Below are 135,281 nucleotides of genomic sequence, written 5' to 3'. Positions count from 1 at the left end.
TTGTAAAGGTCTGTTACCAGTATCCAACTCTTCCTTGTAGCACAAAAGCAGCCATAGACAATACATAGATGAATGGGAGTAACTGTTCCAATAAAACTTTATTTCCAAAAAAAAAAAAAAAAAAGGCTGGGGGAGGGGTGGGGGAGGAGCACAAAGAAAACTAGATAGAAGGTGACGGAGGACAATCTGACTTTGGGTGATGGGTATGCAACAGAATTGAATGACAAGATAACCTGGACATGTTTTCTTTGAATATATGTACCCTGATTTATTGATGTCACCCCATTAAAATAAAAATTTATTTAGATTAAAAAAAAAGGCTGATAGTTTGATTTGGCCCCAGGGGCCATAATTTGCCAAATCCTGAACTAGGGGGAGAGCCACTAAACTATGGTCTATTATAAAAATCAACCACTAAACTATGGTCTATTATAAAAATCAACCTAAAAGCAAGGTAGAAATCAAATAGGAGAACCCTAAGTATATTCAGATCTCCCAAGATGCAGCTGCTGCAGAGTGTCGTACCCTAAGCAGTTCATGTACTAACATAACCAAGGCAGTGGCCTTTAGTGATCAGAAATTTAAGATCATTTATAGGAAAAGTCAGCTATCAAGGAATCCACCCTGACCAGGCAGTGGCGCAGTAGATAGAGCATCAGACTGGGACACGGAGGACCCAGATTCAAAATCCCGAGCTCGCCAGCTTGAGCGCAGGCTCATCTGGTTTGAGAAAAGCTCACTCACCAGCTTGTTGCCAAGGTAGCTGGCTTGAGCAAGGGGTCACTTGGTCTGCTGTAGGCCTCCAGTCAAGGCACATATGAGAAAGCAATCAATAAACAACTAAGGTGCCACAACAAACAATTGATGCTTCTCATCTCTCTCCCTTCTTGTCTGTCTGTCCCTCTCTGTCCCTCTCTCTGTCTCTCTCTGTTTCTATCACAATAAAAAAAAAAAAAAAGAAATCAAATCCAATTCCAAAACCAAGATATAAAGTGAGGACCCCTCTCTAGGTAACTGTGAGAAATACCCATCCCTCAGAGAGCAGAGCCAATCAGAGTAACCAGCACGCCACCTGATTCCTTCTAACTGATTGACCCAGGCTGAATTGTCCTGCACCAGAAACTGGCCAGAGAGCAGAGGTTGCGTCCTTCAAAAAGAACTGATAGGATAAGATTGGAAAAAGTAGTCAAAATCTGTTTCTTTGGGGCAATCTAGACCATACTGAGGAGTTTGGATTGTTATGTGTAAGAACCTTGAGCAACTACAGAAAAAAAATTTTTTTAGGTGAGAGGAGGGGAGATATTGAGGCAGAATCCCACATGCTCCCCAACCAGGGCTACCCCTTGAGTACCAAGATATTTTTAGCACTTGAGGCTGACGCTTAGACCAGTGGTTCTCAAAGTGTGTGCCAGGGCACACTGGTGTGCCCTAGAAGATTTCCAGGTGTGCCCTGTGGTATTCCAGAGAAATATGTGCCTGTTGGGGACCAAAAAACCAACAGGGATTTTGGAGTTTAGATTTTGGGGGGACAGAGGTGTGGGGAATTGGCTGTAAGCTGACAGTCTGCCCAACACCCCACCTCACTTGCCTGATTAGGTTGCAAAAGGCTATTAAGCTGTGGTGCTGGATTGTGTACACTACCCTCCATGTTCCCCGGAAAGACTGGAGGCAAGTTTCTTCTATCCTTCATTTGGTGTAAAGTTAAGATGATATGTATGGTGGGGGTTTTCTGCACCTGGTAAAATTCTTGGGTTGCCTTGGAAACGTGATCAGAGACCATTGATTTGCTAATGGCCTCACTTTGCCCTATAAATAAAGCAGGATGCAGTTTTTGGGCACACATTGTTCTTGCCAGCAGCAATTACAGGGTCCTCCCGACCCCGTATTTTCTTAATTCCACGTATTTTCTTAATTCCACACCGTTCCCACTCGGGACCTGGAATTACCAGCTGCGCTGGTTCTCAGCATGTGCCCAGATGTAAAAATAAATATAGTTACTCTGTTATACCATTTTATTACAGAAATACCGCTTTTTGTTAACACATCATTATTATATTTATTATTAACACATCATTATATTATTTTTAGATAAATACACACAAATAAAATGGATAGATTTCTCAAAAAGAAGTGTGATATTGAAGAATCCAATTCTGCACGTGAGCAAAAGTTAAGTGTAAATAAAATAGGACTTGAAGGCTGACGGGCAGAGTTTAATTTTATAGCATTTTCTATCACTTAACCCTGAACAATACGATTGGATTAGAAACCCATTCATGGAAGCTTCAAGTGATTTTGGTTTAACATTAACAGAAGAAGAACTGGCAGCTATCTCCACTGATCATGGATTGATTATTAAACATAAGGAATTGTCTCTTGAAGCCTTTTGGATTTCTATAAAAGAACATGTGGCAATATCTAAAAAAGCTTTGAACATTTTACTACAATTTTCTTTTTAAAACTTTTTTTAATTTTTTTTATTTTATTTATTCATTTTAGAAAGGAGAGAGAGAGGGAGAGAGAGAGAGAAACAGAGAGAGAGAAGGGGGGGGAGTAGGAAGCATCAACTCCCATATGTGCCTTGACCAGGCAAGCCCAGGGTTTCGAACCGGCAACCTCAGCATTTCCAGGTCAACACTTTATCCACTGCGCCACCACAGGTCAGGCATTACTACAATTATCAACATCTTATTTATGTGAATTAGGATTTTCTACCCTCAACACAATTAAGAGTAAAAAGAGAAGAATTCTGCACTGTATTGATGAGGAAATGAGAGTTTGCCTTTCAAATATATGCCCAAACATTGAAGAATTTGCTAGGACACATCAGGCTCATGTTTCTCATAAACACAACAATGAAAAAATTTAACACATTCATGCCAGGACCTGCTGAATTTACTAAATCTTACTAAGAACTACAACTTTTATGTTGTTTTTGTATTTTTAACCCCTTTTTTATGAATTCTAAAAAGCATAACTCAAAAAATGTAACATAAAAATGTTTTTTGTTTTGTTTTTGTTTTTAAGATTTTATTTATTCATTTTAGAGAAGGAGGGAGAGAGGGAGGGGAGGAGCAGGAAGCATCAACTCCCATATGTGTGTTGACTGGGCAAGCCCAGAGTTTCCAGCCGGCGACCTCAGCGTTCCAGGTCGACGCTTTATCCACTGCGCCACCACAGGTCAGGCTAAAAATGTTTTTTAATATCAGAATAAATTTAATTTTGTCGCATTTATTTTGTTTAATTACCATAAAAGCACGCTTGGACTTCATATCTTTTTATTTAATATTTAACTTAATTATTATAACATATTTCTCAGAAATTTGTATATAGTACGCCTACAATTATTTGTAGGACTTTAAATGCACCCCGACTTCAAAAAGTTTGAGAACCACTGGCTTTAGACCAATGGAGCCACCGCAGCACATGGGGCTATGCTTGAACCAATCAAGCCACTGGCTACAAGAGGGGAGAGGGAGAGAAGGGGGGAGAAGCAGATGGGTGCTTCTTTTGTGTGCCCTGACCGGGAATTGAACCTGGGACATCTACACGCTGGTCCAATGCTCTACCACTGAGCCAGCCAGCCAGGCCGAAAATAGGTTCTCTTATTGAGGTAAATCAGTCAAAGAGCCCTAAGGCCTTCAGGTGTTTTACTATTTGGTACACAGTCAGTGACCTGAAATGTTTAGTTTTTAGTCTTATTGGGTTACATTTCAAGACTGAACCAGTCTGAATTGCGTTAGTTTTTGAAACTTTTAATTTAACTAAAGAATAGATAAGGTAGGGCTTATTTTTTATTTACATATTAGTATTTTTATGAATGTGAACCAAACAAAAATTTTTGCTTGCAAACTAAAAATAAGAAAATACATAAACAGGCTTAATGATTATCTTCAATCATGTCCAAGTGGATTGGACAGCCCCACCCACATTAAATTCTATAAATAAAAGCCACCTTCCATTGAATTTTTATGTTTATTTATTTAGTTAGTTTAGAGAGGAGGGAGGGGAAGAGAGAAAGAGCATGTGACAGAAACACCCACCTGTTCCTGTAGGTGCTCTGGCTGAGGATCCAACCAGCAACCTCAGCACTCCGAGACGATGCTCTAACTAACTGAGCTATCCAGGCAGGGGGACATTTTATTCCAATAAAACTTACCAAAGCTTGAGGAAAAAAAAAAAAATGCCTGTCAACTCCAGTACACACTTACCTTTTCCACCTAGCCCTGCTGGTTTAGACATTATGCCCCAGGACCTGGTCCTTTTCTGGCTAGCATATGTCTCAATAAACCCTTTCTTTCAGAAAAGCTTCAGTTGTGTAAGTTTTTTGTTTAACGTCTACTACGGTATGAATACCCAAGGTCCCACCATGTCCCATGCTCCTTGTTTACTAAAGAGGTCCAGAAAGCTTGCTGAGTTCAGGCCTCCATGTCGGGACCTTATTGCCTTCAACCACTTCTCGGAACTCTTGCCCTCACTCCCATCCTGTCCTGGAATCCTCTCAGCTCCACGGGCTGCACAGTCTCAGCCACACCTGTCCAGTTTGTGTAGGAGAGCCCACAGCTGCTCTCCTCAGAGGTAGAGTCTCTCCCCCAGACCCCAACCCAGACGGTTCCCTCAGTTTCCTAGGGACTGCCCTCCCAATAGCATGTAGGGCATCTCACTAAACTGAGGCTCTCTTTTTTTATTATTATTATTTGAGAGAGAGAGGGAGAGAATGAAGAGAGAGAGTGAGAAGCATCAACTCATAGTTGCGACACCTTAGTTGTTCATTGATTGCTTTCTCATATGTGCCTTGGGAAAAGGGGGCTCAAGCTGTTCCAGTGAACCCTTGCTCAAGCCAGCGACTGTGGGCTCAAGCCAGCAACTTTGGGCTTCAAACCAGCGACCTTGAGCTCAAACCAGCAACTGTGGGCTTCAAGCCAATGACCTTTGAGATCATGTTGATGATCCCCGCTCAAGCCTGCAACCCCCTGCTCAAGCTGGCAAGCCCGCACTCAGGCCGGCGACCTTGGGGTTTCCAACTGCAGACCGGAGCATTCCTGGTCCACGCTCTATCCACTGTGCCACCATCAGCCAGGCCTGAGATACTCTTCAGCTAGGGCTGCTTACTTGAGACCAAAGTGCTGAGTCCTGGGACAATTTTTGACTCTGCTAGGCTTCAGTTGTTTGGAGCCTGTATTGAGGGAAAGGATTGTGGTAATCTATCAATATATCAGCATGGTTCCTGGAGACCAGGCGATTGAGGCAGCGGTGGGGTGTCTGGCGCAGAGAAATGGAAGGAGGAGCCGTTACTCTTCCTGACTCAAGAGGGAAGACCGAAGACGTCTTGATCATATGTATGATGCTAATTAATCAGGCTTCTAGTACAGATTGCAGTCAATCTGGCCTCAACGTCTATCAATAGTCTCAAATATGCCCATTCACAGTGTCACTCCATTTAGTAGCATGGAGTGTGCATTTTAGAGCCCACCTCAACTTATCTGGAGGCACATTCCAGAAAGTATCGTTCTTCCAGAAAACACATGGTAATTTAGCAAGATGACGTATGGCCAAGGGTGTAGGGTTGCCAGTGTTAGTGAATAAATATACGGGACGCCCAATTAAATCTGAATTTCAGATAAACACAAATACATTTTTACTGTAAGTATTCCCCAAATATTTCATGGTACCTAGTGAAATTCAGATTGAACTAAGCATCCCTTTTATCTGGCAAACTCACCAGTGTTGCACCTGCTTTAACAGTTTCCCAAACTGAAATATTTGCAGCCTTGCTCTGTGATGGAGCCTGTTCCGATGTTCATTAGAGCGGATACCCGGCCTTGACTGCAAGGTCTTCCCAGAACAGCCCTGACCGGAAGCGGAAGCGGAAGCGGAAGCGGAGGGACCTCTCCTTACACCGGGAGATACAGTACCGCTGGGCGTCACCGATCTGCGGCCTGCGTGGCTCTACCCTCAACCTGTCAAGCAGTCTCCTGCTCCCTCCTTTTGGCACCTTTATTCAGCCAGCACCCCGCACCCCCAGAAACAATATTTTTTTAAGGATTATCTGAAGAATGTCTTTTTTCTAGGTCAGTGATAATCAGCTTTTTTAGTGAAAAGGCCGATTCAGGAAAAAGTAACCTGTTACCAATTTTTTTTTAAAGCAAATATCTTTTCTATCAGGAATGTAACACCAACAACTTTTGGTTAAGTATGCCTTCATTGTTTCTCCGATTGCTAAAGGTTTCTTTATTTTGCCTTAACTTTCCGAAAGTGCATAACGTGCGCGTGCCCTGCTGTATCTGATGTAACTAACGCCCCGCCTCTCACCCAGGTCTGGGGGCTGGGAGAGCATCTTTGCAGCTGGTTCAGTTAGTTTCTCCTTAACTGACCCTCGAGTGCACTTAACTGCCAAATGTGTTTTGTCTCTTTTTATTCAGGCATAATGATCGCGCAATAAAGTGCATAAACTGTACTCATCTTTTTGTTTGTTTGTTTTTTGTGGCAGAGACAGAGAGAGGGACAGATAGGGACAGACAGGAAGGGAGAGAGATGAGAAACATCAATTCTTCGTTGCGGTTCCTTAGTTGTTCATTGATTGATTTCTCATATGTGCCTTGACCAGGGAGCTACAGCAGACGGAGTGACCTCTTGCTCGAGCCAGCGACCTTGGGCTCAAGCTGGTGAGCCCTGCTCAAACTAGATGAGCCCGTGCTCAAGCTGGCACCTTGGGGGGTCTCGAACTTGGGTCCTCCACATCCCAGTCCGACGTTCTATCCACTGCGCCATGGCCTGGTCAGGCGAACTGTACTCATCTTAACATACAGGTCAATGAAATTTTACATTGACATACACCTGAGTAGAAACCACCTCACACTAGATACAGGTCTGTTCTGCTCTCAGCAAGCTCCTTCGCACTGTTTCCCAGTCAACGCTTCTGCCAAAGATAACCACTATTCTGACCCTATCACTACTCATTAGTTTTTTTTGTTTGTTTGTTTTTTTGTTGTTGTTGTTGTTGTTTTGGTGACTGAGAGAGGCAGAGAGAGGGATGGAGGATAGGAACAAACAGACAGGAAGAAAGAGAGATGAGAAACATCAATTCTTCATTGTGGCTCCTTAGTTGTTCGTTGACTGCTTTCTCCTATGTGCCTTGACCGGGGGCAGGGAGGGACTACAGCAGAGTGAGGGACCCCTTGCTCAAGCCAGTGACCTAGGGCTCAAGCCAACGACCTTGGGCCTTTGGGTTTAAACCAGTGAACATGGGGTCATGGCTATGATCCCACACTCAAGCCAGCAACTCCGTGCTCAAGCTGGTGAGTCCATGCTCAAGCCAGCAACCTTGGGGTTTCAAACCTGGGTCCTCTGTGTCCCAGTCCAATGTTCTATCCGCTGTACCACCGCCACTGGTCAGGCTGTTCTTAACTTTCATATGACATATATTCATTGAACATAGTTTCTGTGAGAGCCATTCATATTGTTACATATGTCAGTAATCTTTTTTTTTTTAAGAAGTTAAGCATAAAATTTTTATTTTATTTTATTTTATTTTACAGAAACAGAGAGTGAGTCAGAGAGAGGAATAGACAGGGACAGACAGACAGGAATGGAGAGAGATAAGAAGCATCAATCATTAGCTTTTCATTGCGCGTTGCAACACCTTAGTTGTTCATTGATTGCTTTCTCATATGTGCCTTAACCGCGGTCCTTCAGCAGACCAAGTAACCCCTTGCTGGAGCCAGCGACCTTGGGTTCAAGCTGGTGGGCTTTTTGCTCAAACCAGATGAGCCCGCACTCAAGCTGGCGACCTCGGGGTCTCGAACCTGGGTCCTCTGCATCCCAGTCCGACGCTCTATCCACTGCACCACCGCCTGGTCAGGCTGTCAGTAATCTTCTTATTGCTGCATAGTAGTCTGTTGTAGGGATATACCACAATTTATTTGTCAAATTTCCTGGACATTCATTTTGTTGGGGGTTTGGGCTCTGTGGGTCAAGCTCCAGTGGACACTATGCTATGCTCGTGTCTTTCGGTGCACTTCTTTCTCTTGAATCTAGTCACAGAAGTATGATTGTTGCGTCATAATGTAGGTATATGTTCAGCGTTAATCAAAACTGCCAAAGAGGTCCTGGCCAGGTAACTGAGTTGGTTAGAGTGTCATCCTGGTTCACCAAGGTTGCAGGTTCAGTCTCCAAGGTTGGGGCACATACAAGACTCAACCAGCTGCCTGGCCTGTGGTGGCACAGCGCATAGAGCGCCAACCTGAAACACTGACATTGCCAGTTCGAAACCCTGGGTTTACTCGGTCAAGGTACATACAACAAGCAACAAATGAAGAGCTAGAGTGAAGCAACTACTTCTTGTTCCCTCCACCCTTCACTTGCTGTAAAATAAATAAATAAAATCTTGTTTGTTTGTTTAGTGTGAGAGACAGACAGGAAGGGAGAGAGATGAGAAGCATCAGCTGGTAGTTGTGGCACCTTAGTTGTTCATTGATTGCTTCTCATATGTGCCTTGACTGCAGGGCTCCAGCTGAGCCAGTGACCCTACACTCAAGCCAGTGAACCCGCACTCAAGCCAGATGAACCCACGCTCAAGGCAGCAACCTTAGGGTTTCACCCTGGGTCCAACACCATGCAGAGTGACCACATGGAGAGAGCCTTTCCTGGTTTTGGTCAAAGAGAAAGATGTGAAGACAGAAAGGGGGTCAGAGAGATGCAATGTTGCTACCTCTGAAGATGGAGGAAAGGGTCCATGAGCCAAGGAGTAAGAGCAGCCTCTGAATGCTGGAAAAGGCCAGGAAAAGAATTCTCGCCCTGGCCGGTTGGCTCAGTGGTAGAGTGTCAGCCAGGCGTGCGGAAGTCCCGGGTTCGATTCCTGGTCAGGGCACACAGGAGAAGCGCCCATCTGCTTCTCCACCCCTCCCCCTCTCCTTCCTCTCTGTCTCTCTCTTCCCCTCCCGCAGCTGAGGCTCCATTGGAGCAAAGATGGCCCAGGCTCTGGGGATGGCACTATGGCCTTTGCCTCAGGCGCTAGAGTGGCTCTGGTCACAACAGAGCGACGCCCCAGATGGGCAGAGCATCGCCCCTTGGTGGGCATGCCGGGTGGATCCCGGTCGGGTGCATGCGGGAGTCTGTCTGACTGCCTCCCCGTTTCCAGCTTCAGAAAGATACAAAAAAAAAAAAAAAAAAAAAAAGAATTCTCCCGGAATTCTTCCTGGAAAAAAAACACATCCCTAAAGACACCATAAGTTTAGGCCAGCAAGGCCAGTTATCAGACTTCTAAATCTCGAAATGGTAAGATTTATGTTGTTTTAAGCCACTAACTGTATGATAATTTGTTGTGTTAACAATAGAAAACTAACACATTTCCCCTTCCACTAATCAGACCACCAGAGAACTGTATCCATGTATCGCCTTCTTACCCAGAGGCATCCTTGTTTTACTGACGGCGGTTTGATTGTGGTGTTATTGGATAACAGTAAGCAGCACTATAAAGAGCAACCTTATAAAACTCTGCTGCTTTTGCACTATTATGTGTTGAAGATAGTTTCATTACACCGAAGTACCCTCCCCATGAATCTCTCTAGAAGAGAGAGCTCCTGCTTTGCTTTCTCTCCTTGTGTTGTCTGTTACAAAGCTTAGAGCAGTGATTCCCAAACAAGGGCATCTGGGGACAAAGGAACCATCAAAAAAAGAAAAAAGAACAAGAGAGAAAGAAAGAGAGAGAGAGAGAGAAAGAAAAAGAAAGAAGGAAGGAAGGAAGGAAGGAAAGGAGGGAGGGAGGGAGGGAGGGAGGGAGGGAAGGAGGAAGGAAGGAAGGAAGGAAGGAAGGAAGGAAGGAAGGAAGGAAGGAAGGAAGGAAGGAAGGAAGGAAGGAAGGAAAGAAGGAAAGAAGGAAAGAAGGAAAGAAGGAAAGAAGGAAAGAAGGGAAGGAAAACACAGAAAGAGTGTGTAGGATGGTTAAAGCAAAACATGCACGCCATGAAGACCCTCACCTACAAACCACCTGCTCCAATTCAGTAGTTCAAACATTTTGGTCTCTGGACTTCCTTACACTTTTTTTCTGTGTGTTTTTTTTAAAGTTTTTCTTATTATTATTACTTGTTTAGATTTTATTTGTTCATTTTTAGAGAGAGACACAGAAAGAGAGAGAGAGAGAAGGGGGGAGGAGCAGGAAGCATCAACTCCCATATGTGCCTCACTGGGCAAGCCCAGTGACCTCAGCTTTCCACATTGAAGCTTTTATCCACTGCGCCACCACAGGTCAGGCTTTTTTTTGTTTGTTTTGGTTAATTTTTTTTTATTTATTCATTTTAGAGGAGAGAAAGAGAGAGAGAGAGAGAGAGAGAGAGAAGGGGGAGCAGGAAGCATCAACTCCCATATGTGCCTTGACCAGGCAAGTCCGAGGTTTCAAACTGGCGACCTCAGCATTCCAGGTCGACGCTTTTATCCACTGCGCCACCACAGGTCAGGCTCTTTTTTCTTTTTTTAAGTCTCAACTTTATTTTACTTTTTTTGAGAGAGAGAGCATCAATTCATAGTTGCTTCACTTTAGTTGTGCACTGATTGCTTCTCATATGTGCCTTGACCAGGGGTCAGACCTGGGCTCAGCTAAGCCAGTGACCACTTGGTTAAGCCAGCGACCTTGGGCTTCAAGCCAGCTACCTTTGGGTTCAAGCTAGCAATTTTGGGGATTGTGTCTACCATCCCGCACTCAAACCAGACCCAATTCAAGCTGGAGAGCCTGCACTCAAGCCCACCAGCCCATGCTCAAGCCCACGACCTTTGGGTTTTGAACCGGCAGCCTCCACGTTGGGGGTCAAGGCTCTATCCACTGCACCACCACTGCTCAGACAGGACTTCCTTACCCTCTTAAAAATTATTGAGAAATACGCCCTGGTCGGTTGGCTCAGTGGTAGAGCGTCGGCCTGGCGTGCAGGAGTCCCGGGTTCGATTCCCGACCAGGGCACACAGGAGAAGCGCTCATCTGCTTCTCCACCCCTCCCCCTCTCCTTCCTCTCTGTCTCTCTCTTCCCCTCCTGCAGCCGAGGCTCCATTGGAGCAAAGATGGCCTGGGTGCTGGGGATGGCTCTGTGGCCTCTGCCTCAGGCGCTAGAATGGCTCTGGATGCAACAGAGCGACACCCCAGAGGGGCAGAACATCACCCCTGGTGGGCATGCCGGGTGGATCCCGGTCGGGCACATGCGGGAGTCTGTCTGACTGCCTCTCCGTTTCCAGCTTTGGAAAAATGAAAAAAAAAAAATTATTGAGAAATCAAAAGAGCTATAGCTTATGTGGGTTATATCAGTTAATATGTACTGCATTTGAAATTAGACCTGAGAAATACTTAAAATATTTATTAATTCATTCAAAATAACATATCAGTGTTATATGCTAGTGAAAACCTACATATGTTCCTCGTGTCTGCTTCTGCACCGACCTTTGGGGACAGCATGTATTATGTAGCCTTTGAAAACCTGCGCTGCACACTTGACATCATGGAAACAGTTTTGGCTTTGAGCACCTTTGAAAGAGGCTCGGGAACCCCTCCAGTTCTCAGACCATGTTTGAGAACTGCTTCTCTAAGACAGTAACTCTTTTTTTTTTTTTTTTTTTTTTTTCATTTTTCTGAAGCTGGAAACGGGGAGAGACAGTCAGACAGACTCCCGCATGCGCCCGACCGGGATCCACCCGGCACGCCCACCATGGGGCGACGCTCTGCCCACCAGGGGGCGATGCTCTGCCCATCCTGGGCGTCGCCATGTTGCGACCAGAGCCACTCTAGCGCCTGGGGCAGAGGCCACAGAGCCATCCCCAGCGCCCGGGCCATCTTTGCTCCAATGGAGCCTTGGCTGCGGGAGGGGAAGAGAGAGACAGAGAGGAAAGTGCGGTGGAGGGGTGGAGAAGCAAATGGGCGCTTCTCCTGTGTGCCCTGGCCGGGAATCGAACCCGGGTCCTCCGCACGCTAGGCCAACGCTCTACCGCTGAGCCAACCGGCCAGGGCCAGACAGTAACTCTTAACTGTTTCCCCAGCCTACCAGGCCTGAGGAATAGGGCTGGCTCCTCAAAGTGGCACGGTGGCTCGCCAGGGCGACTGGATCTGTCGGAGGGAGGCAGCGCTTTCCCCGAGGGAGACACCCTACACATTTTCTCTGTCTTTCCTACCTTTGACCAATGCCAGTTACCTCACTTTTCTGAGTGTTTGTCGGCTAAATAGCTGGTTCTATACCCTTAGAGGGACAAATTCTCAACAACGAGTGCCTGAGGGGAGTTAGCAGATCCAAGATTGTGTTAACACGTCTGAAGTTGTTACCGCCAAGTTTCGCTTCACTGTCTGCCATGTGCTAACCAAAACTAGCAAGATTGCCAACTGCACCCCATCAGTCGTGGGGTCCCTGTGTTTGCGTTACCTCCTTCTCAGATGACATCTCATTTCCCCTCTCTCCCGTTGTCCGGAGATGGAGTCCCCCAATAAAGCACACGCATGGAGGCTATGCCTGTGCCTCTGTTTCCCAGGGAAACTGGGATGATAGAATAATAACAGTATCGCCTGACTGGTGGTAGCACAGTGGGTAGAGCACTGAGGTGCCAGGTTCGAAACCCTGAGGTCGCTGGCTTGAGTGTGGGCTCACCAGATTGAATGCAGGGTCGCTGGCTTGAGTGTGGGCTCACCAGGTTGAGTGCAGGGTCGCTGGCTTGAGTGTGGGCTCACCAGCTTGAATGCAGGGTCGCTGGCTTGAGTGTGGGCTCACCAGGTTGAGTGCAGGGTCGCTGGCTTGAGTGTGGGCTCACCAGATTGAGTGCAGGGTCGCTGGCTTGAGTGTGGGCTCACCAGCTTGAATGCAGGGTCGCTGGCTTGAGTGTGGGCTCACCAGCTTGAATGCAGGGTCGCTGGCTTGAGTGTGGGCTCACCAGATTGAATGCAGGGTCGCTGGCTTGAGTGTGGGCTCACCAGATTGAGTGCAGGGTCGCTGGCTTGAGTGTGGGCTCACCAGGTTGAGTGCAGGGTCGCTGGCTTGAGCTTGGGATCATCAACATGATCCCATGGTTGCTGGTTTGAGCCCAAAGATCCCTGGCATGAGCAAGGGGCCGCTAACTTGGCTGAACGCCCCCACACCCTCGGCAAGGCATGTATGCAATCAATGAACAACTGCAGTGTTGCAACTATGAGTTGATGCTTCTCATCTCTCTCCCTTCCTGTCTCTCTCTCTCTCAAAAAAAAATTATATATATATATATATATATATATATATATATATATATATATATATATATATATATATATATATAAAATCACTAACTTATATTATTGGTAAAAAAAAATAGGTATGTGTGTGCATATTTTTTGTTTGCTCCTTGTCAAACACACTAAAAAAAGAGTCAGGAGGCCTTGCTAGAAGTAAATGACAAAGATTTATTTAGGTCCTTTCGATTGGCTGAGTGGCAGTGGTCGGCAAACTCATTAGTCAACAGAGCGAAATACCAACAGGACAACGATTGAAATTTCTTTTGAGAGCCAATTTTTTTAGACTTAAATTAGGCTCACGAGCCGCAGTTTGCTGACCAGGGGTCTAGGCAAAGGAATATTTTCTTCTCGAAGCCATTCGGACTGAAGGCTTCATGGATGTCCAGGGATTAACACACAAGGCACTGATGTGCGTCCAGGTATTGATGCAGGACTGCAAAGTTCAAGGGCGTCAGTTTCCAGAGTCAGTCAAAACCAAAATTACTTTCCCTTGTGGTTCAGCCCACTTGAAGTGAACAGTTCAGCAGCCTGACCGGAATGACTCCATTTTATTTCTTCACCCTATTCCTCACCCTCCATCGTCATTCTCCATCCCAATCTGTTCCCCCAGGGAGTGACTTTTATGAGCCACATTAGTGGCTCCCTTGCTTCTGGTAGGTCTAGGTCTTAGACATGGAGGGAGCTGGCAGGTGATGAGAGGGGAGGAGGGGAGCGCCGAGGGGGTTTTACTTCCTGGCTCCTCGCCTGCTGAGCCACAGGTTGATCGAGGCTGCGTTCCACTGAAGGCACTCCTGTTGGCTGGCCCGCACCTCCATCTGCAGCTCTCTCTCTCTCTTGGTTCCAGAAACTTCTCCCTCTCTTTGGCTCTTCAAGCAGGGCTCTCCATCACTGATAGCCCGGGAGCATCGCCGTCCCTTGCTGGTTTTCCTTAACCCTGCCCCCCTTTGTAAACAGACTGCTCACAAAAATGAGGGAATATTTCAAAGTGAATATGAAGTGATAAAATATCCCTTAAGTTTTGTGAGCAATCTAGTTCCTTCATGGAACTTACTCAATTGCTCTTTGAGATGCCATATGTTTCTTAAGTGGGCTTGGATTGATATACAGTGAGGGGTTGCGTGACTTTCCCAAGGCCACACAGAGTAAGTGACAGAACCCCTGAGGGTATTCATTCTAAGGCAGAAAAGGGTGGAGTCATTTTTCTGCCCTTGCCGGCTTGCCCAGCTCCCTCCCAGAGTCTTGTACCCTGCCTAACCTGCCGGAATCTGTGATCCTTTTGTTGGGATGGGATTGTATTCCCTAGGGCTCCCTTCCCAGGCCTGGCCTGCAACTTCAGTAACTAGAGCTGTGTGAGAAGAAAAGCCCAAGCCACTGGGGTAACCGCACCCCAAATAGAGGTGAGGTCTCAGATGAGTCATGCCAATGAGGGGCCACCTCCCCGTCCCAAGGGCCATTGCTCACCTGTAGCCCTGCCTCACCAACATTGGCCTCCCAGCCCCTGGCTGTCCTCTTCTCTCTTTGCCCACAGGATTCTCCACTCCTCCCTCCCCCACCCAACAGGTGTCCCGGAACTAGGACATCTGCCTCCCACCCCCACCCTGGGCCTCCAGAGATGAGAGGGCCCTGGGTTGGGCCATCAGGCTCCCTACTTCTCCCTTCCAACCCCAGATCCTCTCAGATTCCCAGAGATGGGCTCTGGCCAGGGAGGGTGGGGCAGTTCCTGGGACCATCAGAAGTCACCACCGGCTGCCCAGACAGTGACAGAGCTGCGGCAGGGAGGAGACCTTCACCCATCTCTGTGCCTCCAGCTGCCTCAAACGTGCCATGTTCCAGCACCTGCTTCTCCCACTTGTGATCCTTGGTAACCTCAGGAGACAGAGGCTGGCTGCAAGGAGCCTGGGTCCTAGCGTCTGAGGGGCAGGAAAGCAGGACTCCTGAGCTCTGCAGGGGGAGAATAAGGGGAGGGGGCCAGCAGACTGGGTCCTAGGGTCTGAGGGGCAGGAAAGCAGGACTCCTGAGCTCTGCAGCGGGAGAATAAGGGGAGGGGGCCAGCAGACTGGGTCCTAGGGTCTGAGGGGCAGGAAAGCAGGACTCCTGAGCTCTGCAGGGGGAGAATAAGGGGAGGGGCCAGCAGACTGGGTCCTAGGGTCTGAGGGGCAGGAAAGCAGGACTCCTGAGCTCTGCAGGGGGAGAATAAGGGGAGGGGGCCAGCAGACTGGGTTCTAGGGTCTGAGGGGCAGGAAAGCAGGACTCCTGAGCTCTGCAGCGGGAGAATAAGGGGAGGGGGCCAGCAGAAGAAGGAGGGAAGGAAGTGTCAGGAGGGAGAGCAGTCCCCCAATCCTGGACGAGAGCGAGAAAGGAGGCCTGGCTGCAGTGTGTGGGTGGGAGGGCGTAGCTGTGAAAAGCCCGGGGAAGGGGTCAGGGAGAGCGGGTTGTAAGTGTAGATCTCCAGCCTCTTCTGCCTCCCTCTTTCCAGCCATCAGCCCCATCCCTGGAGCCTTCCAGAACTCAGGTAAGGCACCTGCACTGGGAAAGTCAGGTGCAAAGGCATGAAGAGCTAGGAGGGACAGCATGGGTGCTGGGGAGGGCAGTGCTGAAAACCCGGGAAATCAGCAAGGAAGACAGGGTGGAGGGAGGAGGAGGAAGATGAGAGCTGGGCCTGCCAGGGGCTGGTGTCATCAGTATCTTCCTCTCTTCACTCTCCGACTCCCAGCTCTCAGTCCTACTCAAGACGCACCTGAAGATCTGGGTAAGAAGGGAGCCGGGAGTGGGCGGGGGTGTGGGTTCGTCTCAGATCTACCAGGAGGTTAAGGTTGGCCAGGCGATGAAGGAGGTGAAAATGACCAGAAGCGCAAAAGTGCCTGGGTCCGTTTTGTTCTCTGTTCCGGGGGGCAAAGTGAAGTGGGGTGGGGGACAGGGACCGGATCTTACCCCCCACGAAATCTCACTGCAGACTGTGGTCGACCTGAATCCTCTACCAGAATCGTGGGGGGCTCAGATGCACAGCTGGGCAGCTGGCCGTGGCAGGTGAGCCTGCACCAGAGCGGGGGCCATATCTGCGGGGGCTCCCTCATCGCCCCCTCCTGGGTCCTCTCCGCCGCTCACTGTTTCGTAGAGTGAGTATTCACGCATGTCCTGCTCCTCTCCAACAAAAGCCAAGCCCGCTCGCAGCCCGACCCCGCGTACTCAGCTAGGTGTTCAGAGGGGCATCCCGGTTCAGAGTGTGGTAATGGCTGGTCAATATCCAAGTCGTAATTCCATGGTTCCCATATCCCCAGTCAACCACCTACCTCCAGTCTATCTCAGTTCTAATCGCCCTAGTCCTAGAAGTGGAACCGACTCCGCCCCTTCTGGGTTCCTGCTGGACCCACCTTCTCCCAGGTTCTGAACCCCCCAACCCCTACAAGGATCTGCCCCCTCCGTGGGGTCAACCTAACCCCTCCCGCCTGGGCCTTGGTGCAGCAACGGGACCTTGGAGCCCGCGGCCGAGTGGTCGGTACTGCTGGGCGTGCACTCCCAGGACGGGCCCCTGGACTCCGCGCACGTCCGCGACGTGGCGGCCATCCTGGTGCCCGACAACTACAGCAGCGTGGAACTGGGAGCCGACCTGGCCCTCCTGCGCCTGGCCGCGCCCGCCCGTCTGGGCCCCAACGTGCGGCCCGTGTGCCTGCCGCGCGCCTCGCACCACTTCGCTCACGGCACGTCCTGCTGGGCCACCGGCTGGGGGGACGTGCAGGAGGCGGGTGAGTGAGGCGGGGTGGGTCATCCGACGGGAGGGCCTACGAAAGGTACTCTGGGCGGGACCTCGAGGGCGCGCCCTGAAGATTGGGGATCCCCCGGTGGGCGGGTCAGGGGCGGGGCCTCGGGAGGTGGGGCTCGCGGGGCGGGGCCGGGGTTGCTAGGCCACCGGTAAGGAAGCACCTTGCCAACATCTCCATCCGTCCTCCTCCCCAAGGGCTCGCAAACTAAGACCACCGAATCATACCCCTCATCCCCTCCTCACTTCTCCTTCCGGTTTTGTCTTTCCTGGATTTAGGATCAGACTAGAGTCTCCACGTTAGCTCTGCTATTTCAGACAAAGCACGACACCCAGTTCATTTCTTCCTCTGAAAATTGGAAGTAGTCTCCACTTCTTAGGGCTGTTGGATGGATTAAATGAGAACATCCACATAAGCTTCATAGCAGTAATTAATGCGTTTTAGATCTGCTTACCCTGGGCGATTCAGCACTAAACTCAGCACCCGGTGTACAGCAGGCATTCCACCAACGTCTGTTTCTGCCCTCCCTCCCTCCTGTCCTGCTTCCTTCCATCTTACCTCCCCCCACACTCGTCTCTCTGCTCCCCCACCTCCTGTCTTCTCCCTACTCACCCTTATCACCCTCATTCAGTCAGGCCACCTTTTATTTATTCAACAGATATATTTTGAGCACCTCCTTGTGCCAGACACGGTGTTAGACATTAAAGATAAACCAGTGAACATAACAAAGAGAAATTCCTGTCCTCTCAGAGTTTACATTCCAGTAGGTAGACAATAATACTTATTTGGTTGAATAAGCAAACACTTATGTCAGAAAGTATAAGGAGAAATAGACAACTTTTTCACCCCCATCACCCAATTTTATTTTTCCGGGTTAGCAAGGCCCACGCAGTAATTCCACACCTGCGATCAGACCTGCGCGATGCCAGGGGCTTTAGCGAGAATCCCTGAGGAGGAGATGGCACAGCCTTTGCTCTCAGGGACTCCATCAGGGCAGGAGGTGACGAGGAAGGGTCGATGAGCACCTAGGAAGCCTGTAGTGGATGGGGCCGTGCCATCCTGACGGCACCCAGAGCAGGAGATTTGGGAAGAGGTTTTGCTAAGTCAGGACATAAGCTGGCATTCCAGGAAGGTGGAGCCGTCTTGGAGATCCCCGTGAGGCACAGTAGATGGAGAAGGGCCAGGCTGCCCGGCTGCAGTGGAGGGGGCGGAGGCAACAGGGGCTGCACAAGCTGCTGGGGCTGCACCGTGAAGGCCTTCCAGTCAGGCTGGGGGCCAGGGGGCCCGACCAGCTCCAGGGACCCCCAGGACAAGCCCTACACTTCCCTGGTTGACCCTCAAGTACAGCCTCAGCCAGCATCTGACCTCTCTGGATGCTGGGGAGGGAAGGAAGGAGCTCTGTCCACGCCTGACCCACTCTTTCTGAATCCTGAGACTTGGTCCCCATTGAAAGCAGGCTCACATCAGGAAAGGACTGAGGCCTCAGGTGTAGATAGTGGGATCCACTGGACGGTCCTTGGTAAGATCAGAGCAGAGCTTTCAAATTGTTTCCCTGGCAGCAACAAGTGAAGGACGTGTTGGGGGACAGATCCGTGAGGAGGCCAAGCCAATATCCAGGCCCACAGTTGTGCCTCCTGAACGAGGACAGTTGCAGTGAAAACGCCAAGAGGTCCCAAATGAGAGGTTTTCTCGACCCGGGAACAGATTGGGGAGGAGAAGTTGAGGCCAGAGTCCAGGATGACACCCAGATTCCATGCTTGGCACCTGGGTACAGCACAGCATCTTTGTTGTGATCAGTACCCTCTCAGGACCCACAGAGCCCACGTCGGGGCTCGCAGCCTAGTGATTCCAGTGCCCACATACATCCTATACTGTCTGGGTACCTTTCTGCTACAAAACCATCCACAACAGCCCTCACCGGGTGCTTGATGGGGCCATTCTTGAGGGGAGGATGTAGGAAGAAGGACAGAGAGGAGTAGGAGCAGGCGATTGGTTTTGGATGTGTTGGCTTGAAGCTGGGGCACCTAGAGAGAGCTGTCCAGGAGGGAGCTGAAGAGGACAAAGGCCGGACTCCTGTCTCCCAGCATTTGCTCTCTGGTTCTGCCTGCAGACCCCCTGCCTCCCCCCTGGGTGCTGCAAGAAGTGGAGCTAAAGCTGCTGGGAGAAGCTGCCTGTCAGTGTCTCTACAGCCGGCCTGGCCCCTTTAACCTCACTTTTCAGCTGTTGCCGGGGATGCTGTGTGCTGGCTACCCGGAGGGCCGCAGGGACACCTGCCAGGTGAGGGGCGGGCCCTGCTCCTGCTTGACAAGGCCAGGCAGGACTATAACCAATAGGAGGAGGTGTGGGAAACAGACAAATACCATCTTTCATATCTCTGAGCCTTTCCTACAGAAAGAGTACAAGGTTGCCAATGGATGGGATTGATGTGAAGATTATAAATGGAAAGAACTTGGAGCTCAACAGTGGGCGCTGTTATTTATGGCAGCATAATGCAGTGTTATGTGCCAGACTCTGGAGTGAGTCTGCCCCATTTGAAGCCTGGAACCACCACTTATTAGCTGTATGACTTTGGCCAAGTCATTTAACCTCCTTATTTCCATCAAGATGGAAATGATACCGTTACCTACCTCATAGGGTGGTTATGATGGTTAAATGAATTTGTATAGGTATGAGCCCTTAGAACAGCATGTCATCCTTAATAAGAGCTAAATAAGTATTAGCTAGTATAATTATAATCCTACTCTCTGGCTCTTACTGGGTGTTCGATGGGCCTTTCCTGAGATCAGGATGTAGAAGGACAAAGCACAGCACCTATTAGTAGATACTCATAGCCTGGCCTGTGGTGGCACAGTGGATAAAGCCTCAACCTGGAACGCTGAGGTCACTGGCTTGGAACCCTGGCTTTGCCTGGTCAAGGCACATACAAGAAGCAACTACTGAGATGATGCTTCTCGCTCCTCTGATCCTCCATCTCTCTCTCTCCTCTCTCTAAAATCAATCAGTAAAAAATAGTAGGAACTCCATAGTTATCTTTAAAAATGAATTGATCCTTCACAGAAGAGAATTTTCCAGATAACCTGTCGAAGGCCAAAATATAGTCTATTTTAGCCATTTTCCCCAGAAACCTTCCTCAAACGACACACATTTCTTAGGGTCCTCAGCATGCATGGTAGTGACGGGCTTTCAAGCCAGACGGTCTTCAGGGTCTCTCCCAATTACGAAGTTCCAGGACCTGCAGACAATCCCTGCCCTCTCGGACAAGATGCAAACAGTTCCAATTCCTCTAGCCCAGCGCTGTGCAACGTCACTTCCTATGGTGATGGAAACGTTCTATAGCTGCACTGTCCAAGATAGTAGTGACTAAGCATACTGTCCACTGAACATTTGAAATGTGGTTAGTGTAACTGAGAAATTAAATTTTAATTTTTATTTTTTTGAAAATTTTGATTGATTTTAGAGAGAAAGGGAGAGAAACATCAATTTGTTGTTCCACTTATTTATGCCTTCAGTGGTTGCTTCTTGTATGTGCCCTGACCAGCGATCGAACCAGCAACCTTGGCACATCCAGATGACGCTCTAACCAACTGAGCTACTTGGCTATGGCTCATTGGTTGATTCTTTCCTTTTTTATTTTTTAAAATATTTTCCCAAAGTTAGAAGCACCCGACCGGGATCCACCTGGGCTGTTGCTCCTCTGCAACCAGAGCCATTCTAGCACGTGAGGCAGAGGCCATGGAGCCATCCTTAAAGCCCGGGCCAACTTTGCTCCAGTGGAGCCTTGGCTGCTGGAGGGGAAGAGAGAGACAGAGAGGAAGGAGAGGGGGAAGGGTGGAGAAGCAGATGGGCACTTCTCCTGTGTGCCCTGGCCGGGAATCGAACCCGGGACTTCCGCACGCCAGGCCGACGCTCTACCACTGAGCCAACCGGCCAGGGCCAGTTGATTCATTTTTTTAAACTTAACTTTAGAAAGATGAAAGGGGAGAGAGAGATTTTGTTTTTTCACTTATTTGTGCATTCATTGGTGCCCTTACTGGGGATCGAACCTGCAACCTTGGTACTTCAGGACGATGCTCTAACCAACACAGCTACCTGGCCAAGGCTTTAACTTTATTTAGTGTCTACCATATTGGACAGTACAGTTCTAGGTGATTCTGAGCCTTCTCTGTAACCCTGTTCAGGTCACAGAGATGCCTGACCTGAACTACAGGGATGTCTTAGGAGCAATGCCTCTAAGTATGAAACAGCCCAGGACTACTGTTTTAGTGTCTGTTCACTGTAGTTCTTCCTCCTGTCTCTTCTAGCTGCTTTTAGATTTCCTATTTCTAACAGCCTCCTAAATGCTGGCATCTCTGATTTACCCTAACAATTGGATGCACTTACTGAGGTCACTAGCTCTGACCACAGGCCATCAGCATGGGGTCACTGGCTTGAGCAGGGGATCGATCGTCCACACAATCCCAAAAGCTCAACAGCTTGAGCCCAAAGGTCACTGGCATGAAAAGACCAAGGTTGCTGGCTTGAGCAAGGGGACATTGGCACAGCCCTGGTCAAGGCACACACGAACAACTCAATGTACAATTAAAGTGAAAGCAACTACAAGTTGATGCTTCTCACCCTCTCTCTCCCAAAGAAAAAAAGTCAAAACAGAACAACAATTGAGAATTTACTTGAACTGTTCATTGTGCCTGACCTGTGGTGACACACTCGGTAAAATGCCGACCTGGAATGCTGAGGTTGCCGGTTTAAAACCCCAGGCTTGCTGAGCCAAGGCACATACGAGAAGCAACTACTACCAGTTGCTGGTTCCCGCTCCCCCCACTTCTCTCTCTCCTCTCTCTAAAATCAATAAAAATCTTTCTTTTTTTTTTAATCATTTCGCTCTGAGTGAGAGCTTCGGGCCTCTCTGGCCTGGCCTTCAGTGCATTCACTTGGTGCTCTTGACTCGGCTGTTCCTCAGCCTTTCTGCTTTACAAGGCTTCCTTCTGGTTAGAGGTGGAGAGAATACAGAAGCTGACCCAGCCCAGGCAGGGTTCTAGGAGAGGGTGGCTATACTGTTGGGCCAAGAGTAGACCCTTTGGAAGGTGGCCCCGTATAAGCTGATGGGTCCCTGGGGTGGTCCCTTGACACTGAGTCATCTATCATCAGGGAGACTCTGGGGGGCCCCTGGTCTGTGAGGAACACGGCAGATGGTTCCTGGCGGGAATCACCAGCTTTGGCTTTGGCTGTGCACGAAGGAACCGCCCCGGAGTCTTCACTGCTGTGGCTCCCTACGAGGCATGGATCCGGGAGCAGGTGACGGGCTCACAGCCTGGGCCTGCCTTTCCCAGCCAGTCCCGGGGGCCCCAATCCGGCCCCTGGAAGCCCGTGGATGAGAACTGCACCATTGCCCTGCCAGGTGAGGGGCTAGGACCCTTGGATGTCTGCTAAACATGGGACATTTGAGTTGGGGTGGGAAGTTCTGGGGTTCCAGAGGTCTGCTGACCCAGGCCTCTCACTCCTCAGAGTGTGGGAAAGCCCCGAGGCCAGGGGCCTGGCCTTGGGAGGCTCAGGTGATAGTGCCCGGATCCAGACCCTGCCATGGGGCGCTGGTGTCTGAAAGCTGGGTCTTGGCACCTGCCAGCTGCTTTCTGGAGTGAGTGAAAACCCATGTCTCGGACAGGTTCTTGCCTCCCCCAACCCATCGGCATGAGACTCTATCTACCTGATCCCAGCTCTGGGGGCGGGGCACCCCAGCCTGGAGTGCGGGCGAGGGGGTTTTAGGAGGCGTAAGATCCAACTCGCAAAGCGGGGTCCTGTCCATCGGGGATGAGCAGAGGGGTAGTCTAAGTTTGATACAGGAGGAGGCAGTCTGAGGGTGCAATTCTCAGGCCCGGGAGACAAAGTCCTAGCCTGGGAGAATGGAGCCTAAAGTCAGAGGTGAGTTGTTGTTTACAAGCCCAGCGTGCGGAATCCAGCCCACGTCCCTAGTCTCCCCACCCCGCAGCCCCAGCAGCTCGGACCGCCCGCCCCGCGACCTGGACAGCTGGCGCGTGTGGCTGCCCTCGCGGCCGCGCGCAGAGCAGGTGGCGCGCCTCGTGCGGCACAAGAACGCGTCCTGGGACGACGCCTCGGACCTGGCGCTGCTGCAGCTGCGCGCGCCCGTGAACCTGAGCGTGGCCCCGCGGCCAGTGTGCCTACCTCACCCAGAACACTACTTCCTGCCCGGGAGCCGCTGCCGCCTGGCTCGCTGGGGCCGCGGCGGTGAGCAGGGACCCCAGCGTGGGACTGGGCGGGCCGGCGCGAGGCTCTCCGGCGCCGTGCGCGGACTGCCCTCCTTTTCCCTCCCAGAACCGGCGCCCGGCCCGAACGCGCTGCTGGAGGCGGAGCTGTTGGGCGGCTGGTGGTGTCACTGTTTGCACGGCCGCCAGGGGGCGACAGTGCCGCCGCCGGGAGACCCGCCGCACGCGCTCTGCCCCGCCTACCAGGAGGAGGAGGAGGCGGGCCGCTGCTGGGTTAGCGGCGGGGGCGGGGCCTGCGAGACCCCAAACGGAGGCTGAGCGCTCCCGAGGCGTAGCCGGGTTTAAGGCGGAGTCTGAAAGCGCTGGGGGTGGAGCCTGGCCCTGGGGAACTTTGGGGAGGGGCCCGAGACGAGCTCTGGGCTTTGTGCGGCTTTCTCGCTACCCTTGGGTTTATAGGGAATCCTAAGGTGAGGGTTGACTTCTGATACAGGTTGTTAGTTGGAGAAGCCAGACTTATGTCTGAAAACGGGGGAATGTGGAGTCAAGGAAAGCCGCAGGACTTTTGATATACTCTCATCAACTAACTTACACACACAAACACACGGAAACGCAGAGGTTGGCCACACACACACTCTTGTTGCAGAACGACTCCAGTTGGAGCCTTGTGTGCCGGGAGGAAGGGACCTGGTTCCTGGCTGGAATCCGAGACTTCTCCGGTGGCTGCCTGCGTCCCAGAACCTTCTACCCTCTTCAGACCCACGGCCCGTGGATCAGCCACGTGACTCGGGGAGCCTACCTAGAGGACCAGCTGACTTGGGACTGGGGCCCTGAGGGGGAGGAGACTGAGACACAGACTTGTCCTCCCCAATCAGAACATGGTGGTGAGCAGGAGGCCCTTGGGGTTTAGTTTTGGGGGGTGCTTAGATCCCTGATTGGGACTTCAGGGGTCAGCTGTGAGACCCCAACTGAGGCGGTCCTCTCCTCTCCCTAGCCTGTGGCCTGCGGCCGGAGCCCGCTCCAGCGGGGCTCCTGTGGCCCTGGCTGGCCGAGGTGCATGTGGCTGGTGAGCGAGTCTGCACTGGGATCCTCGTGGCCCCAGGCTGGGTCCTGGCAGCCACTCACTGTGTCCTCAGGTGGGTCTCACCCATCTGAGCAAGGGTGGGAAATTGGGATATGGGCCAAAGGAGTCTTTCAGCATAGTGGGAAAGTCTCCCTTTAGGGTTCTTAGATCACAGGGAAACTCCTGTGAAGTGTTTTGAGACAGAAAAGATTTGGAAGCAGCAATAATGAAGGAGTTAGTGGAATGACTCCAGAGACTTGTTCTACCCTTTCCCCTAGGCTGGAAACATTGTTACCAGCAGGTGGATGAGGATGGAGGGTGGGGAGGGGGATAACACTGGGCCTTGTTCCCACAGGCCAGGCTCTACAACAGTGCCTTATATTGAAGTGTACCTGGGCCGGACAGGGGCCAGTCCCCTCCCACGGGGCCACCAGGTATCCCGGTTGGTCATCAGCATCCGTCTGCCCCGGCACCTGGGACTTCGGCCCCCCCTGGCCCTCCTGGAGCTGAGCTCCCGGGTGGAGCCCTCCCCTTCAGCCTTGTCCATCTGCCTTCACCCAGGGGGTGTCCCCCTGGGGGGCAGCTGCTGGGTGTTAGGCTGGAAGGACCCCCAGGACCGAGGTGAGAGCCTGGGTCTTCGGGGTGGGGTGGCTGGAGCCCAGAATACCAGGGACAACCCTCTTTCTCCTCTCTAGTCCCTGTGGCAGCTGCTGTCTCCGTCTTGACACCACGACTCTGTCACTGCCTCTATCAGGGCATCCTGCCCCCTGGGACTCTTTGTGTCATGTATGCAGAGGGGCAGGAAGACAGGTGTGAGGTACAGGGGCCTGGGCATCTGGTCCAGGGAGGGGAGAGGTCGAGCCGGGCAGCTGAGCCCCGGAGAAAGAACAGGGTGAAAATTCTCGGGTGCTGGGCCTGAGATGGGAAGAGCAGCACTTCCGGCTTGGACCTTGGAGAGCGACCAGGGGGCTGGGTGCCTGGGGAGGGGGACAAGCAGAACTCTGTGACTGGACCCTCGGTGGAGCTGCAGGGGACCAAGGAGAAGGATAAGAGACCCTTTGGGCCTTGGCTTGTACTCTGCAGGTGACCTCAGCACCTCCACTCCTGTGCCAGAGTGAGGAAGGCGCCTGGGTCCTCGTGGGCATGGCTGTCCGAGGGAGCCTGGAGCTGTTCGCCTCCATTGGCCCTGAAGAGGCCTGGATCTCCCAGACGGTGGGAGAGGCCCATTTCCTGACCCCCAGTGGCTCCCCCTACTGGCCCCCTGAAGGCAGCCACCTCTGTCCCCTGGACATGGCTGGAGCCTCAGGCTCGTCTCCTGCTGCTCTGTTCCTGCTGCTGCTGACCCCCTTGATCCAGGGCTGAGGGGTCTGGGTCCCTGGACCACCACCCCTTCACCTTCCCCACCCCCTTCAGCCCTCCACTTCCCTCCCAGTGGGGTTGGAATGTGACTTGACCGGCTTTCAACCCCTTTGCCAGAAGTCCAGAGCTCCCCACCCACCTAGACGGCAGCAGCTTCCGCTCACTGGGCCTCAGCGTCTGGGTAGTTTTGTGCCCGGGAATCCCTGGGGACCGCAGGAGTGAACAATAAAGGTGTAAACAAAGACACACGGCCTTGTGGCATCCTGAGAGCGGGCTGGGGGGCTAGAGGGAGGGAAGCCCAGAGGTAGGGCCCCTCCTTCCTGGGCCTCCGTGAGTCAGGCCTTGGGCTCCCAGGAAATGTGTCCCTGATAACGTGGCAGCTGTCCCTCATTCCTGCCCCAGGGCGGGGGAGGCTGGGTGCCCAGCTGGGTGTGTGTCACCACCCCAATGGAATCAGCATGCCCAGCACCTGCTGGACACCTCACCCCTAGCTCTGACCCTGCTACCCCTCCCCTCCGAATAAGAAGGACTAAGGGTGAGGGTCATAGAAGGAAGGATCCAGGGTCTGTCAGTATCCTGTACACACAGGGAGCCATCCCCATCCGCACACCCTGATGGAGTCCCAAAGTTTACACCTCTAGTGTCCCTAGTACACACATGACACTTGTACCCTTCAACAGTCTACAACCTCCACATCCTGCCCGGTGCCCCCAGGGTCTGAGTCCCAGGACCGTCCTTGTCTGTCCGTCCATCCACCTCACCCACCACTTCTCAGTGCAGTTCTCTGCATTAATTCAAGCACTTTCCCTGCTAACTACTAGCTCACAGCACAGCTAGGGTGTGAGGTGAGGGATGAGCCCACGAAGCGTTCCCCGCATAGTGGGGACACACATGGGCACCCCTGGCTGCAGGTCCAGAAAGGGTCATAGAGGGGATGGTTGAGCACAGAAATAGAGCAAGTGGGGTCCTGGGGAAGGAGGGTTCTTGGGGTGGAAGCCAGCTGATGAAGGTTGGAGAGGTGTCACCTCTGGGGCTGGAGTCAAATCTGTGGGTTCAGTAGGGAGAGGATGGGGGGGCAGGTAACCCTAAAGAGCAGCTGGAAGTTAGTTCCCTTGGGAGACTTTGGAGATGGGCAGAGGTCCTTAAAGCGCCAGGGTTATCGTCAGCTGCCAATGTTCCCCTGAGTCTCCACTGGGACATGCATCCCCACTTGCTCCCTGTACCCGGTCAGTCACCCATATGCCATCCCCCACGGACTGTTTTTCCCCATTGATTTGAAAAAGAGAAAGGGGGGAAGGGAGAGAGAGAGAAAGCATCAACCTGTTCCACTTCAGTGTGCACCCATTGATTGCTTCTCATAAATGCCTTAACCGGGACTCAAACCAGTGACCCTGGGATCAAGCAGCAACCCCAGGATCAAGGCTGTGACCCTGCGATTGAGCTGGCAACCTCAGAGCTCCTGGACAAAGCTCTATCCAATGCACCACCAGCCAGGGCCACAAACATTTACTATACCCTATTCTCTCTACCCAAACACACCCACCCCCTCCTCAGCTTAGACCCTGTCAGAGTCGACCTCCATCCTCGCACCCACTCCAAGGAGTCCCTGCCCTCCAGCCAGCCTGGGCCCTGAATTCTTCGCTTACAGGTCCAAACTCTTAGTCTAAAAAGGTAGGAAGGGACTATGTTTTCCTGAACCTCGAAGCCATCACGCATTTGCAATTGCCCACAAACTCATAGACTCACAGAGGAAGTGCCCAACCCCTGCCCCAGTCACTCGGGTCTTCTTCCCCTAAACCTGTGCCACCCGCACCCTTTACCTGAAAATGCTTCACCTGAACCCTCTTGCCCCATCTTCACCTTGTTAACACCTTCTCATAACCTTTTTTGGTTTCGGTTCTGATGGCACGGCCCTGAGCAGCCCTTCTCGATGCCAGCCTACCTTCTCGATGCCAGCCTACCCTCTCCATGCCAGCAGCGTACATCAAGCTCCTGTAAACAGTGCCCAGAGCCCCCCCCCTTTCTTTATCACTGCTCCTAGTTTGAAATTACTCTATAATTGCTTGTGATTATTTGAGTCAAGTCTGTCACCCCTGCTTCAGGTTGAGCTCAAGGAAGGCAGGGATGGTGTCTGTTTCACCGCCTGTACCTGAAACTGAGTAGGCACCCAGTGAATATTTGCGAGATGATTGGCACTGCCAGACACGCCAGCCACACCTCACCACACAGAGATGAGGCTGCAGGCTCTACGGAAGGTCCTGAAACGGCCCTCGCCTGGGGCCAACCCCGGTGTCCCAGGCTCATACACAGGGCCTAAGCTGCGAAGAGGGGAGAGGCCTGTGGCCCCAGCACAACAAAGGCTCAGAGCCAAGCCCTGGGAGGCATAACTGGTTTGGGAGGTCTGGAAGACCAGGGGCCAGCAGCAGCGGGGTGGCCCTCCAGGGAGCTGGGCTATCGGACATTCCCACTCCCCGCCCTGCCTGGGGCTGCTGTCTGGCTGATGGGCCCCACAGCAGCACCCCACGCACGCATGCACGCGGACACACACACACACACACCCCTAGGGGTCCAGGAGGACTCCGGGCTTTGGCGGTGAGAGGAGCTGGCAGAGCCGCGCAGGGAGGGCGGGGCCGAGGGCGGGGCGGGCAGGTAGGTGCTTTTTTCCCAGGAGCTGCCACTCTGAAAGTTCTCTGTGTAGCCAGGCAGCGCCGGTGACGTGTCCTTACCGAGGGCTGCGGAGGTTTCATCCTCTCCCCTTGTGACTGTGCCCTGTCTTTGAAGCCACCTGCCTCGGCCACCTGCTGCGGTCTTTCCAGCAAGGATTCCAGCATCCCTTCCCTCTGGGCCAAGACCTGAATCTTGCCTTTGAAACCAGTTCCTAGGACGCTTCCCTTGGATACCGGGTGTTTCTCCGGGGGGCCATCATCCTGGGCCATGGCCCAGAGGGTAGACCTGGGGCCCAGGCGGCCAGAGGCTGTGACCATTCTGCTTTTGCTTGGATTATTCCGGTCCGGGCTGGGTGAGTATGTGCGAGCACAGGGCATGGGGAGGGTGGTGGACAGGGGCCAAGGATAACACATCCCTGTCCCTTATCCTGGGCTCAAGAACCCCCAGCTCCCTGGCTCTGCCCTCTCCCCTTTCCTTCAGCCTTGGCTTCCTGGGGGGAGGGGCGGCCCTCTGGGGAAGGGGCCGATGCTAAGAAGTCTGGGAACTTGGGTCTCCTCTGCTTACCCCTCCCTCCTTCTCTGCCTTCCAGGAGCTGCCGGGGCCGGTGCGGAAGGTGAGGCTGGGGGGAGGGCGGAGGGGAGAGGGGACACAGAGCCAGCTCCCGCGGAGTGTGTAAGGAGTGCCGAGCCTCTCTGCTCAGCTGTCTCCCCACCCCAGTAGCTCTGTGAGATGGGATCACGGCCCGGGCTCTCTAGACAAGGGAACCGAGGGGCAGAGGCACCTTGCCCGAAGGCACACAGCCGGAAAGCGGCCAGGCTGGGACCAGAGCCCAGGTCTGACTCCGAGGTGTTTGGAGGAAAACAAACGGAGGGTCTCCTTTCTTCGAAGGCATTTTACCACCAGCCTGAGTCAAGGTTTTCAGTCCTGGCTTCGCCACTTACCGGACATGTGACTGGCCAGTCTCTGTTCCTCCAAAGTGAAGTTGATGATGTTGATCTCCTGAGACTGTCTGAGGAGTTCAGGCATCCAGGAAGTGAAAGCCCCTTCAGGGCCGGACATTGTTTGAAGTCACTAAATAGTAGCTATTGTCGTTATTATGAAGGGAGGTGGAGCCTGGCTGGCAGTTTCCTCTGCTCCTGGGAAGGTGACTTTGTGAAGGCCAGTTGGGTCCTGTTCCAAACAGCTGACCTCTGTGGGGGTAGGGTGGCTTTCACACCGTTCCTTTGTTCAACGCACACATTTATGACTCTACCTTTGTGCTCAGCCCCGTGCTGGGCGCTGGGCACATGGAGCTCTGCTCTGGTCCCTGCCCTTAGGGAGTGCCCAGGTTGGTGTGGCTAAGGCCACACCGGCAGCTGGGTGACAGAGCAGTGTAGGGGTGGCACAGGCCCTGGGAACGCTGGTGCTTTGCCTGACTCAGTCCAGCAGGTTAGAGCAGGCAAGGAGGGGCTCCCGTAGGCAAATCAGTTTGCTGAACAAAGTGGGGATGAGAAAAGATATTCTAGGCAATGATCTGGATAAGCCAAGATCTGGAGGTTAGTGCGTGGCCTCACGTCTATGACAGAAAATGTCCAGAGGGAGGGCTGGAGGAAATGCCATTGTCCTGGAAGGTCTGGAATGTATCTTAAGGGCAGTGCAAAACCAGGGAGAGGATTGTAGCAGGGCTGTCACCTGGCCAGCTTTCTCATTTACAAAGGTCTTCAGACTTAGAAGGGGTGGACTGGTTGGAAGGCAGGAAGGCCTGAGAGGAAGGAAGCCGTATGAGACCCAGATGAGGTAACGAGTCACGGGTGGCAAGGTGGCAAAGCTGACTGTGCCTGGTAAGCATGGCATGGGGTCAAAGGGTGGCCAGCTCCTACGAACTCGCTTCCCAAGATCCAAGCCAGCTCTCTAGGGGCGGGAGCGGCAGGGCTAAGGACCAGTCCGAGGGCCCCAGGAGGGCCTGACCCCTGCCCCTTCCTCCCTGGGCAGCCGTGTGTGGTGTGGCCTCCCAAGCACGCATCACAGGTGGCAGCAGCGCGACCCCTGGCCAGTGGCCCTGGCAAGTCAGCATCACCTACGACGGCATCCACGTGTGTGGCGGCTCTCTCGTGTCTGAGCAGTGGGTGCTGTCAGCTGCTCACTGCTTTCCCAGGTACCAGCTGGGTTTGGGGGCCACGTGGGAAGTCAGAGGTGGGCTGGAGGTTTAGGTTCGGTTCTTGGGTTGGGCCTAGGGATATCAATAAAGTCTGAAAGACTCCAGTCGGGAGTGAAAGCCAGAGGTCACAGGTCACAGGACAAAGCGAGGGCACAGTTTAGGACCTAACAATTCCTTTGCCTGGGATCCGAATCTGTGTGGGTTGGATGCCACCAGGCCACAGGGATCGAAGAAGCAGGGCAGGTCCGGGTCCCAGCCTCTGCCCCGCTTGCAGGGAGCACAGCAAGGAAGGGTACGAGGTGAAGCTGGGGGCCCACCAGCTGGACTCCTACACCCCCACGGCCGCGGTGCGCACCGTGGCACAAGTCATTCCTCACCCCGGCTACCGCCAGGAGGGCTCCCAGGGGGACATCGCGCTCGTCCGGCTGCACAGCCCCGTCACCCTCTCCCGCAACATCCGGCCGGTTTGCCTCCCTGCGGCCAACGCCTCCTTCCCCAACGGCCTCCAGTGTTCTGTCACCGGATGGGGCCACGTGGCCTCCTCAGGTGAGGCTGCACTGGCAGCTGGAGGGAGGGCGGGAGCCTCGCTCAGGGGGAGGCCCCGGCTCAGTGTCTCCTGCCCCCGTCGGTGGGGGGAGGCCCCGGCTCAGTGTCTCCTGCCCCCGTCGGTGGGGGGAGGCCCCGGCTCAGTGTCTCCTGCCCCCGTCGGTGGGGGGAGGCCCCGGCTCAGTGTCTCCTGCCCCCGTCACTCGGGGGAGGCCCCGGCTCAGTGTCTCCTGCCCCCGTCGCTCGAGGGGGGCCCTGGCTCAGTGTCTCCTGTCCCCGTCGCTCGGGGGAGGCCCCGGCTCAGTGTCTCCTGCCCCCGTCGCTCGGGGGGGGCCCCGGCTCAGTGTCTCCTGCCCCCGTCGCTCGGGGGGAGGCCCCGGCTCAGTGTCTCCTGCCCCCGTCGCTCGGGGGGAGGCCCCGGCTCAGTGTCTCCTGCCCCCGTCGCTCGGGGGGGGGCCCCGGCTCAGTGTCTCCTGCCCCCGTCACTCGGGGGAGGCCCCGGCTCAGTGTCTCCTGCCCCCACAGTGAGCCTCCAGGCCCCCAGGCCACTACAGCAACTTGAGGTGCCACTGATCAGTCGTGAGACGTGTAACTGCCTGTACAACATCGATGCCAAACCGAATGAGCCCCACTCTATCCAGCAGGACATGGTGTGTGCTGGCTACGTAGAGGGGGGCAAGGACGCCTGCCAGGTAATGCCGGGGGCCCGCTGGACCAGAGACAAGTACAGCTTGGGAAACGGGCTGGCACACTGACTGGGGCCTGGTCCTGACAGCTATTGTGTGGCTTTTCTCCTCAGGGTGACTCTGGGGGCCCCCTCTCCTGCCCTGTTGGGGGCCTCTGGTACCTGGCAGGCATTGTGAGCTGGGGTGATGCCTGTGGAGCCCCCAACAGGCCTGGTGTGTACACTCTGACCTCCAGCTACGCGTCCTGGATTCGCCACCACGCAGCCGAGCTCCAGCCTCGGGTGGTACCCCAAACCTGGGAGTCCCAGCCTGACGGCAACCTCTGCAAAAACCGTCAGGCCTTCAACTCTGCGCCCGGCCGAGGCTTGTTGGGACCCATCCTTCTGCTGCCACTAGCCCTGACGCTGGGCCTCCTGCAGCCGTGGTGGGGGCACTGCGCTGCTCGCCCCGGGCCTTGACCCTGCACCCAGAACTGCCACGTGGTGCCCAAGGACAGACGCCAGTTCCCAAGACTGGCACGCCCCCCTACACAGTCTCCGGGCCTAAGGCCTGCTTGTCACTCCTTCCTCGCAGGACCCTGGGGGAGTTCAGGCCACCATCCTGACCTTTGAGCCCACCCCCTTGGGCTTGTTCTTTGGGACTATAATCCATAGCCAGTTTTACTGCCAGTGGTAGTGGCCAGAAGCTCTGGCCACCTGCTATCCACAAGCCTATTGGTTGGGCTCCTATGGAGCCCCTGGGGAGCCTTAGCTAAGAAAATGAGCCCAGCTCTTCCGTTTCCAGAAGCCCGGGCAGCTGCCCGCGGACTGCTGCTGAAGGGCGGGCTCCAGAGCCCGAGCAGCTCCGCCGGAAGAACGCCGTCACCTGACCCTCTTGTCGTCTGAGCTGGGGCTGCCTCTGAGCAGTCAGCAGGATGTTTTTAAGGACAGAAAGGCCCCAGTCTTGCCCCATTGGCTGCTACGCCCCCCTTGAGCCCTGACTCCTGGACCCCGGAGGACTGAGCCCCCACCGGAACTGGGCTTGGGCTTGGGTGTGGGGTCGGGGCACACGGAGCAAGGAGGAGTAAAATGTGTGGAGCACAACCGGCTGTGTGTGATGTGCCACGACCGCTGTGTACGATGTGCCACGACCGGCTGTGTGTGATGTGCCACGACCGCTGTGTGTGATGTGCCACGACCGCTGTGTACGATGTGCCACGACCGGCTGTGTGTGATGTGCCGCGACCGGCTGTGTGTGATGTGCCGCGACCGCTGTGTGTGATGTGCCACGACCGCTGTGTACGATGTGCCACGACCGGCTGTGTGTGATGTGCCGCGACCGGCTGTGTGTGATGTGCCGCGACCGCTGTGTGTGATGTGCCATGACCGGCTGTGTGCGATGTGCCGCGACCGCTGTGTGTGATGTGCCGTGAAGAGCGTCAGCGCTCGGCCTCTTGGCCCCACCTCCAAAGTCCAGAGGCACCGGCAGAATTTACTTTATTAAAAAAATGATGAAATAGTCTGTACATATTTACAGGCTTGGGCAAGGAGGGAAGGGGTCCAGCAGCAGGGGCACAGGTCACTCACTTCTTAGAGAGTTTGACTTGCTTGTGCTTGGGGGGTGCCCACTTGAGGCAGACAGAGTCCACTGTGGGGAGAGGACACATGAGAGAGCCGGTGAGAGAAAGAGAGGGACAGGGCTGGGCGGCAGGGCGCAGGCCAGCTTTCACCTCAAGGAGAACAAGGGCAGAATGAGCCCTGGGGAGGGGACAGAAAGGCCAGGCATGAGCAGCTTGCCTCAGGCTTCGACCTGGGAGCGGTCAGACTGGTTTCGGACCATAGGACGGCAGAAGGGAGGCTGTGGCTACAGGAGTCCTACTCCTACCCCCTCCCACACACCCTAGGGAGCCCCTCACCTGTTATGGGTGGTTTCTTATACTGAGCACTTTTGAGGTGTTCCTCTACTAGCTTGGGTGTGACACAGATGACATGCTGGCCCTTCCAGTACTTGACCATATTGAGGGACTGTAGGGTGCTGATGATGTCATTCTGGGTGATGCTGGTCATCTGGCTGCAGAAAGGGATTGGAGCAGATGCTAGGAGAGCTCACTTGTGGGGTCTGGCTGGGACAGCAAAAGGACAAGGAGACAGGCTCACGGCCAATCTTAGAACCTTTCCCTCTTGGAGAATTCCAAGAAGCCTCCCTCATGAGGTCCTTGATGAACAGCGCGCCCAGGACGGGGTTGGGGACCAGGGCTCTCACCTGAGGTCCTTGATGGACAGCGTGCCACGGAAGTCTCGCAGAATCTCCAGCAGGACCCAGGACCAGTAGCTGCGGTAGCTGAGCTTGCCCAGGTCAGACAGCGGCTTCTCCGGGGAGCCCACCGTGCTCTCTAGCTTGGATAGCTCATAACCTGGCAACGGGAGAAACGAAGGTCCTGCACGTCTAGCCCCACCCTGGGCTCTACCCCCTCCCTGAGGTGCCCGTTCCTGGACGAGGAGGAGCCACTCACTGAAAGCAATGAGGAACTTGCCGTAGCCACGGCGCTGGTAGGGAGGCAGGGTCAGGATGCAGGCCACGTTGTTCCCATCCGGGGACTCCTTCTCCTAAGGGGTGAGAGGTCAGGGCCCCGGGGCAGCTCAGCCCCCTCCAGGCCACACTCACTCCCCTCCCTCCACCTCTGCTTCCCCAGCCCATACCTTAGAGAAGTAGCCAACGATGTGGGCCCCCTGCCTGTCCACCTCGGTCAAGATGTAGAAGACGAAGGGCTCCACGTCGAAGTACAGTGTCTTGTGGTCCAGGAAAAGCTTGGCCAGCAGACACAGGTTCTGACAGTAAATCTGAGGAGTTGGGGAGGGAGATCAGGCTCAGAGAGCAAGGACAATGAGCCCTTTGAGACCTCGGCAGGACCTGCCACCCGGTCCGCGAGTGCCAGTCCATTAAGCGGCTCCTCACCGGAACAGCACAGGCCCTCTGCGTACACGGGGGCCTGTGCAGTTCCAACCTGTGCTGTTCAAGGTTACGTACCTGGCACCTAGCGCACAGCAAAGCGCGAGGCTGGGCGCTGGCTAGGTGTCTGCTGAGTGGACAAGCCTCAAGCCTGGCTCCGAAGCCTGGGCGTCTGCCCACTCGGCCATACTGGTCCACCGAGCCTCTCCTGCTACAGGCTGGACACCCACCTAGGCCCTGCTACAGGCTGAACACCCACCTAGGCCCTGCTACAGGCTGGACACCCACCTAGGCCCTGCTACAGGCTGGACACCCACCTAGGCCAGAGGCCGACGGCAGGAGGAACAAGGGGACCTTACTGTCGGCTTTGTCGCACAGACCAAGGGTTCGTCTGGTGTATATACCTTTTGTATTCACTCTTCATTTGACTAAACACCTGTGTAAGCCCAGTGTGGCTAGTCCCATTTACTTAAAACAAACAAACAAAAAACAATCGAGGCTCAGGGAGGGGGAAGTGCTTGCCTAGAACCTCAAAGCTGGCAGAGGGTAGCGCCAGCAAGAATACCCATGTCTCCCGATGGCACCTTTCCTGCCGGTATCCCCGTTGCTGTTCAAGAAGGCAGAGCAGCGGGCAAGGGCTGGGCCCAGGGTGGCTGTTCCTTACCCCAAGCTATTTACCACAAGGCTGACTGAGCCACGACAGGTCACCAATAATGAGGAAGGCTCATTACTTAGCACCTACTCGGTGTCAGACACTGGGCTAAGTATGTCACGTTGTCATCTCAGTTATTCCACTAACAAGCCTATTAGGTAAATATTACCATGACTCCTCTGTTATAGATGAGGAAATAGGAACAAACGATGTTAGGTAACTTCTCTAAGGTCGGCTAGTAAGTGACAGATGTGAAGCCAGGGGCCACTCAGAGGCCTGCCCTCCTTGTCTTACACTCTGCCCATCCACGGGATATGGGGACACTTGGTGAGACCTTCCCCAACTGACCAGGCAAAGGCCAGGTTCTCAGTAAAGCAGATCCCAGATGCCCTGCCCTGCCCATTCAAGTCTTTTTGCGGGGAACAAGGAACTGGGCCTTCAGAGCCACAGAGCTGGCAGGCAGGAAATCTTACACAAAGCAGTTCCCTCCAGGGAAAAGCAAACACCTTTTATTCAGGCATAAAGAGAAAGCCGTATAGAAACAGCCTCAGGCCTGACAGTCTCGCTCAGGGCTCCAGAACTGCCCACACCTCAACAGCCCCATCAGGAGAACAGTCCTCAGGGAAATACAAACACCGGGCCCAGGGTTGGCACCTGGGCCGTGCTCACTATGCACCAGCCACAGACCCCATGCCAGGCGAGGCGTGAGCCTGCAGGCCTCTACCTGGAGGAGCTGCTCTTCCTAGCCTCTAGCCTCTTTTTTTTTTTTTTAAGATTTAAAAAAAAATTTATTCTATTATATTTACTTATTTATATTTTATTTTTCTTAAGTGAGAAGAAGCAAGGCAGAGAGACAGACTTCCACATGTGCCCTGACTGGGATCCAACTGGCAAGCCCACTGAGGGCCAATGCTCTGCCCATCTGGAGCCGTTGCTCAGCAACTGAGCTGTTTTAGCACCTGAGGTGGGCCATGGAGCCATCCTCAGCTCCCAGGGCCAACTTGTTCCAATTGAGCCATGGCTGCCATGGGAGGATAAGGGATTGATAGAGAGAAGGGAGAAGGGGAGGAGTGAAGAAGCAAATGGTCAATTCTCCCGTGTGCCCTGACTGGGAATTGAACCCGGGACATCCACACACCAGGCCAATGCTCTACCACTGAGCGAATTGGCTAGGGCTTTTTAAAAAATATTTTATTTATTGATTTTAGAGAGAGGATAAGGGGGGGAGAGCAGGAAGCATCAACTTGTAATAGTTGCTTCTCGTATGTGCCTTGATGGGGCAAGCCTGGGGTTTCAAACCAGTAACCTCAGCGTTCCAGGTTGACGCTTCCTACCCTGTGCCACTGCAGGCCAGGCGGCCTCTGTCCTTTGATGACAGCAAAGGCTGTCCAGGAGGTGCCCGTGCCCCCTCCACCTCCCCTCAGCGCACCAGCCACCCACTCACCTTGTGGTCTTTGCCATCCACCTCATACACAGAGATGTTGCTCTTGCGATAGATCTCCTTCCCCGGGGGCTGCCGCCACTGACACTGGCCCTGCAGGTAGGAATGGGGGGACACGGGCTTCAGACTGAAGTTCTCTGCCAGTGCCCTTCACTGTGCCCTATGTGGCTTGCAGCAAATCTGTTCTTCCCTCAGTTTCCCCATATGCAGATCCTGGGCTCAACACTTCACTCACATCAAGTAAGTCTGCCAACCACATGAGCCTATTGTACAGATGGAGAAAGGGGGCCAGGTCACTGGCTCAAACATCACACAGCCAGGGGCTCGAGTCCAGGTGGGCCTGGCTCTAGAGGACTGGGGGGGGGGCTCTGATCCATGACAACAGCGTTTCCTAAACTGCACACATGTGCCTCAGACTCCACCCTTTGGGAAGCCCAGAGGCAGGACAGGAGCCCCCTGCCCTGGCCGCGCCCCCGTACCACCGCCTCCCATCTGTCCACACCAGCCAGTCCCACCACTTGGGGTCTGTGCTTGCTCCTGCTTTTCTGCCGCGGAACCTGGCCCCTGGCTGGCTCTGATACCCCCGTGGAGAAAGGTAAGGAGTCCAGGGAAAGGTACGGGCAAGGATTCCTGCCCCCATTCTACAGAAGAGGAAACTGAGGTCTAGGGAGGGGTAAGTTGGCCTACGTCACTTCATCAAAGACCGAGAGAGCCAGGCAGGAACCAGGTCTCTCAACCCACGGGCGGTTTTCCCGTGTCCTCCCCTCCTGTGAACCCGTCTGCAGGCGCTGCCACCCCAGTGCCCTCAGCGGGCTGGCCCGCCAGGCAGCCTCACCAGGTGGAAGCGGTAGCTCTTCTCGTATTTCATGTACTTGAGGCAATACTCGCAGAGCCAGAGCTTGGGCTGTTTCCCATAGTCCTCAGGGAACGGTGAGAAGTACCAGGCATCAATCTCGTAGTTCCCGATGTGGATCTTGTCCACGTACTTCACCTTGGTGATCTGTGCGGGGCAGTGGACGGCTCGTTCAGAGCAGGGAGAGCAGGGGGTGGGGAGTCCCCAGTCAGGATCCCTGCCCGCTTACCGCCTCGTGCTCCTTCTCCAAGGCCGCTGTGGTGGGGTCCATCTCTGCATAGGTCTGGGCATGGAAAGAGCAAGGGACAGAGGTGAACAGAAGTGGTGGTCCGGCTGTCCCTCCCCTGTCCCAGAACCTCGGTGCTTCCCACCCAGCGTCCGGACCTCACATCCTGAATGACAAGAACCACACGAATAGCTAACTTTTTCTACCTGGCTCTGAAGCTGGCTTGTCCAAGCTCCTCCTGTCTGTCCACCCTCCCATGTATCCCAGATGTCCCTGATGCCTGAGTTTGGACCTTTCTGCCACATGGAAAGGGCTGGGATCAGGAGGCCCGGTTAGAGTCCTCGGGGTGACGAGAGCTTCAGCTCTACCAGGGGAGCAGCCTAGCTCGGCCAGAGTGGTGAGACAGATGAGGCCATGGCTCCGGTCTTCCGTGCTCACAGCAGGAACTGCTGCCCACTCTACAGAGTGCCTGGACCTCTTTCCCAGACACCCGAGGAGCGGCCCGTCCATGGGACTGCTCCCAAAGGTCCCTTCCACAGGCTCAGAGTATCCAGAAGGGGACTTATTCTTTCCTCCTCCTGCATTCCCCATCTCGCCGGGCGCCACCCTCAGTCCAACTGCAGGAGACAGAGAAGGGGCCAATCTCAACACTCCTCCCTCTCTCGGCCTGGCATTCAATTAACAGCCACGTCCTGTCGACTCTACCTCCTCTAGAATTGACCCCTCTCTGGAATTCTCCTCTCTGTCCTATTCCAAAAAGCCACTGCCACCACCTCAGGCCTGGACGACTGCCTAGGGCTCCCAGCCTCCAGCCTGTCCCTTCAAATCCACACTGCTACGATCCTTCTTCTTCCAGCTCATGCCTTTGTACATAAAGTTCCTTCCACCTTGATGCCCTTCCTAATCCTCCTGCTGGCAAAAAAATGTGTTCTCAACCCAGTGGAGAGGGTGAGCAGGGTGAGTGCACAGGCCAGAACTTGGTGAGCTCGCCACGTGTGACCTTTCTTTCTGTGCGACCTTCCTGTCCCTTCCAGGAGGCTGGACTGGATTCTTCCGCTGCAGAATACACCCTCTCCTTCCCGAGTAAGGAACAGTGGTCAGCAATAACCTCAACGGCCCTACCCGGCCTTCCCTCTTTCCCAAGTTCTCAGAAAGCAGGGACTAAGAGTTAGGTCATGCTCACAGAACATCCAGCGCCCAGGCCAGACTCTGCAGGAGGAAGCCAGTTCAACCTGACAGTGGAGCGGGGACCCAGGACGGCCTGGGTGACCTATCCCAGAGTAAAGAGCAGCCTTCTCCTGCGGCCGAGCCAGGAGAAGGGAGCCAACATCCTACCCAGAAGCCCCTTCCACAGGGCACACAGTGCACGCGCCTGGATGCCTCAGACACAGCACTCCTTCCTATCTTATAGAGAAGTAAACAGGCGGTGAGGTCACTCGCCCTCGGGGATGGGCTAGCTGCCATCATTCCGAGTGCCAAGCACTCCACAGGCATTATTTCATTCAGTCCTCACAGTAAGCCCGAGGCAGAATTACTCATTGTCCACACTACACAAAAGAGGAAACTGAGGCACAAAGGTGAGGTCACCTGCCCATCACAGAAAAGGTACTCGGCAGAGTTAAGCACAGGCCCTTGGTCTGTCCAATGCCTGCGATTAACCCTCTGCAAAGATGAGGGAAGGAAGATTTCCTTCCTCCTGTGCTTCTTTTAAATGCATCCCCCAGCCCTGGCCAGTTAGCTCAGGTGGTTAGCAGTGTTTCTCAAACACCGGTCCAAGGATTGGTGCTGGTCTGTGCAAGAGCTGAGATTACTCAACAACATCAGGGTGGTTTAACTCTTTCCTGGACCAGCCTCGTCCACAGACCAGCAGTTGAAAACCACTGGGTAGTGTCGTTCCGAAGCACCAAGATTGCAGGTTCGATCCCCAGTCAGGGCACATATGGGAAGAGACCAATGAAGGCACAACTAAGTGGAACAAATGAATGCTTCTCTCTCTCCGCCCCCCCTTCCTCTCTCTCTCTCCGTCTCTCTAAAGTCAATCAATTAAAAAAAAAAGAAAATGCATTTTCCAACTCTCACAAAACAATGTTCTTCTGTAAATGTATTAAAGAATTACAAATAAAGCAGTACTTTTTTTTTTTTAAGATTTTTATTATTTATTGATTTTGTGGGGCTGAGGGGGTGAGAAGTATCATAGTTGCTTCACTTTAGTTGTTCACTGGTTACTTGTTGTATGTGCCTTGACCAGGCAATCCCAGGGTTTCGAACCTGTGACCTCAGCGTTCCAGGTCTGTGCTTTATCTACTGCACCACCACAGACCAGGCAGAACTTTTCACAAGTGTTTCAACTGATTTAGAATTAAACATTAATTAGGTTTTAAAGACTCTTGCTGCCTGTTAATTCGATGATCGCCCCTTCTCTGACTGTCTCAGCCCTGGCCCATCCTCAGACCCCGGCTGACTGCCAGCACAGATGCACATCTTTGAGACTTAAGTGGCCAGTGCAGGTTGGTTGAGGGACTGAGAGACCCTTAGATTTGTGACGTTCAACAGAGGAGCCACTAGTCACACGCAGCTACTTAACTTCCAACTTATTAAACAAAATTGAATTCTTAGTACACTAAACATATTTCAAGTTCTCCATAGCCATACGTGGCTAGTGGCTACTCCATGAGCAAGTACAAACATAAAACAGTTCCATTCATCACAGAAAGTCCAACTGCATAGTGCTGCCTTACACCTGGAGGGGCCTTTCCAGTTTAGGGTATTTCAATTGTTTTTTTAATCGCAAACCACAGTAGGAAGTGCAGTTAGCACTGTAAATTGAGGTTTACCTATATACATACATGTATCTGTATGTGAAATAAAAACTTCTCAGAATAATACTTACTTGTAATAAAGCACAATGCACTCTGGTATTTTTCTATTTTATCCTATTTCTTTTTTCCAATTTTAAAATATAAATGCTGGTCATGGCCCACTGAACTAATTTGGTAATCTAAGCAGCTGAGCCCCACAGTTTGAAAAACACACTAGCACTTAGACGAAATAGCTCTAGTTGAAACTAATGTCTGCGTGCCTTAAGAACTCAATAAATCCAGTTCTCCTGCATCCCCCATTTCACAGATCAAGGAACTGAGGCTCAGAGTGGGAGAAAAGGAACCTCCCAGGGGCAGGCTGGCTTGACGAAAAGAACCCGGGTTTTGGAAACAAGCAGCCTGAGTTTCTCGGATGTATCAAAATCATGGTTAAGGGTTTGTGTCCTGAAGTAGGACAATGGCATATCTAATTCAGGACTGGATTCAGCCCTTATGAACTGAGGATAATGCTGCTTTTACCTGACAGGTGTGCTGTTACACTTCAGTGAGATCATACATTCAAACTTTTCACCTAAAACTTTAAGTCACAAACCAATAAATGTTTGCTATTATTTTAATTCCAGCACATCCTTTTACTAGCTGTGTGACCTTAGGCATGTCAACTTACCTCTCTGAGCCTGTTTCCTCATCTACAAAAAATACATATAGGGTGGGGTAGTGTCTGTATATATATATATTTATATCTCCATGGTCTTAAATTGTTAAGGAGAACTTAAGAAGCTTATACATGTATAATATTCAGAATGGCTCTGGGCAATATCAAGTGCTCAGTATCATTCATTTTCTTCCTTCCGTTAGGACTTCAAGTTGGTTTATCTTATGCTGCACAACTACTAGGAGACAAAAGAGGCTGTTAATGCAGGAGGACCGAGTTCCAGTCCCAGCTGTGCTGTTTCTTTGCTGTGCGACTGTAGCCAAGCCCTTGCCCTCTCTGAACCTCAGTTTTCTCATCTGGGGAGAGTACCCGAGAAGAACCAGGTCAAGTCTCTAACATACTGTAAGAGCTTAAGAAATGGGGGCGGCTCTATTTCTGGCACAGGGACCCAAAGGAGTTGGCAGAGGCCGCGGAGCCTCCCGGGGCTCTGGGGAAGGGGAGAGCGAGCCCGGACCTTCTGAACATGGTTGATCTCATCATGCTTGCGCTTTTGGTTGCGAGTGATCTTGCGCTCGGGCTGCTCAGCCAGCTCGCTCAGGTACTTCTCTGAGTTCTTCTGCACGGCATCCTTCACTGTCTTGGTCAGCGCCAGCCGGTTCTTGTCTACCCATTCGTCCAGTCGCCGGTTAACTATGAGGATGTGCCATGAGGGTACTGCCCTTCCACCCCCTCCCCACCCCCCAGGCCCAGGTGCCCCACATCACTCACAGCCCACATAGTGCACATAGAATTCCTCTCGGCCCTCCTGGTCATTCACGCGTGACTGGATCACTTCAGCAGAATCTGTGAAGGAGAAAGGCTAGGATCAGCCGGAAGGCAGAGTTGGAACACCGAAATAACCTGACCTGTCCTCAGCCACCATTCCGTTCAATCACTGCCCGTGAGGGACACCAGGTTGGGAGGTTGGGACTGTGATTCATTTTATATTTGAGAAAACTGAGGCTTCCTCAGGCACACAGGTTTGAAAAGTGGTAAGAGCTAATACTTAGTTGAGCTTAAGCCTGACTCCAAATTCAATGCCTAGTTTACTATACTGCTCACAAAAATGAGGGGATATTTCAAAATGAAGTGATAAAATATCCCCTCATTTTTGTGAGCAGTATCTATATTCAGTGTTTATTTGTTTGGAGGTCATGAGGCTGCCTCTGGAGTCAGACAGTGCGGTTTATACATAATCCCGGTTCCCCGCTTCCCAGCTATTTTAACTCAGCAAGTTATTTTGACTTTCTGAGCCTCAGTTTCTTCATCTGTAAAATAGAGTTCGTGGTGTCCACCTCAGAGGATGAGTTACTGCCTCTACAGCTTTCAGTACAGTATGACAACTAGCAGACCATTTAGTAAGTGTTGTTGCCGAATAGAGAGGACACAGCAATGAATAACAAGCAGTTCTGTCCTCCAGAACTCTCCTCTTTGACAGGGGAGGACACAGACAAAGACAACAATGTCACATATACCATGGCTGAAGTATAAATGTTGCAGGAATGCACAGAAGGGAATGACTCACTTTGCTTGAAGGGAATCAGAAATGGCAACGCAGAGAGAGATAGGGGTTAAAAAGAATTAGTCCCGAGGCTGGTGAGCAAGGGGAAAGGGAAGAAAGGGCATTCCAAGCCAGAGGCCACGGGAGGAAAAATGTCTTCAAAGGGTACAGCGTGGTCTGGTTTGGTAATGGCTTTTGCCAGGGGTGGCTAGAAACCAGAGAGGTCACAAGTATGAATGCCACTCTACGGAATGAGGAGGAAAGGAGAGCGAGGGGAGGGAGGGGAGAGATGGGGAGGGAATAGTCTTTTCTGAGTTCTGGAAGGTCCTCTCGGCTGGGGGCTGTAGGAAAAGGTAAGTGGAAGGGGAAGTCGCAGGGACGGGAGAGACCGGGGAGGGAGCAAGGATAACAAGGAAAGGAATAAAGACGCAGGTTGGGCAAGGGGGTGGGATGGGAGATTTACACACAGAAGAACTGGGCGATCTCCTGCCTGGCGGGCTTTGCGGAACGGTGGGAAACTCGGCGTCGCGTTCTTCCCTCAAGCCCCGCCCCCATGCCCACCAACTCTTCCGAGTACCCGCCCCCGCCTCTAAAGACACCGCCCCCTGGCCCCGGACTCCGCCCTCACGCCAGGTGCTATCGGGCCGCCGGCACAGGTAGGTCTCTCCGATCTCCACGGTGACTTCCGGCTCGCCGCGCGCCGGGGTCGGCGGCGAGATACGACCGGGGGACGGGGCGGTCCCCTCAACCGCCGCGTTCTCTCCCGGCCCGGGCTCGCCTTCCCCATCGACCCCCGAAGTCGCCGCCGCCACCGCCGCCGCTCCCTGGGCCGCCATCGCTGCGGTGGAAATGACGCCAGAAGCTGGCGCCGCGCGGCGCGTTGAGTTTCGGCGCAGCGTCGCGTGGTGGGGGTGGCCGCCGGCTAGGGGGAGGGGAAAGGGGGGGGGTCTGTGACGTGGCAGGAGCCCATTGGCTAGTGTGGCGGCTCCGCGGGGCGCCGGGGCGAGCTGGACGTTGACTCTTGCCAGTCGCCCCGGAGTTCCTTTCTTTCGGCTTGGAGGTATGGCCGCGCCCTAGAGCTGAAAAGAGAGCTTTCCCTGCTGTGACGATTCAGCTCGATCTGGTGCCCGAGGAAGCCACGACTTGCCGGTTCTTGGAGGGGCGCTGATCACACTTGAACCGGAAGGGGCCAAAACAGTCTCCCTGGTGCCCGACCTTAGGCCTGGGGGCCTGGAATTAACAGCCAGCTGTTATACGCCACTACCGCCAGCCTTGTATCGGCTCACCCTTATTTTGAAGATTGAAGAAATGGCCTAGCCTTGTTCAGAGTGGTTAAAGGGTACAGTTGGGGAAGGGTAAGCAGGAAGGGGGTGTCCAGGTACAGCCGATAAGTCACTCTCACAGAATCAAGCCTTTTTAAAGGCTGGACCAGGCCCCCCAAAACCAGACGTCCCTTGAACAGAAATGAGCCAGAGGCAGTTATAATGCAGAAGTCTTGGGCTTAGCAGGTGAGGAATCTTGGGTTTTGACCCTACTTTGGGTAAGTTGTACAAGTGTGTCCATTCTCAGAGCGTTGGTTAGGGTTAAACTATATATCACTATAAGCCATATAACTAAAGGTTAAACTGTGTGTATTCATCTACCTCTTATGTATATAAAGCAAGTGCACTGCAGTGCCACACAGGGTTGGTGCTCAATAAACATCACTTTTGGCCACTTGAATTATCTTCGATTTATAATTCAGTTATTGGACTTAGAAACAATTGTAAGAGTGGTGAAATGTTCAGGGCCTGAGAATGGAACTCAGATTACTGATCAAGAAATAAGAGCTTGGCCCTGGCCGGTTTGCTCAGCGGTGGAGCGTCGGCCTGGTGTGCGGGTGACCCGGGTTCGATTCCCGGCCAGGGCACATAGGAGAAGCGCCCATTGCTTCTCTACCCCCCCCCCTCCTCTCTGTCTCTCTCTTCCCCTCCCGCAGCCAAGGCTCCATTGGAGCGAAGATGGGCCGGCCGCTGGGAATGGCTCCTTGGCCTCTGCCCCAGGCGCTAGAGTGGCTCTGGTCGCGGCAGAGCGACGCCCGGGAGGGGCAGAGCATCGCCCCCTGGTGGGCAGAGCGTGCCCCTGGTGGGCATGCCGGGTGGATCCCGGTCGGGCGCATGAGGGAGTCTGTCTGACTGTCTCTCCCCGTTTCCAGCTTCAGAAAAAATACAAAGGGAAAGAAAAAAAAAAGAAATAAGAGCTTGGCCTGACCTGTGGTGGCGCAGTGGATAAAGTGTCAACCTGGAAACGCTGAGGTTGCCGGTTCAAAACCCTGGGCTTGCCTGGTCAAGGCACATGTGGGAGTTGATGCTTTCTGTTCCTCCCCCCTTCTCTCTTTCTCCTCTCTCTATAATGAATAAATAAAATCTTTAAAAAAAAAAAAAAAGAACTTGGCCTGATCAGGTAGTGGCACAGTGGATAGAGCGTGGGACTGGGACGTGGACACAGGTTCGAAACCCTGAGGTCGCCAGCTTGAGTGTGGGCTCATCTGGTTTGAGCAAGCCTCACGAGCTTGAGCCCAAGGTCGCACTCAGTCTGCTGTAGACCCCCCATCAAGGCACATATGAGAAAGCAATGAACAACTAAGGTGCCCAATGAAGAATTGATGCTTCTCATCTCTCTCCCTTCCTGTCTATCCCTGTCTCTCTGTCACAAAAAAGAGAAATAAGAGCCTGACCGGTGCTGGCACACTGAATAGAGCATAGACCTGGAACACTGAGGTCCCAGATTCCAAACCCCTAGGTCGCCATCTTGAGTACAGGATCATTGACATGATCCCGAGGTCTCTGGCTTGAGCCCCCACCAAGGCACCAAAAAGAAGGAACTAAAATGCAGCCACCCAAGTTGACACTTCTCACTCTCCTCTCCCTTTCTTTTTCTCAAAATAAAAGTGAATTTAAAAAAAGAAATATGAGTTAGGTCTTTGTTGGGGCTGGCAGTGTAAGGGCTGGCAACTTTGCTTCTTGGGAAGTGTTGTTTGGGGGAGAGGCAGTGAATGCCAGGTGTCTGGTAACATAATATGGAATAAAAAAGGAAGAAAACATGTCTTCTCCCACTCTACCCCACCCCCATCTTCAAGATTGTTATTCTATCTACCCACAGTTTTGGTACCTCATTTTTTTACTTCACCTGGCTTTTTTTTTTTTTTTTTTTTGCTTTTTTTTTTGAGAGAGAGGGACAAACAGGGACAGACACAGGAAGGGAAAGAGATGAGAAGTATCAATTCTTCATTGCAGCGCCTTAGTTGTCCACTAATTACTTTCCCAAGCTAAACCCCGGGGCGGGGGGGTCCAGCCAAGCCAGTGACCTCTTGCTCAAGCCAGCAACCTTGGGCTTCACGCCAACGACTTACAGGGTCATGTCTGTGATCCCACGTTAAAGCCCAGGACCCCCAGGTTAAGGTGAAGGATCCTGCTCTCAAGCTGGTGACTTCAAGGTTTAGAACCTGGGTCCTCAGCGTCCCAGGCAGATGCTGTATCCACTGCACCACCACTTGGTCAGGCCAAGATCTTAAATTTGGGATGCTGTCCTTGCTAGTTAAGGATCACCAGCTTTCTAAATCTCTGGCCAGGGTCACTCCACTAACCTCCTCAGTTCTCTTATCCACCAGCTACCAGTGGTTCTTCTAATGTGCAAATCTTTTTTCCAAGAACTATCTATATAGAAATTTCACCGAGACCCCCTGGAATCTCTTTTTGTTGCTTCTGTGTGCCCAGATTACATTCTATATACTTTTAAAATATAGCAGAAGAGATTCTTTGGTGAACTGCACCTCTGGCTAAAAGGTGTTTTGCTTGAAATAGCTGAAAACTATTTCAAGTACCTCCCAACACAGACATTAGCCAGTGTCTATGGAGCTTAGCTGTCTGGCCTCCAACTCTGTGGCACAGTTTACTGGCTCTAGACTTAGCACGAGATCACACCCTTGCCTGGCCTCCTGCCCTCCCTCTCCCCTTCCAGGAGCATTTTCTCAACAATCACTTGGACACAAATCTCCCTCTCAGGGTCTGCCTTTAGGGAATCCAACCCGATACACCCCTTTCTTTTTTAATACTCTTTTTAAGATTTTATTGATTTTACAGAGAGGAGAGGAGGAGTGAGAAGTATCAACTTCATAGCTGCTTCACTTTAGTTGTTCATTGGTTGATGGTCATATGTGCTTTTTTGTTTTTTATTGATTTTAGAGAGGGTAATGGAGAGAAACAGGAACAATAATCTGTTTCTGTATGTTCCCTGATCGGGGATTGAACCGGCAATGTCTGTGCTTCCAGATGATGCTCTAACCAACTGAGCCATCTGGCTAGGGCTTATTGTATGTGTTTTGACCAGGCAAGCTCAGGGTTTCGAACCGGTAACCTCAGCATTCTAGGTTAACACTTCAGCCACTGCACCACCACAGGCCAGGCCCAATACATCTTTTCCTAGCTTAAAATGCACCTGTGACCCTGCCGCCTGCAGGATAAATCCCCTGCTTCCTGGCTGTACAGTTAAGGCCTTCTGCTCCGACTCCTGACACCTGTCTCCCAGCCGAAACCCCCTCACTGCAGCCAGCAGGACTTTCAGCCTGTCAGGTCACTGGTGTCGTCCTCTGCCAATCCCCCACCTCCATCAGCAGTCCCACCAAGCAGGCTCTTGGGCCTTTCTTCTCCTTCCCTGGCACGGTGGGCAACGGGCCGAACCTGCTCTGTGGAGCCATTTCCTTTTGCCCTCCCTACCAGGCCCACCGTCCTCTGGGGCCTGCCAGGGCACCGTCTTTGTTCCTTTTCTGGGCAGCAGCAGGCACAGGTGGCGAGCAGTATTTTTAACCTTCCTCGGGCTCAGGAATCAGGCGGCTCAGGAGGTTGCCCAATCTGGTGACCTTCACCTCCAGAACCTGCGACTGCCAGGAAGGGAAGCCTCAGGCCACCCTGGGCCTTCAGTCTGGTCTGGGAAGCAGAAACATTTGTTAAACAAAATGAATGAAAGCTTTGCACAAACTGCCAGAGCCCCGCCCACTCTCACCCAATCAAGTGTGCAAGAGACTTGGGGCAATGCTACTCCTGGCCTGCCAGGCTGTCGGGACCGCTAAGAGACCGGGCATTGAACCAAAGGGCCCAGGGAACCTGAGTGGTGTCAGAAACAAAAGCTCATCTGCCCTCCCCACATGGGGCTCAAGAGGGCATTCAAAATGTGAACTTTAATAACAAACAGCAGGTCAAAATAGGGTTCCCCAGGAACGAGAATGATGAGGCCGGAGCTGGAGGCCTCGGGGGTCCGCACTTCTTCCCCTCCAAGGCCTGGAGGCAGGGAAGCAGTGGACCCTGTTGAGCAGGGGTGGCGCCCAGCTCCATGGGAGTCCATCTGTTTGGGGTCCTAAGACCCAAGATGCAGCAGTGTGTGGAGCAGGGTGGCACCCTGTCTGGCCCAGAAGGTCCTGGCAGGGTGTGTGGCCCAGGCTGGGCAGGTGAGCAGGCCAAGGGCGATGGGGTCAGATGCGGAAGCTTTCCTCCCGGCCATCGATGTGACGGAGCCGCAGATAGACGTCCGTGCCAATGCCCTGCAGGGACTGCAGCCGCAGGGAACCTCCGAGGTACTCCGCGTAGGCCCGCGACGTGGGCAGCCCGAAGCCAAAGCTGGAGGTGGGGGTAAGGGAGAGGACAGTGGCTTCAGAGGCGAGGTCTCCTGGGGTCCTGCACCCCTCCAGAATGGCAAGGTGGGGCCTCACCCATGCATGGGTCCAGACTGGCCACCGCTGAGCATGTCCAGGTGGCCCAAGAGGGGGTTGATCCGGGGGTCCTGGGTGCTGGACTCGGCTGTGGTGAAGTGGTAGTCCATAACCCGATCCAGGTCTGTATGAGCGATTCCCCCTCCCCGGTCGGAGATCCTGGCAGGATGTCCATAACATGCACTTGGCTCAGCTCGGTGGAGGGACTCACTGCCACCCAGGCAGGGAGTGCCATCCTATCCTGTCCCTTTTACCCAAAGGTGGAATGTGGTCCACTCAGACCCTTGGACCTTATTTTTTACGAGCTACATTTCTTTCTCCTCACCTCTGCCTGGGCCACTGACACAGCCTCACAGAATTGGATATTCTCAGTTCAGAGTCAGAGGCTGGTTACTCCTGACTTTCCCCCGTAGGCCCCTCAGCTGCTAACGAGGACAGGACCCTGGGGCCTGAAGCTGGCCCCGGATTCATTCTTATACAGCTCATGGCTATCTCCGGACCAGAGAATATCTTGTCTGGCCAGGGACCAAGTCTCCGAGTGGGGCAGGTGCTGGCTTGAGGTCATACAGCAAGTCAGAAACAGTGCCTGGGGCGCCTGTCCACCCCAACCCAACTCCCACTCGGGGCAAACCTGATGACGAGATCGATGTCATTATTGGCGATGGTGACAACCACATCTGGGACATTGTAGGGAGTGTCTAGGTGACTCTCCATTGTGGCTCTAGAGGGGGGAAAGACCAGTAGTGGGTGGTGGTATCCCCGCCTCACCCCAGGTCCTGTCTGTCCTTTCCCCACAGCCAGCCAGCCCACCTCATGGCATTCTTGAGCAGCTCGGGCAGGATGTAGTCCAGTGGCATCGGGATGAAGGGGAACCGGGCAGCCACGTGTCCGTTGATGCGGACGCGGGGGGCGTTCCCGTACTTGTGCTCACACAGGCGTCTGTGGGGAGGAGCAAGTCTTTAGATCCAAATGAGTGGTTCTTGACTGGAGGTGCTTCTTCCTCCATGTCCCCCAGGGAAATTTTGCAATTTCTAAAGAGATTTTTGCTTGTCGCAACTAGAGAGTACCACTGACATCAAGTGAGTAGAGGCCAGGGATCCTTCTAAATATCCTAAGAAGCACAGGACAACCCCTCAAGAAACAATGATCTGACTCAAAATGTTAAAAGGCCACAGTTGAGAAACACCGTCTTTGACCACATCCCAGGTCTCAGGCAAAGGCTCAGACTCAAGCCTTCCCTGCCCAAAGATGTCCACCCCCTTAGCTGTTTTTGCCTCTCACCTGGCAAAGTCCACCCACTTTTCAATAATTTTCTTCGGTGAGAGGCGAGTGCAGATGATGCCGACAAAGTCAGGCTGGCAGGAGAAAGAAGGTCACGATCGGGCAGCCCTTCACCCGCACATTGGCCACCAAATGCTTACAACTTCCGGAATGCTGAAGTGGCCCCAAGTCCCTCCCCAGATCCCCTGCCTGAGGGAACCCTAGCTCAGTCCCCTCTGCCTCCTTTGGCATTCCCAGGTGGGTCTTAGTCCCAGTGCTCCACCTTGTCCTCATGCAGGGCCAGATGATGTGTGGCCAACATGCGGATCCCGAGCCTCGAGGTGAGTGTTTTGTCCAAGAAGGAGCGAACAAGCTTCTCATCCTGCAAACAGTGGGGCCTCAGTAGTGCTGTGCCCTTCCCAGGCCCCCCAACCGGCCCCACGGCACTGCCCCTGACCTCTATGTGCTTCCGGCTCTCACGCAGGCCCTCAGCTAAGAGGGTCACTACATCTTTGTGGTCGTCCAGCAGCTGACGCACCAGTTGGCAGTATTGGGCTTCCTCTGTCTGGTCCTTGATCTGCAGGTCACAGAGTCATGAGCATGGATGGTTCAGCCCTGACCTCGCAACCCCTCACCCAGCCCTGGCCCAAGCCTCACCGGAGGGAAGTCTGTCAGCTTCTGGAAGGCACGGATGTATAGCTCGTGCTGCAGGGAAGAGGTATCAGAATTCACAAGGATGCTGGGACCACAGGGTAGAGAACAACTACCTATGCTTAGCCAAGGGGTGTGCCATCACCCCCAATTCACTAGGTTCAAACCCCATCATGGCCTTTCAAGCCTCCTTGAACACCAGAGTGGGCACACCCACACCCCCTTAACGCCGGCCACCTTACCACTTGCAGTATGGTGGGGTTGCAACCAATGATGAAAGGGAGGCTGCGGAAGCCCTTGATGCGGTGAGCAATCCTCACTGGCAACTCTTGCTGCAAGTAGCGGGCACTTTTCTAGAACAAAATGGAGGGAAGGCAGGGCTGGGGACTGAGTGGTTGAGCCAGAGCTCCAGGGACCTAGGGAGAAACAGCGCAGGAATCTTACCAAAAGGTGACTGCCATCCTGAGAGCGGCCGGAATAGAGCATCGTGGTCGGAGTGAGGCGGACTGAGGGCTGGAGGGGCAGAGGAGCTTGAGCATTGGATCTCCAGTGCTGCCCCTGGCCACATCAACCCCACCCCTTCCCTGGACACCCACTCCAGCTTGGGACCCGGCCTCGCTGCCCCAGCTGCATACCTTCTCTGCTGCCACATCAATGGCGGACTGGTTGTAAAAGGAGGTAACAGTTTTGGAGCGCTCCCTTGCCATCTCCACGTGGTGAGTATCGGTGGCTGATGTGGAGAGGGCCCGGAGCAAGAGTGCTGGCCCCAGGAAGGACCGGAGTGGAGGCCCGCCCCGGGGGCCGCTTCCCAGCACCGACGCCAGCATCCTCCTCGTGCTCCCTTGTCGGACTGGGCGGCCACTAGGGCTAAGGACCAGATAGATGGAAGCGACCCCAAAACGGGGAAAGGGAGGTGTGGGTAGGCGGGGGCTCCTCTCTTGACTTCAGGGCCGAGGGCTGTTGGAGGATGCTGACACGCTCAGCCCCAGGGCGCAGCTCCCATCTACCGGTTTGGGGGAAGGGGGAGTTGAAAGGATCCAGATCCAGACGACCCACACCGTCTCTCCATGGAGGCACTGGCATCCTCAGGCCTGGACAATCTCCCTAACCCTAACCTCAACCTCAACCCCTTCAACCACCTCCCCCCACCCCACACACAGGCCGAACCCGGACAACCTTGCTTTCCGGAGCTCCTATTCTTCAACCTGAGGCTTTATCTGGTCGAGGGGATCCTCAGGCCTGTCCAGCTCAAAAACCTCGCCCCAGCTCCTGGGCACCCACGTTCAACGGGCGGGTCGACCTCTACCCAGCGCCTCCAGCCCCGGCCCCACCCGCCCTCATTTCCCCCCCGCTCCCCGGCCTGGCCTGCGTACGTGCAGCACAGCGCATTGTGCGCCCGAGGGCCCGCTGCATCGAAGCTGCGACCCCATAGGCCCTCTGGGTTGGTTTTCCCTCCGCACATCATTTGGTTCGGCCCGGATCCCCCCATCTGGTAGATGCCAGACCCGCATCCCGCACACTCCCAGCACAATGGCGGAGGTTGCGGGCGCGCGCTGCGAAGCCTCCGCGGGCGCGGTCTATATCTGCTGTTCCACTTACCGCGGGGCCAGAGCCAGGGCCGGGGTCCGAGCGGAACGGCCCAACAGTAGACGGGCCGGGCCGGGCCGGGCTAACCGTGCTGCCCTAGCCCTCTGCCGCTGTGACGTCGAGGGACTGTGGGCACCCGGTGCCTCCTGGGAGTTGTAGTTTGAAGCAGAGGACTCTTCAACCTGGCTATACCCGTGCTCCGGAACTCCCAAATTAATACCACAGCTCCCTCCACAGGGCTCCTGGAATTATCGGTGGTCTTCCTGGCTCTCTGTCTCCTAGTCTATAAAATGGGCCCCCCGGGAGAGGAGGTCCTTAGATGGAAAGCGCACAAATCAAACCCTACCGGGATTCCTTACCTGACGTCTGGCTTTCTCCTTCCAGCTCTTGATTCATTTATCGAATATCGAACTATCTAGTTCAAACCCCAGCTCAGCCACTTACTATCTACGGCAAGTTACTTAAACTGCTCAATGCTTTAATTTCCATTTTGGAAAAATGAGGATGTAGTAACCTTGGGGTGGTTGTGTGGTTATATGAATTTATATATGTAATGTTCTTGGAGCAATGCCAGAAATAGAATTGGCACTATATTTAGTGTTAGGTATTATCACCCATTCATTCGTTCAAGCCTGCAACTAACACTGATTGGGTGACTCTTCTGTGCCAGGAGGGGAGATTGGATGTTAAATAAAATAAAATAAAATAAAATAAAATAAAATAAAATAAAAAACACACTTCCCTATCCTGAAAACAGTTTCAGTGCCATCAGCTGTGACGAGGGCTGCAGAGGAGGCCGTGGGAGCATCAAATAGGGACTGGGACATTGATAGAGGTGCAGTGAGTAGGCCACGGCCAGGCACAGGAACTGGAGTGGGAAGGGCAAGATGGCAAGTTAGAGGGGAGCCTGGATAATCTGATGATATGGCTGCCGCCAGGTGGAGAGGAGCTGAAAGGGTTCCCAGGGTCAGATCATAAAGGGAAGGGAGTCTGCATTTGTCCGGAGGTGGTAAAATGCCATTGAAAAGTTTTAAATTGTCAGGTTTGCCCCTTAGAATCCTCCGGCTGTCGTGATTGGGAGGGTGGGAGTTAGTGAGACCAAAAGCAGACAGATCAGTGCAAAAAACAATTATTGAATACTTTTTCCAAGCAGGAAATGATGGGAGATTTTTCACTGTATATGTGTGTGTGTGCACTTGTACCGATTGGATTTTTCTTTACTGTGGTTATGTATTTTATAAATATTTTTAAAAGATTTTATTTACTCATTTTAGAGATGGGGGGAGGGAAGCAGGAAGCATCAACTCCCATATGTGCCTGACCAGGCAAGCCCAGGGTTTCGAACGGGCGACCTCAGCATTCCAGGTCGACACTTGATCCACTGCGCCACCACAGGTCAGGCATAGATACAGTATTTAAAGGTTTGTTTTTTTTTAATCCCTGGCTGGATAGCTCGGTTGGTTAGAGCATCGTCCCAATACACAAAGGTAGCCAGTTTGATCCCCAGTCAGGGGACATACAGAAACAGAGGGATGTTTCTCTCTCCCTTCCTCTCTCTCTAAAATTAATAATTTTTTTAAGTGAATAAAGGTTGAGTGAAGCATGTGATATATCTTTGGAGCCAAAATCTGCCTCGAAACTTCAGCAGTCAGGACCCTTCACGGTGGGTGGCCTATTTGAGCAAAGAGGGAAGATCTCAGACCACGAGGAACTCCCCGAATCTCTAGATTTCCTTCTAGCTCCTGACCCCTCCCCTCCACACACACACACCCCATTCTCACCCTTTCTTTTCCAGCATCCTAGCAATACCCTGGAGTAAAACTAGGGGGCCACTCAGCTCCAGGAGGCAGGCATTGCTTGAGCCCAGGGAAGAAGGGAGACAGGTGCTCTGGGCAGGAGAAGAGCATGCGCAGAGAAGCAAGGACGCGGAAGGCTGGCAATGTGCCAGAACTCCGCACTCACGGGGCCGCTGTGTGGACCGGATAACCGGAGCTGGGGCTGCGGTTGCCACCGAGGCAGGAATGTCTACGGACGACCTCACCGATTTGACTCTGAACGCTGGAAGAGCTCTCCTCCGGCCGGAACACTCGGCTGCCTCCAGAATGCTTATTTAAAGCTCAGGGTTGGTCAGGCACGCTCCTCAGAGCCATGTACTAATGTCATCTTCAGTATAACCCTTGAGGTAAGTACTATTTTTCTGCTCATTTTATAGATGAGAGAACTGAAAGCCCCCATTCCTGCTTTACTCTGGGTCCTCAACCCTCCACACCCACTGGCTCCAGCCACACTGGCCTCCCAATTGTCCCCTAAACATACCACACACATTCCTTTCACTGGCTGTCCCCCTCTACCTGGAACATCCCCTACAGATCTGCACAGCTTACTTGCTCATGTCCTTCAAGATTTTGCCCAGCTGTCAAGTGAATGAAGCACATCCTGATTGTCCTATTTAAAATGGCAACCATGCCCTGGCCGGGTGGCTCAGCGGTAGAGCATCGGCCTGGCGTGCAGGAGTCCCAGGTTCGATTCCCAGCCAGGGCACACAGGAGAAGCGCCCATTTGCTTATCCACCCTTCCCCCTCTCCTTCCTCTCTGTCTCTCTCTTTCCCTGCTGCAGCGAGGCTCCATTGGAGCAAAGATGGCCTGGGCGCTGGGGATGGCTCTGTGGCCTCTGCCTCAGGCGCTAGAATGGCTCTGGACGCAACAGAGCGATGCCCCAGAGGGGCAAAGCATCACCCCCTGGTGGGCAGGCCGGGTGGATCCCGGTCGGGCGCATGCGGGAGTCTGTCTGACTGTCTCCCCGTTTCCAGCTTTGGAATAATGAAAAAAATAAAATAAATAAAATAAAATAAAATAAAATAAAATAAAATAAAATAAAATGGCAACCATGCCTGACCTGTGGTGGCACAGTGGATAGAGCATCGACCTGAACGCTGAGGTCGCTGGTTAGAAACCCCAGGCTTTCCGGGTCAAGGCACATAGGAGAAGCAACTACTACAAGTTGAGGCTTCCTGCACCTCCCCTCCTTTCTCTCTCTAAAATCAATAAATAAAGTACAATAAAATTGCAATCACCACCCTGGCCTTTAGAGCATCGTCCGATACACAGCGGTTGTCAGTTTGATCCCCAGTCAGGACACATAGAGGAACAGATCAATATTTCTGTCTCTCTAAAAAAAAATTAATAAATATTTTAAAAAGCAAAAATAAATAAAATTGCAATCGTAATCTCTTTCTGGCTTCTAGAAGCCACCCAGATTCCTTAGCTCATGACCCTCTTTCTCCATCTTCAAAGCCAGCAATGTTGCATCTCACTGTGCCTTTCTTCTTCTTTTCCTCCTCCTTTCCTCCTCCTCCTCCTCCTCCTCCTCCTCCTCCTCCTCCTCCTCCTCCTCCTCTTCCTCCTTCTTTCCTCCTCCTCCTCCTCCTCCTCCTTCTTTCCTCCTCCTCCTTCTCCTTCCTCCTCCTCCTCCTTCTTCTTGCTTTTTTCTTTCATTGTGCCTTTTTTCTGTAGTGACACCTCCCTCTGACTCTTTGTTCTGCAGCCTTTTCCCACTTTTAAGGACCTTTGTGATTACATTGGACCTACAGGATCAATCATCTCTCTCTCTCTCTCTCTTTGGTCAGAGACAGAGAAAGTGACAGATAGGGACAGACCAGAAGGGCGAGAGATGAGAAGCATCAATTCTTCGTTGTGGCACCTTCGTGTTCATTGATTGCTTTCTCATACGAGCCTTGACTGGGTGCTTTAGCTGAGCAAATGGCCCCTTGCTCAAGCCAGCCACCTTGGGTTTCAAGCCAGCGACCTCAGGGCTTCGAACCTGGGTCCTCAGCATCCCAGGCTGATGCTCTATCCACTGCGCCTTGGTTCTTGATCAGTTCACACTACTCACTGTATTTCCTGGTTCGCTGGTCTCTAGGTCCTGGGTGTTCCGATGTTTAGAATAGGACTTGGCATAGAGCAAGCACTATATACTTTTAGGTATACATACTTTTCTTTGGATTACTATTATATATTTTTATTTATTGATTTCAGAGGGGAGAGAGGAAGAGAGATAGAGATATGGATCTATTCCTGTATTTTCCCTGACCGGGGGTCCAACCCGGCAACCTTTGTGCATCAGGACAATGCTTAACCAACCAAGCTCCAGCCAGAGCAGCTAGCAATACCTAATTTTTAAAACTCCTGAGACTCCATTTCCCCTGAGGCATTGCGGCCCATCGTACTACAACTCCCACAATGCCTCGTAGGCCACCTAGTCCGTAAATACCCACGGCCTTGACTCTGTTTTCCCAGTCCCAGCATTCCTCGCTGTTTTCCTACCTCACAAGCACGCCTATCCAGTCCTAGGAAAACCCAATTGGATCAGGGCGTGCCAGACCAGCCCGAACCTCGCCGGGAGGGGCGGGAGAGGGCGTGGCCACGTCCTGCCCCGCCCGCGCTCCGTGGCTGGTTCCCTTTAGGCTGCGCCTCGGGCGGGACACCGAGACATGGGTGCTACCTGGCGGAGCCCCGGAGGGGCGCGGCTTGCGCTCTGCCTCGCTGGCTTCGTGCTCTCCCTCTACGCGCACCACGTGAAGGCGGCGCGCGCCCGGGACCGGGATTACCGTGCGCTCTGCGACGTGGGCACCGCCATCAGCTGTTCGCGCGTCTTCTCCTCCAGGTGCGCGCGGGAGTGGGAGGCTTGGGGCACCGGGCGGCTTGTGGGAGCGGTGCACGGAGACCCAGCTGCTCCAGGGGGCGGCGCCCTGCGGAGCGGTGTGTCGGAGATAGGAATGCGGGACCGGGGCAGATAGTGCTGGGGACTGTGGTTATTCTGGGGAGTAGCACGGGGATCTGGATTCCAAGGAATAAAGGTGATCAGACAGGAAGGGGAGGTGGGATAACGTGTAGGGACAGATGATGGGCTTGAGGATGGCCGTGTACCTGGGAATAAAGTGGCCAAGTCTGGCTATGCTTGCGGGCCTGGGGTTAGTGGGATGACCGGATACAGAAGAGGGGAGTGGGCGGCCAGGGAACTGGAGATTAGGGGCCCAGGGCAGAGAGAATCTGTCCCGAGTCAACCGTGATTTCTCCCTCTACCATCTTAAGAATTAATGAAGGTCTAGGGTGGAAAGAATGGCCTAAGGAGGAAGCATAGCCAGGCCTGACCTGGGAATAGGCGAAGATAGGAGCAGACACAGGATCCTGACGTGGCCAAAGGGAAGCTTCACCAGGAGGTCATCGACCCTTGACCTCAAGCTGGGGTGGAGGGAATGGTGACCACGGGAAGGACAGCCCAGGTGGCTTCTTGGAAATCACCCATCCAGGACAAGGCACTGGGTTGACCCCCCTTACTTGGGCCCTCCCTCCACCAGGTGGGGTCGGGGCTTTGGACTGGTGGAGCAAGTGCTGGGCTCAGACAGTGTCTTCAATCAATCCAACAGCATATTCGGGTGCATCTTCTATACACTGCAGCTGTTGTTAGGTAACTGGCCCTGCCCCTTCCTGGCAGGCCCCGCCCCATCCCTGGCATTCTTGGGGACTCACAGCTGGCAGCGGGCTGCTCATCACTGAGCACCGTGGGGGTGGGAACTAATGGGAGTCTTTCAGTCTAGGTCTGATGTGTCAGAGCCAGAAGGACCCTTAACCGCTTTCTAGGGCACCAGTTTTGTGGAAAAGAGTCAGTTCTTTGTTTTTCATCTCATCTAGATGAAATTGCAGCAGGAAACTTCACTATTTGGATGCCAGGCATCATTGAACAGATAGGAAAACCAAGGCCTTGGCAGGGCCCGTCGGACCCTCTTATTTCAAAGACTCTATCCCAGTAACCCCTGCTGTCTGGGTGGCACCAGGAAGTCATGGCAATGTTCTAGAGGTGGCCAGTCCCCACAGCCTGCGTTTGACCCTTTTCCTTCTTGCAGGTTGCCTCCGGGGCCGCTGGGTATCTGTCCTGCTACAGCTGAGCTCCCTGGTGTCCCTCGCTGGCTCTGTCTACCTGGCCTGGGTCCTGTTCTTCGTGCTCTATGACTTCTGCATCGTTTGCATCACGACCTATGCCATCAATGTGGGCCTGATGGTGCTTAGCTTCCGGGAGGATCAGGGACCCCAGGGCAAGGTCAAAGGGCACTGAGCCCTCATGCCAACCCAGGCTGACCTGACCGCTTATGCTCTGCATTGGGCATGTCAGCCTTGCCCAAGGTAGACATGCCTGGGTCCTTGGACGAGTCTACAACTGCCTCCACCGTATCCAGGACAACGGACCAAATGTGCCCTACTCTTTCCTCTACTAGTTAGTGCCTCTGGCTCTGCTCCCGAGGGTTAGTTCCCAAAGCTCCTGCCATTGCCCAAGGAAAGAAGGTTCTGAGCAATAAAAGTTATTCAATTGGCTAAGTCTGAACCAGCTGTCTGCCAGGGACCCCGAGTATTCGATCTCCCCCAGTCTTGCCTCCTCTGGGATTGGGAGGGTATGAGTCAGAGGGAGAGTGGAGGGCCAGCCTGAGAAAGGTGGCTAGTTCCTTCTCCAGCCTGTGGCGTCAGCAGACCTGGGGAGCCAGCCCGGGAAAAGTGGCTAGTTCCTTCTCCAGCCTGCGGCGTCAGCAGACCTGGGGAGCTGGCCCGGGAAAGGTGGCTAGTTCCCCTGCGGCGTCAGCAGACCTGGGATGCCGGCCCGGGAAAGGTGGCTAGTTCCTTCTCCAGCCTGTGGCGTCACAGACCTGGGGAGCCAGCCCGGGAAAGGTGGCTAGTTCCTTCTCCAGCCTGCGGCGTCAGCAGACCGGGGGAGCCAGCCCGGGAAAGGTGGCTAGTTCCTTCTCCAGCCTGCAGCGTCAGCAGACCTGGGATGCCGGCCCGGGAAAGGTGGCTAGTTCCTTCTCCAGCCTGCGGCGTCAGCAGACCTGGGATGCCGGCTCGGGAAAGGTAGCTAGTTCCTTCTCCAGCCTGTGGCGTCAGCAGACCTGGGGAGCCAGCCCCCACCTCCAGGAAACGGGCTTGTCTCTGCTGCTCAAGGGAGCCAGGCCTCCTGTCCTGTGAGGGCCAAGTATGCACTTGTAAAGGCAAGCTGCCCTTCTGGTTCTGTGCATGCTTGGTGGGAAGTTCTCCTTATAATGTGACCTTAACCCTTCTGGCTGCCTTCTCTACTATCCCAAGACAGTCTTAGCAACCTCGAAGGGCCAGAGACAGGTTGTGGGTTTTTGGAGGTTTTTTTAAGATTTTACTTAACTGATTTTTAGCAGGAGAGGAACAGGAAGCATTAACCTGTAGTGGTTGTTTCTCGTATGTGCCTTAACCCGGCAAGCCTGGCGAACTCAGTGTTCCAGGCCGACACTTTATCCACTGTGCCACCATTGGTCAGGAACAGGCTGTGTTTTTGATTAATTTTTCCAAATATTTACTGAACACTTACCTGCATGTCAAGCACTGTTTAAGAACATGACATGGGTTAACTCACTTAATCCTTACAGCAATTGTATGAGGTAGGTACTATTATTATCCCTATCTTGTTGAGGAGACTGAGGTACAGAGAGGCTAAGTCAGGGGTCCCCAAACTACGGCCCGCAGGCCGCATGCGGCCCCCTGAGGCCATTTATCTGGCCCCTGCCGCACTTCCAGAAGGGGCACCTCTTTCATTGGTGGTCAGTGAGAGAGGCATAGTTCCCATTGAAATACTGGTCAGTTTGTTGATTTAAACTTATTTGTTCTTTATTTTAAATATTGTATTTGTTCCTGGTTTTTTTTTGTTTGTTTTTTTTCATTTTTCTGAAGCTGGAAACAGGGAGAGACAGTCAGACAGACTCCCGCATGCGCCCGACCGGGATCCACCCGGCACGCCCACCAGGGGCGACGCTCTGCCCACCAGGGGGCGATGCTCTGCCCATCCTGGGCGTCGCCATGTTGCGACCAGAGCCACTCTAGCGCCTGGGGCAGAGGCCACAGAGCCATCCCCAGCGCCCGGGCCATCTTTGCTCCAATGGAGCCTTGGCTGCGGGAGGGGAAGAGAGAGACAGAGAGGAAGGCGCGGTTGGAGGGGTGGAGAAGCAAATGGGCGCTTCTCCTGTGTGCCCTGGCTGGGAATCGAACCCGGGTCCTCCGCACGCTAGGCCGACGCTCTACCGCTGAGCCAACCGGCCAGGGCCCTGTTTTGTTTTTTTACTTTAAAATAAGATATGTGCAGTGTGCATAGGGATTTATTTGTTCATAGTTTTTTTTTATAGTCTAGCCCTCCAACAGTCTGAGGGACAGTGAACTGGCCCCCTGTGTAAAAAGTTTGGGGACCCCTGGGCTAAGTAGTTTGTCTAAGATCACACAGCTAGTGTCAGGAGCCCTCAGGACTTGAATCCACCTGAGCCTTCTGGCTCCAGTGTCTGCACTCTTCACCTTGTCCATGGCTGCCTCTGTGTGGGTCAGGCTTCCTGGACAGTTCGGGCTGGCCTGAGTTAGAAGTCAGGAGGAGAACAAGGACGCACCCTGAATGTTCTGCCCTCCTGACTGAGTCTTCCGACACCAGAGATGGGTCGAGTCTCCTAGCTAGCAGGGAGCGGAGAGCCTGGGCCCCTTGCCAGCCAGCCCTGAACGCCCCGTAGCTGAAGCAGGGTGGGAGGAGGTATGTGAACACTTGGAGTTGAATCTGGGAGAGGTGAGGAAAGCTGAAATGAAGAGAGGATTGGGAGGGCCCGCTCACCGTGCCCTTCAGTTACAGGATGACAGCTCCCATGCTGGGTGCAGATTTACTCCGCCAGGCTCTGGCCTAAGTGTTTTTACATTCAAACACTGTTTTTCAGACAAGGCACAGAAAGGCTAACTGTCCCAGGTCACTCCAGTAGTAAGTGGGGGAACTGGCATTTGAACCCAGGCAGTCTGGCCCTGGCTGAGGCCCAGAGAGGGAAGGTGACTAGCCTAGGGTCACACAGCCCCAGCCTCAGAACTAGGAGCCACTGGCTTCCTTCCAGCCCAGGAAAAGTAATGACACCTGGCTCCCAGCCAGCTGGGGGCGGGGCCGAGGTGGGGCTAGGGCGTTGCAGGTGGCTTCTTTGAGAACCCCAGCGCAGGCGGCACAGTGGCCCCGAGCAGCATGAAGCAGGGCTGCGGGCCTGGGCTGCTGATCCTGGGAGCTGTGGTCTTCGCAGGAGGTGAGCCACTGCGTTTGAGTGGGGAGAGAGGGGTGTGTTGGGGGTCCCAGGGCCATCCTTGGCCCCAGCAGCCCCTGCGCTTGGTGTGTGTGAGGAAGCCGGCCAGTGAGGTGATGGTCTGGCTGTGAGTGTGGAGAGGTGTGTGTGCGTGGAGAGGGGTGTGTGGCTGCCTGTGCCATAATGGGTAGGATTTTCTCAGGCTGGGATAGAGCCTACGTCTGCAGGAACGGTCCCAGTGCCTGTGTGTGTACCCTGTGCCCCTGGCTGCCTCTACTGCCTGGAAGACCTTAGGCAAGTTCTGGAGCCCATCTCTCCTGGCTCAGCTGTCCAGTGGGTGTGTTTGTGCGTGTCTATTAGGGGAAGAGGCAGGGCAGGGGACTCTGGTCGAGTGTGGCTGTTTCTGGAAAGGTCGGGGAGGCTGAGTTGTCAGAGTGGGTGGGGTGGATCTCAGTCCCAAAGCCCTTCCTCACTCGGACATGACGCAGGCCTAATCCTTCCTCTTAGGCCTTGATGGTTGAGGGCACAATTAAGCTAATGCTCTCCACACACACAGGCCGTCTCCCTGACTCAGTGGTGGAGGCAGGAACCGGGGGTTCTGGAGCCCGGAGAAGGGCTGGCCTGATCCCAAGCTGAACCCCAGCCCTGCTCCTCGGGCCCCGGAGTGCTGAGCACAGCGGGAGGAGGAGAGTTAATGACAGCGTAAGCTCTAAATAGGTTCCAATAAAAGCTGCTTCTGGGCCTTCTCTAAATATTTTCATTCTTGAAGGTAGCCACAGTGTCATAGGTCAGGGTCCATAGGTGTGTCCCCCAAACCGTCCCTTCCACCAAAGCTGGGCCGGGCAGGTAAGGCTCCCTTGTGTCTCACCTGTCTCTCTTTCCAGGTCTTCAAGCAGCTCCGCATGGTAAGCTCTGGGGCCATGAGGCCGGGGCCTCCCCTGGGTCTGTGTCGGGCCCTGGATGAGGGCAGGACAGGGGCCCGCCATCAGCCTGACCTGCCCCTCTCTACAGCTTGTGGGCAGCGTGGCCCTGGCCCCCCTGAGCCTCAGGAGGGCAACACAGGGCTCGGCGAGTGGCCATGGCAGGCCAGTGTGAGGAGGCAGGGGGTCCATATCTGCAGTGGATCCTTGGTGGCCGATTCCTGGGTCCTCACTGCTGCCCACTGCTTTGAAAAGTGAGTCGTGACTGGGGTCAGACAGGGTTTCTGGGTGGGGGGGGGGGTGATTTGTTCCCAAGCTCCGCAAGACTGATCCCGGCCTTAGATGAACAGAGTACCGTTTACTGAGACTATGCTATGTGCCAGGCACTTATTATTATCAAGGTAGTCTACAACCTTCACGGTAGAAGCCTTCCAGCAGAAACAGGTCGGGAGAAGGAAGGACCTTGCTTAAAGCCACGGGCTGATATTTGTCTGTTCTTCACCTTGTTCTGTCTTCCATGGTGTCACTGTCCCGCTTTGCACTCCAGGCCTGGGCCTTGTCCCTCTTCTTCCAGGGCAGCAGTGACAGAACTGCGCTCCTGGTCAGTTGTCCTGGGCTCTCTGCAGCGTGAGGGGCTGAGCCCTGGGGCTGAAGAGGTGGGGGTTACCGCTCTGCAGCTCCCCAGGGCCTACAACCACTACAGCCAGGGCTCAGACCTGGCCCTGCTCCGGCTGGCCCACCCCACGCCCCACACACCCCTCTGCTTGCCCCAGCCTGCTCACCACTTCCCCTTCGGGACTTCTTGCTGGGCCACTGGCTGGGATCAGGACACCAGTGCTGGTAAGGGCTATCCCAGGCTGACGCCCAAAAAGGCAGTCCACTTGTCCGGAGTCACACAGCCTCGGCCATCACCTGTCCCTGCTGCTAGTCTCCCTTGCTCCCCAGAGCCCAGGCTCTGGCCCTGACACCCTGTATTTTGCCAGCTCCCAGGACCCTCCGGAATCTGCGCCTGCGTCTGATCAGCCGCCCCACGTGTAACTGTCTCTACAACAGGCTGCACCAGCGGCTGCTGGCCAGTCCCGCCCGGCCTGGGATGCTATGTGGGGGTGCCCAGCCCGGGGTGCAGGGGCCCTGTCAGGTCTGAGTGGGAGAAGAGCGGAAGGGAGCAGAAGGGGCGGGGCCTGGTCCACAGGGAGGGGGGAGGACTGCAGAGGCTACTTGCCCAGGGCTGAGGCTCAGGTGGCTCTCCTGGACTCTGCTGCCTGCTCCAGGGAGATTCTGGGGGTCCCGTGCTGTGCCAGGAGCCCGATGGACACTGGGTCCAGGCTGGGATCATCAGCTTCACATCAAGCTGTGCCCAGGAAGACACTCCCGTGCTGCTGACAGACATGGCTGCTCACAGCTCCTGGCTGCAGGCCCGAGCTCGGGGGGCAGCCTTTCTGGCCCAGAACCCAGAGACCCCGGAGATCAGTGATGAGGACAGCTGTGTGGGTATGTGCAGAGGCTGTGAAGAGGGTGGTCTGTGGGGACAGTCAGGCCTGCACGAGGACTTCTGGGCAGCAGGTGGAAGCCACAGTGAAATTAATTTCAGCTTGGAATAGGGCGTTGCTACAGGGCATCCACAAATTGCCATATGCTGACTAGGGGACTCTAAGGCCCGCCCCTTCGAGCCCAGAGGATGGGAGCAACCCCATTTAGGGAGGAGAAGCAGAGATGCCGCACAACTTTATGATTTTGGAGTTTAGGTAAGAAGAGGGACCTCTGTGGACTGGCTGAAAGTTTCCCAGCAGGGACCCAGTGACATTGGACAGGGCAGGGCTCCCACTCAGCATTCTAGCATAAAGTGACTAATGTGCAAATTGTATGCAAAATAATTAATTCCTGAGATGGAAGCTATGCCTTCATGGTAAGAGAAGCACTATGAGCCAGGAATTCTGGGGCTGGTCCAAGCCCTGGAGGGGTGCAGACAGGTGGGGTTGAGGAAACAGGGGCAGGCCGCACCCTTGAAGCTGGACCATTGGGGTTAAAAGCTTAGGCACTGGCTTTTGAATATCAAATCTGCTACTTACCTGTAGTTACTGAGCTAGAAAGTCACTTAAGCTCTCTGGAACTTTGGTTACAAGGGTAACAAAATTCAACTTTACAGCTGTTGTGAGGATGTGATGGTGCGCTGGAAGTGCTTGGCCCAGGGCCGGCACGCCGTGAGCACTTAGCAGGAAGGCAGATGGTGTAACCCGTCTGTTTCAGCCTGCGGATCCCTGCGGAGAGGTCTCCAGGCGGAAGTCCCCTCCCTGTGGCCCTGGGACGCCAAGCTGAGGCATCAGGGGAAGCTGGCCTGTGGCGGAGCCCTGGTGTCCGAGGAGGTGGTGCTGACTGCTGCCCACTGCTTCATTGGGTGCGCCCTGTTCCCTGGCCTTTGACCCCCTGCCCACCCCTGCTGCAGCCCTGCACCCAATGCTGTTGGCGCTGTCTCTACACAGGCGTCAGAGCCCAGAGGAATGGAGCGTCAAGCTGGGGGCTGGACCGGAGGTCAGTCTAAAGCAACTCATCTTGCATGGGGCTTATACGCACCCAGAGGGGGGCTACGACGTGGCCCTCCTGCTGCTGGCCCGGCCCGTGACCTTAGGCCCCAGCCTGCGGCCCCTCTGCCTGCCCTACGCTGACCATCACCTGCCGGATGGGGAACGTGGCTGGGTCCTGGGGTTGGCCCACCGTGGGTCAGGTATGTAGGACGGGCCGCCAGCAGCTGTCCCTCCAGCCTAGAGGCCACTGCAGCAGCTGGGTCTCTCCCCGCTCCCCCACCACAGGCACCAGCTCCCCTCAGACAGTGCCCGTCACCCTCCTGGGGCCCAGGGCCTGTAGCCGGCTGCACGCTGCCCTGGGGCACGACAGCATCCCCATCCTCCCAGGGACGGTGTGTACCAGTGTTGTGGGTGAGCCGCCCCGCTGTGAGGTAAGCCCCAGTCCCCCCCAGCTCACCCACAGACCCCTGGCATCCTCGCCCTGCAGCTCATGTACGAGACCTGCCAGGCTCAGGTCTCCAGACTGCCTCTCACCTGCAATAGCCTTTCTGCCAACTGGCACCCAAGAGCCAGTGCTTCGGGCCAGCCGTAGTCCCTTCTGCCCCTTGCAGCTGCCTAGGGCTAAGAGGGTCACCCAGTTTCACTGGACCCTTGACAGGGCCTGTCTGGGGCACCGCTGGTGCACGAGGTGAGAGGCACGTGGTTCCTGGCTGGGCTGCACAGCTTTGGAGACGCCTGCCAAGGCCCCACACGGCCTGCCGTCTTCACCGCGCTCCCCTCCTATGAGAGCTGGGTCAGCAGTCTGGACTGGCAGGTCTACTTCACGGAGGAGCCGGAGCCCGAGCTGGAGCCCGAGCCCGAATTGGGAAGCTGCCTGGCCAATCTGAGTATGTGGCTCCTGGGGCCTTCCTGCTGACACTTCCCTCCCCAGACCCATCTAGGGAAAGATCTGTCCTGAGTCCCTCTGCCTGCCCTGGGTGGGGTGGAGCAGTAGACAGAACCACATGGATTCAAATTCTGGCTCTCCGTCACTGTGACTTGGAGCAGGCCTCTAAACCTCTGTGAACCTGTTTTCTCAGTCGTCATGGGGGCTAAGGAGCACCTCCTCCCTCTTCCTTCCAGGAAGGGAGGAGAGTTGTGAGGATGAGGCCACCGCACCCCCTTCCTCTCCCTGACAGGCCAACCCACCGGCTGTTGACAAGTGGCCCTGGGATGCTGCAAACACGTCACTGCCTCTGCCCCTCTCCCTTCCCCACCCACACGGGCCAGGCACTGGGCCAGGCCCAGGAGCAGTGGGCTCTGGGAAGGAGGCTGCCCTGTGCCCACCCCTGCAGGACAGGGACCTGTCACCTGTGAGCTCTCCCCACTCCACTCTGCTGACACAGGCGTCCCATCTTCCCGTTCTTCGTCCCCTCAGATAATCACACCAGCCATGTACTTTGAAATGTTCCTTTTTTTTGGAGGGGGGTAATTTTCCTTTTTTAAAACTTAAATAAATTGTTACAAAATAGACTTTAGAAAATAAGTTACAAATTGTAGCAAAAGCCCCCCACCCTGCACAGGCAACATTCCTAGCCCTGGCTCTCTGAATGCCTCTCCCTGGTATTAGAATCCGGCTGGTAAGGGTAGCCTGGCATCACGCAGACCCTGGCACCAGGGTTCTTGCAGGGCTGGTCATAATGAATAGCACGGTGACAAAGGCTGGGAAGAAGGTCCTTCAAGCACAAGGACATAAGAAACCCCTCCACCCCTGCTTGGGAAAGAAGCCCGACCTGGGTCCTCTTCGCAAGGGGAGAGGAGACAGGGCTGCCCACCCTGCTCCTGAGCAGGACACAGAGATCAAGCCTTCCCCGGCAACCCCTACTCCTGCCCTGTCTTCTGATCTTTGGAGACGTGAAGTTCAGAGGGAGAAGCCGAGGTCTGCAGGCCACTGGGGTGAGGGGTCCAGGAGTGGGCTTGTAGGGGTGGGTGAAGGGGGCAATGACAGGTCCGCCGCTGGTGCTTTTGAGGTTCCTGGGGGGAGAGAGGTTACTGACTGAGGGGCACACTCCACAGGCTTGTGTTCCCTCCCTAGCCCTGCCTGTGGCCCCAAGACCCTGTGTGAGAACTCCAGAATCTTAGGGCTTCCAATCCTTTTCCCAGATTCGGCTAACTGGCTCCTCACTCATTCCCCGGAGGCCCTAAGAATTTTTATCCTAAAAGCCATCTCATCAGCTCTCTCAGGGACTCTCCCTCACGGTCCTCTCCCTCCCTGACAATCTCCGGTCAAGAGCCCACCATCTCAGGATGCACACCCTGGTGGCCACTAAATGGAATGGGTCCGGGGAGATCTCCAGGGGAGGTCAAGCCAGCCCAGGGCTTGCTGAGGGAACAGGCTGTCCCACTGCTCAGCAGCCTCAGCTTCCGAATCGGCCAGGTGGAGGGAACTCCACGGAGATTCCCTGATAGAGGAGGGAGATAGGGCTAATGATTGTTGTTGCTACAGCTGGGCCTGGCTTCAAAGAAACAATTATGTGTGACTCAGTCCTTCAGTTAAAGGAGTGCTGGTGGTGGGGGGTGTGCAGGTGGGAAGGGGGGCTTGGACCCTAAAAAGACATACAGCAGAAAAAGAAAAGGAGAAGAGACAGGAGGCAATAGTGATAGGAAAGGACCAAAGGTATAGTTTCCAAGAAAAGAGGATGGGGACACAGAGACCAGATGCAGAAGAGGGACAGGGAGCTGGGAGCCAATCAGCGACTCAGTTTTTCTGGCCAAGTCAGCACTGAAGCCACCAAGTCCAGTCTGGGGGTGCCTCTCATGACCCATTCCTCACTCCCTGGCTCCCCGCCTACTTAGGAAAGAACAGAACCTAGATAACTTTTTTCCCTGGGAATCATTACTGGCTGGATCCAGATGTAGTAGTGAGATGCACCCAGCTACCTCCCCTCCCAAAACACAGATTGCTCCTCTGACTCTGGCACAGCCCAGCCCAGATGGCTGACTCTGCCTGCCCACTCCTTACTCCACCCGCCACGCCCTCTACTTACCTGACCCAGGGGTTCAGATCTAGACAACTCAAAAGGTAGCATCGTCACACTAATTTTCTCCTTCTAGCCCCAAGCTCCCGGCCACCTCCTGGAATCCGTGTGACCTTCTCCTCACTCCTTGCTCTCCTACCAGCTTGGGGTCACATTTTGCCCTCCACTTTTGCCCACCTCCTCTGGGATCCTTCAGTCCTCTGCCCATTCATACCCCCGTACCAGAGGTGGCCACTGTCCGTTCCTCCTGGTGCTGCTGCTGGTGCTGCAGAAAGCTGATGCGGCGACGGAAGTGGCGGGGGCAGTGGGGGCACGTGAAGGGACCCTCCTGGGGTGCGTGGACCCTCCCGTGGCCCTCCAGCCGGGCAGCTGTCCGGAAGGCCTTGCCACAGATGCTGCAGCGATGGCGCTTGGGGTCCGTGTGGGTCCTGCCATGGTTCTTAAGGGAAAGCAGGTTGGGCAGCAGTTTGGGGCAGAGGGAACACGGGTAGAGTCCAGTGGTGTGGGCCTTCTGGTGGTTCAGCAGGCTCCCAGCATGGCGGTAGGAACGGCCACACTGGGCACAGCGGAAGGGCCGCTCCTCATCTTCAGCCACCGTGGGCCTCACGCCCTGCCCCCCGTTAGCTCTCTCGGTGTTCTGTCCGAGGGCCCTGGGGGTATCTGACGGGGTGGTCTGGGCTCTCCCTTGACCGGGGAGATCCACGTCGTCCTCCCCAGTGCCAGCTTTGGGACCTCCGGCCTCCTCTGTCTGGGGTGGCGCCCGACTGCAGCCAGTGGCGTGGGTCTGCGGGTGGCTGGCTAGTTCCCGGTGGGACTGCGAGGAGCTGCCACAGTCGGTGCAGGCAGAGGTCTGGGCAGCTACGTGGTTGTGGCTGTGACTCTTAGTGGCCACAGGACTCGTGAACTGGGAGCAGAGCTGGCAACAGTGGCAGTCTGTCTTATGCCTGTGGTGGTTCGAGGGGCTTTCTGATTGGCAGGTCTTACCACAATGGCAGCAGGAATACAGGTGGCTCTCTGGCTGGAGCTGAGAGTTGCTGTCTCCACTGTCCCAGCTACTGACCTGGCTCAGACCAGGTCCACTGGGCTGGCTGTTGCCAAGGTGACAAGGACTTATGGAAACACTGTCCCCTGACTTGTCTTCTAGCTTGGTCATTACACGATGCTGAGGAACCTGACCTCCATCACAACTCACCAGTCCTCTGTCTCCTTGCCGCCCATCTGCTTGCCCCAGGCCCCAGGACACGGGCTCTGTGGCTGCTGGGCCTGTTGCTCGGCTGGGGCTGTTACTCTGCTCCCTTGGCCTCGTGGCTCCCTGTCCCACCTGGGGTGCTGACTCAGCACCACACCATCTGTCCTCGAGTCCCTCGTCATCAGCCAGGTTCCCCTTGCTGCGCTCTGTGTCGTCAGGGCCTCCCAGACCACTTTTGGACTTCTCCTCGTGCTCACGCAGGTGCTGCTCCAGAGAACCCCGGCCGGAGAAGCCCCGGCCACAGAGGGCGCAGCGGACAGCGGCCCGCCGGGACCGCCCAGCTCGCCGTCGCCGGCTCTCCGAGTGCAGCCTCTGGTGCTCCTTCCAGGCCAGGAGACTAGAGTAGGTCTTGGGGCAGGTGGGACAGCTGTACTGGCCTGTCTCACAGGTGCACTGGTGGTTCAGGAGGCTGCCAGCATGGCGGTAGTTCCGTCCACACTGGCCACAGCGGAAGGGCCAGTCTTCCCTAGTCAGTTTTCGGGCGCCCGCACCCCCACCCCGCTCACCGTGGATCCGCTGGTGGCTAGCCAGCTGCTTGCGCAGGCGGAATGCTTTCCCACACTCGCTGCAGCGGAAACGCCGGGGGTCTGCGTGGATGCGCCGGTGGTTCTTGAGGGACATGAGGTTTGAGAAGCCTTTGGAGCAGGCCTGGCAGCCAAAGTGGCCGGTCTGGTGGCTCTGCCGGTGGTTGATGAGGCTGCCGGCGTGCTTGTACGAGCGGCCGCACAGCTCACAGCTGAAGGGCCGCTCTGAGCCGGCCTCGGTCTGGCAGCCCTTGTCCGCAGTCTCCAACCTCAGCTCCGTCTCCCCACCCTTCTCGGCGCTCTCCTCCCACGCCTCTTCTTTCACCCGCGCCGCCTCCTCTGGGGGCTCGGCTTGAAGTTCCTCTTGGAAGGTCCCCACTTCGGCAGGCCCCCGGCCCTCCTCGGCCACACTCTGGGGCTCGCCGCTGCCTGCCGTCTCTGGGACGGGCCTCACCTGGGGCTCAGAGCCTTTGCAGCGTGGGTGGTTCCGCAGATGGTTGCGGTAGGCAGCCAGGTTGGGGTAGCAGCGGGAGCAGACCGGGCAGACGTAGTCGCCGGTCTGGTGGATCTTGCGGTGATTCACCAGGCTGCCCCCATGGCGGTAGGTTTTGCCGCACTGGTTGCAGCGGAAAGGGCGGGGCTGGACTTCCAGAGAACTTTCCCCACCCTCAGTGCAGAGGCTGTCTGCACCGGTGGCACCTGCTCCCTCTCCAGACTTTGTGTCCCCACCCTCTGCAGAGAGGGAGGTCACTGTGCCCTCAAAAATGCCATCTGCAACCATTTCAGCGGCGTCACCTGACTCTCCCAAGTGGCTGGGAGCCTTGTCTGTGGTGTTCCCAGAACTCTGACTTTGGTGGTGACGCTCCAGGCTTCCCAGGTCATCGTAGGTCTGACCGCAACAGCCACAGATGTGCCCGTAACCAGCTCCGTCAAGGGCCTCCACCTCACGCTGCAGCTGATTCAGCAGCTCTGCTTCCGAGAGCTGCAGCGGGGTACTGTGGGAGGAGGCTGCCACTGCTGCACCCTCCTCTTCCCCCTCCTCCTCCGAGCCCTCCGTCAGGCCGGAGGAGGCGTGAGCCTGTCGCCGGTGAAGCTGGTAACCCGCCCGCCCAGGGAAGATCATGCCACAGAGGCAGCAGAGGAAAGGCTGGGCTGGGGCGGCCTCCCCGGGCCTGTGATTCTGGAAGTGGCTGCGCAGGGCGGGCAGAGTATCAAACTCCTTCGGGCAGAGGGAGCACTGGTAGATGTCTGGTGGGTGGCAGGGCCTGTGGCTCAGCAGGCTGGTGGCATGGGGGAAAGAATGCCCACAGTCAGAACATGTATGGGAGACCTCAGGCTGCCAGTTAGTGACAACTTCAACAGAGTGGCCGGAGGAGCTGGGCTGGCCAGGGGCTGGTTTCTGGTCTTCACCCGCCCCAGTGAGGCCATCACACAAGTGCGTCCCACGGCTTTCCTTATCACCTGGGGTGTCCAAGTTGTCAAGGAAACAGGTCCCCTTCCTTCCCAGCATCTCCTCAGGACCTCTGCTCGCTCTGTCACCCTGGAAACAGGCCACACCCCTCTCCAGCCCACAGCTGTCTCTTTCAGCTGGAGCCTGTAAACAGCCCCCCTCCCTTTCCAAGCTGCCTTGAGCTCCACTAGGAGTCTCCCCGGAAGGGTCCCGGGGACAGTCCAGGCCTTCACTGTCTTCCACCAACTCCTGGGCCCAGTTCCCACCTGTCATGAGTTTGGCTTCTCCCCCAATCCCGGCACTGCCAGCCCGCCTCCAGTGCCGCCTGCTCCGTCGCCGACTGTGACGTCGCAAATGGTTCTTCATGGCAGCCATGGTGTGGAAGTGCTTGGCACAGGCTCCGCAGCTGAAGTCCCCTGTCTGGTGGGTCTGCCTGTGGTTGATCAGGCTGCCTGAGTGGCGATAGCTCTTTCCACAATCTCGGCAGGCAAATGCCCGAGGAGGTGACTCCCTGGTCTCTGTTCTGCTGTTCTCCTCTTCCCCATGGGTCTGGCCAGGAAGTTCAAGGCTCTCAGGGTCTTCAAAGAGCATGCCGCACATGCTACTTATCTGTGGTGCTGCTGTCCTGTCTGCTGCTGGGGGGCCATCAGTGGCCTCTTCATGCTTGCACCCATTCCCCTGATCCGTACATGGGGCTGCCTCTGCAGCCACCACGTCAGGCTCCCCCTTGAGCTGGCTAGGTGGGTCTTCAGTCCCTGGGCCTGTGCTGCGGCGAGCGGATTTGCAGTGGACCCTCACATGGTTGCGCAGGGCCATGAGGTTGGGGTACTTGCGGGGGCAGAGTGAGCACTGGTACTCTCCCGTCTGATGGCTGTGGCGGTGGTTCACCAGGCTCCCCCGGTGGCGGTAAGCCCGACCACATTCATTGCACTTATAGGGGCGGTGGTCCAGGGTGGCAGTGGGGACCTCTCTCTCTTTGTGGGTGGTCTCAGCCAGAGGCAAGAGAGCTGGCGGCTCGGATGGCTGCCCATCCTCCACAGCTCCTTGCCGGGGTCTGTGATGAGCCCGCACGTGGTTTTTGAGAGCAGCTGCATTGTACAGCTGTTTGGAACAGATGGAGCAGGGGTAGACACCTGTCTGGTGGCTCTTGCGGTGGTTGATAAGGCTCCCAGCATGGCGGTAAGTGCGGCCACAGTCCCCACAGCGGAAAGGTCGGTATTCCTCCAGGCCACTGTCCTCCAGATCCCCAGAGCCATTCAGCATCAGCACACTAGGGAGCTGGTCCCTGCTCTCATCTGCGTGCCCATTGGTGGTGGGCATCACCTTCTCTTCCCACAGCTGCTCCTGCCTGCCTCCCTCATGGGATTGCCGGTGTTCCAGCAACTCTTGGGGGAGCCGAAAGGCACGGGGGCAGTGAGGACATTGATAAGGCCGATATTGGGCGTGAAGTCGGGAGTGGTTCTTCAGAGCCATTAGGTTAGAGAACTCCTTGAAACAGATGGCACAAGGGTAGATGCCCAGAGTGTGGCTCTGGCGGTGGTTAGTGAGGCTCCCAGCATGCTTATAAGTCTTACCACATTGACTACACTTGTACCGCCGTTCCTCCTCAGCAGGAAGGGATTGGGTAGGTTCCTGGGCCCCTGTGAAATTCACCACTGACTCAGCTAAATACTGTTCCAAATTGCTAAGGAGGCTGCTGGCTGGAGTAGGGAGTGGCGGGCCTTTAGCAGAGTTGGTAGTGGGCCCCACGCCCTCTGTACCCTCTTCAAGATTTGACTGGCTCTCCCAGCCTTCTCTTTGTCTGGTGGGTGGATCTTCCCAGGTGTCCAGAGCTTCCCTGGGGTCAGGCCCAGATGCACAGTCAGATGTCTCTTCAGCGTGTTTTTTCTGGTTTCCCCAGCTTTCCCTATGGCCAAGCCTCTGACCCCAGGAGTCAGTGGACACTGTCTCCCCTTGGAGGTGTGAAGTGGCTTCCTTGGGGTGGCCCTCAGGAGCATGAGTCCTCATGTGGCTCTTGAGGGCCATGGGATTGGTGAAGTCCTTGCCACAAGCGGTACAGGGGAAAAGGCCAGTCTCGTGGGTACAGCGGTGGCTGACCAAGCTCCCTGGGTGACGGTAGCCCCGCCCACACTGCTGACAGTGGTAGGGTGAAGGGATGCCGTCAACCACCTCACTGTCCTGGCTAGAGGACGGATGGAGCAGTTCACAGTGCCTAGACAGCTCCAGGAGGCTAGAAAAGTGGCGCTGACAGTCACAGCAGCTGAGTGAGGTGGGCGCATCCTCCATGGGGCAGTGTGGCGGAAACCTGGAGGTTCAGGAAGAGCAGGGAGTTGGCAGAAGCATCTTCCTCTGGTGGTGGGGCCAAGGCCTAGGAAGAGGGGGCAGTGGTCAGAAGGAAGGCCTGAATTAACTTTGCCTCTTGGCTCTATAAGCAAGTTCACTAGAGGTCACATAGAGTTTCCCCAAGCAGCAATGCCCAAGCCGTGCTTTCTACTGAATCTAATTCAGAAGCACTAGCGTTTAAGGACACTCTGTACCTAAGCTCCCCAAATATGGTAGCCTCCCTAGGCCTAACTCGTCAGTAGAGGTATAGATAAGGTATAGAGAGATGTAACCACTTCTGATCATAGACCTGTTAACCTGTTCCTCAGACCAAATCCAAAGTCTTACTGCCCCTAACCCTCTTCTAATTCTGAAACAACCAACCTATCTCCTGTGACACCTTAAAAGGAAGCCTGAACCTTGTCTAGGGCTTTCAGTAGATATGTCCAATTCTCCCTCCTCTACTCTCCAGCTAAACAGACTAGGCTAGAGGCAATGAAAGAGAACCTTTCTTCAGTTGACAGATGAGGGCCTGAGAGATGGAAGTTAGGGCTCCCCTTCAGAGAAGGGGGCTGGCTTGTTCCCCCACATCCCCTATTCCTTTCAGGGTCACCAAGTCTCCTTTCTAAAAGACTCTTGGCCCCTTCCTTCACCTATTTCCCCAGAACCCAAACAATCTTCCATCATAGAAATTCCATCCCATTTCTGGTGGTTCTCCACCCTCTACCCTTCCTTCCCACACCTCCTCACTGCAGCCCTTTCTCAGTTTATCTTCTACATTCTCTCAAAATACAAGAACAAATGCTAACTGAGCATTACCATGTGCTGAGCGCTGTGCTAAATAAAGGGTATTCATTGTGTCACTTAATCCCCACAACACACGGGAAATGTCTGTTGTCCTAGTGTACACATGAGCAAACCCACTGATTCCAGCAATCTTCTTTTCAAAGCCTTTGGCCTCTCCATAGCAGGACCCCGTGCCTTCTACATCACCTTGGCTTCCTGACTGATTCTTCACTTCTACTGGACCCCCATACAACTATCCCGGACTAAACCCCCTCACTGAACCTGCTCCCCAACCTCTCATTTCACAATGCCCCTTCGCTCAAGATTGAATCCCCCTCTCCTGATCGTTTGATCTCCTAACCAAACGGTTCCTCTCGTCTCACTGATCTTTTCGGCCAGTTTCCTCTTAGGACCCCCTACCTCGCACGAGTGGCCCCTTCTCGTTCCCGCCGCGGGTGAGTCCGTTGGGGACCGCGAACGGGAGCGCGCCTGCGCACTGGGACCCTCACCCTAACTGCAGCCGCGCGCCCCAAGGAGTGGCTATGGGGAGCACTAGAGCTCCCAACACACGCACACTCCGCCAGGCTTCCCAGGAGGTGAGAGGGAAGGGGGAGAGAGAAAGGAAAAGGGGAAGGAGGACGGGGAGTAGAGCGAGCGCAGCTGGCACGAGCCAAGAGTCTACCCTCAGCCCCGCGGACACTTCCTATTGTTACTAGGAAACAGGAAGTGTTCTAGCCGCAAAAGCTTCCCCGCGAAACCTCCGCCAGGAGAACACTTCCTGACCAACCTTCAAGTACCGGTTCTACACAGACACACTTCCGGCGCTCAGCAAGGAGCGAAAACGAGACTCCGACCCCGCCCACGCAGGTCAAAGCTCTGCCTAGTTTCGCTCTAACCTTAGCCACACTTCCGGCAAGAGCAGCTAGAATTGATCTGGGGTGCATATGAGCTGAGAGCATAGACGAGGGTAAAAAAGGTCTTGCAGCCGTACCCTCAGTACTTTGGTGACACTTTTCCTGGGGTTACCTGAAAAACTTCTCAATACAGATCGAGGGAGCTTCATGCACTCCTCGCTGTTAAAGGAAATGTTATGGAATATAAAAGTACTTAGGCACTCACTGCACAGCTTGAGCATGGCCTTTCTGTCCTCTCACCTTATAGTTCTTGGTGATCTTGCCCCAAACTAACAAGAACCCGATGTACTTAGTAAGCCTGTCCCGCGTCCCCTGTCTTTATCACTTACAGAGAACCCCTGTCATTTATTGGCCCGCCACCTTCGGCCAGGGGGATACTCCAGTAAACTTGGCTGCCCTTCTTAGCCGGGGAAGCTGGCTTCCACTTCCGCCCGCCGGCCCCGCCCCTCTCCCCCCTCCCCCGGGTCCTAGCGCCTGTCTCTCCCTGGTAGTGTCCGGAGCTCCGTTGGTGAGAGGAGCTGTCGCTGGCGCCACGGAGCCAACCCAAGTCTGTTCAGGTAGGAAACACCAGCAGGAAGCCGCGGGGACCTCTGGGCGGCCCCAGCGCGGACGAAATCCGAGCGGACCTCAGTTTCCCTGTGGGTGCCGAGGGCGCATGGGGTTGCCCTGGCACGAGCAGCGCGGGCGGGGCAGGAGGAGTGCGGCCCCGGGAGGGCGCGGGCGCGCTCCTGGCCCAGCGGGTCCTAGAACCCGCCGGTTGTTCCCGCGGGCCGGCTGCTGCGGATGTCTGGGCTCCGCCGGCGCCGCTGGCCGCCTTGCGCGTACCTGGCCCGGGGGGTCCTAGAGCCCGCCATGTTGCAGGCTTTTGTCCCAAGCGCGCAGCCCGCCTAGCGAGGGCCCCGGCGCCTGTGGCCCCCTCCCAGGCCGAGGTCCTGTCCACCCCTCCCGCGGTCCTAGAGAACGCCATCTTGCAGGTCTTTGTCCTGTCCCGGCCCTCGGTCCATTCATTTGTTCATTCTCTCATTCTTCGTTCACTCCTTGCCACATTCTCCAAGGCCACGTTCTCCCAGGGCATATTCCGAGACGAGTCAGCTCAGGGCCCTGCCCTGCGGGGCTGTCTGGCCGGGGGTGTAGACACGTAGACGGTTGCAGGGAGCGAGAAGCGCTGCGTTTCTGCAGCTCTCGGCTCCTCGGCGCGTCTGGTAGGCCCTAACGCTCTTCAGACTCCCACATTCTTCAGAGACCCCATTTTACTGATGAAAATACTGGGGCCTATTGCGCCCTGGTGCCCTTCTGCCTGTTTCTGAGGGCGCTGGGGAAGCCAGTATTTTAAGGATGCAAGAGTTTTCCCACGGGAGATGGCCAGCCACCCAGGCAGAGGACAATGAATGTGGAGATGCATATAGGTGGGGAAGTTTGAGCTTGTAGCTAGAGCTTAGGTTGCTGTAGGGAGGGGGGAACTGTCGCTGGAGCTGAGGCTGGAAAAGTGGTTTGGGATTAGGTTGTGAACTGACCAGGTAGGTGACCTAGGAGATAACTAACCCTCACCCCTGTACAGTTTACAGTTCCCTGTCCACCATCTCACCGAGTCCGGGCGGCCTGTGGGTGACTACTTGTTTAGAGCAGGAGACAGAGGTGCAGAGAGGATGGAGAGTGGCCCCCTTTTCCCCTCAGCCCTGCTCACAGGGCCCTAGCTGAAACTGGGAGTTAAATCTCAGCGTGCAACAGCAGGACCTCACCCCTCCCCTAAGCCAGAGAGGGAAACAGGGTGATGGTTGGACCTTGGGAACTTGGACAGGCAGAGAAATCCAGTTAGTAAATAGTTGTTGAGACTATTCTCACAAATGCCTACTGTGGGAAGGCAGAGGCTATAGGCCTGGGTTTGAATTCTGTCTCCGAGGTGATTCTTCCCGTTCCTTTGGAGTACCAGTCACAGTTCCAGGTGCAGTAGATTCAGGATAATAAAGGTTCCTGGCTCCTGGCTAGCCTAGACTCTTGTGCTGAAGACAGAGAATTAACAACCAACCCATAAACCGTGTAAGTTCTATCAAAGCAATAGGGGACAGAGAATAGAAGTTTGGGAGGCAGACCACCTGGCTTAGAATGTTGGCCATGACCATGACTTCTTCATTTCTGTGTGCCTCTGTGTCGTTTTCTGTAGTAATGGGGAAATAACACTGTTTAACTTAGTCTATTCGGGCTACCATAACAAAAAAACCCACAGACTGGGGGGCTTAAACAACAGAAAGTTATTTCTTACAGTCCAGGAGGCTGGGAGGGCCAAGATCAAAGGGCTGGCCAATTCAGTTCCTGGTGAGGACTCTTCTTGGCTTCTAGAGGGCCACCTTCTCACTGTGTTCTCACATGGCCTTTCTTCAGGGCATGCACACATTCAGTCTATAATAAACTTCTAGGCAGTTGTGAGGCTTAGCTTGAGTAGTGCGCGAAAATTCTTAGAATGATAGCTGGCCCGTGGTAAGCTTGCAAGGACTGTTATTCATATGAGCACCATAAAAGAAATTGAAGAGGAGGGAATAAGTGATTAGAAGGAGTGCAAATAGCACTAAGAAAGGTGGTCTGACCTGACCAGTTTTGGTGTAGTGGATAGAGTTGACCTGGGACACTGAGGTCCCAGGTGTGAAACCCCAAGGTCACTACTTGAGCAAGGGGTCTCTGGCTTGAGTGTGGGGTCATCAACAAAGGTCACTGGCTGGAAGCCCAAGATCACTGGCTTGGCTGGAACGCCCACCCCTACCCCCACCCCGGTCAAGGCACGTATGAGAAGCAATCAATGAACAACTAAAGTGACAACTACGAGTTGATGTTTCTTATCTCTCTCCCTTCCAGTCTCTGTCTTGTCTGTATGTCTGTCTGTCTCTCGCACTGAAAAAGAAAGAAACAAAGAAAGGTGGTCTGGAAAGCCTTTTTTTTTTTTGTACTTTTCTGAAGCTGGAAATGGGGAGGCAGTCAGACAGACTCCTGCATGCGCCCGACCGGGATCCACCCGGCATGCCCACCAGGGGGCGATGCTCTGCCCATCTGGGGCATCGCTCTGTCACGACCAGAGCCACTCTAGCGCCTGGGGCAGAGGCCAAGGAGCTGTCCCCAGCGCCCAGGCCATCTTTTGCTCCAATGGAGCTTCAGCTGCGGAAGGGGAAGAGAGAGACAGAGAGGAAGGAGAGGGGGAGGGGTGGAGAAGCAGATGGGCACCTCTCCTGTGTGCCCTGGCCGGGAATCGAACCCGGGACTTCCGCACGCCAGGCCGACGCTCTACCACTGAGCCAACCGGCCAGGGCCGGAAAGCCCTTTTTAAGAAAAGGACCTGAAACCCAAATAAAGTCAAAGAGATAGCTACACAAAGATCCTTGGGGAGCAAAGGTTCTGGCAGAGGGAACTGAGTGCAAAGGCCCTGCAGTGGGAGGGAATTTAGCTTTTTGAGGAAAAGAAAGGGAGCCTGTGTGGGTGGAAGCCAGTGAGCCAGGGAAGAGGGGTGGGAGTTGAGATAGGCAGGACTTAGTCCACGGCCTTGCTGGCCATGAAGAAGATATTGGTCTTTGTCCTAGGAGCAGTGGAAAGTCTCATAATTTGGCTAACAAGGCTTAAGTAAATGAAGACTGCTAGAGAAAGAGCCCAGCGCAGAGATCTGAAGACTTGGGTTTAAGTCAGGGCTCCTTGACTAGTTATGTGCTCTTGTGCAAGGTTTTTGTTCCTTATGGAGGCTTAATCTGCGCATCTGAAAACAAGGTCTAGTAAAAATGCCTGTCTGCCAGAAGCTCGTGAACACCTAGGGATGTCTTTGGTTCTTAAGTATGGAGTGTTGGCTGAAATAACCCGGAGTGTGTTCACAGTAAAGATTTTGGAGTCCTGCCCCATACTCCCTGGGTGTTTATTCTCACACAGGCGTTCACAGGCCTGACTTGGAGAAACACTATGGTAGGAAGTGGTGGGTGGAAGGGTCCTCACTGAACTGGGAAGTGAGGAGATAACGGTGGGGTTTTGGGGGGGGCTCACCTACCTGGCTCTGTGCTCTTCATGGAGCTGGGTGCCTGCTGGGACCAGCCTGGTGCTCCCCAGCCTTACCCCTGGCCAGTGCCTCAGGAGAGATTTACCTATCTAGCCATCTGGTTTCTGGTTCACTGATAGGAAGACAGAGGCCCAGGGCTCGACACCTCTGGGTCCAGCGCCCTGAGAGGGAAGCAGACATAGAGGGGGCTGGCTCCGGTCTGCAGGTAGCTCTACAGGGACGAGAGGAGACAGGATGAGCTGATCTCAGGGGCTGGTCAGTGTGGGGCTGGCCAAGGCCGCAGACAAGTCTGGGAGGGCCGAGAAAACTGAGCAAGGGCCAGCAACTCAAGGCAGGTTAAACACCTGGATTCAGCCCCCCGCTGCGAATCACTAGCTGTGTGACCAGGGGCTACTTATTAAACGCAATGCTGTATTGTTTCTCCGGGCCTTAGCTCCCTTCTTTGTGAAAAGGGAATAATAGCACTTTTGTCATGGTGTTGACATGAAGTTTGAGTTAACACGAAGTTTGAGTTAACACATGTAAAGAGCTTAAGATACTTCCTGTTACTTAGAGAGTGTTCTGTAAATGTGAGCGATTGTTTTCATTAAAGAGAAACTTTACCAGTCAGACTGTCCAGAGATGGTCTGGAAGGGAGGTGGTGAGTGCCTCATGCAGAAATAGGGGAGGGTCCCCTGGAAACTGTCGGGGGAACTCACATCTCGGGGAAGGTTGGTCCTCAAGCCCTTTAACTCACCTTCCAGGATGCAGTGGGAAAAGGGAACACACCAAGCTGAGGGTGCACAGAGTTGTGTGGGGTGGGAGCCCGAAATCTAGGAGATGCGGGAAGAGCTTCCTGGGGGAAGTGGGGCTCGAAGGAAGGACTGGTGGGATTGTAACAACCGGGAAGGACCCTGGGAATTTGCATGGTGTGATGGAAGCCATAGAAAGTTCTGGAGTGTCTCATGGTACTGCAGGGAGAAGATGCTGACTGCCTGTACATACTAGATTCCGTGTGTAGGAGTGAGGGACTGAGGCAGGGTCAACCAGGCAGGATGGTGCTGACTCGAAAGATGCAGCCCTCGCCACTCACTGCAGGGGCTCCAGTGTCCTCCCTGGGTCATAGGGAGGCCACCAACCCCTAATGTGGACAGATGGGGAAACAGGCTTAGAAAGGGGTGCAAGAACTCGGGTCTCCTACCTCCCAGCCTGGCTTCCGGGGCCCACCGGGCCACTCCCCTTCCCTGGAGCTGGTCCTCGCCCCACCCGGGCTGCCCCAGCAGCTGCTGCTGAGCTCTTCTTAAGTGGATCTGCTCTAATCCTCTTCCCCTCATCCCCCAGGGAGGATGAGCTGGTGTCGGGACTAATGCAGCTGTTAAGCCTATTTCCCTCCAGACATGATCCACGGCAACAGCTGTGTGGAGGGTGTCTGGGCTCTGGACTGGGAATGAAGGGGCCACAGCCAGTGAGTGTCCCAGGAGGCCAGGCTAGATCAGATCCACTGAAGATGACTCAGAGTCTTGTAACTGCTAGCAATGGCTCCAGCTGCCTTGCGAGTGACGGAGCTTCCCGTTACCAGCGCTGTGAGCCCACAGTGACTGCAGAGCAGAGAGTGGACCAGGATGCCTGTCAGGGGTGGAGTCCCTTACAGCTGTGCAAGGCCAGAATTCTGTATGAGTAGTTGCTGCCTGGGAGACCCAACCAACGAGAGGGGAAAAACAACATATGTATTCTGGGGACTCGTCACTTCCAGACGGTGCCAGTCCACATGCAGCCCACTGGTTTCACCTTCTGGACCTACCTCTCTCTTCCCTGGGCGCAGGCCAGGCCCACATCTGGGTTGCCCCTGTGTTTGCCGCCTTGCATAGGACCCTGCATCCTGGCACAGACCTTGGATGCTGAGCTGAAGAAGGAAGATGGTGAGATGGATGGAACCAGGACCTTCTGGGAATGCCAGAGTGTCTGGAAAAGCTCAGGCTTAGGAGGGAAGTGCAGGTGGTCATTTTGGTGACCCGGCCTCCTCCCTTAGCCCCCCTGAAATCAGCCAGTCCACCTCCTTTCATCAGTGGAGCAGACCAGAGAAGAAACGTGAACAGTGTCAGAGGCAGGAATGTTTGAAAAGAAGGATGTGGTGGTCCCGGTGGGAAATGCAGATAAGTCAGGCTTCCAGAGGGCTTTGGTGAGGGGAGAGGCCTTGGAGAATGCAGAGGAATGTGGCTTCTGTCTAACTTTGCTTCTCTCGCAGAGAAGCTTTGCCCATCGAGGCTATGGAGGTGGAGTCTGCAGAGGCCCAGTCCCCAGGCCCAGGCTACAAGCGCTCAGGCCGCCGCTACAAGTGCCTGTCCTGTACCAAGACGTTTCCAAACGCGCCCAGGGCAGCGCGCCATGCTGCCACACATGGGCCTGTCGACTGCGCCAAGGAGGTGGCAGAGGTCAAGCTGAAGCCAGAGGCAGAACCTAAACCCGAGGATGCCAGTGGGGACAAAGTGGCAGGTGCAGCGGCTAAGCCTCGGCCTTATGCATGCCCGCTGTGCCCCAAGGCCTACAAAACGGCGCCGGAGCTGCGCAGCCACGGCCGCAGCCACACGGGTGAGAAGCCCTTCCCCTGTCCCGAGTGCGGCCGCCGCTTCATGCAGCCCGTGTGCCTGCGCGTGCACCTGGCCTCGCATGCCGGCGAGCTGCCCTTCCGCTGCGCACACTGCCCCAAAGCCTACGGCGCGCTCTCCAAGCTCAAGATCCACCAGCGCGGACACACGGGCGAGCGACCCTACGCCTGCGCCGACTGTGGCAAGAGCTTCGCTGACCCTTCTGTGTTCCGGAAACACCGACGCACCCACGCCGGCCTGCGGCCCTATGGCTGTGAGCGCTGCGGCAAGGCCTATGCCGAGCTCAAGGACCTGCGCAACCACGAGCGGTGAGGGCGCCTGAGGGGTCTGGAGAAAGCGGGTCAGTGGGGCAGAGGTGGGCTGGCTGGCTGCTCCACGACCAGGGTGGCCTGGGCTTGGGTCTTCAGGAGCCGAATGAGCCAATGGGGAGGTGAGGAGGGTGGATATATGGGCAGTGGTGAGCACGTGGAGGAAGCTGGTTCTCCCGGTTGGTGGGTGAGGCATGATGGGGCGGGCAGACCGATTGGGATCCGACTCTGGAGGATGCAAGTGGGGTACGATTGGCCTGGGTCCCTGGACAGTAGGAAAGGGGCACAGCTTGAAATCGGGCCACTCAGAGGGTCTTTGGTGGGGCATGGGAGGTGTGAGCGGGATCCAGTATGCCTAGGTCTTTGGAGTGCAGAGAGGGGTCTTTTCTGGAATGGAGACACCCTCCTGAAGGTTTCTTACGCAGGGCTGCAGCTCTGAGGCTCTTAGGGGATTGGCCAAGGCCCGCGGGACGTTAGAGTCCCCCTGACAGTGCAGACAGGCGGCAGGGGTCAGGCCTGCCACCCTCATGCCGGTTCCGCACTCCCGCAGGTCCCACACTGGTGAGCGCCCCTTCCTCTGCTCCGAGTGCGGGAAAAGCTTCTCGCGCTCATCCTCGCTTACGTGCCACCAACGCATCCACGCGGCCCAGAAGCCCTACCGCTGCCCGGCCTGTGGCAAGGGCTTCACCCAGCTTAGCTCGTACCAGAGCCATGAGCGCACGCACTCGGGCGAGAAGCCCTTTCTGTGCCCGCGCTGCGGCCGCATGTTCTCCGACCCGTCCAGCTTCCGGCGCCACCAGCGCGCGCACGAGGGCGTGAAGCCCTACCGCTGCGAGAAGTGTGGGAAGGACTTCCGGCAGCCCGCGGACCTGGCCATGCACCGGCGGGTGCACACGGGCGACCGGCCCTTCAAGTGCCTGCAGTGTGACAAGACCTTCGTGGCTTCCTGGGACCTCAAGCGCCACGCGCTCGTGCACTCGGGCCAGCGGCCCTTCCGCTGCGAGGAGTGCGGGCGAGCCTTCGCCGAGAGGGCCAGTCTCACCAAGCACAGCCGGGTGCACTCGGGCGAGCGCCCCTTCCATTGTAACGCCTGCGGCAAGTCCTTCGTGGTGTCGTCGAGCCTGAGGAAGCACGAGCGGACCCATCGCAGCAGTGAGCCCGCGGAGGCCGCGCCACAGCAGGAGCTGGTGGTCGGGCTAGCGCTGCCTGTCAGTGTGGCGGGCGACGGCTCCGGGCCTCCGGCTGCAGGAGCAGGACTAGGGGACCCCCCGGCAGGGCTGCTAGGGCTGCCCGCGGAGTCAGGCGGCGTGATGGCCACCCAGTGGCAAGTGGTGGGCATGACGGTGGAGCACGTGGAGTGCCAAGATGCGGGGGTTGGGGAGGCCCCTGGTCCCTTGGGGGGGCCGGGCGAGGTGGGAGGTGGGGAGGCTGATGAGAAGCCTCCGCAGTTTGTGTGCCGGGAGTGCAAAGAGACCTTCTCCACGCCGACGTTACTGCGGCGGCATGAGCGCTCGCACCCAGAGCTCCGGCCCTTTCCCTGTACTCAGTGTGGCAAGAGCTTCTCCGACCGGGCTGGGCTTCGCAAGCACGGCCGCACACACAGCTCCGTGCGCCCCTATACCTGCCCGCACTGCCCAAAGGCCTTCTTGAGTGCCAGCGACCTCCGCAAGCATGAGCGCACCCACCCTGTGCCCATGGAGACCCCCACACCCCTCGAGCCCCTTGTGGCTCTGCTAGGAATGCCTGAGGAGGGGCCAGCCTAAGGCCCATGGGGCTCCTCCTCAACCCCAGGAGCTCAGCCCCAATCGGCTGCCTCCTGAATCTCCCTTTGCTCCAGCTTACTTGTAGATTTCCCCCAGGAAGCCAGCCAGTTTACCTTCCCAACAGAGAGACTTGGGGACAGTGGCGGCTGGCACCCGCTGTTGAAAGGTATGGCTCTTGAGTAACACTCATTAAAGCATTCTCTTTAATACTGGGTTGTCTTCTATGTTCCACCTGGGGGTAGGGGAGGGAGTTTGGGCACCAAATAAAAGTCTCTGGAGACCCTAGATTTACAGATTAGAAAGTAGAAGGGTCTTTGGGTGCATTTTTTTCAAAGTATGTTTCAGAATGTCTTGTGACAAGGGTTTTGTGGTCAAGCAAGCATATGAAACTCCATGTGCCTTTCTTGGGGATTCTTGGTCAAAAATATATGAGTTACCCTGGCCTGGTAGCTCAGTGGGTTGGAGCATTGTCCCAATATGCCAAGGTTGTGGGTTCAATCCCCGGCCAGGGCACATACAAGAATCAACCAATGGCCCTGCCCGGGTAGTTCAGTTGGTTAGAGAGCATTGTCTCGAAGCACAGCGGTTACCGGTTCGATCCCATCAGGGCACATACAGGAGCAGGTCAATGTTCTGTCTCCCTTTCTCTTGCCACCTTCCTCTCTCACTAAAATCAATTAATAAAAAAATGTTTAAGAATCGACCAATGGCCCTGGCTGGGTAGCTCAGTTGGTTGGGATGTTGTCCTGGAACGCAGAGGTTGTGAATTGCACCCCCAATCAGGACATATACAAGAATCAACCAAACAATGCATAGATAAGTGGATAAGTGGGATGAGAAATCGATGTCTCTCTCTCTAAATTGTTTTTGTTTTTTTTACAGAAACAGAGAGTCAGAGAGAAGGATAGATAGGGACAGACAGACAGGAACAGAGAGATGAGAAGCATCAATCATTAGTTTTTCGTTGTGTGTTGAAACACCTCCTTAGTTCATTGATTGCTTTCTCATATGCGCCTTGACCGTGGGCCTTCAGCAGACCCAGTTAACCCCTTGCTCAAGCCAGCAACCTTGGGTCCAAGCTGGTGAGCTTTTTGCTCAAACCAGATGAGCCCGCGCTCAAGCTGGTGACCTTGGGGTCTTGAACCTGGGTCCTCTGCATCCCAGTCTGACGCTCTATCCACTGCGCCACCACCTGGTCAGGTTCTAAATATTTATATATTTTTAAAGACTTTATTCATTTAGAGAGAGAGAGAAGGGGGGAGGAGGAGGAAGCATCAACTTCCATATGTGCCTTGACCGGGCGAGCCCAGGGTTTTGAACTAGCAACCTCAGCGTCCCAGGTCAATGCTTTATCCACTGTACCACCACAGGGCAGGCATAATTTTTTTTTTTAAGTGAGAGAAGGTGAGATAGACTCCCACATGCACATCTACTCAGCAACCCCCATTGGGGCGATGCTCAAATTAACTGAGCTATCCTCAGCGCCCCAGGCCAACACTCAAGCCAGTCGGGCCCCTGGCTGTGGAAGGAGAAGAGGGAGAGAAGCAGGTGGTCGCTTCTCACCTGTGCCCTCCCCGACTGGGGAGCAGACCCTGGGCATCCACGTGCTAGGCTGGCATTCTACCCACTGGCTGAGCCAACTGGCCATGGCCAAAAATATTTTTTTAACTGAAAAAAGAATCGACCAATGAATGCATAAATAAATGGGACAACACATTGATGTTTCTCTCTTTCTCACTAAAAAAAAAAAAAAAGTGTAGGGAAGTCACTTATAAGTCCTGCAACAAACAAATCAATTTAACTTTGTTTATCCCATATTTATTTAACCAGGGAAAACTTTTACTGAGTAGTTCTATCCTTTTACAGAGACTAAACGGAGGGCCAAAATCAGTACATTTCTTATATACTACAGTAACAAATTAGGAGATATACTTGAAAAAATGGGTCCCATTCACATTTCAAAACCCATAAACTACTGAGTAATAACCCTCACAAGTAGCATGCAAAACCCATATGAAGGAAGTGAAAAAATGATCTCTATCCTGAAAGATCTAAGCTCTAAGATATACACCATGTATCTAAATGGAAAGAAAGACATTATTAAAAGATGTTGAGCCTGACTTGTGTTGGATAAAGCATCAACCTGGAACGCTGAGGTCGCCAGTTCGAAACCCCCAGCTTGCCCAATCAAAGCACATAGAAGAAGCAACTGCTATGAGTTGATGCTTCCTGCTCCTCCCCACCCTTTCTTGATCTTTTCTCTATAATCAATAAAATCTTAAAAAAAAAAAAAAAAAGATGTTGATTCTCCTCAGCTTAATCACGGCGGAAGTTATGTATTTACATACTAGGTAATGAGACACCAAAGCCCTGGAGTAAAAATAGGATATTATTGTCTCAAGAATTAATTAATCAGTGGCATGGGGGAGAGGGTTCAGAAACAGCTAATTATTTCTGGGAATTTAGTTTGTGATAAATACAATTATTCAAATCAGTAGGGGAAGGATAGGTTGTTAAATAGCTTGACAGTTATATCTGTACTCTGAAAGATTACATATCTTTTTAAGTAATTTTTCAAAGACCGAAATGGAGAAAATAGAATGAGGCCCCACATTTAGTGTAAATTGGAACAGTGTCTTGGGAAGATGATTGGGTTATGTTTATCACAAAGTTAAATGCACATACCTATAGCTCAGCAAGTACACCTCAAAGAATGTACACCCCAAATTTCTTTTTCCACTTAGGTGCAAAATTGAAGATAATGTTTAATACAGCAAAATTTGTGATATGGGGAACGAACGCCCTCAATGTTCATTAGCAAAGGGCCAAGGCTAGCCACTGTACAATACATTATGCAGCTGTTTGAGAAAGGAGGCTTATCAATCTATATTGTTGAACAATATCCAAGAAACATGTCACGTGAAAACAAGCGCAAAGCATGGTTAGTATGTTCCCGTTTGGGCCAAATTACAAGTGCTCGAATTCCTATAGACTGTTTCTAGAAGGATACTTAAGAACTGATTTGGGGCTATAAATTTAGCCACTAGGGCTTCTCCCTTTATAAGCCAAAACAAAGCCAAAGGTCAGAATGAACCAGTTCCTCTTTTCCATACTTTTATCATTCCTAGACTTGGGGTCCACCCAGTTGGTAGCTTCGGGGAATACTAAGTGTGCAGCCTATTTCCGGGCCTGCGTGCCAATCACGAGGGACTTCGCAGCAGCTGGGCCTGGCCCAGGACTGCTATACCAGGAACAGAAGTAGTAGGTATTTAGTGTCTCTTGGTGTCAGGGGCCCGACTCGGTGTTGTCATGCCCAGGCTTTGGAGGAGGCCCTCATTCCTGTTCTCCACAGCAGAACAAGGGGGGCATGTGGTGACAGCAGGGGCCAGAGTGTCATGGCTGCAGGAAGAGGGTACCAGTTCGGCCAAGGACACTCACTAGCCATTCCCATGCCCAGAGCAGGACAAGCACTGACCCCAGGTCTCTTGCTTGTTCAGGATGGGACCAAAGTCTGAAAGGAGGGGTCCGAAAAAGAAACAGACCAAACTGGGAGTTGGAGCAGGGGACTTCAGTAGCTACTGACTTGATCTGTGACCTTGAGCAAGATGATTTATGTTGGGAGTTGGAGAGGCACGTTATAAAGATTGGTACAAAGATACCATATACACTAATCAACAGATATACTTGGGTGTTGTCTGCAAGGAAGGATAAGGTGGGTCTTGTGGATGTTCAGAGGGATCTGCATAAAGTGTCGACCTGGAATGCTGAGGTTGCCAGCTGAAACCCTGCGCTTGCCCAGTGAAGGCACATATGAAAAGCAAAAACTATGAGTTGATGTTTCCCACTACCCCCCCTCCCCCGTTCCTCTCTCCTGTCTTTAAAACCAATACATAAAATCTAAAAAGAAGCAGAAAGAATCCACATCCTCCGCCCCCCTTTCTGGACTCAGACAACCACCCATCCCTTGGTCCTTTTCTCTGACACTCAGGCATCCCATACCCCAGTCTCTGCTCCCTGAAGACTCAAACAAGTTGACTTAGGAAAATAAAAAAAGCTATATTAAGATGTAATTCAGATACGACACAGTTAACCCACCTGAAGTGTACAAGTCAATGGTTTTTAGGCCATTCTCAGGGTTATGCAACCATCACAATGTAGTTTTAGAGTATTTTCATCCCCCTGAAATGAACTCCGTGCCCTTTAGCCATTGCCACCTCCTGATCTCTGCCCTTCCCCGCTCCTCTCCCTGAGCCTCAGGCAGCCACGAATCTCACATCTGTCTCTGTGGATTCGTCTGTTGTGGACGTTTTCCGTAAGGATCACGCCAGATGTGGTCTTTCTTCCGTTACTGGCTTCTTCATATTCTTAGCATAATGTTCTCAAGGTTAACTTATGTCTTATTGGTCGTACATCATTCCTTTTACTGTCAAATAATATTCCATTTTATGGGTATGCCACCTCTGTTATCCATTCATCAGTGATGGACATTTGGGTTTCCATTGTTACTTATTGTGAATCCTGCTGCTATGAACATTCACGTACAAGTTTTTGTGCGGACATGTTTTCAATTCTCTGTGTATATATCTAGGAGTGGAATTGCTGGGCCACACAGCAACGATTGTGTAACCATTTGAGGAACTGTCAGACTGTTTTCTAAAGTGGCTGCATCATCTGACATTCCCACTAATGGTATGAATATTCAAATTTCTCCACTCTTCACCAACAGTGTTATTATCCATTATTTTTATTACAGCCATCCTGGTGGGTGTGAATTTGTGGTTTTTATTTGCATTTCCCTGATGGAAAATGATGTGAGCCTCTTTTCATGTGCTTATTGGCTTTTGAAGCTTTTGGAGTATCGTCTTTGGATAAATGTCTATTTAAGTGTTCTGCCTAATTTTTGAGTTGTTTGACTTTTTTCTGTTGAGTATTAAGAATAAGTTTTTTATTTTTTTAATGAAAACATTTTTAAGATTTTTATTTATTCATTTTTTAGAGAAGAGACAGAGAGAGAGAGAGAGAAGTGGGGAGGAGCAGGAAGCATCAACTCCCACATGTGCCTTGATCAGGCAAGACCAGGGTTTCTAGCCGGCGACCTCAGCATTCCAGGTCGCTTTATCCACTGCGCCACCACAGGTCAGGCAAGAGACAAGTCTTTTATGATTTTTCAAAAGTTCCTTCCCATTGTGTAGAGTTTTTTACTTTCTTTTTTTTTTTTTTTGTAAATATTTCTCTGAAGCTGGAAATGGGGAGAGACAGTCAGACAGACTCCGGCATGCGCCTGACTGGGATCCACCTGGCACTCCCACCAGGGGGCGATGCTCTGCCCACCAGGGGGTGATGCTTTGCCCCTCCGGGGCGTCGCTCTGTCGCGACCAGAGCCACTCTAGCGCCCGGGCCATCTTTGCTCCAATGGAGCCTTGGCTGCGGGAAGGGAAGAGAGAGACAGAGAGGAAGGAGAGGGGGAGGGGTGGAGAAGCAAATGGGCGCTTCTCCTGTGTGCCCTGGCCGGGAATCGAACCCGGGACTTCTGCACGCCAGGCCGATGCTCTACCACTGAGCCAACCGGCCAGGGCTGGTTTTTTACTTTCTTGATGATGTCCTTTAAAGCAGAAAAGTTTTTAATTTTGATAATGACTAATTTGTTTTTTCTTTTGTTGCTTGTGCTGTGACAACCATATCTAAGAAATCATTTCCTACTCCAAGATCATGAAGATTTATGCCTGTTTTCATACAAGAGTTTTATAAACGTTTATATACAGTGTGTCTGTAAAGTCATGGTGCACTTTTGACCAGTCACAGGAAAGCAACAAAAGATGATAGAAATGTGAAATCTGCACCAAATAAAAGGAAAACCCTCCCAGTTTCTGTAGGATGATGTGGCAGCATGTGCACATGCGCAGATGATGATGTAACACCGTGTATACAGCGGAGCAGCCCACAGCCATGCCAGTCGAGATGTGGACGGTACAGAGGAAAGTTCAGTGTGTCCTGTGGCTCGCTAAATTCAAATCCGTGACCAAAGTGCAACGTGAATATCGGCGCGTTTATAACGAAGTGCCACCACAAAGGAATAACATTACTCGGTGGGATAAGCAGTTGAAGGAAACCGGCAGTTTGGTGGAGAAACCCCGTTCTGGTAGGCCATCAGTCAGTGACGAGTCTGTAGAGGCTATACAGGATAGCTACCTAAGGAGCCCTAAAAAAATCTGTGCATGAACCCACATCGAACTGCACTGAATAGGTATGAAACTGGGGGAGTTTCCCTTTTATTTGGTGCAGATTTCACATTTCTATCGTCTTTTGTTGCTTTCCTGTGACCGGTCAAAAGTGCACCATGACTTTACAGACACACTGTAGTATATAACTAGTTATAAACTTACAAGTTTAAAAATTAAAAACTTTTTATAAACTATACATGTATAAAACATTTTTATAGCTAAAAGCACTTAGATTTAGGTTTTTGATCCATTTTGAGTTAATTTCTGTATATGATTTGAGGTAAGGGGGGTCCAACTTCGTTCTTTTACAGGTGGATATTCAAACCCTCCCAGAACCAGATGTTGAAGACTATTCTCTCTTACATTGTCTTGACACCCTTGTTAGAATTAAACTGTAAATATAAGGGTTAATTTCTGAATTCTCCATTTTATTCCCCGCATATACCTGTGTATCTTTATTTATGTCAGTACCATACTGCTTTGCTTACTGGAGCTTTGTAGTAAGTTTCAAAATCAACACTTGCTCTATTTCCAGATTAGTTTTGTTTTTTTTGGATCCCTGGCATTTCCATATGGATTTTAGGATCAGCTTGTCAATCTTTGCAGAAAAAAGAGACAGTGAAAGGATAGCTGGGTTTTGATAGGGATGGCATTGAATACATAGATCCGCTTCAGTATTGCCATCTTAATAATATTAAATTTTCTGATCAATGAACATGGGATATTTTTATTTATTTACTTTTTAGATTTTTATTTCAACAGTATTTTATAGTTTTCAGTGTAGAAATATTACAATTTTGTTAAATTTATATCTAAGTATTTTATTCTTTGTTGTTATAAATGGAATTGTTTTCTTTGTATCATTTGTGGATTGTTCATTGCTGGTGATGAGAAATACAGATTTTTGTACATTATTATTCTTTTTTTTTTTTTCTTTTTTTTAATTTATTCATTTTAGAGAGGAGAGGGAGAGACAGAGAGAGAGAAGGGGGGAGGAGCTGGAAGCATCGACTCCCATATGTGCCTTGACCAGGCAAGCCCAGGGTTTTGAACCGGCGACCTCAGCATTTCCAAGTCGATGCTTTATCCACTGCGCCACCACAGGTTAGGCCTGTACATTATTATTCTTGTATCCTGCTCCTTGTCGAATGAGTTTATTAACTCTAATAGTGTGTGTGTGTGTGTGTGTGTGTTGCTAAGGATTTTCCATATACAGGATCAAGTCATCGGTAGAGATGATTTGCTTCTTTTCCAGGATAGATGGCTTTTATTTCTTTTTTCTTGCCTATTGCCCAGACTGGAACTTTCAGTGCAATATACAATAGAAATGGTAGGAGCAGATATCCTGATCTGAGGGGCAAAACAGTCAGACTTGCACCATTTAAGTATGATGTCAGCTGTGAACTTTTCTTAGATGCCCTTTGATAATAAGCAAGTTAAGGATGTTGCCTTTTATTCCTAGTTTCTTTTTTTTTTAAGCTTTTATTTTTATTATTTTTTATTATTTATTGATTTTTAGAGAGGGGGAGAGAGAGAGAGAGCGGAGAGAGAGAGAAGGGGGGAGGAGCAGGAAGTATCAACTCCCATATGTGCCTTGACCAGGCAAGCCCAGGGTTTCAAACCGGCAACCTCAGTGTTCCAGGTCAACGCTTTATCCCACTGCGCCACCACAGGTCAGGCTATTCCTAGTTTCTTAAGCTTTCAAAAATTATTATGAAAGGGTGTTGGATTTTATATGTATTTTCTGTCTATTGACATAATCATATTTTTTTTTTGTTCTTTATTCTATTAATATTCTGCACCACATTAACTGATTTGGGATGTTAAACTAACCTTGCATTTCTGAGATAAATCCCACTTGGTCATGCTGTGCAATCATTTTTCTATATTGCTCAATTTGGTTTGTTAAGGAAAAGAAAATTTTGTTGCAGACTTTTACATCTATATTCATTTGTTTGTTTGTTTTTTTGTATTTTTCTGAAGCTGGAAACGGGGAGAGACAGTCAGACAGACTCCCGCATGCGCCCGACCGGGATCCACCCTGCACGCCCACCGGGGCGATGATCTGCCCACCAGAGGGCGATGCTCTGCCCCTCCAGGGCGTTGCTCTGTTGCGACCAGAGCCACTCTAGCGCCTGGGGCAGAGGCCAAGGAGCCATCCCCAGCGCCCGGGCCATCTTTGCTCCAATGGAGCCTTGGCTGCGGGAGGAGAAGAGAGAGACAGAGAGGAAGGAGAGGGGGAGGGGTGGAGAAGCAGATGGGTGCTTCTCCTGTGTGCTCTGGCCGGGAATCGAACCCGGGACTTCTGCACGCCAGGCCGACGCTCTACCACTGAGCCAACCGGCCAGGGCCTGTATATTCATTTGAAATACTGAGCTACAGTTTTTCTTGTGATGTCTTTGTCCAGTTTTGTTGTCTGGGTAATGCCCAGTCTGACTTCTGGCCCTCACTTTTCTTCTGCCCCAATGTCCTTTACCTCCCTGGCTCTCGACCAGGACTGTCCCAGGTGGTGAGGGCGTCTTGAAAATACACAATCATGGGCCCTTGCTGCTGGGGCAACAGCCGGCATCCCCGGCAGCCTGTAGTGTGACCTGAAGTCATCCTTCCCCCTCCAGCCGAACGGCTGGATGAACTGGAGTTGCTCACAGGAGAATGTTCCAGGACCAGGGCTGAGGCAGAGGTGGGGCAGGCAGCAGGCTTTGTAGGTGAGACACGCATGCTGTATTCCACTGAGGAAATCTGGAGACTCGTTCTCGATTACATACACGTAGCTCACTCTCAACAGAAATCCCTGCCCTTGGGGCCAGCCCTCCTTTCAGCCCCTTCCCCTGCTCTGACCTCTTCTCTTACTTATATCAGGTTCAGAAAGCAAAAAAGGTGTCACTAGCCTGACTGGTGGTGGCGCAGTGGATAAAGCGTCAACCTGGAACGCTGAGGTCGCCAGTTCAAAACCCTGGGCTTGCCTGGTCAAGGCACATATGGGAGTTGATGCTTCCTGCTCCTTCCCTCTCTTCTCTATCTCTTTTTCTCTTCTCTAAAATGAATAAAAATAATTTTTTAAAAAATTAAAAGGGCATCACTGTGATCCAAAGCAACTTCAAAATCTAGCTGGGCAAATACCCTTAGGTTTCCGGTCCTAGAAATAATCCTCCGTGGCTCTGTTCTGCCCTCTGAGCTCTCATTCCCGCCCTTTGGGTCAGTCACCCTCCTTAAGAAGCCATTCCTGACTACTTACTAAAACAGCCACCTTCAACCCCTTGTCATTTTTTTGTCACATCATACTGCTTAATTTTTCAATAATATATGTCATGGTTTTGGAGTATCTTTGCTATTTCTTTATTTATCCTCTCCACTAAAATATGTACCCTTGAAAGCAGAGAACTCATCTATATTTTCACCTTTATTTTTCCAGCACCTGCCTAATGCCTGGAATATGTCTTGCTCAATAAATTTTTATGAATGAATGAATGAATGAACTGTGAAATGGGGTGGGGGTGGTAGGCTGAAAAATGGCCCCCTCAATATGTCCACATCCTAATCCCTGGAACCTGAGAATGTTACCTTATATAGCAAAAGGGATTTTGCAGATATGATTAAGGTAAGGATTGTGGGATGGGGGATGACCTTGGAGTGTCTGGGTGGCGCCAAGGTCATCACAAGAGTCCTTGTAAAAGGAAGACAGTGAAATCAGTCAGAGGAAAAGGTGATGTGGTGATGGGAGCAGAGACTGAAATGATGTGCTTTGAATTGGAGGATAGGGCCACTAACCAAGGAATGCAGGCGTCTGTTAGAAGCCGGAAAGTGCAAGCAAATGATCCTTCCAGAAGGAGCCAGTTCTGCCAGCTCTTTGACTTTAACCCAGTGGAACTTCAGTAATTTTGGATTTCTGACCTCCAGAACTGTAAAAGAATAAATGTGCGTTGTTTTAAGCCACTAAATTTGTGGCAGTAGTAATAGGAAACCGATCCATTTGGGTTGGGTTAACACTCATAGTGTGTGGCTACAGTTGTTCGCAGTCCCCCAATATTTGTTTTTCCAGAATGGGGTTGCTAAGAATAATTTTTTAGTTCCCCTAGAATTTTTATCTGGGAAAAAAGCTGCCCCGTGTAGCCTGACCAGGCTGTGGTGCAATGGATAGAGCATCGGACTGGGATACAGAGGACCCAGGTTCAAAACCCCGAGGTCGCTGGCTTGAGCATGGGGTCACTGGCTTGAGTGTGGGATCATAGACATGACCTCAAGGTTGCTGGCTTGAGCCCAAGGTCGCTGGCTTGAGCAAGGGGTTACTTGCTCTGCTATAGCCTCCTAGTCAAGGCACATTAGAGAAAGCAATCAATGAACAACTAAGGAGCCACAAGAAAGAACTGATGCTTATCTCTCTCCCTTCCTGTCTGTCCCTATCTGTCCCTCTCTCTGTCTCTGTCTCTGTCTCTGTCTCTCTCTCTCACACACACACACACCTGCCCAGTATAAAGATTATATTTCTCAGCATCCCTTGAAGCTGGATGCAGCCATGTGATTACATCCTGGCCAATAGGATCACAGCGAAAATTATCTGCACAACTTCTACAATTTAGGAAAATGTTTAAGCAAGGGAGGTGGGGGGTGACAGACAGGAAGGGAGAGAGATAAGCATCAACTCGTAGTTGTGGTACATTAGTTGCTCATTGATTACTTTCTCCTATGTGCCTACACCGAGGGGCTCCAGCTGAGCCAATGATCCCTTGTTTAAGCCAGCGACCATGGGCCCCAAGCCAGTGATTTTTGGGCTCAAGCCGAGGACTCCACACTCAAGCTGGTGAGCCCGTGCTCAAGCCAGTGACTTCAGGGTTTTGAACCTGGGTTCTCAGTGTCCCAGGCCAACGCTCTATCCACCTGGTCAGGTTACATAAGCTGGTCAGGTTATATATTTTTGTATGGGAGGGCCAATGAGTGTTTTTGAAGAACTGTAAAATCTTCCCCAGTCCGCCCTGGCCAGATGGCTCAGTTGGTTAGAGCACTGTCCTGAAGCACAGAGGTTGCCAGTTCAATCCCTGGTCAGGGCACATACAGCAGGAGCAGACCAATGTCCCTGTCTCTCTCTCCCTCTCTAAAATCAATACAATAAATATTAAAAAAAAAATCTTCCCCACTCTGTCCTCTTTGTCACAAATACTACCTTAGTGCTTTTTTGCACATGCAAAATAAATGCATTCCCTTCCCAAGGGAGACCACCCAGATGAACCACCGAATTATAGCATGAAGCATAAGTCCAAGACGTCTAATAGTCACTATATCAACTCCATATGTGGCTTCTCTTGATCCAGCTATGAACACCCCCCCCCCCAATAAACAAAACAAGTTCTCTCTACTGCCCCCACCCAACATATGAAGTGGAACCGGGACAGAAGAATAGCAGTCAACACTGCCATTCAGAAGGAAGAATGGGAGGCACACACCAGTTCCTGGTCCATAGTAATTCTAGAGTCTTTCTGGGTGGATGTTGAGAAGGAGGCCCCCCAGCTCTCCCTGGGAATGGGACTGCCCCTGGAACCAGTTCCCTGGTTCATTCTTCTCCATGTCGTTGATTCTGCCCTTGGAGTGGCCCATTCTTTTCCACTTATTCTTTCTGGCCCCACTGGAGAAGCTATTGGAGGTTACGACTCTCTGAGGCAGAGCAGCTCTCTCTCGCTCCTAGAAACGTGGGAGCCCTCAAGGTCATATTAAGTTGTGAACACTCGTGAGCTTTAAAAAATTTTTTTGTCCATTCAGGCATTTTATTGGAGTGTATGTGTTACATCCCTAGAAAAAGAACGCCAGGATTTTCCCTCTTGTGTCTCCGTCTTGCTTCTTCATGGTCCACGCTGTCCGCGGAGGTCGTCAGGACAGCGCAATGAGACAGACCGACAGGTCGGGAGTGGGTTGCTCTGCCGGTTTTGTAGATCCTTGAGTTACACGTCGAATCTGCGGCTGATGACGCCACACTTGTTTAACCTGCCCACGGGGTTCACAACCATCTTCCAGGCTCTGTGATCACCAATACTTTCAGATTTGCCAGTGTAACGATGCTTTGTCATCAGAGCTAGAAACCGGACGATGCCTTTGAAGCATGGCCTAATAAGAACCTGGCATTTGCCTCTTTTTGGCATTGTTGATGCTCTTGAGAGCATCAGCCAGGACATTCACACGCACCATTATGGTGCCACAGAAAGATGGAAGAAAGGGCCACTCACAGTCTTTTATATTTTTTAAGTTTTTTTATTTTTATTTTTTCCAAGGCCCTGGCTGATTGGCTGAGTGGTAGAGTGTCAGCCCAGCGTGTGAGTGTCCGGGTTCGATTCCCAGCCAGGACATACAGGAGAGGAGACCATCTTCCTCTACACCACTCCCCTCCTCCCTTCTCTCTCTCCACCCTCCCTGCGTGGCTTAATTGGTTTGAGCACATCAGCCCCTGCGCTGAGGATGTGGCCATGTGGAGCCTCCGCCTCAGGCACTAAAAATAGCTCAATTGCAAGCATGCCTCTGGCCCCAGATGGGCAGAGCATCGGCCCCAGATGGAGGCTGCCGGCAGATCCCGGTCGGGGTGCATGCGGAAGTCTGGGTTTCTATTCCCCTCCTCTCACTTGGAAAAGAAAAACAATTTTTTTTTCCTGTCGATTGAGAGAGAGAGAGAGAAGCATCAACTCATTGTTCCACTTAGTTGTTCCATTTAGTTATGTGCTCACTGATTGCCTCTGGAATGTGCCCTGAACTGGGATCAACCTGCAACTTTGGCGCACTGGGATAGTGCTCAGCGCACTGACCTACCCAGCCAGGGCTTATGGCCTTTTAAAATACCAAGCTGGCCTGACCTGTGGTGGCGCAGTGGATAAAGCATTGAACACTGAGGTCACCGGTTCGAAACCCTGGGCTTGCCTGGTCAAGGCACATAGAGGAGTTGATGCTTCCTGCTCCTCCCCCTCTTCTCTCTCTCTCTCTCCCCTCTCTAAAAAGAATACATAAAAAAAAAAAAAAGCAAGCCAAGCTAATGCCTTTTCTTGGGGGGAGAGGGCTTCTTACCTATTTGATCCCTGTCAGTCCCATGGGCCAACACCTAAAACCCACAATTCTTTTCAGACAGACTTAGCTGTAGGCAGATGGAGCCTACAAACTCCTTTGGGGGAGTTCCACTTTCTCTCTTTTCTGTGAATTATCGTGACTAACTGACAGGGTTTATTGAGAACCACTTTGACTAAAGTCAGAGGTTTTTATAAAAGGCATGAGAACCATATACTTAATATGGCCTTTGTCACAAAGATGAATTTTAATCAAACTTTGTAGCTTAAGACCTTTGTTAGTTGTATCTTTCACTGGTTAAAATGTGGATCAATTGCCTGGAGTTTCTATATTCCCTTCCATTTCTGTTTAAAAACTGGCCAATTATTATTATTTTTTTATATTTATTTTTATTCATTATAGAGAGGGGGGAGAGAGAGAGAGAGAGAAGGGGGGAGGAGCAGAATGCATCAACTCCCATATGTGCCTTGACCAGGCAAGCCCAGGGTTTTGAACCGGCAACCAGGTTGACGCTTTATCCACTGTGCCACCACAGGTCGCCAATTATTATTTTTTGAGAGACAGAGAGACAGGAAGGGGGGAGAGAGGGGGAGGAGCAAGAGATGAGAAGCATCAAATCGTAGCTGTGTCACTTTAGTTATTCATTGATTGCTTCTCATGTGTGCCTTGACTGGGGGTCTCCAGCTGAGCCAGTGACCCTTGCTCAAACCAGTGACCTTGGGCTCAAGCCAGTAACCCCACGCTCAAGTTGGATGAGCTCATGTTCAAGCCAATGACCTTGAAGTTTTGAACCTGGGATCTCAGCACCCCAGGTCGATGCTCTATCCACTGCACCACCACCTGGTCAGGCAAAAAAACTGGCCAATTATTCTGAAGCAACTTTTTCTTTTTCTTTTTTTTTCTGAAGTGAGAAGCGGGGAGGCAGAGAGACAGACTCTCACATATGCCCAACTGGGATCCACCCGGCATGCCCACCAGGGGGCGATGTTCTGCCCATCTGGGGCGTTGCTCCGTTGCAACCAGAGCCATTCTAGCACCTGAGACAGAGGCCACAGAGCCATCCTCAGTGCCCGGGCCAACTTTGCTCCAATGGAACCTTGGCTGCAGGAAGGGAAGAGAGAGACAGAGAGAAAGGAGAGGGAGAGGGGTGGAGAAGCAGATGGGCGCTTCTCCTGTGTGCCCTGAGAATTGAACCCGGGACTTCCACACCCCGGACTGACGTTCTACCACTGAGCCATCTGGCCAGGGCCTGAAGCAACTCTTTCTTATAACTTAGCAAACTGCACCTAACAGCAAACAAGGCACGCTACTAATATTCTCTTTCTTTAATTTTTATTTCTTTAATTTTTATTTACTGATTTTAGCAAAAGGAAAGGGTAGACAGGAACATCAGTCTGTTCCCGTATGTGCCTGGACCGGGGTGAAACCAGCCACCTGTGAACCCCAGGATGATGCTCTAACCAAACGAGCTCTCTGACCAGGGCACTAGTATTCTTTCCCAAAGTTTTTGGCTTAAAGTTCCAAGCTCATTGGACAGAATTTATATTCTTAGTAACTTCCAGCTTCCGGCTCAACCAGGTGCTTCACGACCACAGAGTGGCATCACCACCTTTCCAGCCTCCAGTGATCATTTGCTCACCAGCCACTGTCCCAAGGTCAAAGTCACGTGACTCAGGTTTATTTTTTTTTTACCGCAGCAGCCTCCACTTCTAGGCACTAGTTCTGTAATAGTTGGACTTATAATGATGTAGTAACAACCAACCTCCAAATATCAGTGGCTCGTGGCAAAAGAAATGGATTGCTCATGTGCATTCCACGTCACTGTACGGGTGGGCTGCAGCTCATCTCCACGTCACCTGAACTCTGGGTTCCAGAACGAGGGAGTCTCGATCTGGCGACTGCCTGGCTCTCGGCCGATGGGAAAGAGAAGGGAAGCTGCCCGGCTACTCGGTGCTTCCAGCTTCTGTTTCCATTTCTATTCACACTCCATTGGCCAAACCGAATCCGAGAGCCAAGCATGCTGTTAGTGGGACATGAACGTGCAGGGCCCTGCAGGAAGGACAGGGTATATTTGGAACAGTACACTCGGCCACAGGGCTGCACCAGAAGTGTCCGTCCCTGTGCTCACCCGCTCTTCCTGCATCTACACTCTCCTGCAGCACCTTGTACCATATAACCTCACATACCTCCCGGTCAAGGAGAAAGTCTTGACTCAGGTAGACAAATCAAGGGAGCCTAACCTAGACCGATCAGGTTCCTTTGCTTATGAATCTGAACCATGAAACCTTGCGTGGACGAGGCAACAGGTAAAAAGAGATGCAGCTGAAAACTTGTGATGCCAGATGGACTTGGAGAAGCCACAACTAACCAAGACCCTAATTTCTTTTTCTTTTTTTGTGTGAGAGAGACAGAGAGAGGGACAGACAGGAAGAGAGAGAGATGAGAAGCATCAACTCTTCATTGCAGCACCTTAGTTGTTCACTGATTGCTTTCTCTTATGTGCCTTGACCGGGGGCTACAGCAGACCGAGTGACCCCTTGCTCAAGCTGGTGACCTTGTTCTCAAGCTCAAACCAGATGAGCCTGCACTCAAGCGGTGACCTTGGGGTTTCGAACCTGGGTCCTTCGTGTCCCAGCTCGACACTCTACCCACTGCGCTACCACCTGGTCAGGTCCAGGACCCTGATTTCTGCAAGCTGGGCTGACAGCAGCCAAGCCGGGGCTTCAGTGCTAAACCTGCCCTGTGCCCCTCCCTCGGGTCCGTCTCCTGCAGGGCAGCGGTACACACAAGGGCCCTGTGGCAGCTCCAGTGCTTCTGTCTACTCGTCTGCTAAGTCTGCTCTAGACTGGCCACTGACCTGTTCAAAAACCTTCCGGAGGTCCCCTCGCCCATAGGAAAAGTTCAATCTACTGAGCCTGGCATTTGTGGCCTCATCTTGGCTGCCTAGCACCTCTTCCAAGAAGTTCTAGACAGTTTCCTGAGTGAGACAGGTAGGCTGCCTGTCGGGTGGCGCTGTCCAGCACGGCCAGGCAGAAGTCACATACCACAGGGACAGCAGCTGAAGGACAAGGACGCGGCAGTCTCTGTCAGATCCCAGTGGGTGTCCCAGGTGGTGCTGTTTCCTCTGAAGGCAGAGAGGTGAGGGATTCTTCCTGCGGCAGAATCCGGCGGCCCGCAGCTTCTCCACTGGGTGGACGTCGGATTGTCTGCATGCTGCTGAGAACGAGCCCCTCCCTGTGGGTGTCTAGAATTCCACCTGTACACGAGCACATGAGCTCGGGCCAAAGGCGTGGGCACCCCCAGACCTGCACCGTGCGAGCCGGCAACCAGGGGCAGAAACTAGACGTGCCTTCCATGTGAAGGACGCGAGTCCCCAGCCGGGCCAGCCTGTCACAGCCCACTGCCTCTCGCCTCTTTTGCAGGTGTGCTCACGCTCCCCGCACTCTGTGACCCTGTCACTTCTGGGTGCACCTGTGGACTAGGTCTGAGGCCCCACCCACATCAGCATCCTACATCTAATGTAACACTGGGGTGCTCAGCGCCCCGCCCCCCCCACCCTACAGACCAATCCGGATGCTCTTTAGGGACGTTTAGGTCTGCGAGCCAATCGTCTCCACCCACAGCCACGGTTTCAACCACGGCCCCCACTCAGGGCCAAGTGTACACACACACACTCGGACCTGGAGCCGGTGCAGCTGCCACTCCTGGGCTGCCACAAGGCACTGCGGTGGACGCCCAGTCATGGAGGGAGGCAAAGAGGCGGGGGTCGTGTACCTGGGGCCCAACCCCTCTCTGCCCCTCCCCCAGCACGGACCCAGAAGCAGGCCCAAGACCGCACCAAGGACACCACATCCAGCCCTCCCGTAGCTTGTGTCACCACGGCACCCACACGTGTACCCCCCATTCGGTGGCTGAAGCAAGCGGTACAGCGGCCGGATGGGCCGAGCAGCCAGGAGCAGCAGCAACAGCAGCGGCAGCAGGAGCCTGTGGGATCGAAAGTGGGGTGGGACAGGTGGCCAGAACCCGGCCCCCAGACCTTGGACGGGCTCAGGCACTACCGCTCGCCAGCCGGCCTTCAGGACCAGGAGCGGCCTGAGCCTGGGAACCAGGAGTCTGGAGACCGGCACCACATTGGCTGCAGAGACTAGGGACCTGCACTTGGAGCTCTTAGACGTTTAGACGTGGGGCCTACAGCTCAAATGCCTCCTAAAAGTCTGGCTCCTCTGCCTCCTCTACCCGATTCGGCCACGGGACCCCTTAGAAACGGCGCGCTGAGCCTGGGTCGCTGGCTCTCCAGGCTGGACTTGTAGGTAAAGGGCAATGCCTTCTTTCTGGGCACAGGGGCTGGCCTCTGGGACACCGCCTAGCAACCTCTCTCATCACTGGCTCCTCATTCAACATCCACTCAAATGTTAGCCCATCTGAAACAGGCCCTTCCCTGTCCACTGTATCCAAAGTAACAGCCTTAGTCACTCACAGTACCTCTTCTGGGCCCCAGGAATGCCCACCGATCCCCCCCCCCCACAATCTCACCCGGGTGTCACCGGGCCTGGCCAGCCCCACTGCTTCAGGGCCAGGTTCCCGCAGTGGTCTCTCCCCAGGGACAGCACTCAGCCAGGTGTGGGGTCTTCCCTCCCAGCCCTACCTGCTCCTGCGGGAGGTGGGGGGCAGTGCCAGCCTGCTGTGGCCAGTGCCTAGAACAGTCTCGTGTGAGCCTGCCACGCTGGCCCTGGCAGGAGGGCCAGGAGCTGGGGAGGGCGGACACCTGGAGACCCTGAGCCAGCCCTTTCAGGAACACACATGTGCAGGGGAGTCTCCAACCTCTTTTTTTTTTTTTTTTTTAATTTCTTACAAAACCATGTGTCCCATCCAAAGAGGACAGTGCAGGCCCTCCACCAGGCATGGTGGCCCGAGGGTGGAGGCCCCCAGTGAATGAGTGGCTGCCGACCCCAGAAGAGCCACCTGCCCCTCTGCACAGGGCCGGTGTGAGGACGGGGTCCAGCGGGGCGCTCTGTGCAGCCCCCGCCACAGCTGCTGGCAGAGAGGGCCGACTCAGGTCCCTGGAGCTCTCAGTGCCTGCAAGGGAGGGAGGGAGGGAGGGAGAAGAGGGTCTGAGGGGAGGAGAGGAGGCTGGGTGGGAGTGGGCAGGCCGGGGGCAGGCCCACAGTATCTCACCGAGAACAGGTGATGCTGTCACGCAAACAAGGAGACGCAGATGATGACCACCAGGATGGCAACAGTGAAGGACAGACAGATGGCGATCAGCACTTTCTTCTGTGGGAGAGGTGGGGTCAGGGGACCTCACTCAGGAGAGGAGTGATGGCCACCCAGGGCAGGGGCGGGAGTCACCTTCCGAGCCTTCTTCTGGTTCTCCAGCGCGGTCTTGACGTGTTCCTGTCCGCGTTCCACATAGTCCGCTGAGCTCAGAATGTTCTTCTCGATCCTGTTGATCATCTCCCCCTGTTGGGAGGAGACGGCAGGTCAGGCAGGGAGGGCTGATGGCAGAGGAGGACCCAGCAGTCCCTGTGCCACCCCAGCCCCAAACGACCAAAGGACATTCCTGGCAGAAAACACTGCCTAACAAAGGCAGGGAGGCAGGACCACGTCTGACACAGTCCCCACTCTCGACCCGTCTGACACGGTCCCCACTCCCAACACGTCCGACACGGTTCCCACTCCCGACACGGTCCCCACCCCCAACACGTCCGACACGGTCCCCACCCCCGACACGGTCCCCACCCCGACACGTCTGACACGGTTCCCACCCCTGACACGTCTGACACAGTTCCCACTCCATCTCACACGGTTCCCACTCTGTCTGACACGGTCCCCACCCCCCACACATCTGACACGGTCCCCACCCCCGACACGTCCGACACGGTTCCTACCCCCGACACGTCCGACACGGTCCCCACCCCGACACGTCTGACACGGTCCCCACCCCTGACACGTCCGACACGGTTCCCACCCCCCACACATCTGACACGGTCCCCACCCCCGACACGTCCGACACGGTCCCCACCCCCGAGGGTGGCCTTCCATCACTGCTGCCCCCTGCCCCGCTCCCTTGCCCCCCAGGACCTTTGTCTGCAGCGTGTCCCGGAGCCAAGCGCCTTCAACAGCTCATACCCTTTCACCCCTTGTGAGCTTTTGCCCCTCCCTGAACTGTCTGGATTCTCCCATTCTGCCCTGACCATCCCCAGCAGCTGTGAAGCTCTTCCCACCCCTGCCTCTTCACGCCATCGCGGGACCCGGACCCGCAGCTCCTCCAGGACAGGGCTGGAGGCTCCCCTCGGCCCCCACAGCAAGGGCCTGGCCCAGACCACGCCCACCCGGCCTGGTGCAGACTTCAGGAGGCAGGCCCTCGAGGGGGCCGCTCCGATGAGAGCTGAGCTCCCGGACTCCACAAGAGGAGAGGGAGCCAGGCTGGGGCCACACCTGGCATGGGGTCACACAAGGGGGGGTGTGGGGAGTCCTATGTAGAGAAGAGGGGCCATCTGGGCACCTGTAGAGGTGGGTGCAATCTGGGGGCTCAGCTAAGGGTGGAAGGGGCGTGGCCCAGACCGGAGGGGACAAAAGCCTCTGGGAGAGGCTGGATGTGGGCTGATGGTCACAGCTGGGGTTCTGACTGAACTTGGTCTCACATCTGGGGTCTGGGTTGAGCTCAGCTAGCTCCCCGGGGCACCCACCTGCATCTCCACCTCAGTGGCCAGAAAAGTGAAGATCTCGTGAAGTTCACGAATACTGCGTTCAAGCTGCTGGATCTCACTGTGCCGGGCTGAGATCTCGTTCAGGGCCTGTCGCGTCACCTGCGTGTCCTTCAGGATCTGGGGAGCAGAGAGGAGTGGAAGGGACAGGTCACGGAAACCAGCAGCGGGTCAGAAATTCTTGTTGATCTCTGGGGGAGGTGCTGGGGTCTAGAACCGGGCCAGGGCCCTGCTGAGTGACTCCGGGCCTCGGTATCCCCTCAACCAAACAGGGCCAGAGCCGGGATGGGAGGCCCAGCAGGAGGAGGCTGGCTGCGGCTACTCACGTTGGACACAAACACCTCGCTCTGCCCGCTGTCCAGCATCTGCTGCAGCTCCTCGTCGGACACCATCCCAGCGTTCGCTGCGCAGGAAAAGGCCAGGGTTAGAGCCTGGTCAGGCTACCCCGCCCGTGGGACGGGCGCCGCAACTCACTGATCTTCAGCTGCCTCCGGATCCGCTCCACGTTCTTCTCCCGGTACTCGGACTGCATCAGGTTGCATCTGTTGATGAGCTCCACGAACTGCTGCGACAGGACGCCATGCTGCAGATGGAGAGGACGGGCTGGGCACTCCTGGGGGGACCCCTGCCCCGTCTGAGCCCCCGCATCCCCACTGGTACAGCGAGCAGACAGCTCGGACTGTCACAGGCGCCCGCTGCTCTACCCCCCCGAGAGACTCCCCATTCCCACAAAGCAAAAGCAACGCCCTGGGCCCTGGCCGGTTGGCTCAGTGGTAGAGCGTCGGCCTGGCGTGCGGGGGACCCAGGTTCGATTCCCGGCCAGGGCACATAGGAGAAGCGCCTGTTTGCTTCTCCACCCCTCCCCTCCTTCCTCTCTGTCTCTCTCTTCCCCTCCCGCAGCCAAGGCTCCATTGGAGCAAAGATGGCCCGGGCACTGGGGATGGCTCCTTGGCCTCTGCCCCAGGCGCTAGAGTGGCTCTGGTCGCAGCAGAGTGACGCCCCGGAGGGGCAGAGCATCGCCCCCTGGTGGGCGTACCGGGTGGATCCCGGTCGGGCGCATGCGGGAGTCTGTCTGACTGTCTCTCCCCGTTTCCAGCTTCAGAAAAATAAAATAAATAAATAAATAAATAAAGCAACGCCCTGACCAGGACCTGCACAGCCCTACCTGCCCTGCCCCTCCCACCTCACCTCCTCCCACTGCCCCTTCTCTCCTCCAGCCACAGTGGGTTCCTTCCTCCTCCCTAACAAAGCCCCTCCCTACTCACTGCACCTTTGGCTGCAACGCTCACACCCCACAAGGGCCTCTGAGCCTCTGTTCCAGTGTCACCTGCTGAACGCAGTGTTCTCCATTCTACTGCAGCTGGAACCTGCCTCCTCCCGGCCCTCTCGGTCTCTCTTCTCTGGAACCCTTTTTTCTTGATGCTTAACCATGTTCTAAAAAGATTCACTTATTTATCACGGGGATTGTCTCTCCCCTCCGAACGCAGGCTCCATGAGGACAGGGACCTTTGGCCCGCTGCTATAGTCCAAACAGCGTGCATTCAGCGCATACCTGTGGAATGCTCGCTGAACAGCAGCCTCTCTGCTTAGACTAGAGGCACCAGTCTGCCTGCCGTGCGGCCTGCCGCCCGGGTTTCACAGGGCCAGCGGTCACACCCTCAGCCTGCTATATCGTGGCCACCACAGTCTCCCCTTGAAATGCCTTGTCCCTTCTCCTGATGGCTTATTCTTTGAAATTCCTTCCTCAGAGACACAACTGCTCTCCTGGCTTCAGTTGCACCCTTTTACGATGCCCAAACTGCTCCCTCGTCAATCCCAGCTCTTTGCTGAGCTCTGGGTCCACTCACAGCCACTCTGACCTCTAAGAACTCCAAACCACTCCTCACTGGGTACTCAAGGGTAGAAACTCAGATCACTTCAAATCTTCTTCCTAACATGCTGATTCAGTGACCTTCCCCTCAGGGAAGTTCCACTTCCTGAATTCTTGAATTCTGCCCATGGGGCAGAGGATGTCCTTGTCATCTAGGCAGGAAACCTCCCGGTCATTTATGACTGCTTCCTTTTCCTTGGGCAGAACCATTAGCTAACAAGTCCTGCCTCAGTAATGTCTTTGTCATTTGTTCAAGCTTAACTTCTCATCTTGGTTCCTAGAAAGCATGTCTCACACAATCGAGCCTAGGTCATATCTGGGGACTCAGCACTTCTCAATGAAGGGAGAAGAAGGCAGGGCATTATAATGAATAGGGAAACCAGGAGACCCAGATTCTTTTTTTTTTTTTTTGTATTTTTCCAAAGCCAGAAACGGGGAGGCAGTCAGACAGACTCCCGCATGCACCCGACCAGGATCCACCCAGCACGCCCACCAGGGGGCGATGCTCTGCCCATCTGGGGTGTTGCTCTGCCCATCTGGGGGGTTGCTCTGTTGCAACCAGAGCCACTCTAGCGCCTGAGGCAGAGGCCATGGAGCCATCCCCAGCGCCCAGGCCAACTTTGCTCCAATGGAGCCTTGGCTGCAGGAGGGGGAGAGAGAGACAGAGAGGAAGGAGAGGGGGAGGGGTGGAGAAGCAGACGGGCACTTCTCCTGTGTGCCCTGGCTGGGAATCGAATCCGGGACTCTTGCACACCAGGCCGATGCTCTACCACTGAGCTAACCGGCCAGGGCCGAGACCTGGATTTGACTGTGGGTGGTGAGTCCCTTCTCTCTCTTAGCCTTAGTTTTCCCACTTGGGAAATCATTATATTGGACTTGATGATTTCTTACATCTATCATGTAACAATTTATAAAACATTTGCTGCAATGTCTTAGTTCTGGGAATAACAAACCCACCTGAGTTTTTCTCATTCTTGTATTGACTGAATTATAATTTTCATCAGCTTCTTCCTTCTGGGGCTCTATGGCTGTAGAAAGACACAAGGGTATTGTCGGGGAGGGGTGTTGACCTGTGGCTTCTGAAAATTGTTTGGGGATTGGGGAACAGGCCCAGGGCCATACCGCAGCCACACAATGGAGAGGTGCTTACCTCCATACGATTGTTTTGGGAGGGAAATATAACTTATCATTAAATGAACAATTCTAAGCCTTTGACAGGAAAAAGTATATTTTTCTTTGTAATATATCAGATAATTCCCACAAGCATGCAGAGGCCTCCTAACAAAAAAACCAAATGCCTGCCCAAAGAGAGTACACTGGGTAGCAAGAATTGTAGGAGTAAATGGTTTCATAGTAAATAAAGGAATGTGAGAGGCAGGCATGTGCTGTGGAAAGCGCTATGGGCTGGGAGCAGGGAGATTCCAGACTGCTGTGTGACCCGGATGTACCACTGGCCTCTCCGGGCCACACACACACACTTCTCAGATGTAGCCGGCGCTGGGCAGAACCATCCGGAAGGCTCTGTCTCAAGTCCTAGGAGCTCACCCTTCAGCTGCCCGCGGATCTCTCTCCCCAGCTGTTTGATCTCGTTGCGCAGGTTCTGCAGGTCCTGCTTCATGCCTAAACAAGAGAAAGCAGTCCCTACATCAACAAATCTCCCTTGCCACCACCTGCGTGGAACTACAATACCCAAAATCCCTCTGGGTAAGCATGCGTTCCGCACCCAGGTTTTCACTTACTATCCTCGGGAAGGGGCGTGGCCAGGATGGTGACCTGCTGTTTCTCCAACTCTCGGACTTTACTCTCCAGCTTGACAATAGTCTGCCGAATTGTCCGCACCTGAGGAGGGAGGGTGACCGAGAGGGCTGAAGAGATAGGAGAGTACTTCATGCCGCGCTGCTCCTCGCGTCCTCCAGTCCCCTCGTGAATCCAGGCAGAGACCCCCAACCTCATACCTTTTGGAAGAACTCATCGTCCGGGCTCCCCAGCCGTGCCGTGCCCGGGTGTACCACCAGCGCAACCCGCTCCTTGTCCTCATCATCCGAGCTGTCACTCCCCTGCCAGGGACGGGGTCATTGGCATCACTTCCTTGCTGTCGCTCTCTCCCCGCAGGACTCCTGGGCTTCCGGGTCTTTCCTTCCTAGCCCTCGGCCTCCCCTCTCTGCCCCGAAGACCAGGAGTCCTGCATTCCAGCCAGATCCCACCCCGTCCTCCCATCCCAACCCCGCTGCCCCGACTTCTCACCTGCCTCAGCTCTTGGGTCCTGTCCCGCATGACGGCCCGAGCTCCCTCTCCCCGGCACCTGAGCCCCGAGGGCCTCAAGATTCTAAGTGTGGAGCTCCTGTACTCCCCTCTCACCCTGACACTTCCCCTCCGCCTTCACCCTGCGGACCCCCAAACCCCCCGCGAGCCGCCAGAGGCTCTGTCCCGGACACCATCCACAGTCAATGGTAAGGAGCTACCCACGGGGACCCCCAGAGCTCCACAGGTTGGAATTCCCTTTTCTTTCGTGCCCCTCCCGCTCCTACAGCCTAGGCCCTCCCCCTTTCGGATGAGTCGGGGCATGCGCACGGGGTTGCGTCTCTTCCCAGCCTGAGAGAAAGCGGGAGATCGGAAGCTGTGGTGCCCCGACCGGAAGCAAAACTGCCAGGACGTGATAGCCCGCCCCCTTTACCGGAACTGTCGCATCTTCCAACGGCAATCTTGTTGCCAAAAATTGGGGGAGGGGGGGGAGTGCGTCATTTGTACGTAATCTGAGAGACCTGGCGTCTCACATCACCCCATGGTGCACCCCCGCGTCACGTGACTGCCCCGGTCCCAGCCACCCGGACCACAGAACGTGTAGCTGCGACTGTCACGTGTCCCGGCTTCTGTCAACTCAGTCCCTGGAACACCAATCTCCTCACGACGTCCCCGGCGCCCTAGCTACTCCTCTCCAGCTCCCACGACGCTAGGAGGGGGCACGGACTAATCCCAAAAACCTTGAGCGGCAGTGGGTGGTGGTAGGACCCTTGATGAAGTCGACTCTATTTCCTCTGGATATTTCAGAGGCGCGTGGGCAGACTGAAGACAGGATTTGGGGCTGTCAACATCATGGGACCTTGAACTTCAGAAAATAATATGATCTAGCGTCAGACTTGTCTGGGTTTTGAAGGCAGGGACTCTGGGGTGGGAAGTGACCTCACCCCGCCCGAGCCAGAAATCGCTTCTCCCGCATACTCCTGGCGCAGCCTCTGACAGGTGGGCGGCTGGCACCCTGCTTGAACACGCTGCACTGGCCACCTTGAAAGCAGCAAGACATTTCAGGGCAGCTCAGTCTGAGGGAAGTGTCTGTGTTATATTGAGCAGCTTGCCTTGCACCTGGGTCTACCCTCTGGAGCGTCCCCGCTCCTCCCCCCCCCCCCCCGCAAAAAAAAAAATCTGCACAGATTCCTCATTGTAGTGGACGGTGAGCTCTAGAAGTCAGGGCATGACTGTCTTGTTCTTACCGGAATCCCCTGTGCTTACGTAGTTCCATAACTAATGCACCCTCAATAAATATTTGTGGACAGAATTTCAGTCTTTCATGTGTCTGAAGATAATAAAGCTCATGGTGCCTTGGTTTTCTCTTTAGGCTTCTGGCTCTCACGGTGACACTTCTCGAAAGCCTGGTCCAGGGTTAGATGTTTATTGGGCACTTGCTATGGGCCAGACACTGTCCTGGGGCAGAAGATATCAGGACCTAACAGATAAGAAGTGCCTTACACTTGTGGAACTTAGATGCAGCAGGAGTCCCAAAGCCTCTCATTCCAGGAGTCTCAGCATACCTGGAATGAATAACAAGTCTCCTGGATCCCACAGCTCTTTGCAGGGAGCTTATACAGGGCTTCAAACAGGATAAGAATGGCCCCTCTCTGGTATGCCCTCGTAGGGAACCTGAGATTCCTATGACTGTGTTGCTGTGGCCTTCAGAATAGCCACTTGTCTCTGGGCCTTGATCTTCCATCTATACAATGGGGTAGCGGTGGGGGGGATGGGGAGATGATTTTTTTTTTAATTTTATTGATTTTACAGAGACAGGAGAGAGAAGGGAGCATGGAATGGGAAGTATCAACTCCTAGTTGCTTCATGTTAGTTGTTCATTGCTTGCTTGTTGTATGTGCCTTGACCAGGGAAGCCCAGGGTTTCAAACCAGCAACCTTGGCTTTCCAGGCTGAAGGTTTATCCACCACAGCACCACAGGCCAGGCTGGGGAGATAATCTTTATAGGAGAGGCTTTGATCCTTTTCTTCCCTTTAGACCCCCAACTCACCTGGGATCAGGAATGAAGGAATGAGGATGCAGCCACTCTGATCAACCCTCAGAGGAAATGAAAGGTTGGAGGGGTTCAGGCCGCCCAGCCCTCTGCCATGGGATCCCCTGGAAATCATGAGGAAGGATTTCTCTGCTCTTGGGTCTTCCATATCAGCCTCTACCTCTCTGTCCCCTCCCTCTCTTTCTTTCTCTCTCTGTTTCTCTCTCTCTTGTATAGTGGAAAGAATTTTGGACATCTGACTCTTAGTCCTGAGTGTGATCTTGAATAATTCATTGCTCCTCTCTGGGACTCAATTTCTCCATTGGACAACTTGGTTGAGTAATTTCTGCCTTGCTTCAGGTAAAACCTGAACAATATCAAGTGAGGTTAAGATGGGTACAGAAAGGCCTTAGAACATGTCAGATGTTCCCGCTCTGTGGGCTTTTCCCGCTGTGAGTTCAGCACTCCCTGGGCCCAGCGGGCCCACCTGCCTCTCTCTGCTTTTCAGCCTTTTGGTGACTTGCCATCTTGCTTCCCAGCTGTGATTTGGAGTTGTTGCTGCTCATGTTAAATTGCCTAGAATTTTGACATTTATCATTTTATTTAGGGTCTCTGGGTAGGATCGTGGAGCTTTGGAATGGTGACTAGGTCCCAGGAGGCTGGGTGAGGCTGGGCCCAAAGGTTTGTGCAGTAGTGTGTGGAGGGCATGGGGAACAGGGCCATCTAGGGGAAACGGCCCTGGGGGCGGGGCTTTCTAGAGCTGAACTCTTTGTTTCATGGTCCTTTGTTACTCAGGCCCTTTTTTTTTTTTTTTTTTTTCTGAAGCTAGAAACAGGGAGGCAGTCAGACAGACTCCCGCATGCGCCCGACCTGGATCCACCTGGCACACCCACCAGGGGGTGATGCTCTGCCCATCTGGTTGCTAGGCTGCAACCAGAGCCATTCTAGCACCTGAGGCAGAGGCCACAGAGCCATCCTCAGCGCCCGGGCCATCTTTGCTCCAATGGAGCCTTGGCTGCGGGAGCGGAAGAGAGAGACAGAGAGGAAGGAGAGGGGGAGGGGTGGAGAAGCAGATGGGCGCTTCTCCTGTGTGCCCTGGCCGGGAATCGAACCCGGGACTCCTGCACGCCAGGCTGACGCTCTACCACTGAGCTAACCGGCCAGGGCTACTCAGGCCCTTTGAGCGACCTTAAAGTGTGTATTAAGTATGTTGGGTGTTGGATGTGTGAGTATTGCTGATGTGTGTCCACCTACCAACACTGGAGCTAGATGAACTGGCTTAGAATTCCAGGCCCTTCCTTCCTTCCTTCTTCCTTCCTTCCTTCCTTCCTTCCTTCCTTCCTTCCTTCCTTCCTTCCTTCCTTCCTCCCTCCCTCCCTCCCTCCCTCCCTCCCTTCCTTCCTTCCTTCCTGATTTTATTTATTGATTTTAGAGAGAGGAGAGAGAGAAGGAAAGATACGGGGAGAGGAGTGGAAAGCATCAACTCATAGTTGCTTCTTGCATGTGCCCTGACCAGGCAAGCTCGGGGTTTCAAACCGGTAACCTCAGTGTCAGTGTTCCAGGTTGGTGCTTTATCCACTGTGCCACCACCGGTCAGGCGAATCCCGGCCTTTTCACCTACTGTGTATCTCTATAAGGCAAATTACTTAACCTCTCTATGCTTCAGTCTCCTCATCTGAAAAATAGGAACAACAGTCCCAACCAGAAGGGGCTGCGGTAAGGGTTAAATACGGTGATAGAAGTAAGTAGAACAGTGCCCAGTACAGAATAAGTGCTATGTAAGTGTTTGCTGCTCTTATACGATGGTATGTTGATGACTGTCACCCTGCTGGTGTCAGCAGCCCTGCTGTCGCTTTCAGGGGTCCCACTCTGCTGCTTGTCAAGGGTCTCCTCCCCATTTCCATCTCCTGAGCCCCACGGTGCACCAGGTCCAAGGCTAGTGGCCGTGCTAACTCCTGCAAAGTTCATGCCTCCACTTGGATCCAATGCACCATGTATTTGGCTTATTTATTTTATATATTGTCTGTCTTTACCCCTCCTCTCCACTGTACTAGAACATAAGCTCCGTGAGGACAAGGATGTCCACCTGCTGTGTCCCCAGCACCTACAACCATGCCTGATACATAGTAGCTGGCCAATAGCTATTCAATAATGAATGGAATTATTAATTTTTAATAAAAAATTTATATAGCATTTACTATGTGCCAGACACCACTATAAACACTTCATATATCTTTACTCATTTAATTTTCTTAACATTTCTGTGAGATAGGTAGAAACTGAAGCACGGAGATATTAAGTAACTTGTCCAAAGTTACACAGTAGTAAAATGAGAGAGAGCCAGGATTTGAACCCAGAGCATAAGCTCCAGAGTCTGTGTTCTTAACCACTACTCAGTGACCCAAGGAAAATGCCAACCAGGAGTGGCTCCCAGCATCCCATCCACCTTTGGGGCACTGCTGCCACCTATTGATGCCCTGCTTTGGATCACCTCGGGGTGGAGGGGGTCGGCTGGGCTGCCGTGAAGCCGCCTTCTCCCCTCCAAGTCGCAGTGTCTCTCTTCTACGCCTTCCAGGTTGGGGCTGACAGCTGGGGAGGTGGTCGGTCCTCTTCTCTGCATGGTTAGCTGTGTCCCCCAGAGGCCAAGATATCCGTACGTGTTTCACACAGCTGTCTATGAGGGTGTCTGTGTGCCAAGTCCCCAGGGCCACAGAGATGAGGTCCCCGCAACGCTTTCCTCCTGATGTGCTTTGGGCCTGGCCTTGATCACTTCCCAGAGCTCCATCTGAGACCTGTCCTCTTCAAACTCCACACATATTCATTCATGTGGCTTTAACTGACATCCATGTGCGACCCCCCCAAACCCATATCTCCAACTCAAAATTTCCTCTTGGCCCTGGCCGATTGGCTCAGCGGTGGAGCGTCGGCCTGGCGTGCTGGGGACCCGGGTTCGATTCCCGGCCAGGGCACATAGGAGAGGCGCCCATTTGCTTCTCCACTCCCCCTCCTTCCTCTCTGTCTCTCTCTTCCCCTCCCCCAGCCAAGGCTCCATTGGAGCAGGGATGGCCCGGGTGCTGGGGATGGCTCCTTGGCCGCTGCTCCAGGCGCTAGAGTGGCTCTGGTCGCGACAGAGCGACGCCCCGGAGGGGCAGAGCATCGCCCCCTGGTGGGCAGAGCGTCGCCCCTGGTGGGCGTGCCGGGTGGATCCTGGTTGGGCGCATGCGGGAGTCTGTCTGACTGTCTCTCCCTGTTTCCAGCTTCAGAAAAATACAAAAAAAAAACAAAAAAACATTTCCTCTTGAGTTCCAGACCTCAGAATCTACTTGCCTCCTAGACATTCTGGAGATCCCACAGGCATTTCTTTTTTTAAGATTTTATTTACTGATTTTTGTAGCACGAGAGAGAGAAAGAGAGAGAGAGAGAGAGAGAGAGAGAAGGATGTGGTGGGGAGGAACAGGAAGCACCTCATAGTTGTTTCTCGTCTGTGCCTTGGCCGAGCAAACCCAGGGCCTCGAACCAGCGAGCTCAGCATTGCAGATCAACACTTCATCCATTGCACCACCACAGGTTGGGTGTGGCATCTTAAACTCAATATTTCCCAAACAGGATGACGCATCATCCCTCCCCCTCTACCCGAGAATTCCCTAAACCAGCGTCTGATTTTCCTGTTTCCTCTCTATGTGGGTGACACAAAGTCACCCATGCCATAACCTCGACCTTAAACTTCATTCTAAATGTGATGGATCACACATTTGTCAGGATAAACTCTAAAAAAATACTAGAAAATATGGGCAAAATCCTTTATAACTCTTAGCCTGAGACAGGCCTTTCCAAATGTGACTCAAAATTCAGACGCTATAAAATAAAAGATTAATCATTTGCTACATGAAAAAATTCTGCATCACAAGGACAGCAAAGCAAAATCAATAGACAAGCAAGAAACTGGAAAAAAATATTTGCAATTCTTATTATAGACAAAGGGCTGATATCCCTCCTAGTTAAAGAGCTCCTGCGTATTGATAAGAAAGTCCAATAGTTCAATACAAAATGTGAACATCAGGTTTAACAGATCACACACACACAAAAATCACAAGGATTTAAACGGGCAGATGTTTAACATCACAAATAAGAGAAATGAAAATTAAGACAATACTGAAATGACATTTCTATTGCATTAGCAATAATACATATGTTGCATAAAACACTCTTGGTAAGACTGGGGGGAGACAAAGACTTTCACCCATTGTTGGTAGGAAAGCAAAGTGATGCAACCCAGACAATATTTATCAAAAGTATAAATGCACATACACTTTGAACCAGCAATCCTATTTCTTTCTTTTATTTTTAAAAGATTTTATTTATTGATTTTAGAGAGAAGAGTGAGAAAGGCAGTGGAGGGAGGAGCAGGAAGCATCAACTCATTGGTTGTTGCTTCTCGCATGTGCCTTGACCAGGTAAGCCCAGGGTTTCGTGTGTGTGTGTGTGTGTGTGTGTGTGTGTGTGTGTGTGTGACAGGGACAGAGAGAGGATAGAAAGACAGGGAGAGAGATGAGAACCACCAACTCTTTCTTGATTGCTTTCTCATTTTTTTTTTGTTTTTTTTTATTGTTGTTTTTTAACAGAGACAGAGAGTCAGAGGGAGGGACAGATGGGGACAGACAGGAACGAAGAAAGATGAGAAGCATCAATCATCAGTTTTTTGTTGCGACACCTTAGTTGTTCATTGATTGCTTTCCCATATGTGCCTTGACCGGGGGCCTTCAGCAGACCGAGTAACCCCTTGCTTAAGCCAGTGACCTTGGGTCCAAGCTGGTGAGCTTTGCTCAAGCCAGATGAGCCTGCGCTCAAGCTGGCGACCTCAGAGTCTCGAACCTGGGTCCTCGGCTTCCCAGTCCAATGCTCTATCCACTGCGCCACCGCCTGGTCAGGCTGATTGCTTTCTCATATGTGCCTTGACCAGGGGTTACAGTAGACAGAGTGACCCCTTGCTCAAGCCAGAGGTCTTGGGCTCAAGCTGGTGAGCCTTACTCAAACCAGATGAGCCCGCACTCAAGCTGGCGACCTTGCGGTTTTGAACCTGGGTCCTCCACATCCCAGTCCGATGCTCTATCCACTGCGCCACTGCCTGGTCAGGCAAGCCCAGGGTTTCAAACCAGCGACATCAGCCTTTCAAGTTTTTGCTTTATTCATGGCACCACCACAGGTCATGCCAATCCCATCTCTCAATCTATCTGATAGGTATTATTCCTGCTACATCAGCGAGCTACTGCTTCATAAGAAACCACCTCAACACTCACTGGCATAAAACAATGATTTATTATTTCTCCAGATTCTAGGGGTGGCTGGGTGGTTTTTCTGCTGGCCTTACCTTAGATTTCTCAAGAGGTGACAGCCAGCCAGCTCATCTGCTGGCGATGGCTGGCCCATGATGGTCTCTCCCCCGCTCCTGTGTCTGGGGCATTAGCTCTGATGCTAGTGGGACAGGATGGGATGACGGAGCCGCTCTCTCCATGTGGTATTTCATCCTGGGTTTCTTCACAGCGTAGTGGCCTCAGGGTTCCAAGAGGATGCGAGTTCAAGCTGCAAGGTCTCTTGAGGCACTGCTCAGAAGTTCCACATTACTTCTGCCATATTCTTTTAGTCAAAGCAAGTCACAAATCCACACCAGCTGCAAAGGGTGGAGAAATGGAATTTTAATTCACGTTATGAAATGACACATACATCAATGTTCTTCACTGAATATTATCTGCAATAGATTAGAAACTTGTTCATCAGCAGGCAGGCAGATGCCAAAAAGAATGAGGATGCTCATTACATATAAATAGGAAAGAGCTTCAAAATATACTGTTAAATATCAAGGTGTAGAATGAGTGTATCATGCTACTGTTATATAAGAAAAAAGTGTGTGTGTATTTGCTTGTATTGTCATGAAGAAATACTATAAGAAACTAATAAAAGTGACTCATTAAAGATGATTTGTGAGAACAAGGTTGTAAGTACAGTTGTTAGAGTAAAAAATTTCGCTGTAAACCTTTTATAATATTTTGATTTTTGAACCATGTTAAAGTGTTGCCCGTTTAAGGAATTATACCAAAGAAAGAATGGTAGAGCGGTACCTTTGAATGACTTTAAGCAAAGGGATACGTCTTGATCCACTCAGGCTGCTATAACAAAATACCATAGGCTGAGCGGCTTAAACAACAAGTATTTACAGTATTCCTCACAGTTCTGGAGGCTGAAAAGTCCAAGCTCAAGGTGTCTGCAGATTCTATTATTTTTCTTTCTTATTTTTTTTTTTTTTTGTATTTTTCTGAAGTTGGAAACAGGGATCCGCCTGGCACGCCCACCAGGGGGCGATGCTCTGCCCATCTGGGGCGTTGCTCTGTTGCAACCAGAGCCATTCTAGCGCCTGAGGCAGAGGCCATGGAGCCATCCCCAGCACCCGGGCCAACTTTGCTCCAGTGGAGCCTTGGCTGCGGGAGGGGAAGAGAGAGACAGAGAGGAAGGAGAGGGGGAGGGGTGGAGAAGCAGATGGGCACTTCTCCTGTGTGCCCTGGCCTGGAATCAAACCTGGGACTCTTGCCTGACCTGTGGTGGCGCAGTGGATAAAGTGTCAACCTGGAAATGCTGAGGTTGCCGGTTCGAAACCCTGGGCTTGCCTGGTCAAGGCACATATGGGAGTTGATGCTTTCTGCTCCTCCCCCCCTCCTCTCTCTCTCTCTCTCTCTCTCTCTCTCTCTCCCCTCTCTCTATAATGAATAAATAAAATCTTTAAAAAAAAAAACAAAAAAAAAACAAAAAACCTGGGACTCTTGTATGCCAGGCCGACGCTCTACCACTGAGCCAACCAGCCAGGGCCTCAATTTTTTTAAATTGAATTTATTGGGGTGACACTGATTAACAAAATTATACAAGTTTCAGGTGCACAATTCTACAGCCTACCATGTGTATGCTGTACCACGTGTTCACCACCCCAAGTTCAGTTCTTGGTGGGGGCTTTCAGATGGCCATCTTCTTGCTGCCCCTTCACATGGCAGAAAGCAGAAGCCCTGCTGTCTCTTACTTTTCTTACAAGAGCCCTAATCCCATCCGGGGCTCCACCCTGGGGTCCTCATCTAAACCTAATTATCTCCCGAAAGCCCTACCTCCTGATATCATTACTTTGGGGATTAGGGCTTCAACATATGAATTGGGGAAGGGGGGTGATGGACATTCAGCTCGTTATAGAATGCCATTAAACATAAATTTTATAAAGGTCCCTTGCCTGACCTGTGGTGACGTAGTGGCTAAAGCATGGACCTGGAATGCTGAGGTCACTGGGTCGAAACCCTGGGCTTGCCCGGTGAAGGCACATTTGGGAGTTGATGCTTCTTGCTCCCCTGCCCCCTCTAAAGTGAATAAAGTCTTATAAAAATAATGATCCCGCCTGACCCGTGGTGGTGCAGTGGATAAACGTTAACCTGGAATGCTGAGGTCGCTGGGTCGAAACCCTGGGCTTGCCCGGTCAAGGCACATATGGGAGTTGATGCTTCCTGCTCTTCCCTCTTCTCTCTCTCTTTCTCTGTTCCTCTCTCTCATCTCTAAAATGAATAAATAATGTCTTTAAAAAATATTTTTTAAAAAATGATCCTTCTGGCGACCATGTACAAGGCCACCACAGATGGCAGTGCCCGTGTGCACTACACAAGACATGACATAAGAGAGGCACCAGTTACCCTGTTGACATCATATATTTGAGTATTTATGACAATGATCTGGCAGAGGTAGAGTGTCATGAGGAAGGGACATCTTTTCCTATTTGCTCAAGGGTATGGTGTGTGTGGGCAGGAGCCATGGCTGTATGAAGGTTGATGGGCAGATCACTTAGAAGTCATCTGAAACCAAAAATAATGAGGCCAATACTGAGGCCTGGAGGGCGAATATCCACTAAAGAGGCAGAGTATATCAGGCTCAGTTGCAGACCGGAAGGGGTGCAGAGGGAGTGGGAGGGTCCTAGACCACTTCTGAGTCTCTGGCTCTGGCTGTGTGTAGAGACAAAATTGCTGGATAGCCTGACCAGGAGGTGGCGCAGTGGATAGAGCGTCGGACTGGGATGCGGAAGGACCCAGGTTCGAGACCCCGAGGTCACCAGTTTGAGTGCAGACTCATCTGGTTTGAGCAAAGCTCACCAGCTTGGACCCAAGGTCGCTGGCTCAAGCGAGGGGTTACTCGGTCTGCTGAAGGCCCGCGGTCAAGGCACATATGAGAAAGCAATCAACGAACAACTAAGGTGTTGCAACGCGCAATGAAAAACTAATGATTGATGCTTCTCATCTCTCTCCGTTCCTGTCTGTCTGTCCCTGTCTATCCCTCTCTCTGACTCACTCACTGTCTCTGTAAAAAAAAAAAAAAAAAAAAAAAAAAAATTGCTGGATAGAAAAAATATCTTAAATTGACTTTGTAAATCACAGTAATGGACTTTTAGAAAATGTAAAAATACCATTTACAAAAATATATAGTACCTAAATACAATCTTTAAAAATATGTTAATATCCTTTATAAGAGAAAATTTTTAATTTTTATTTATTTTTTAATTTTTAATTCATTTTTAGGGAGTGAGGAGAGAGAGAGAGAGAGAGAGAGAAGGGGAAGGAGTAGGAAGCATCAACTCCCATATGTGCCTTGATTGACCAGGCAAGCCCAGGGTTTCAAACCAGCGACCTCAGCATTCCAGGTTGATGCTTTATCTACTGCGCCACCACAGGTCAGGCAATTCTTTTTTTAATTCTTTATATATTGATTTTAGACAGAGGAAGAGAGAGAGAGATTGATTTGTTTTATTTTTATTGCTTGATTTTAGAGAGACAAAGGAAGGGAGGGAGAGAGAGAGAGAGAGAGAGAGAGAGGGAGAGGGAGAGAAAGAGAGGAGATGCATTCATTTGTTGTTCCACTTAGGTGTGAGTTCATTGGTCACTTCCCCTATATACCCCGATCAGGGATCCAACCAGCGACCTTATCATTTTGGCACAATGCTGTAGCCAACTGAGCTAACCAGCCACGGCCTAAATTTTTATTGAAAGACTTTAAAGAGGTCCTAAACTATTGGATATAGCTATACCATGTAAATGGATAGGAGATTTAATATTGTAATGACATCAGTTCTCCCAAAATATATCTATAGCCTGACCTGTGGTGGCGCAGTGGATAAAGCAGTGACCTGGAATGCTGAGGTCCCCAGTTCAAAACCCTGGGCTTGCTGGGTCAAGGCACATGTGAGAAGCAACTATGAGTTGATGCTTCCTGCTCCTTCCCCTGCTTCTCTTTCTCTTATCTGTAAAATCAATAAATATATATATACACACATACAAAGTCAATGACACAATCCGGTCTCTGCTCCTGACATTGACTCTGGTTTTGGTGGAGAGGACAGGAATGAATCTCCCAGGAGGCAGATAACCAGTTGACCAGGAGAATGTTTCCATAGTTCAGGATTTCTTCCTGGATTGGATCCCAGCTCCTGCCTTGAGTATGCTACTTAAACTCTTTGTGCTTGAATTTTCTTATATGTAAATGGAGATAATAGTATAATAGCAGTAATCTCAGGTGGTCGTTGTGAAGATCAAATGAATTAATAGATATAAAACAAAACAGCTTGGCACATGATAGATACTATATAAGAATTAGCTACATCATTATTATTACTATTATCATTATTATTATTATCATTCTTTTGAGAAAGGCAAGGAGATACAGGAACACTGAGCTGCTTCTGCACGTGCCCTGACTGGGGAATAGAACTGGCAACCTCTACGCTCCTGGATGACGCTCCAGCCAGCTGAGCTATCCAGCCAGGGATTAATTTTGTTTTCTTTTTATATAGTTAGAGGAGGGGGGGGGGCGGGGAATAGAAGCGTTCATTTGTTGTTCCACTCAGCCGCGCATTCATAGCTTCCCGCGTTGGTGGTATAGTGGTGAGCATAGCTGCCTTCCATAGCTTCCCATGTGTGCCCTGACCGGGGAATCCAACCTACAACCTTGTCCTTTCAGGACGATGCTCTTAACCGACTGCGCTAACCGGCCAGGGCTCTATTATTATGAATATTATGTACAGGTGGATGATGATTCAAAGGGGAAGTGGAAATAGTGAGGGGAGGAATGTACTACTGAATGCCAGGGGCCTAAGGAAGAAGACCTGAAAACCGGATGTGGGGGAGGCCTAACCGGTGGTGGCACAGTGGCCAGAACGTTGACCTGGGATGCTGAGGTCCCAGGTTCGAAACCCTATGGTGAGGTCACCTGCTCAAGCACAGGCTCATCTGGCTTGAGTTTGGGATCACCAGCTTGAGTGTGAGATCATCAAAATGATCCTGTAGTCGCTGGCTTGAGCCCAAAGGGCGCTGGCTTCAGCAAGGGGTCAGGGCGGCAGCTGGAGCCCCCCAGCCTGCCCCAGTTAGGGCACGTATGAGAAGCAATCAATGAACAACTGAAGTGCCACAGCCACTAGTTGATGCTTCTCATCTCTCTCCCTTCCCTTCTTTTCTTTCTCTCTCTTGCGTGTGGGCACAAAAAACAGCTGGATGTGGGGGTGGAGGCAGGGAAAGGGGCGCACACCAGAGTAACAGTGCTCGTTTTGAATTGCTTGAATTGAGATTTTCAAGCGACACATGGCTTCCATGCTTGTTTTCTTGGTAAATCCTCTCACACTGTGCCTCAGGAGCAAATCTGTCTTACAGATTTGGAAATCAGGGCTTAGAGAAATTAGGTAACTGGCTCCGTGGGGTAGGCTGATGCTTATTTGTTCACCACTGTGTCTCTAGCACCAGAGCACAAGCTTGGTAGAAAGAGTAAAGTCTCCGTAAATACTGGTTAATGGGTGGATAGGTGTTCATATTTTTGTTCTTGAGCACAGCAGGTGTGATAGGTCCTGTACCAGGGACCATGGAAAGGCAGAGACTAATGAGATGGGGTCTTTGAATAGGAGGCACTCAAAATCCAGCGTGTTGACAAGCTATGTATACATTTCCCCCCCTGAAGCACTGTCTTCTTTGAAGGACAGGTGCTCTGGGAAGTAACCTGAACATGCCTCAAACTCAAACACACACTGTTGAGTCACTGAGATTTTGGGGTTGTTTCTTGCACAGTGTAACCTAGACTTAGCCTTGCCTGCCTGCTAAGCCATGGTTCCCAGACTTGACTGGAAATAAGACTTGTCAGAAGGAATTGTGAAAAACCGAGATTTCTGGGCTCCCACCCAGAGTCCTGAATCGCGATGTCCAGGGAAGAGGCCTGGAGCAAGCTCTCCCTCTGGCTTCAGGGGAGTGCAGAAAGGTTCCAACAGCTAAACTCCGACTGGTGAGCAGGAGCTGGGTTTAGGAAGACAAGAGGCCAGGGTGTCCCAGGATTGGGAACAACATGAGGAAGCACACGGAGGGGAGAACGCGGGGACTCTCTCAGGACTGGAACCAGGGAGCACGAGGGAGGCGGTGGGCACGAAAGTGGGGAGCCAGGTTAGGAAGTCGGAACCACGGGGAAGCGGGGGTTCTGAGCAGAGGCCCCCTTGGTTATGTTGGTGCTTTAGAAAGACCACTCAGGCAGGGGAAGTGTGGAGGTGGGCGAATAGTTCAGGCAGCCCACCTCACGGGGGTCACTGGGTGAACTTTAAGTGAGCGTGGGTGTGCTGAGTTCAAAATCACTGACCCATGGGAGGAATTACCATTGTTGTTGCATCGTGTGTGTCTGTGTCCATCTTTATTTATTTATTTATTTATTTATTTATTTATTTATTTTACAGAGACAGCGAGAGTCAGAGAGAGGGATAGACAGGGACAGACAGACAGGAACGGAGAGAGATGAAAAGCATAAATCATCAGTTTTTTCATTGTGACACCTTAGTTATTCATTGATTGCTTTCTCATATGAGCCTTGACCGTGGGCCTTCAGCAGACCAGTAACCCCTTGCTCGAGCCAGCGACCTTGGTTCCAAGCTGGTGAGCTTTTGCTCAAACCAGATGAGCCCGCGCTCAAGCTGGCGACTTCGGGGTCTCGAACCTGGGTCTTCTGCGTCCCAGTCCAACGCTCTATCCACTGCACTGCCGCCTGGTCAGGCTATTTATTTCTTATAGAATTTTTATTAGTCGATTTCAAAGAGACAGACAGAGAGAGAGAGAGAGAGAGAGAGAGAGAGGCACTCACTTGTTCCACTTAGTTGTGTGTTCATTGGTTGCTTCCTGTTTGGGCTCTGACCAGGGATTGAACCTACAACCTCGGTGTTTAGGGATGATGCTCCAACCAACCAAACTAACTGACCAGGGCCCATCTTTATTTATTTACTTAAAAAACTTTTTTCAATTACAGTTTACATTCAATTATTATTTATTTTGTATTTGTTTCAGCTGTACAGCTTAGTGTTAGACAATCATATACGTTACTCTCATCTTTTTTTTTTTCTTTTTTTTTTCTGAAGCTGGAAACGGGGAGAGACAGTCAGACAGACTCCCGCATGCGCCCGACCGGGATCCACCCGGCACGCCCACCAGGGGCGACGCTCTGCCCACCAGGGGGCGATGCTCTGCCCCTCCGGGGCGTCGCTCTGCCGCGACCAGAGCCACTCTAGCGCCTGGGCCATTTTTGCTCCAATGGAGCCTTGGCTGCGGGAGGGGAGGAGAGAGACAGAGAGGAAGGAGGGGGGTGGGGGGTGGAGAAGCAAATGGGCGCTTCTCCTATGTGCCCTGGCCGGGAATCGAACCCGGGTCCCCCGCACGCCAGGCCGACGCTCTACCGCTGAGCTAACCGGCCAGGGCCCGTTACTCTCATCTTTAAAACATTTTTTTACCGCCTGACCTGTGGTGGTGCAGTAGATCAAGTGTTGGCCTGGAAGGCTGAGGTCGCCAGTTAGAAACCCCAGACATGCCAAGTCAGGGCACATACTAGAAGCAACTACTCTGAGTTGATGTTTCCTGCTCCTTCCCCCTATCTCTCCTCTTTCTAAAATCAATAAATAAAATCTTTAAAAAATTTTTAAACTTTTTAATTGATTTTAGAGAGAAAGAAAGGGAGAGAGAGAGAGGAGAGAGAAAAACATTGATTCGTTGTTCCACTTGCTTATGCATTCATTGGTTGATTCTTGTAGGAGCCCTAACCGGGACTGAACCTGCAATCTTGGCACATTGTGATGATGTTCTAACCAACTGAGCTACCTGGCCAGGGCCTGCGTCCATCTTTAGAAACTCAGCCAGACTTGAATTGCACACAAACATGTATTTATTGAGCACTTACTATGTGCCAGGCATCATAGTGCCGGTAGAGAGCCAGCAATGAAGAAAACAAATGAAAACTGCTGTCCTCATGGATTATGGGTAAAGGGACGAAGGAATATGGCATTCACGCCCTCATTTAGTTACTCTGGTTTTTTTTTTTTTTTTTCCCCTGAAGCTGGAAACAGGGAGAGACAGTCAGATAGACTCCCGCATGCGCCCGACCAGCGACGCTCTGCCCACCAGGGGGCAATGCTCTGCCCCTCCGGGGTGTCGCTCTGTTGCGACCAGAGCCACTCTAGCGCCTGGGGCAGAGGCCGAGGAGCCATCCCCAGCGCCTGGGCCATCTTTGCTCCAATGGAGCCTTGGCTGCGGGAGGGGAAGAGAGAGACAGAGAGGAAGGAGGGGGGTTGGAGAAGCAAATGGGCGCTTCTCCTATGTGCCCTGGCCGGGAATCGAACCCGGGTCCCCCGCACGCCAGGCCGACGCTCTACCGCTGATCCAACCGGCCAGGGCCTAGTTACTCTGGTTTTTAGGGAACACCTACTTTGTGCCTGACCTTGTGTTGGTTGCTGGAGAGAAGCAGTCTGGTCCAGAGGGGAAGCGGACTCGGCCCACACTGTCTGCCTGGACCGCTGGGCAGACCGTCAGAGCAGGCGTGAAACAGTGTCCCAGGCAGAGGAAATGGCCCAATGAAAGACTTTAAGGTGTCTGGGAACCGGGATTCCTTGGTGTGGTTAAGGCCTCCGGTTCGCGGCATGCGGTAGGACAGATGGACAGATGAGGGGATGATGTGTGATTTCAACGCCGGAGCAGCTGAGTGTTACCAGGGGGCCGGGCAGGCACAGACTTGTTGGGTACAAGACACTGATGTTATCGCACTGGTTTTGGGGACAATCACACTAGCAGCTGGGGAGAAAGATGAACTGAAGGAAAGGGACTGCAGGCAGGAAGGCCAAAGAAGAGGCGGTTGTGATGGTCCAGGTGACAGCACACGAGGGCCTAGACTGGCCCAAGGTGGTGGGGGCCGGGACCTCGGAGGCAGCTCTGGGTCTGGCCACTGAGGGAGGAGCTATAACAATGTGGTTTTACAGGAGTGGGCTTTGTAATAAAAAAAATGCAAGCGAGTCTCAGCTGAGTGCCCCATACCGTCCCTCCACCAGGTCGGAGGTCTGCCCGTGGCCGCGGTGAACACTGGTATGAATTTAGTCCCAGAAGACGAACTTTTTATTTATTTATTTATTTTTGAGAGGAGAGAGAGAGAGAGAGTGAGAAAGAGAGAGAGAGAGAAGGGGGGAGAAGCAGGAAGCATCAACTGCCATATGTGCCTTGCACAGGCAAGCCCAGGGTTTTGAACCGGCGACCTCAGCGTTCCAGGTCGACGCTTTATCCACTGCGCCACCACAGGTCCCAGAAGAAGAACTTTTACCAGTACCTCCTCAAGCGCGCGAGCCGTGAATGCTGAACTGAGAAGAGGGGGCTCCTTCTGACTGCGGGCTTTTTGCTGTGTCCCTTCCCACCTTTGTTTATTTGTATCATTTTTTTTAACTTAAATTTTGGGTCAAATTGAAAAAAAAAAACAAGTGAGAGCCTCCGCCCTGCCCTTTACAACCTTGTGAACCGAGATCCGCTTTTTACTTGTTCTAAGGCCCCGTTTCCGGATCTGCACACTCTGGACCAGAGCATGAGCCGCTGTGAAGTTGGGAAGATGATGGGCGTTCCTCAGCCGTTCCTGGGACACAATGGATGCTCAGAATGGAGAAGGGAAGATGTCTGCTTTGGCTGTCAGGGTGGACGGAGGCGCCACCTCTGACGGAGAACGCAGGAGAGAGCATTCCAGGGGCAGGCGAGGCCACCTCACTAGAGTCACGGATCTACTTACGGCTCTGATCACATCACGTCTGTCTCCGTGTCCTGGGTGCGAGCGCAGGGCTCAGTACACAAGAGGTACTGCCTGCCTTTGAGGAGCAGGATCGGACTTGCCGGGTCGGAGGTGGATATAGTAGACATGCGGACACAACTGAGCCCGGGGAGGAGAGAGGGTACAGAAAGCGGAGAACCTGGGATGGGGCCCCGGCAGCCCTGCTGTTGAGGGGCTGTGGGAGAAGGGAGGGGTCTGTAAGGAGGCTGGGGAACAAAATCCAGAGGGTTTTATTTTTGTTGTTTGTTTTGTCAGAGAGAGACAGACAGGAAAGGAAAGAGATGAGAAGCATCATCTCATATTTGCGGCACTTTAGTTGTTCATTGATTGCTTTCTCGTCTGTGCCTTGATGGGGGGCGGGCTCCAGCCGAACCAGTGACTCCTTGCTCAAGCCAGCGACCATGGGATCATGTTGATGATCCCGTGCTCAAGCTGGCGATCTTGGGATTTCAAACCTGGGACTGCAGCATCTCAGGTTGATGCTCTATCTGCTATGCTACCACCAATCAAGCAAAAATCCAGAGGGTTTTTTTTGGGGGGAGGGGGTAGTAGAGGCAGGAGTCAGGCTGGGAACCAGGGAGCGGAGAGTGTAAAGAAGATGCCATCAGGGTCATATGTTCCTGAAAGATCAAGAAGGATAAGGCCTGAGAAGTGGTGGATGGATTTGGTATCAGAGAGGTCACTGGGCACTTGGCCTTTTGGGGGCCAAAACCCCATTTTAGGAGTGGAAGAGTTGGGGTGATACTAAGACATGGAGGCAAGAAGAGAGGTGGGCATCAAGGAGAGGGACGCTGGGTACCTGGGCGGTCAGCGGGACCAGAATTCCCTTCCCGACATGGATGAATTTCCATGTTAAAAGTCAGAGCCATCTAAAGATAGGCCGGGAGGTCTGGTTAAGTAGTGAGCAACTGTCCAGGGAGGTCGACAAGCAGAGCTCCGAGACCCCCTGCTGCCCAAGGACTCACTCACCCTTCGAGTGGAGAAGGCTGATCCAGAAACCATGCCCCTTGTCCTCCTCAGCTAGGCTTGGCTGAGTCCCCGCGTCACAAAAGCCACCTAGAGGGTCACTCTGGCTATTTCTAGTGTCCAAAGAGCCTCCTGCAGGGACACACACACACACAGACACACACAGAGGTGGTCGTGCACAGGCTCACACAGATACCACAGATACAAAACATAAAACGTCTATCTCTGGGTGTCTGGGGGTTCACAGCACCTCATTCTCCGACCCCCTCTTGCTGTTGTTCGCCCCCCCCCCCCGGGCCCCAGCATCTCAGTGCCTCCCCGCCGCAGCTCCTCTGTCCCTCTCTGCATCTCTCCCTGCTTCTGTGGCTTTGCCCTTCCCCACCCCCCCTCGAGGGTTCTCCAGACCTCCTCTCCCTGGGTCCCCCTCCCTCGGACTACAACCCCCAGGCGCCCCCAGACCTGGGCGCTGCGCATGCCCCCTGCTCCCGCCCCCTCCCGGCCCCCCCTCCCTGCCTGCCTCCTTACCTCCCTCCGCCCCCCTCCCCCGCGCCTCGGCTCCCGCATCCCTCCATCCAAGCCTGTGCCGCAGCCGCATCGCCACCGCAGCCCCGGCAGAGCCGAACCGGGTCCAGGCCCCTGCCCCTGCTCGGCCCGGCGCCCGGCGCCCCCGGCCCCGCCCCCGCCTGCGGCACCTCCCCCGGCGGCCCTGGTGTCCCCCGGCGCCCCCAGACCCCGGCCTCCGGCACCGAGGCGGGAGGTAGGAGCAGCAGCGGAGGCAGGCGGACGAAGAGGAGGAGCCGTTGCAGGATGAAGGATCGGACTCAGGAGCTGCGGAGTGTGAGCTTGGGGGTGGGGAAGATCGGGGGGAGGGACCCCAATATTTGGGGAGCGCGTGGGGGTGGATGGGCAGGTGCCGGGATGCGGGGGCCAATGACGAGACTGGAGGTTGGTGGCAGGGCCACTACAATACCTGGAGGCGACTGATGTTCTTTCTCCAATGAACCTGCATTTTGGGGACAGTGGCTGGTAGGGGTTGGAAGCTGGTAAGACACAAGGGGCAGGAGAGGTCTCAGGGGCCTTGGACACCCCACATTTTCAGGAGGGCCTCGGGGTCTAATCTGGGGATGGGAGAGAGTGCATGTCAGGAAGGAACTGGAGCTGCTGTCAGCTCCGGGCAGATTTGCAGAATTAGAATGATGGGGTTGTTATTGGGCCAGGCTGAGTCTAGCCGAACCCAGAAATGGGGGATGCTACCGGAAAGGACACAGGTTGGGACTGAGATGCCAACACCTGGTGCTGAGTGAAGTGTGCATGTGTGTGTGCACAGGCGTGTGTTGCTCTCCACGGGAAGGGGGCACCTCAGACGTAAGGACGGAAGGGACTGCCTCAGGAAACAGCCAGAGTGCCAGGGCCTGAGACGGGGTGACCCCAGAGGTTGGAGGTGGGGTTGCAGAGGAGAAGGAGAGAAGGTTCCAGGCACAAGGCCACGGAATGGGGTTGCTGGAGACGGGCTGTGCTCCGCGGGGGGACCTGGGGCATCCCGAACTGTCAGGGCAGGCCGACGTGGGCCCCTGGTCTGCAGGCCCGAGAGGCTGGGCGCTGGGAGTCCTGGGAGGCTGTGAGTTGTATTTGGGTGACGGGGGGGGGGGGGGGTCGGCACTGGTGTCTGCAGTGGAGGCTGCCATCTGGGGGGACTGGGGAGTGGGGCCTGGATGAGACAGGCTTCTTCACTGGGGGGGGGGGGTGGAGAACCGACCTGGGCTCCAGGAGACAGAGCTGGCCACCTGCTATGTGCTCCGCTCTGTGGTGGTAAAGGACCAGCCCCGGCCAGTTTACTTCACTCGACAGACCAGGAAACAGGGGTTCAGAGATGGGTGGGAACTTGCCCAAGGTCACCAAGCAAGTGGAAGGGAGAAGCAGACTGGAATCTGAGTTTCCTGTTTGCCAAGTTGACATGTGTCGCTGCTTTTTTGGCCTTTGAAACAGATGTCTTATCATGGGGTGGGGGGAGCAGGTGGGGATAAAGAACTTTCTTTGGAGAGTTTCCTGGATTGGGGGGTAGGGAACTAGCTTGCTGAAAGATGGGAGGAAGGGGCTTGCAGGCAAGTGATTGTTGTCTCTGGGGGCAGATGGGTTGGCCAGTGGGAAGGAAAGAGGAACTGGTGATGGAGGGAAGGAATTTTGAAGGTTTATTTCTTTATTAAATGTACTGAACAGGTATCAGGAAAATGACAATAACAAAAATAGCCAACAGTCATGTGCTAGACACTGTTCTAAGTAGTAGAATACATAGTAGCTCGTTTTGATTGTCACTGCAACCCTAGGAGACTGGAGCTAGTGTCACCCCATTTTATAGATAAGGAAACTGAGGCCCAGAGAGGTGGATTAACTTAACCAAAGTCACACAGCTAACCAAAGGTGGGCGGGCAGCCTGGCTCCGTTGGTGCATTACCCTACCTTCTCTCAAGGTGCAGCTTTCATCCGAAGCAGGTTGTCCTCAGTCACCCTTTAGACCCTTACACGCCTCCTGGAAAGGCAGGTAGACTAAGATACTTACTCGTTTTATAGTTGAGGAAACTAGAGCCCAGAGTGGTTAAATAACTCGCCCAAGGTCACACAGCTAGCAAGTGAGGAGTCCAGATCCCCTGCCGCCGAGGCTGCCCATGACTCCAGAACCCAGAGAAATGAGTGGCAAGCAGATTGGGGTGGGATTGGGGTGCGACTAGAGAGGGGGGAGGAAAGGACAAGGGCTGGAGGAGGAGACAGGGCGTGGGAGCCTGCGTCTGAGTGGGTCAGGGACCCTGCCCAGAGGGGAGGAATCCTGTCTGCTGGGGTTATTGGCATGGCAGAGGTGGGAAGTGGGGTGGAGGAGTGGAGGGGTGGAGGGGTGGAGGGGTGGAGGGGGTGGGGTGAGTACTGACGGCTCTGGTGTTAGTCACAGCTCTGGGAAACTGGAGATTCGCGGGGGGGGGGGGGACACTGCCAGATGCAAGAAATCAGGGTCTCCCTGCCCGAGTTCAGAGCAGGAGGCTGGGAAGCAGGAGAGACTGGGCAAGATGCGGAAGCCTTGGGAAAGGGCTCTCTAAGAGGCTGAGAGGGATGAGGGGGTAATGGTGGGAGAGGATGTCAGTACAGGGCTCTGATTGTCTTCCCAGCAGTACTTTAGAATTCCCAAGGACTTCTCAGAGATGTTTATTATATAGTAATTGAGGATGCAGATTTCTGAGTCAGGCTGTCTAGCTTTGCTCCTTGCTGTGTGACCTTGGGTAAGTTGCTTAACCTCTCTGATCCTCAGTCTCTTCATGTGTGAATTCAGGGTTTGATAACACTTTGCAGGGTTATCCTAAGGGTTGAAATTGGTTACCATGCAAAACGTACCCAGAAGAAGGCCTGGTGCCCAGCAGTGCTCTTATCCCACAGCTGACTTTTTTGTTTCTCTTGAACCTCTGAGGTGGGCAGGGTGTGAACCTAATTTATTTGTGGAGTACCTTGAGGCTCACAGAGGTAACCTGACTTGCTCAAGGTCACACAGCTGTTGTTGGCAGAGCCAGGGTCGAACCAGGGTTTTCTGTCTCCAGTTCACCGAACACGTTGGGTTGGGATCTGGGCGGGGCGGGGCCAGAGCGGAGGCTATAGTGGGGAGCCACCCAGCTGGATTGGTGTCCCAAGATTCAAGGGCCGGGGCCGGGGGCAGGGCAGTAAGCGAGGGAGAGAAGGTGGGAGAGAGAAGGCACAAGGAGACATTGTGGGCGAGATCCCGTGAGGGGCAGTGGGGTGGGCAGGCAGGAGACAGAGAAATGGGGAGACCGGGAAATGGAGGACGGTGAGGTCTATGGAGAGGGAGGCTCGACTCTGGGGTCTGGTGGGTAGTGGGAGCTGTCCCGGGAGAAGTCCTGCACCCTGAGGGCAGGGGCGGAGTCTTCTGTGTAGCACTCAGGTACTTTAGAGCAGAGTCGGTGCTTAGAAAGGGGGACCTACAATAACAGGGGAAGAGGGGCCCAGTTTGCACGAGAGGGGGCAGCGATCAAGAGAACCCTGGTGGTGGGTTGGTACCAGCCAGCTGCACTGGGTTCTTCTGCTGTTCAAACACAGCAAGTTGACCCCTGCTTTTGAGGACCTTCGTCCTTGTCCCCGCTGCCCAGAATGTCGGTCCAGACGTCTGTTCTGTACGCTGTCACCTCTGCCTGGAACACTCTTCCCTTTGCCTTGAGTTCTCTGTTCCCCAGACGGTGGCACAGTTGACTCCGTCAGAACCTAGCTCACGTGTCAAACCTCTGAAGGTCCCTCCCCGACCAGCCTGTAGAACGCCTCCCCTGTGGCTCTTCCTTCCCTATCCCGTCTCCTGGGGTCTATCTCCCCTCTGCTCTTTAGCACAACCTGAGATTGTCTTGTTCTTGTTTTTCACCGTCTGTCTCCCTCTATGGGAATGTCAGCCCTTTGGAGGCAGGACCTTCTTCCTGCCTGTCCAGTGCTATGCTCAGCGGCGCCTGGGAGGGAACTTGGAGATTGCACGGACTTGTCCGACTCAGTGGGGCAGAGGGAGGATGAGGAAGGGAGTTCATGGGAAGACAGAGAGAGATACGAGGGCGAGGGCTAGGCTGGAGGCTGGGAGGAGGAGAGGCTGGGCCGGGGGAGAGAGGGACAGACCAGGGCTACAGCGGAGACGGGCTGCTGCCCCTAGATCAAGCAACGCTCGCACCCCCGAGGAGCCCGTGTGAGCATGTCTGTGTGTACACGGGCCCGTGTCTGTTTACGTACATACACAGTGGCTTTTTTATCACCCAGTCCCGATCTCTGTCCGCCTGTTTTAGTCACCCTCCCGCCATCTGTCCTTTTGGTCACTGACTTGCTGGCTCACACTGTCCCCTCTCTCCTTCCATCCGTGCATCTGTCTATGTTGACTCCTGCTGCTGACACACACACGCCAGGGCCCTTGGTGTCTCTGATGGGGAAGGACCGGAGTGAGAGGCTGGGATCCGGTTACCCCTGTTCCCAGGGCAGTTCCGGAAGGTGCCCTGATCTCTGCTCCCTCTCGTGTAATCCTCTGAAGCGCGTGAGGGCTTGGCGAGCAATACCAAGCAGAGTGCCAGGGTTCAAATCCAGGCACCGCCCCTCAGCACCCATCGGCTGGATGATCTTGGACAAATCACTTCATCTCGCCACGCCTCAGTTGCCTCAGCTGTCAAATGGGAATAAGGAGAGTATCTACTTCGTGGAGTGTCTGTAAGGATTCAGCAAGAAATTCAAACCACTTGTCCCGGGGCCCAGCGTGTGGTAACGAGCGCACACGTGGTAGGTGTGTGTGCCCCTTCTCCCCTTCATTTTGCACAGGAGGAGGCAGTGGCTGGACTCGCCCACGAAGTGGATCGGGCGCGTTGGCTCCTCTTGTCCTAGGTAGTCGTTTGCCCCACAGCCTGCTTTCTTTTAGGCTGGTCAACTTATTCCAGAAAAGGAGGCTGTTCTGGTCATGAAACACATAGGCCTCAGAGCAGGGCGGGCCCTTGGGGAGCCTGTGTGTCAGCCCACTCATTTCACAGCTGCCCTGGGGCCCAGAGAGGGGCCGAGATCCTCCTGGGGCCACAGGGTGAGTCCAGTGGCAGTTAGAATGCCTGGCCTCCTGGGGGAGCTCTCCCTGCAGCCAGGCACCTCCGACCCCCCTCTGTCCCTGCCGGCCACGGGAGGTTAGCAGCAGTGAGGACTCAGCAGCATGGAGGCTCTGCGGCCAGGTAGGAACAGGACGGAGGAGAAAGAGCCTGGGATTGAGCACCGGCTAGTTCAGGTCCCACCCCTGGCCTCATTTGCTGTGAAGCCTTAGGCAGGTCAGGCCACTTCTCGGAGCCTGCGTCCTCACCTGTGACGTAGGAGGGGAAGGGGTCAAAGGCAGCCCTCACAGAGCGTTCATTCTCTCTCTGGCAGCCGCAAGCCTTTTCTCTGACTGGTCTCGTTTGGGGTGCACATTAGTGCCATTTCGCAGATGCAGAGGCTGGGGCTCAGAGGGAAGAAGTCCTGTGGCCTTCTAGCTGCTGACTTGGGCAAGTGATTTAGTCTCTCTAATCCTCAGTTTCCCCATCTATAAAAGGGAGCTATAATATCTATTTCAGGGGGTTATGTGTAAGAATTAAATGGGTAGCCTGACTGGTGGGGGCGCAGTGGATAAAGTGTCACTCGGTCAAGGGACATACGGGAAGCAACTACTGTGAGTTGATGCTTCCCGTTTCTCCCCCCCACCTCCTTTCTCTCTGCCTCTCTCTCCTCTCTCTAAAGTCATTAAAAAAAAATTAAATGGCCTGACCGGACGGTGGCGCAGTGGATAGAGCGTCGGACTGGGATGCAGAGGACCCGGGTTCGAGACCCCCGAGGTCGCCAGCTTGAGTGCGGGCTCATATGGTTTGAGCAAAATTCCACCAGCTTGAGCCCAAGGTCGATGTCTCCAGCAAGGGGTTAGTCGGTCTGCTGGAGGCCCATGGTCAAGGCACATATGAGAAAGCAATCAATGAACAACTAAGGTGTTTGCAACGCACAATGAAAAACTAATGATTGATGCTTCTCATCTCTCCGTTCCTGTCTGTCTGTCCCTGTCTATCCCTCTCTCTGACTCACTCTCTGTCTCTAAGGCCCTGGCCAGTTGGCTCAGCGGTAGAGCGTCGGCCTGGCGTGCAGGGGACCCGGGTTCGATTTCCGGCCAGGGCACATAGGAGAAGTGCCCATTTGCTTCTCCACCCCCCCCTCCTTCCTCTCTGTCTCTCTCTTCCCCTCCCGCAGCCAAGGCTCCATTGAAGCAAAGATGGCCCGGGCGCTGGGGATGGCTCCTTGGCCTCTGCCCCAGGCTCTAGAGTGGCTCTGGTCGGGGCAGAGTGACGCCCCGGAGGGGCAGAGCATCGCCTCCTGGTGGGCAGAGCGTCGCCCCTGGTGGGCGTGCCGGGTGGATCTCGGTTGGGCACATGCGGGAGTCTGTCTGACTGTCTCTCCCTGTTTCCAGCTTCAGAAAAATACAAAAAAAAAAAATTAAAAAAATTAAATGGACAAATATATGCAGAGTGCAAAAAATGGTATCCATAACGTGCTCTGCAAATATTTGCCATAACTATCTTTATGTTGGTCAGTGGTCCTCATAGAGTTGTTGGGGTTTTTTTGTTTTATTTTTTCATTTTTCCGAAGCTGGAAACAGGGAGGCAGTCAGACAGACTCCCGCATGCGCCCGACCGGGATCCACCCAGCATGCCCACCAGGGGGCGATGCTCTGCCCCTCTGGGGCGTTGCTCTGTTGCATCCAGAGCCATTCTAGCACCTGAGGCAGAGGCCACAGAGCCATCCTCAACGCCCGGGCCATCTTTGCTCCAATGGAGCCTCGGCTGCGGGAGGGGAAGAGAGAGACAGAGAGGAAGGAGAGGGGGAGGGGTGGAGAAGCAGATGGGCGCTTCTCCTGTGTGCCCCGTCCGGGAATCGAACCTGGGACTCCTGCACGCCAGGCCGACACTCCACCGCTGAGCCAACTGGCCAGGGCCTGTTGTTGTTGTTTTTTTAAATATTCTTTTTTTATTATTATTATTCATTTTAGAGAGGAGAGAGAGAGAGAGAGAGAGACGGGGGGGGGGCTGAAAGCATCAACTCCCATATGTGCCTTGACCAGGCAAGCCCAGGGTTTCAAACCGGCGACCTCAGCATTTCCAGGTCGACGCTTTATCCACTGCGCCACCACAGGTCAGGCTTGTTTTGTTTTTTAATTAAGTGAGAGGGTGAGAGCAGGGGAGGCAGAGAGACTGATTCCCACACGCGCCCTGACTGGGATCCACCTGGCAAGCTCCCTACGGGGCGATGCTCTGCCCATCAGGGGCTGCTTCTCCGTTGCTTGGCAACTGAACTATTTTTAGCACCTGAGACAAGGCTATGAAGCCATCCTCAGCACCCAGGACCAACTTGCTCCAACTGAGCCATGGCTACAGGAGAAATGAGACAGAGAGAGAAAGGAGAGGGGCAGGGGTGGAGAAGCAGATGGGTGCTTCTCCTGTGTGCGCTGACCGGGAATTGAACCTGGGACTTCTACACGGCGGGCTGATGCTCTACCACTGAGCCAACCGGCTAAGGCCCTCATAGCGTTTTAATGAGATAACGGAAGCTAAGGTTTACACGGCGGTGCTAGGAAATGATGATATTTTGCCAGGATTTCAGGGCATAGAGCCTAACCCAGACCAGGCCTTAGCAGGAGCTACCTGAGAGAAAAGGTACCTGGTGACAGAGCTGCCGGAGGGTGCGGCCTGGTCCCCAGCCTTAGGAAGGGCCAAGGGCCGCAGAGGAGCCATGTCTCGGACACCAGTGATTCTGCCCCTCTCAGTGATTGGTGCCCTCGGGAAAGTCACCTTTCTTGTCCCCCTCTGACCTCCTGTTCCCTCATCTGTGGAATGGGGACAGTGGCATTGGCTCCGCCTTTCTCAGCAGGACTGTGGTGGTGAAGATCAAAAGGGATTTTTTTTTTTAAAGATTTTACTTATTGATTTTACAGAGAGGGGTGGAGGAGAGAGATGTATCAACTCGTAGTTGCTTTGCCTCAGTTGTTCATTGCTTGCTTGTCGTACGCAAGCCCATGGTTTCGAACTGGTGACCTCAGAGTCCCAGGTTGATGCTCTATCCACTGCACCACCACAGGCCAGGCCAGAAGGGATATAGATGCAGAAGTGTTTGTGAGCTGCAAAGGATTGTTGATGCTCAGCTCTCTGTAATTATTACACCAAATAGGTCACACTTGGGTCCTCTACACTTCTCCCTGTTTCAAGGACAGGGAAAGGGGCCGGCGGCACGCCTCAAGGCAGAATCTAAGGAACTGGCTCTGGGAACAACAGGAAAAATAGAAATTAGACTTCAGGAAGTCTGGAGTCAGCACGGGGAGGGGAGAGAGAGAACAGGAAAGTGAGAGGCCTCATGACCTGTGGGCAGCTGGGCCGAGTTGAGTGCTTGAAGGTAAGAAGGGGCAGAGGACTGGCTCTTGGTGCCAGGAAAGGACTCCTCATGGGGCAGCTGGCTGGTGTGGTGTTTTTTTTTGTTGTTGTTGTTGTTTTTAAGATTTTATTTTAAAATCTGATTTTACAGAAAGAAGAGTGGGGCAGGAGCAAGAAGTATCAACTCGATTTACTTTACTTTAGTTGTTGATTGATTGCTTGTTGTATGTGCCTTGACCAGGCAAACCCAGGGTTTCGAACCGGCGACCTCAGCATTCCAGGTCTACGCTCTGCGCCACCACAGGCCAGGCCAGCTGGCTTTTTCTTTTTTACGACAGAGCATCATGGGAGGCCACTGGGTCCTCAAAGATGAGCTGAGCAACCCAGAGTCTCTGAGGGCCAAGGTCTATCAGGGTGGTCCTGGGTCATGGGGAGCCCTGAGAAGCCAGAAATCCTATCAGAGTCCTTCCCTGGTGCCACCCCATTTCTAGGGCAGCAGTGGCAGAGATGGAGGCGCCTCCCTTTCCCAGTGGATATTTGTGACTGTCTGGAATTTAAATGCGAGTGCTGAGCACACTGGCTGACGCAGTGTGGGGCCCAGCGTCTGTGAGGAGAGTTCCT

At 53.4% G+C, this 135,281-nt stretch overlaps 10 protein-coding genes and 1 pseudogene across 17 annotated transcripts in view; 6 read left to right on the top strand and 5 right to left on the bottom strand.

Moving 5' to 3' along the window:
- Window positions 1-14,990: 14,990 nt before the first annotated feature.
- On the top strand, window positions 14,991-25,860 carry PRSS36 (serine protease 36). Of its 2 annotated transcripts, XM_066383345.1 has the most exons (15): window positions 14,991-15,089; window positions 15,705-15,740; window positions 15,942-15,977; window positions 16,182-16,344; window positions 16,691-16,971; window positions 19,097-19,263; window positions 22,132-22,381; window positions 22,489-22,618; window positions 22,970-23,226; window positions 23,314-23,477; window positions 23,848-24,085; window positions 24,196-24,337; window positions 24,620-24,885; window positions 24,960-25,081; window positions 25,348-25,860. In XM_066383345.1, exons 1-15 carry the CDS (start codon window positions 15,053-15,055, stop codon window positions 25,624-25,626), a joined length of 2,568 nt encoding a protein of 855 aa, XP_066239442.1. In that variant the 5' UTR covers window positions 14,991-15,052; the 3' UTR covers window positions 25,627-25,860. The 2 variants fall into 2 exon arrangements, with proteins under 2 accessions (XP_066239442.1, XP_066239443.1); XM_066383346.1 differs by lacking the exon at window positions 24,960-25,081 and having other exon boundaries at window positions 25,348-25,532.
- A 2,444-nt stretch (window positions 25,861-28,304) lies between these two features.
- Window positions 28,305-32,827, top strand: PRSS8 (serine protease 8). The gene is made up of 6 exons (XM_066383327.1): window positions 28,305-28,642; window positions 28,880-28,903; window positions 30,262-30,424; window positions 30,702-30,973; window positions 31,499-31,665; window positions 31,773-32,827. The coding sequence occupies exons 1-6, from the start codon at window positions 28,558-28,560 to the stop codon at window positions 32,115-32,117; spliced, it is 1,056 nt and encodes a 351-aa protein (XP_066239424.1). The 5' UTR covers window positions 28,305-28,557; the 3' UTR covers window positions 32,118-32,827.
- A 289-nt stretch (window positions 32,828-33,116) lies between these two features.
- KAT8 (lysine acetyltransferase 8) lies at window positions 33,117-43,639 on the bottom strand. Of its 2 annotated transcripts, XM_066383324.1 has the most exons (11): window positions 43,402-43,624; window positions 42,002-42,076; window positions 41,748-41,923; window positions 37,763-37,816; window positions 37,516-37,680; window positions 36,684-36,773; window positions 34,338-34,478; window positions 34,151-34,244; window positions 33,901-34,051; window positions 33,554-33,708; window positions 33,117-33,285 (listed from the first exon to the last, which is right to left on the bottom strand). In XM_066383324.1, the coding sequence occupies exons 1-11, from the start codon at window positions 43,607-43,609 to the stop codon at window positions 33,221-33,223; spliced, it is 1,374 nt and encodes a 457-aa protein (XP_066239421.1). In that variant the 5' UTR covers window positions 43,610-43,624; the 3' UTR covers window positions 33,117-33,220. The 2 variants fall into 2 exon arrangements, with proteins under 2 accessions (XP_066239421.1, XP_066239422.1); XM_066383325.1 differs by having other exon boundaries at window positions 33,901-34,244; window positions 43,402-43,639.
- A 4,299-nt stretch (window positions 43,640-47,938) lies between these two features.
- Window positions 47,939-52,241, bottom strand: BCKDK (branched chain keto acid dehydrogenase kinase). Its single transcript, XM_066383323.1, has 12 exons — window positions 52,027-52,241; window positions 51,063-51,294; window positions 50,872-50,940; window positions 50,670-50,780; window positions 50,434-50,481; window positions 50,234-50,353; window positions 50,060-50,158; window positions 49,798-49,871; window positions 49,327-49,455; window positions 49,148-49,237; window positions 48,517-48,675; window positions 47,939-48,424 (listed from the first exon to the last, which is right to left on the bottom strand). The coding sequence occupies exons 2-12, from the start codon at window positions 51,252-51,254 to the stop codon at window positions 48,280-48,282; spliced, it is 1,236 nt and encodes a 411-aa protein (XP_066239420.1). The 5' UTR covers window positions 51,255-51,294; window positions 52,027-52,241; the 3' UTR covers window positions 47,939-48,279.
- Window positions 52,242-53,963: 1,722 nt separating this feature from the next.
- On the top strand, window positions 53,964-58,386 carry VKORC1 (vitamin K epoxide reductase complex subunit 1). 2 transcript variants are annotated; one of them, XM_066380059.1, is made up of 4 exons: window positions 53,983-54,196; window positions 56,478-56,677; window positions 57,372-57,481; window positions 57,918-58,386. In XM_066380059.1, exons 2-4 carry the CDS (start codon window positions 56,505-56,507, stop codon window positions 58,124-58,126), a joined length of 492 nt encoding a protein of 163 aa, XP_066236156.1. In that variant the 5' UTR covers window positions 53,983-54,196; window positions 56,478-56,504; the 3' UTR covers window positions 58,127-58,386. The 2 variants fall into 2 exon arrangements, with proteins under 2 accessions (XP_066236157.1, XP_066236156.1); XM_066380060.1 differs by lacking the exon at window positions 57,372-57,481 and having other exon boundaries at window positions 53,964-54,196.
- Window positions 58,387-61,039: 2,653 nt separating this feature from the next.
- On the top strand, window positions 61,040-65,882 carry PRSS53 (serine protease 53). Its single transcript, XM_066383322.1, has 11 exons — window positions 61,040-61,121; window positions 62,003-62,023; window positions 62,130-62,292; window positions 62,613-62,878; window positions 63,022-63,176; window positions 63,310-63,529; window positions 64,286-64,433; window positions 64,519-64,760; window positions 64,846-64,991; window positions 65,219-65,447; window positions 65,683-65,882. The coding sequence occupies exons 1-11, from the start codon at window positions 61,064-61,066 to the stop codon at window positions 65,733-65,735; spliced, it is 1,701 nt and encodes a 566-aa protein (XP_066239419.1). The 5' UTR covers window positions 61,040-61,063; the 3' UTR covers window positions 65,736-65,882.
- A 113-nt stretch (window positions 65,883-65,995) lies between these two features.
- Window positions 65,996-75,252, bottom strand: ZNF646 (zinc finger protein 646). Of its 3 annotated transcripts, none has more exons than XM_066383321.1 (3): window positions 75,152-75,252; window positions 67,800-73,168; window positions 65,996-66,573 (listed from the first exon to the last, which is right to left on the bottom strand). In XM_066383321.1, exons 2-3 carry the CDS (start codon window positions 73,084-73,086, stop codon window positions 66,461-66,463), a joined length of 5,400 nt encoding a protein of 1,799 aa, XP_066239418.1. In that variant the 5' UTR covers window positions 73,087-73,168; window positions 75,152-75,252; the 3' UTR covers window positions 65,996-66,460. The 3 variants fall into 3 exon arrangements, 2 of the variants coding, with proteins under 2 accessions (XP_066239418.1, XP_066239417.1); XM_066383320.1 differs by lacking the exon at window positions 75,152-75,252 and adding an exon at window positions 74,329-74,613; XR_010751203.1 differs by lacking the exon at window positions 75,152-75,252 and adding an exon at window positions 74,329-74,613 and having other exon boundaries at window positions 66,456-66,573; window positions 67,587-73,168.
- Window positions 75,253-75,286: 34 nt separating this feature from the next.
- ZNF668 (zinc finger protein 668) lies at window positions 75,287-83,682 on the top strand. The gene is made up of 3 exons (XM_066380058.1): window positions 75,287-75,379; window positions 81,071-81,739; window positions 82,290-83,682. Exons 2-3 carry the CDS (start codon window positions 81,093-81,095, stop codon window positions 83,500-83,502), a joined length of 1,860 nt encoding a protein of 619 aa, XP_066236155.1. The 5' UTR covers window positions 75,287-75,379; window positions 81,071-81,092; the 3' UTR covers window positions 83,503-83,682.
- An 11,822-nt stretch (window positions 83,683-95,504) lies between these two features.
- On the bottom strand, window positions 95,505-96,667 carry LOC136402568 (small ribosomal subunit protein uS8-like; annotated as a pseudogene).
- A 2,470-nt stretch (window positions 96,668-99,137) lies between these two features.
- On the bottom strand, window positions 99,138-107,879 carry STX4 (syntaxin 4). The gene is made up of 11 exons (XM_066383319.1): window positions 107,580-107,879; window positions 107,291-107,392; window positions 107,075-107,174; window positions 106,881-106,955; window positions 106,293-106,363; window positions 103,940-104,048; window positions 103,792-103,868; window positions 103,448-103,585; window positions 102,108-102,218; window positions 101,934-102,032; window positions 99,138-101,834 (listed from the first exon to the last, which is right to left on the bottom strand). Exons 1-10 carry the CDS (start codon window positions 107,607-107,609, stop codon window positions 101,952-101,954), a joined length of 894 nt encoding a protein of 297 aa, XP_066239416.1. The 5' UTR covers window positions 107,610-107,879; the 3' UTR covers window positions 99,138-101,834; window positions 101,934-101,951.
- An 18,407-nt stretch (window positions 107,880-126,286) lies between these two features.
- The window catches only part of STX1B (syntaxin 1B), a 254,524-nt gene continuing 245,529 nt past the window's right edge, over window positions 126,287-135,281 (top strand). For 2 of the 3 annotated variants that reach the window (XR_010751201.1, XM_066383312.1), the window contains exon 1: window positions 126,287-126,564. Coding sequence is in view for 1 of the 3 variants with exons in the window: in XM_066383312.1 (XP_066239409.1) it covers window positions 126,535-126,564 (30 nt within the window). In the remaining 2 variants the exon portion in view is untranslated. Of the gene's footprint in view, window positions 126,565-126,751; window positions 126,771-135,281 lie in introns of those variants that run through there. The other variant, XM_066383313.1, reaches the window with a different exon arrangement.

Source organism: Saccopteryx leptura, chromosome 4 (genome assembly GCF_036850995.1).
Source record: "Saccopteryx leptura isolate mSacLep1 chromosome 4, mSacLep1_pri_phased_curated, whole genome shotgun sequence".
NCBI classification, from domain to species: Eukaryota; Metazoa; Chordata; class Mammalia; order Chiroptera; family Emballonuridae; genus Saccopteryx; species Saccopteryx leptura.
This window is presented reverse-complemented; position numbering and strand designations above follow the sequence as displayed.

Excerpts from the sequence above, each read along its gene's own strand:
- PRSS36 (XM_066383345.1), top strand. The coding sequence starts at position 15,053 with ATGTTCCAGCACCTGCTTCTCCCACTTGTGATCCTTG. Across the intron at positions 24,086-24,195 it reads TCCCCAATCAGAACATGGTG|CCTGTGGCCTGCGGCCGGAG; the intron begins GTGAGCAGGAGG and ends TCCTCTCCCTAG. Across the intron at positions 24,338-24,619 it reads GCCACTCACTGTGTCCTCAG|GCCAGGCTCTACAACAGTGC; the intron begins GTGGGTCTCACC and ends TTGTTCCCACAG.
- PRSS8 (XM_066383327.1), top strand. The coding sequence starts at position 28,558 with ATGGCCCAGAGGGTAGACCTGGGGCCCAGGCGGCCAGAGGCTGTGACC. Across the intron at positions 30,974-31,498 it reads GGGCCACGTGGCCTCCTCAG|TGAGCCTCCAGGCCCCCAGG; the intron begins GTGAGGCTGCAC and ends CTGCCCCCACAG. Across the intron at positions 31,666-31,772 it reads GGGGCAAGGACGCCTGCCAG|GGTGACTCTGGGGGCCCCCT; the intron begins GTAATGCCGGGG and ends TTTTCTCCTCAG.
- KAT8 (XM_066383325.1), bottom strand. The coding sequence starts at position 43,609 with ATGGCGGCCCAGGGAGCGGCGGCGGTGGCGGCGGCGACTTCGGGGGTC. Across the intron at positions 42,077-43,401 it reads GCGGCCCGATAGCACCTGGC|ATTCTGCTGAAGTGATCCAG; the intron begins GTGAGGGCGGAG and ends TCTCCTTCACAG. Across the intron at positions 36,774-37,515 it reads AGAGCTACCGCTTCCACCTG|GGCCAGTGTCAGTGGCGGCA; the intron begins GTGAGGCTGCCT and ends TCCTACCTGCAG.
- BCKDK (XM_066383323.1), bottom strand. The coding sequence starts at position 51,254 with ATGCTGGCGTCGGTGCTGGGAAGCGGCCCCCGGGGCGGGCCTCCACTC. Across the intron at positions 50,781-50,871 it reads AGGATGGCAGTCACCTTTTG|AAAAGTGCCCGCTACTTGCA; the intron begins GTAAGATTCCTG and ends ATTTTGTTCTAG. Across the intron at positions 48,425-48,516 it reads CAGTCTGGACCCATGCATGG|CTTTGGCTTCGGGCTGCCCA; the intron begins GTGAGGCCCCAC and ends CCCCACCTCCAG.
- VKORC1 (XM_066380059.1), top strand. The coding sequence starts at position 56,505 with ATGGGTGCTACCTGGCGGAGCCCCGGAGGGGCGCGGCTTGCGCTCTGC. Across the intron at positions 56,678-57,371 it reads TCGCGCGTCTTCTCCTCCAG|GTGGGGTCGGGGCTTTGGAC; the intron begins GTGCGCGCGGGA and ends TCCCTCCACCAG. Across the intron at positions 57,482-57,917 it reads TACACTGCAGCTGTTGTTAG|GTTGCCTCCGGGGCCGCTGG; the intron begins GTAACTGGCCCT and ends TCCTTCTTGCAG.
- PRSS53 (XM_066383322.1), top strand. The coding sequence starts at position 61,064 with ATGAAGCAGGGCTGCGGGCCTGGGCTGCTGATCCTGGGAGCTGTGGTC. Across the intron at positions 62,293-62,612 it reads GCTGCCCACTGCTTTGAAAA|GGCAGCAGTGACAGAACTGC; the intron begins GTGAGTCGTGAC and ends CTCTTCTTCCAG. Across the intron at positions 64,992-65,218 it reads GTGAGCCGCCCCGCTGTGAG|GGCCTGTCTGGGGCACCGCT; the intron begins GTAAGCCCCAGT and ends GACCCTTGACAG.
- ZNF646 (XM_066383321.1), bottom strand. The coding sequence starts at position 73,086 with ATGGAGGATGCGCCCACCTCACTCAGCTGCTGTGACTGTCAGCGCCAC. Across the intron at positions 66,574-67,799 it reads ACGGACAGTGGCCACCTCTG|GAACCTCAAAAGCACCAGCG; the intron begins GTACGGGGGTAT and ends CTCTCCCCCCAG.
- ZNF668 (XM_066380058.1), top strand. The coding sequence starts at position 81,093 with ATGGAGGTGGAGTCTGCAGAGGCCCAGTCCCCAGGCCCAGGCTACAAG. Across the intron at positions 81,740-82,289 it reads GACCTGCGCAACCACGAGCG|GTCCCACACTGGTGAGCGCC; the intron begins GTGAGGGCGCCT and ends GCACTCCCGCAG.
- STX4 (XM_066383319.1), bottom strand. The coding sequence starts at position 107,609 with ATGCGGGACAGGACCCAAGAGCTGAGGCAG. Across the intron at positions 103,586-103,791 it reads GCGAGGTGTTTGTGTCCAAC|ATCCTGAAGGACACGCAGGT; the intron begins GTGAGTAGCCGC and ends TCTGCTCCCCAG. Across the intron at positions 102,033-102,107 it reads ACCAGAAGAAGGCTCGGAAG|AAGAAAGTGCTGATCGCCAT; the intron begins GTGACTCCCGCC and ends CCTCTCCCACAG.